This window comes from Microtus ochrogaster, linkage group LG4 (genome assembly GCF_000317375.1).
Source record: "Microtus ochrogaster isolate Prairie Vole_2 linkage group LG4, MicOch1.0, whole genome shotgun sequence".
In the NCBI taxonomy this organism is placed as follows: domain Eukaryota; kingdom Metazoa; phylum Chordata; class Mammalia; order Rodentia; family Cricetidae; genus Microtus; species Microtus ochrogaster.
In genome coordinates this window covers 65,848,458-65,955,560 of record NC_022030.1, presented here as the reverse complement: position 1 = coordinate 65,955,560, position 107,103 = coordinate 65,848,458, and the positions used below count along the sequence as shown (strand labels likewise).

General features: G+C 41.4%; 3 protein-coding genes across 4 annotated transcripts; 2 read left to right on the top strand and 1 right to left on the bottom strand.

Annotated features, from left to right (window-relative positions):
- The first annotated feature begins 2,962 nt into the window (after window positions 1-2,962).
- On the top strand, window positions 2,963-12,296 carry LG4H2orf72 (linkage group 4 C2orf72 homolog). 2 transcript variants are annotated; one of them, XM_005361770.3, is made up of 3 exons: window positions 2,963-3,857; window positions 6,228-6,341; window positions 9,496-12,296. In XM_005361770.3, the coding sequence occupies exons 1-3, from the start codon at window positions 3,215-3,217 to the stop codon at window positions 9,633-9,635; spliced, it is 897 nt and encodes a 298-aa protein (XP_005361827.1). In that variant the 5' UTR covers window positions 2,963-3,214; the 3' UTR covers window positions 9,636-12,296. The 2 variants fall into 2 exon arrangements, with proteins under 2 accessions (XP_005361827.1, XP_026642192.1); XM_026786391.1 differs by having other exon boundaries at window positions 6,225-6,341.
- An 8,907-nt stretch (window positions 12,297-21,203) lies between these two features.
- Window positions 21,204-100,090, top strand: Psmd1 (proteasome 26S subunit, non-ATPase 1). Its single transcript, XM_005361767.3, has 25 exons — window positions 21,204-21,401; window positions 27,778-27,821; window positions 28,935-29,008; window positions 29,163-29,332; window positions 32,260-32,465; window positions 34,364-34,507; window positions 36,989-37,215; window positions 40,749-40,809; window positions 42,107-42,235; window positions 44,105-44,193; window positions 44,978-45,056; window positions 45,832-46,005; window positions 49,129-49,240; window positions 50,343-50,539; window positions 51,628-51,723; window positions 53,890-53,954; window positions 76,110-76,224; window positions 79,057-79,173; window positions 86,158-86,260; window positions 87,669-87,838; window positions 90,141-90,233; window positions 92,147-92,233; window positions 93,025-93,171; window positions 97,678-97,832; window positions 99,873-100,090. Exons 1-24 carry the CDS (start codon window positions 21,386-21,388, stop codon window positions 97,822-97,824), a joined length of 2,862 nt encoding a protein of 953 aa, XP_005361824.1. The 5' UTR covers window positions 21,204-21,385; the 3' UTR covers window positions 97,825-97,832; window positions 99,873-100,090.
- On the bottom strand, window positions 58,550-69,701 carry Htr2b (5-hydroxytryptamine receptor 2B). Its single transcript, XM_005361766.3, has 3 exons — window positions 69,397-69,701; window positions 62,416-62,616; window positions 58,550-59,520 (listed from the first exon to the last, which is right to left on the bottom strand). The coding sequence occupies exons 1-3, from the start codon at window positions 69,620-69,622 to the stop codon at window positions 58,628-58,630; spliced, it is 1,320 nt and encodes a 439-aa protein (XP_005361823.2). The 5' UTR covers window positions 69,623-69,701; the 3' UTR covers window positions 58,550-58,627.
- Window positions 100,091-107,103: the final 7,013 nt, after the last annotated feature.

Genomic DNA, 107,103 nt, shown 5'->3' with positions numbered 1-107,103 from the left:
TGTGTGATATGTGTGTGGTGTGTGTTATATGTGTGTGATATGTGTGTGTGATATGTGTGTGTGATATGTTGTGTGATATGTGTATGATATGTGTGTGATATGTGTGTATGATATGTGTGTGTGATGTGTGTGTATGATATGTGTGTGATATGTGTGTGTGTGTGATATGTGTGTGGTGTGTGTGGGGTTTCAACCCACATACAGGATAGGCCTTTACTCACTTCAATCACTCTGGACACACCCTCGCAGGCACACCCAGAGTGTGTCTTCAAATGACTTGAAATCTAGTCAAGAAGACAGTGAAGATTAACCATCAGACGTGCTGCTGTCCTCCTGGCCCTTAGAGCTTTGTGCATGCCAGTACTCTACCACTGAGATACACCTCCCACCCCTAGTCTCTTAATGGAGTGTCTGATTTCTGTTCTTTTCCAGTGCTGCCATTGAGCTCCTCAGAGGGAGACGTTGACAGCTGGACTTTAGCTGTCATTCTGGTGGTATGATGAGAGAATAATCACTGTTCTAAAAACTGAGCCCCCAAAGACCTAGTAAAGAGGAGTCCCATTAATGAGAACCAGATAAAAAATATGTTGCCTTAGGTAGGTGTTGATGGTGCACACCTTTAATCCCAGCATGAGAAGCAGAGGCTGGTGGATCTCTGAGATCAAGGCCACCCTGGTCTACAAAGTGAGTTACAGGACAGCCAGGACTACCCAAGGAAACCCTGTCTTGCTGGGTGGTGGTGGCGCACGCCTTTAATCCCAGCACTTAGGAGGCAGAGGTACACGGATCTCTGTGAGTTAGAGGTCAACCTCTTGAGGTCTACAAGAGCTAGTTCCAGGACAGACTCCAAAGCCACAGAGAAACCCTGTCTCGAAAAACCAAGAAGAAGGAGGCAGAGAGGAGAAGAAATATGTCGCCTTCCTCCAAATACTGGCTAAAACCACTACTAGACTCTTAAGGAAGGAAGGGCTGCATCTTGGGCACCGTGGACTGCTCTATGCATACAGTAGGTATCCAAGAAAGATTCATTTTATGGACACGAAAACCCCTTCATGATGTTGGAACATAGTTATAAAGGGTAGGGAATAAGCCTGGTGGTGGTGGCGCATGCCTTTAATCCTAGCACTTGGGAGGCAGAGGCAGGCGAATCTCTGTGAGTTCAAGACCAGCCTGGTCTACAAGAGCTAGTTCCAGGACAGGCTCCAAAACCACAGAGAAACCCTGTCTCAAAAAAAAAAAAAAAAAAAAAAAAAAAAAAAACAAAGGGTAGGGAATAAGGCATTTCAAAGAGAGGATTGAGGTTATATGATGAATTAAAATTATATGGGCATTAAAATGTCTTGACACCAACAGCCTTTGGGGCAATTACAATGTAGTGAAAGGAAGGGGGAATAAAGATGCTAGATACAAGCCACGGAGGCCTTTTGAATTTAAATTGACACTAAATAGCATGTAAAAGTCATTTGCACCAACTCCTCTCCTGTGTACAATAATAATCACGTTTGCCTGGGGTGACCGCCTTTGCACAGGGCGGGAAAAACAGTTCACAGGACATTCCTTTGGACAATGCTGCCCTGGTCCATTAAAATCATAGAAAATACGTTCCTGCTTCTAACCTGGTTTTCAGACAGACAGACACACAGACATAGATACATACATAGATGCACATCTACACATACACATCCAACACCAGAGCATGCCAGCATCCCACATCTAACTCTAAATCAATAGTTCGCAATCTTTCTTTTTTTAAAAATATTTATTTATTATGTATACAATATTCTGTCTGTGTGCATGTCTGCAGGCCAGAAGAGGGCACCAGACCTCTTTACAGATGGTTGTGAGCCACCATGTGGTTGCCAGGAATTAATGCAGTTCCTCATGTTGTGATGACCCCCAATCATAAAATTATATTCATTGTTACTTTATTACATTAATGTTGCTACTGTTATGAATCATGATGTAAATATCTGTGGTTTCCAATGGACTTAGGCGACCCCTGTGAAAGGGGTTGAGAACCACTGCCTTATATTCTGGTCCATAGGGAACAACAGTCCCACAGTACCTCAGGCTGTACCCAGAAGTCAACAACTATTTGTGGAAATAGTGGCCTTGGTGCATTTGAAAGGAGTGTTGATGGCTGAAAACGAGATCACGGTAGAGGAGCTATGCCCTAGGTGCTGGTTAATTCTAACTGCCAACACAATTTAGAATCACCTAGGAAGCCAGTCTCAGTGCAGAACTGTCGAAGTCAGGTTGGCCTGTGAGCAAGTGTGGGGGTGGCCGGAATCATCTCAGTTGACTTAATTGATGCGGTAAGACCCAGCCTGAAAGTGGGTGACACTATTCCTTGCTGTGGTTGTACAAAAGGAGAGTTTATTGCTCTCCACTCTTGACTGTGGGTGTGATGGTGGCCAGCTGTCTGGAGCTCCTGCCTCTGTCACTTCCCTGCAGTGATGGGCTGCGACCAGGAACCGTGGACTAAAATAAGCCCTTTCTTTCCTTCCCTAAATTGTTTGTGGTAAGGGTATTTTTATCACAATTTAGAAATGAAAAACTAGGACCCCCTGCTTCGCTTCCCTCACCCACTCACTCTTCTGCGCCATCTCGGTTCCAAAGCCTACACCACTGGGAAAGTAGCCCCTAACCCAGAAGCTAGGAACGGTGACACAGGTTTATAATTCCACATTGAGACTAAGGGATCTCCAGATTCTAGGCTAGGATGGTGAGGTCGTGCCTTTTGGCAGAGGGTGGAGAGAGAGATGGCTCCACAATCCAGAGCACTTGACTGTTTCTGCAGAGGACCTGGGTTGAATTCCCAGAACATATTCACAACTCCGCTGGTGCCAGTGCTCATACACGCAAGCAACACACTCATACACATAAAATCAAGTAAGTAAATAAGTCTTTTTGAAAAATAGATAAATCTGCTCCGGGGTCCAAAACCATCTTATCTTGAGCGGGTACGTTTGTGAATACGTTAACGTCCATTCACCCTCAGCCCCACAAGAGCCCGCACCTACTAAGTGCTCAGGAAGTGTGTACTGGGTGTCTGAATGAACGAATGAATGAGTGAATGATATTCAGCGCACTGGGACAGAAGCGCGCAGGACGCAGCCAGTGAGCCAGGGGGTCGGGGAGGCTCGGCCCTCGGGGGCGTGTCCGTAGAGGAGGCTGCGGAGCTCCGTGCCCGGCGCAGGACGCGGAGGCTAGCATGGAGAGCGAGCTGGAGCCGCTGGCCCTGCAGCCGGCGACCCAGGCCGAGCCGCACTTCCAGGCGCTGGTGGAGGCTGCGGGCGGCCGCGGGCAGGTGCTGCTGGTGGGAGAGCTGTGGGAGCGCGAGCAGAGCCGCGAGCTGCTGCGAGACTTCTCCCGCGCCGTGTTCCCTCCGGAGCCAGAGCCGGAGCCAGCGTCGGGCAAGTCGGGGAAGCCCGGTAAGCCGGGCCACTACACAGAGGCCGAGAGCGCGGCCACTGCGGCGGCCATCGGGCCGCAACGGGCTCCGGGGGCAAAGGCAGCGCGCTCCATCCGCTCGCCGCTGGTCTTCGTGCTGTGCCGCTCTTCATCGCTGGCCACCCGGGACCCGCGGCGCCTCCTGCGGGAGATGCTGCGGGATGTGCGCAGCCGGAGACCGGAGGGCGCAGCGCTGGTCGGAGTCCTGGTGGCCGACGCGGGAGCGGAGGACGCGGTGTTGTCAGGACTGCAGCTGCTGGAGACGCTGCTGCGCTCGGTGTTCGGCCGCCAGGTCGGAGGCCCCGTGCAAGCTGCCGCCTTCAGTCCCGGCTCCCCGGCCTCCAGCCTGGCAGTCCAGGAGGCGGCCTGCAGGGCCCTGCAAGCTGCCGGGCCAGGTCGACCAGGTGAGGCTGCGCGGAATCGGGCTGGACACCGGTGAAGGAGTCTAGGGGAAGACTTCAGTTCCTTTAGTCCGGTTGAACCCCGTTAGGCCACCCAACTCTGTTGTGCACCATAGTAAACTGAGACCCGGAGCAGAGAAGTCCCTAGCACAAGGCTTTTGAGCCTAAGGTGACCTGATTCGAGAAAGGAGTTGAGTCCATCCAGACTGCCAGTGAAATGGGGAACAAGGAGCCTAGGGTTCAGCTGGTCAGTAAGTGGATAGAGTTGAACTGTTTTGAACAAAATGTACAAGTTGTAGGAGACTGAGGATAGCGGAAGAAGATGGAAACGTCTTGGGGTGCAAAAGTTTGGGTGGTGTGATTGGGGGATGGTGAAGAACTGAGACGGGCTGGGAGTGGTGACTGGAGCTTTAGGGCACGGTTGCAGGCATGGCTGTCGCAGGAGTTGGGAGAGAGCGTGAGCAGCACCGAGAATCTCTGTGTGGAAGGGTGGAAGGCGGACACAGTTCCTGGCAGAGGCACGAAATAGGTGCCAGGAACCTGGTGTTGGTAAGCAAGCGCAAGGGACCGAGACCATGGTGACCTCAGTGATTCCTGCCTTCCCGCCTACGCTGATCTGATCGCTGCTGCCAGGCGTGGCGGGTCACCTTTTTCTTCCACACACGCTTAAAGCGTAGAAAGGAGTGAGAGCTTCTCCCAGCCGGGGACTCTTCCATTACAGCCGGGTCAGGTGTCCCAGGGCAGCAGGTTTTGCAGGAACTCCGCAGTATAGTGGGATTAAAATGTGGACCTTCAGTGGAGCTGGGGCAGACTCTGGGAGATCTTTGCACTGCTCAGCTCCCTTCCGTTTGACTCTTTACTATAGTAAGCTTCCCAGTTAATAAGTGGCTGTGTGTGGGGGGGGGGGGGTTGCAGGGCACCTGCTATTGGCCATTAGTCAGCCACTGGGAGACGTCAGACCTATCTCAGCAGGGAGACACTATCTGATGTTCCAAACGTCACACTTGCGCCTGCCAGCCTGGCAAATTTCTATTATTGGAGGCTCCCCTAGCTTCTGGTCAACTTGCCTTCTATGGAGGATGAACAACCTCCAGCATCCTGAAAAGTGAGGGAAATAAATTCCCCGTGTATACTCCTGTTCTGAGCATATCCAGCCAGCGGATTCCTTACTTGGTCTTGAGGGAAAGAAGGGAATTCACACAAATTCCCCCTAGACTAATGAGCTGGCACCTAGAAAACTCTAAACCTTCCTTCTCTTAGCTCTCAGTCCCCCAGACACGCTTAACTCTGGCCATGGTTTTGTGCACCTGACTGTGACCCAGCCCAGAGGCTCCTCTCTTCTCTTCCTTCTATAGCTCGCCCCACCCCTCCATTCAAACGGGGGCGCCTTCTGAAAAGCCTGCACTCCCTCCTGCCCACAAACTCACTAGTGAAATGCAGAACCTTTGATCTTTGGCTCTCTCAGCAAAGACCAAATGGTTTCATCACTGCTCTCTTGTGAGTTTAACAACCCGAGGATTCCCATTTCCTAACTCCCTGCCTGGCATCCAAAATGGATGACTAAATTCTTGCTTTGAAATAAGCACTGACACATTGGAAAATGGCACCTTAGCAGATGTATCATCTTCTGCTATATCCGACTCTTGCCAGCTTTTATAACAACACACTAAGAAAAACAAAAACTTCAAGGCCATGAGTTAATTATAATCCATTTCCTTGCAGCTTTTTTACAACAGTTTACAGAAGTCAGGCATGGTAAGCAGCGCCTTTAATCCTAGCAGCTATAGGCAGAGACAGACAGATCTCTGTGAGTTTGAGGCCATCCTGGTCTACAGAGTGAGTGTCAGGCCAGCTGGGGCTAAGAAATGAGACCCTGTCATTTTTTTTAAACAAAAAATTAATCTATTGGTGTTCTGAAATAGTTTGAAGCAAGGCACAATGATGCATACCTGTAATCCCAGCATTTGGGAGGTTGAGGCAGGAGGATGGAAAGTTCAAGGACAAACTAGACTACATAATGAAATCCTGTCTCAGAAACAAACAAAAGGATGGATGGACAAACAAATGAAAGATTGGGGTAGGGAATCAAGGAAAGAAGGCAGGGTTTGAACTAAAACTGAGGGAGAAACGACTGCTCTCTGAGAGGTTTCTTTGGTGGTATGCGATTGTGATTGATTTCATGTCATTTTGTTGCTATGGTTCCCCCAGCATGTGCACATATCACAGAAATCTGTGAGGCTGAAGTAAGATAACCAGACAGATGAAAGCAGGGCGGTAGAAAGTCAAGACTCCTGGGTTGCTGAAGAAAGTCTCTTGGTTTTGGAGCAGGCACTAGCTGACCTCTGCCTTGGGGATTTGGACTCTTTCTAGCAGAAAGTGCCTGGGAAAGATCAGGCCTCCCTGGCCTACTGACTTGCTTTTCCTGGGGTCCTCGGAACCAGAGGAAGAACCAAGAATATGCCACCTCCTCCCGAGGCCCAGCTCAAGGTAAGCACATTGGCTGCCTGGATCCTGATACAGGGGTCTTGAGGACACACTTCCTCCGTGCTGAGAATGACAGAAGCACTCGGGTGCCTGTCCCTCCAAGCAGAGCTCAGGCTGGCTCAGGCAGGGTTCCTGCCCTAAGAGTCCTCCAACCTGGTGAAGGCAGGAAGAGAGCTGGAGGACAGGAATTCCACATGCATAGTGGGGGATGTGAGGACAGGCCAGTGGCCCCCGAAGAACATGAGTGTTAAGGAGCTAGTGGCATTTCAGCTGAGATACAGGACTTCCTGTATGCAGACATAGGAAGATGCAGAGAGCACCCTGAGCAACGGTTGCTAGCAGATATCATATTCAGAAAAGGAAGCCCCCTCAAGCGTGCTCAGGGCTGAGGTGCAGATGGCAAAGGAAGGCCTTGAAGTGGAGAGCTGGGCCACATGGGGGCCAGGATGCCCTTCAGGGGTACAGGGTCTTAGACACAAGCATAAAGATGGCAGCCTGTGGAAACACAGATATCAGAGGCAGATTCAGCTAGAGGGGACCACAGCAGCCCCTAAAGGGATATTGGGTGACCTCATCCACAAAGGCTGGGAGACTAGAAAGGAGGTAACTCACCCAGAGTGGTTTCCAGGGCAGGGACATCTTGCTGGTAAATGGAGGCAAGGAAAGAGCAGGGCACAAACAGTGAGTGGAGGCACAAAATAAGCTTTTATTGTGTCCCTTATTTAAAACTGACCCTTCACTGACCTAGCAGCCTTCTTTCAATGCCTAATAATTTGCCACAAACAGTGGCTTAAAACACACACACACACTGAGCTAGGAGAATGGAGTGGGTAAAGGTGCATGCCACCAAGACTGAAAACTTGAGTTTGATTCCCAGAATCTATATTGGGGAAGGTGAGAACTGACACCCCACAAGTCATCCTCTCTCTCTCTCTAAATATAAAAATGACAAAACTGAGCCGGGCAGTGGTGGCGCACGCCTTTAATCCCAGCACTCGGGAGGCAGAGGTAGGTGAATCTCTGTGAGTTCGAGACCAGCCTGGTCTACAAGAGCTAGTTCCAGGACAACCTCTAAAGCTACAGAGAAACCCTATCTCGAAAACCCCAAAAAAAAAAAAAAATGACAAAACTGAAGATGCTCAAAGCTTTTATATAAAATAATAGAGTAGCAGTTCTGGGGAGATGTCTCAGTGGTTAAATTGATTGCCAGGCAAGAATGAAGATGGAGTGTCGAAACCCACTAAAGACTAAGAGAGTGTGCCAGTAGGCCTATAATCCCAGCCTCAGAGGGAGGAAGAGGAAGCAGAGGAACCAAGAACAGGCAAACTAGCAAAACTGGTCATACTTACAAGTTCTGGGTTTGCTAGATAGACCCTTCCACAATGGATAAGGTGGAAGAGCAATGGAGGAGGACTCTTGACGTCAACCTCAGGGGAGCCACCACGTTTATGTGCATGTATGCACGCACAGACACTCACTTGTGTACTGGCACCCACACAAATGCACCCACATACATGAGAAGACATGCACACGTGCACATACCACACACAAGAGAAACGAGGGGGCACCGTGCGTATGTTTAGCCTATGTACATCCTCCTGTGCATCTCAGTCATCTCTGGATTATATATGATCCCTAATAGAATGTGAACATTATGAGAGCACTTGCTTTACTGTATTTATTTATGTATGTGTGTTACCTCCATGTATGTATATGTACCATGTGCATATAGTGCCCACTGAGGCCAAAAGAGGGCGCTAGATCCACTGAAACTGTAGTTACTGACTTTTGTGAGCCACCATGTAGTTACTGACGGGGAACTGAACCCAATTCTCTGTAATAGTAACAAGTACTTTCTACTGCTGAGTACATGTGTGTGTAGGTGTTTAGTTTTTTAGAATTTTATACAACATCTTTCATTTTAAACAAAACAAAGCACCTTTTTGTGATTCTGGGAGATGGACCTACAACCTCACTCTGAGCTACATGCACAACCTTTTGTTGTTGTTTTATTTGTTTTTGTTTTTTAAATGATCTTTATGTAGTCCTTGACAAATTTATACATGTTGTTTTTTTTAAATGATTTTATTTATTATGTATACAACAGTCTGCCTCCCTGTATGCCTGCAGGCCAGAAGAGGGCGCCAGATCTCATTACAGATGGTTGTGAGCCACCATGTGGTTGCTGGGAATTGAACTCAGGACCTCTGGAAGAACAGTCAGTGTTCTTAACCGCTGAGCCATCTCTCCAGCCCCATACATGTTGTTTTGTTTCTGAGACAGGGTTTCACATATTCTAGGTTGGCTTTGAACTCAAGTGTTTCCAAGGATGACCTTGACCTTCTGATCCTCTTCCTTCACCTCCCAAGTACTGAGACTGCAGGCAGGCACCATCACTCCCGGTTTATGTGGTGCTAGGGCTTGGACCTAGGATTAATGTGTGCTAGGCAAGCACTCTACCCATTGAGCTGTGTCCCCAGCCCCATTCTTAATGCAGAGCCCCAGCATACATAGAAACCCTAGGTTGTTTGCCTCATGAGTTTTCTCGATGCTGAGGATCAGTTGCACAGTTCCAGCTGCAGGTGGGGAAGCCAAGGCTCCACCAGTATAACCTGTAAGAGACCTCACTATCTCTCATAAAAACAGTGGCAGTGGCATTAGAGTTGGTCAGTGTCGTCCCAGGATCTCACAGACCCCATAAGGACCTGGGACTTTGCTTTCTCTCCGCTGACCCATCATTTCACCCTTAGACCGGTACTGTGATGGCAGCAGGAGTGTGGAGATCGTTCCTAAGCATGTCCTTGCAGACACAGCCTGAAAGTGGGCTTGTTGGGTCAAAGGGGGGGGGGTCCCTATTCTAAAATAGTTTTAGGGCTGTATTTTGCTTGGCTTTTTACATTTCCGATGTGCACATGCCATGGCGTGCTTGTGGAGGTCACAAGACAATTTGAGGGAGTTGGTTTTCTGCTTCCACCATGTGGGTCCTGGGACTCAAACTCGGGTTGTCGGCGTTGGCAGCCAAAACCTTTACCTGCCGAGCCATCTGACATCCAAAAAGTCCATTTTGGCTTTAAATGTAGATCTTGGGCCAACTTCTTCCCTTTAAGTGCTGGATATTGACTCATAAACTTGATCTTTTCATTCTCGAATGTTCCAGAACACCTCCAGGTCTCGGAGGAGGAGCTTGCACTGACAGCCATGTGTCCCAATGGAGACTGTGAAGACCGAGGGAGTGGAGCCAGAGCCCAGGATGGAGTTGTCCGCATGCCATCTGAGCCCTTGGAGGACACAAGATGAAGGCTGAACCCCTGGACTGGCCCTAACCTGCACACTGGGGTCTGGACCTTCTCGGTGGGCTTCCATGTCACAGTGTTGACCTCAGCAGCTGGTGACTGACTGACCACAGAGACCCCACTTGCCTGGGGACTGCCGCTTTCACTGTTGCCAGTGAGGCAGCAAGGCCCATGGGACCTGCCCCACACTTAGTGTTTCTTCTCTCTGTGAGCAAGGTGATCCTGTCTCTCTGTGCCTTCATTTCTCAGAGCCAAGGAGACACTACACCGCTGTGCAGACTTGCCACTCTGTCTGGGGCTTCTGTTTCCCAGGAAGCTGCCAGCCCAGTGGCTTTCCACCAGGGACTAGGATTCACCTCCAGGCAATACTGGAAACTTGTGTGGGGACAATTAGTGGGCATCTCACAGCCTGTAGGACGGTCCAACCCCAAATAATCTATTTTCTCAGAATACCAGTTGTGACAGTTTCGAGAGATGGAAGAGCCAATCCCTTCTCCCTGTCAGTCTGTGAAGAGATCCCCTTGGCTTTCCTGGGTCCTTGGTCCCCAGAACAAGCCAAACTCAAGACCTGACTGTTGCCGTGAGGGGCCTGTCAGGTCAGAGCCGAGATGACCTATGTGTTGCAGGGCCAGAACCGAAAGCACCTTTCCTGCTGTGAGAAGAAGGGGCCTCAGTCTTTCCCGTGTAGACACTGATTACTGTGCCAAATCCTCTGTGGAAAAGTTTTCTGGGAGCTGCCTAGAGCACCAAGGACAAGGAAAGCCAGGGTGTTGGGGTGTTCAGTTCCCCGACTTATGTTAGAGCTCAGGTCCTAGCCCAAGTATTCTGGAATCTTCCTTCTGAGGCTTTGAGTCACAGAGGGTTCACGCAGAGGCAACTGAGGATTGCCTCTTGGCCTTGCCTGCCCCTGGAGAAATCCGTGTTTGGAAGGGGAAGGGCCCTACTAGTTTTCCCTGATGTGAGAAGAGCATTGTCAGAGGGAAGTGGCGAGACTTAGGTGTTCAACTGTGTTTCGCTCTGCGGATACCCAACTGCGCTGTGCTTGGCGTGGCTCCCTGTGAGGAGATACACACCTTTGAGTCATCATTTCACCTCTTTCTGTGGCAGCACCAAGGGAGGGGACCCTCCCTGCTCTGTGCCTCGGTTTCTTCTTGGTGATCCACAGCCTAATCCTGTTCCCTCTCAGTCTCGTGGAGAGAGCATGAGGTGCAGAGGGATTGGCATCTTCCTGGCATGAGGTGGAAGCAGACTCATTTTAATAATGCAAGGTTGCCCCATGGGAAGTGGTCCAGCTAGCATATTTTATTCAAGTGTCAGCTAGAGGCTGGGGTATAGTTCAGTTAGTTAGGGAGAGTCTAGCATGCTAATTTGATCCCCACAGGTGTATGATCTGGAAGAGGTGCACATGCCTGTAATCCTGGTTCTTGGGAAGTAGAGAGAGGAGGATCTGAAATTCAAATTCACTCTCAGCTACAATATGAATTGGATGGAGACCAACCAGCCTGGGCTACACGAGATCCTGTCTCAAAAAAAAAAAAAAGCAATTTTGAATTATCAATTTGACTTGATTTTGGTTTTATTAGTTTTTTTGTTTTGTTTTTCAGGACAGGATTTCTCTGTGTTACAGTCCTAGCTGTCCTGGAACTAGCTATCGTAGACCAGGTTGGATTCAAATTCACAGAGATCTGCTTGCTTCTGCCTCCCATGCTGAGATTAATGGTGTGTGTCACCACAGCCCAGTTTGATTTTGTTTTTAAATGGGAAGACTGGTGTATCTGAAGCTGCTATATTTTTGTTACAATGTTGACCTATGCAATCCTATGTGATCATTCGGTTGAGTTCCATTATTTGAGCAAGAAAGGGGGCTTGAAATTTAAACTGGGAATTTGTCTAAGAAGTTACAGAGTTAAAAATCTTTTGTATTTGTTACCCATGTTTGAAACTTGGGAAACAGCACATTTAATTCAGCCAGGTTTCCTGGATGAGGAGGGCTGTACCTTCCTCTCCGTCCTTCACCTGGCGCCCCATCCCTACTGTACCTCAGGGCCTTTTGAGTTTGTCGCCTCTGCTCTAAAGGGCGATTCGCACACCATTTGCATTAGTTGTGGTCTGAGTTGTCTGCTGTCTTGTCACTGGTTGCAAAGGTGGGTGTACTGAGCCTGGGTTTTGTTTCCCAGCTGGTAAAGCAGGTGTAAGAAACAGCATCCTGCTGTCTATCTTAGTACTGTTTCCCAGCGGACAGCAGGACTTGGGTTTCACCAGAGATGGCCTTGTGGGACCCTTCCGGAGGAAAGAAGGAAGGAAGGGTGGAGACCTGGAGGAAGGCAGGGGTCCCTGAGAGCCACATGTGAGGACCTGACCACCAGCTCCACTAGGTCCTGGGGTTCTAACCTGGAATGCAATGGTAGTTCCTCTGCTTTTGACATGAGTCCTGGCTCCTTAGATCTAATAAACCAGACAGTGCCTCACTGGTATCTGATAGAAACAGAATAGTCTTCCTTTTTTTCTCTAACACTGTCTTCACGGGGGTCTGGTGAGGAGGGAGTCTGAGCAAATAAAATACCCCTAAAAGTCCTCCAGGCCCAGGTGATTTCTTCACAGCCCATGTCTGGAACTGGAAAATATCTGGGGGAGTGGAAGCCAGTATTAAATAGACTTATTTGTTTATTTGTTTATTTTTACTTTTTACTTATGGTGGCGCATACATACCACAGCACATGTATGGAGGTCAGGACGACTTGTGGGAGTCAGTTTCTTCATCCACCATGTGGACCTAGGGGATCCAACTTAGGTCATATGGTTTGGCAGCAAAATACTTTGCCCACTGAACCATTTTACAGTCCCAGAAGTAAATATTTAAAAGGAGATTCTCTTTTTAATTGAAAGACAGCATGGTTTTGATATACAATAGAGGGTGTGGACGTGTATGCATATGTGTGTGTTTAAGCAGAGCTAACCCAGACCTTCACTGGCTTTCAGGCAAATCTTTGTTGAGATTTGTGTCATGGTTTCTCTCCTGTTCAAGTGTTTGCCTCCAAAGAGTTCCTGGCTTGTAAAAGCAAATCTTCAGGAGAGCCTCTAAAGGAACCAAATGTGGTTTGCTTTGGGCCTGCAATATCAGTGAGCTCCTCTTTTTCTGCAAGAAGCAAGGACCAAACTTCAGCTATACTGTAATGGCCACTGACCACTGAAGATGCAAAGGCAATCTGTGCTTTAAAATGCCAATGACGGCTGGCCAGTGGGGGGCGCACACCTTTAATCTCAGCACTTGGGAGGCAGAGGCAGGTGGATCTGTGAGTTCCAGGACAGCCAGGACTACACAGAGAAACCCTGTCTCAAAAACCCAAAGCCAAAAACACAAAGCCAGTTAAAAGGTAGGGCTTGCTTCACAGGGCCAGGTAGCCTGGACTTTGTCCTGTTTGCAGGGTACACAGAGCCTGCCCTGTGAGGGGAGGAAGCTGTCTTCTTTATTGAGGGCTGCGCCAGCACTCTGACCTGATTTTGTGTGTTAGTGGATCAAGCATTGGGACAGAGGTGGAATTTAGCCAGGAGAGCCAGTCACTTGCATAACCTTGGTGTTGGAGCTAGGGGAAGTTGGTGGTACGGGACCACCAGAAATCTATGTACATTCTATCTGCCTTCAACTTTGAACGCAAGTCTTCAGCCTCACACTCATGGCTGCCACCTGGGAGAAGAGCATGGCGGCCTGTAGGATACAGTCGCAGGTAGGTTCAGAGTCACAGGAAGTACAATGGGTGAGACTGAGAGGGGAGAACAGGGTGTGTTGGGAGGTCACATCCAGGTGGGTGTGGCTTTGGTAAGGCTGAGAACCCTATCTACCTTCTTCCCTGGGATCTCCAGCTATGACTCCTACCCAAAATGCTTAGCAGGGCTTGGAACACCCTGCTTAGTCCTTGTGACCAAGCCCTGGTTTTGAGATCTAGTTACAAAAACTGGGTCTATCTCTGTCTTCATTAGGATTTTTACTGCTGTAGAGAATCACTGTGTCAACAGCAACTCGTATAAAGAAAACATTTAACTGGGGTGGCTCGCTTCCAGTTTCAGAGGTTCAGTCATTCTCATCATGATGGGAAACATGGCCCCGTGCAGTCAGATGTGCTGGAGCAGAGAGTGCTACATCTCGCAAGCCACAGGAAGAAGACTGAGACACCAAGCAGTATCCTGCGCATAGGGAAGCTCCCCCACAGTGACACGCTTCCTCCAAGAAGGCCATACCCACTCCAACAAAGCCACACCTCCTAATAGTGCCCTCCCTATGAGACTGTGGGGGCCAGTTATATTCAAACTACCACAGTCTCTTAGCCCCAAGTTCTTCTCTTCATCGCCAGTGGAGGAGGTCTTCATGCTGAGGGTGGCTTATATCATTGATCTTACTGCAGGCTAACTTCACTCTGGCCTGCAGTCCCTCTGGACTGCCTGCTCCAGAACCCATAGATGTGGGGGACAGCTACTCTCAACCCCTTGGTCCCCGACAAGAGGGTGCCTCCCCTTCAGCCTACCCAGAGCCAGGCAACAGGAACAGCTCCAGAAAGTAGGCAAGTTAAGTGTTTTATTTATAAGAGTTGCTGTTGACACAGTGATTCTCCACAGCAGTAAAAATCCTAACAAAGACAGAGATAGACCCAGTTTTTGTAACTAGATCTCAAAACCAGGGCTTAAGAGGAATCCACGGGCCGGGCGGTGGTGGCGCACGCCTTTAATCCCAGCACTTGGGAGGCAGAGGCAGGCGGATCTCTGTGAGTTCGAGACCAGCTTGGTCTACAGAGCTAGTTCCAGGACAGCTAGGGCTATTACACTGAGAAACCTTGTCTCAAAAAACCAAAAAGAAAAGAAAAGAAGAAAGAAGAAAAAAGAAAATGAAGGTTGGAAAGATGGTTCATCAGCTAAGAACACTTACTGCTCTTGCGGGAGAGCTGGGTTCAGTTCTCAGCACCCACACAGCAACTTAAAACCATCGGTAACTCCAATCCCTAGGGATTCAATGCCTCTTCTGACCTCCACGGGCTTCTGCACACACATCATGCATTTACATACAGTCAGGCACACACACACATACATACACATAAAATTTAATAAATGTGTTTTTAAAGTATATTCGGTGGGCGTGGTGACCTGCCTTTAATCCCAGTACTTAGGAGGCAAAGGCAGGTGACTTACTCTCCATGAGTTTGAAGACAGCCTGGTCTATATGGTGAGTTCTAGGCAAGAAAGAGCTCTACCTAGTGAGACTCTGTCTCAAACAAACAAACAAAAAATGAAGATTGCTCATGATTTAAATTAACATTACCTGTTTCTTTGCCTTTTTTCCCAAGGTGGTTACTAGAAAATGGGAAGTTTCACTTGTGCTTTGCCGTGGATTTCTCTCTCTTTTTTTTTTTTTTTTTAGTTTTTCGAGACAGGGTTTCTCTGTAGCTCTTGTAGACCGGGCTGGCCTCGAACTCACAGAGATCCACTTGCCTCTGCCTCCTGTACCGGAATTAAAGGCATGTGCCACCACCACCTGGCCCAACCTTTCTTTTCTTAAATACAGGGTCTCCAGTATCCCAGGCTGTCCTTCAACTTGTACTTGAGGATGACCTTGAATAAACTGATCCTCCTACTCCTACCGCCCTAATGTTGGGTTTACCTGTGTGGCACTATACCTGGTATCGTGTGGGTATGCGTGTGCGCACACACACATACACAGAGGCCAGAGGACGACGTGGGTATACCCTTTCTTTACCATTTTCCATCTCATTCCCTTAAGACAGGGTGTTTCATTGAACCTGGAACTCACTAGTTTTTCCCTAGGCCAGCAAACCCTAATGATCCTATCTCCTTACCTCTCCCAGGGCTAGAGTAACATGTATGTGGCGCCATGCTTGGATTTTTATGTAGGTGCTAGGGATACGACCTCAGGTCATCTTGCTTGGGCAGCAAGCTCTCTTACCCACTGCACCATCTTCGTAGCCCCACACCTGATTTTAGGCAATGCTGGGGATCAAACCCAGGGCTTTGTACATGCTAGGCAAGCACACTACTAACTGAACTGCACCCACATCCCATATAAACTTTACTAAGAGCAAAATTCTCTTTCAGTTGGAAATGAATAATAAAGCATTTTACATGTTTAAAAGCAAACTCTCACTACTTAGCCCAAGCCAGCCTTGAGCTTGGCTGTGTAGCTCAGGCTGGTCTTGCATTCATGATGCTCCTGCCTCCTCCTTCCAAGTACTGGCGTTACGAGTGTGAGCCCCCACACTGTCTCCACGGCATTTTCCAACCTGTTGTACCAAATCACTGAACCCTCTGAGAACTTTAGTGCTTAATTCATGGCCAGCAAAATGGCTTAGCACGTAAAAGTGACCACTGCCAAGCGTTTGTGTCTGAGGTGGATCCCAGTGACCTCTATGGAAGAAAGAGAGAACCCGGGGCTAGAGAGATGGCTGAGCAGTTAAGAGCACTTGCTACTCTCATAGAAGATCCCGGTTCAAATCCCAGCACACACATGATGATGTACAACCATCCATAACTCCAGTTTCAGGGAATCCGATGCCCTCTTTTGACCTCTTCTGGTACCAGACGTGTATGTGATACACATACATACATGCACACAGACTAAACACTCAATAACTATTTAACATATGCATTTATTTTCCGAGAGAGAGATCTGACTCCTGTATGTTAGCCTCTGATTTCACAAGCACACCTTGGCACTGAAAACACTTGATTTAGAGTCCATTACATTTAGTCATAAGAATATTCACACCCTCAAACTGTTCCATTTATGAAGCTTTCCAGTAACCAAGTTGAGTATTTGTTCAATTGGGAAAAAAATGCAGTGAATCTAAGTTCATTTGACATACCAGTTGATTACATTAAATCAACAAATGTTCTACTTCAAAATAAAAATTTAATGTTAAATGATTAAAATTAAATGCAACCTACGGTTTTGTTCCCTCATGGCGTGCCTTACGAGCACAAGGTCCTGGCTTCAATCTTGAAAAATCAAACAAAAATGCAATGCAGCTGGGTGGTGGCGCACGCCTTTAATCCCAGCACTCAGGAGGCAGAGGCAAGCGATCTCTGTGAGTTCGAGGCCAGCCTGGTCTACAAGAACTAGTTCTAGGACAGGCTCCAAAATTACAGAGAAACCCTGTCTCAAAACAAACAAACAAACAAACAAACAAAAAAACCCTAAAAATACAAGACAACTGTTTTGTAGTTTCTGGTGTGAACAGCACTGAGAACCAGGAAGACACTAAAGACTTACAGAGGGGGGGCTGGAGAGATGGCTCAGGGGTTAAAAGAAGTGGCTGCTCTTCCATGAGTTCAATTCCCAGTAACCACATGGTGGCTCACAACCACCCATGATGAGATCTGGTGCCCTCTTCTGGCCTGCAGGCAGACATACAGGCATAAAAAATAAATAATAAATAAATATTTATTTAAAGAAAAAAAAAAGACTTTCAGAGGGGTTCAAGGTGATTCCTAACCCCTAATTCCTGGGAGGTGGCTGGCCATTCCAGAAAGAGAGAGAAAGAAACAGAGAGTGGACGCTCGTAACCATCCCACCTGGACATTTCCCTGTGCCTCTCCCTCCCCTCACCCTCACCTTCAATGGTATTCGGTGCCTCAGTCTACCCACACCAATTTCAGCCGTGGACAGGCGTTTGGCATCCACACGGAGGGATTCGTGCCATCAGCTGAGGGTCACATTTCTCCTCCCACTAATAAAAACTTTATCTCTAAAAACACGTGGCACTGGTCGTCAATGAAACAGTCCCAGCAGGACGGCTGAGTTGCCTTGAAATCTGCGGTGGTCGGTCGCCATTCGTCAGTATAAACCAGGAGCCTCAGGACTCACACGATGCTCAGCCACTGCGCCACTCTACTGCTGGGGAGGGCACCAGGTCTGTGGTTCCCGCCCAACACTCTCCAGTATTGACGCCAGGGCTGGGGACCTCGGCCACGCTATCAGCAAGGGGCCTTGAGACCACCAGAGGGCGCTATGAGACCCGCCAATTTCCTGCCTGCGTGTTGGGATTCAAACCCTGAGCCTTACCCATGCTAGGCGAGTGCTCTACCACTGAGCTACACCCTAAGCCCCCAAAAGATTTTTAATTAATTGTCAACATACCAAATTCCAGAGCTGGGGCAATGGTGCTCTATTAGTTGTCAACATTGTGCACGTTTACTGTGCAAGGACCCGTGGGTTCCCTTCCAACATTGCAAAAACAAGTAATTAACTGTATATAAAGTAAGGACATGGCTGCTACAAGGTACGGTTGGAGGGAAGGTTTTTATTTGTAGACATGAGGGAGGGTCCAGACAGAGATAGCTGGAAGAGTCGGGAGCAGGGAGAGAAAGTAGTAAACCCAACACGGTCATAAGGGAGGGATGTTCAGAGAGGAAGAGAAAGACAAAAGAATCCACCCAGAGAAAGCGGTAAGAGAGAGGGGCCAAAAGAGCAAATGGCCGAAATGACGAGAAGCTGGAGGAAGAGCAGTTCTGAGCTAGAGTAGGTTAGGGTAGTAGGGTAGGGGGCAGGATGAGGAGCCAAGAAAAGCCAAGATTACACACAGGCTTGGAAGCCAGCATTCGCTTTAGGCACCACAGTTAGCCATTGGTTCCGTTTCTTTTGGACTTAACACTGACTAAAACTAAGCAGCTAAAAAAAAAAAAAAAAAAAAAAAAGGTACGCTCGCACCTGAAATTGCCATTTCTGACTTTCTTGGTGAAGGCATCGACTTCACAACGGAAGCCTGCATTCTTGAATGGCATTGCTATAAACTCCACAGAAGCCGCGTCCTACACAGGCCCCTCTACTCCCTATTACTGCCTTTGATGCTATAGCTGTCACAACCTAACGCAGTATTCTAGTCTTCCCTCCCACCTTATCCTTCGCAGGACCTTGAGCGTAGTAAACAAGCACTTTGCCACTAATCTGTATTCCTAGCACCCAAGCTCTGATTTTCTCTGAAGTACTAGGGACTTAAGTTGGGGCCTCATGCGTGTTACCCAAGGGCTCAACCACTGAACTATATAAGTGGCCCTTGAGCTGGTATTTTCTTAACAGAGCCTACTTCCGTTCTTCTGAAAGATGGAAGGAGAAAGAGCACCGACCCAAACCGTCATGGCCAAATTAATTAAAGTAAGCAATTAATTAAAGCAAGTTTTTAAATTCAAGTACTTGGGTTTCCTCCCCCTAAGGCGGGGTTTAAGAGGAAACCCTTGGATGTGAAGAAGACAAGGTTTTTATAGCTCAGGGGTAGGGGGTTTCCGAATGGGGAATTCGGTGAACAAAATAGAGTTACAGGGGCAGAACATAAACATTCAATCCCCCCTGAAACAAAGGCATGATTGCAAGGCGGGCATAACAAGGTGGTCATATAATCTTTTTAAACAAAGGTAGGGTTGCCAGTTGGTTATATATAACTTTTTGAAACAAAGTCGCAATTGTCATTCCTAGAACAGGCCGTACAGAACCATTTGTAGTTAAGGTTACAGGTAGGGCGTAGCCCAATCCTTGAGAAACAGCGATTTAATCACAAACAGGAATGAACCTAGTTGGTCTTTACTATAAGATGGCTTTTAAGCCCAAGGTGGAGGCAGGCTGCTTCTTGAATTCACTTTTGTGTGACCTGTTGGCAGTTGCCTGTGACCTCTCTAGGGGTTTGGGAGCTCACAGTGTCTTTCTGTGGGAGTACCTCTGTAGAATTGTACGCCAAACATTCAATCTGCTTATCTCTTACACACACCTGTTTGGCCAGTGTCTTTTTTTAAAAAAAAAATATTTATTTATTTATTTATACAATATTTTGTGTACATGGATGCCTGCAGGCCAGAAGAGGCCAAAAATTCAGTTTTAAAGGTCTTCGTGGGGTTACCCACGTAGCTCAATTGGCAAAGTTCTTATGTAGTATGTGGGAGGCCCTGGGTTCCAGCACCAGTACTGTATGTATATACTAGTTGTGTAATCTCTGCATTCCCCAACTGGAGGCAGGAGGGTCATGAGTTCAAGGTCATCCTCAGCTACATAATATGTTTTAGGACAGCCTATTATGTAAGACCATTCCCCTAAATTCTCATTGTTTATCTGTAATAGACTAATTATTAATTCATTATCATAAAAAAGTCCTATGAGAATTTTGTATTTTGGAGGCAAACTTTTTTATTAGATATATTTTAAGGATTTATTTATTTGTGTGTATATGTGTGCAGGTCCTTGTGGAGGCCAGAAGAGATCATCAAATCCTCTGGAGCTGGAGTTACAAACAGTTACGACCTGCTTAATGTATGTGCTGGGAACTGCACTTGGGTCCACTGGAAGCTTAATCACTAATGGCGTCTCTCCAAACCACCACCAGCCCCTGTGCCCAGGGTGGGCACACCAGAGAGACGAGGTCTCTCTCTCTCTCTGTAACCCCTACTTGACTGAAATTCACAATGTAGATCAGGCTGGCCTGGAAGTCACAAAGATTTGTCTGCCACTGCCTCCTAACACCTGGGAACTCTATTTTTGTATGTGTGTGTTCATATTTGGGGGAGGAGAGGGGTCCTCCGGAGGTGGTAGCTGCACAAAAGACACCAGCGTGGAGGTAAGTTTGTGCCAAGTAGGTGTTTTCGTGCTAGAGGCTAGAGGTTGTCATTGGTGTCTTCCTCAAATGCTTGTCCTCCTTTTCGGTTTGTTTGTTGTTTGTTTGCCCTGCGACAGGGTCTCACTGTGGAACTCTGGTTGTTCTGGAACTCTCTTAAGTAGCCGGTACTGACCACACCAAGCCACGTCATTTCTTTATTTTTTTTAAAATATTTATTTATTATGTATACAATGTTCTGTCATTACAGATGGTTGTGAGCCACCACGTGGTTGCTGGGAACCTTTGGAAGAGCAGGCAGTGCTCTTAACCACTGAGCCATCTCTCCAGCCCTGACACGTCATTTCTTGAAACAGGGTCTCTTACTGAACCAGGAGCTCACCAAGTCGGGCGGGCCCCAGAGAGGCGCCTGTCTCCACCTCCTCCAGCACAGAGACTCCACCCGCCCCAGGGGATCCAAATTCAACCTCAGGGGCTTGTGCTTTCGTGGCAGGCACTGAGCCTACCAAGTCGTTTCTCCGGTCGTATCCACCACCACCTTTCCCCGCTTAGATAACAGATCTTTATATAGCCCAGCCCGGCCTCGAATTCAAGATCCTTCTGCCTCAGCCACCTTTCTAAGAACATACTTTGCTACACTCCCAACCGTCTTGAGTGGGCGGGCATGCCGCAGTGAGACCTCCAGAGCCATAGGTGGCGCTGAGAGCATTGTTTAGACCTTCCCTAAACCCTTTCTTCTAGCAATGGCGGGTGATGAATGGGTCTCTTTTTTTTGCAAGGGTGTCTATTTTGAAGCCTGATGACAGGTGCTGATCAATGTTCCTTCCCAGCCTGTCAGAGCTCTGATGACCTCGCGGAGAGTTATAAAAAAGCAACGGCATGGTTTTTGCCGTGTTGCATAGTTTCGAGTGGCGGCAGCTGCCCAAAAGACATAGGCGCGGAGGCGAATTTGCGCCAAGTCTCAGGCGGAGGTGCGGGCAGCCCTAGGGCGGGCGGGGTCCTCGACTAGAAGCGAGCCGGCGGCCTGTGGAGGGGACTGAGTGAGCAGCGCACCCGGGAACCTGGAGCCGCGGCGGAGCGAGCGGGCCCTGAGCTGACAGATCCAGGGCTTGGCCAGGACTGTGGACTAGAGGACAGGCGAGTGGAGGGCGCAGCCATGATCACTTCAGCCGGTGAGTGCGGCCGGGAGCAGGCGCCCCAGGGAGGAGCCACCACCGCGCCGGCGTTTAGCTGAGTCAGGGCGAGTGACTGGGCACCTTCGGGTCGAGCGCCGGCCTGCGCGGCCCCTCTGCCCGAGGCCCACCCTGGGCACAGGGGCTTGGAGGCTGGCCAGGCCACTGCAGGCCCCTTGGGTTTGGAGGAATCGGACCAGGTGGTCACTTGGGCATCCCGCTCCAACCACACCCCCGTGCCAGGACTGGACCAGGCTCCTAGGCGGTCGCTGGACTTCAGGGAGATCTCCTTTCTTCTCTCTGTCCGCTTCTTGAACAAGTGACCCCCACCCCCAAGTCCTTCCCCTCAGGTGTTTCGAGTGGGGTGGGCCCCGATGCCATTGTAAGCATCGTAAAGCAGCTCCTGGTCTCGCACCCTAACTGCTACACCAAGTGCTTCTGGCTTGGGCTAAGATACCTTTTCCTGGAAGTCCGAATTTAGATTGAGAGGGCTGGGATTTGGGGCCACCGTAGTCACTTAAGAACCTCATTCGGTAAAAGCAAATTTGAATGGAGAGCTACCTTAACTCTGTGTGTTTAGATGCTCGGGACTCGGGGCTGCAGCGCGATTCCAATACACTATAGTTCTCGTTTTCTCTCTCTCTCTCTCTCTCTCTCTCTCTCTCTCTCTCTTTCTCTCTCTCTCTCTGCGATTCCAATACACTATAGTTTTCTTTCTTTCTCTCTCTCCTTTCTTCCTTTCTTTTCCTTCTCTTCTCTCTTTTTTTTTTTCTTTTTGGTTTTTCGAGACAGGGTTTCTCTGTGTAACAACACTAGCTGTCCTGTAATTAGCTCTTGTAGACCTGGCTGGCCACGAACTCACAGAGATCTGCATGCTGGCGTTAAAGGCGAGCGCCACCACTCCCCGGCCACTTGTATAGTTTTACACGTAGGTACTTGTAGTGTCGATTGTAATGGGAGGGTGTAGAGATTAACTTCTAAATGGAGATTTTCAAGCCCACCGCATCCCGCGCATCGCAGACTGATTTGCATATAGCTGTCCCCAGCCTTGGTACTTTTTCAACCTTGGCTGCTTACACAGCCTTGCGTGGTTGTCCTTTTTATTCTGTATACTTTGCTCTACATGTATTTATTTTGAACAAACAGGTTATCTATCTATAGACAGTGGTCTGTTTAATGGGGAGCTTGAGACCATCTTTTTGAGTATTGAGTAAGGAAATTGTAGAGATGCTAGGAATCGTAACAGTTCTCTCCTCCTTCTTTGTTGTTTGTTTTTCAGACAAGGTCTCACTGTGTAGCTTTGGCTGTCCTGGAACTCACTATGTAGACCAGGTTGTACTCACACTCACAGAGATCCCCCTGCCGCTGCCTCCCAAGTGCTAGGATTAAAGGTGTGCACCACTACACCCTGTGATGGTTATTTTCAAACACGTGGAGAAGTGTTGCCTGTACGTTTGGTTAGATTTTTGTCCTGAAGGATACAGGTGATTACAGATGAATTTCATTTCCCATCAAAGGAAGCATTTTTTTTCCAATTAGCTCAGGAGGTAAACTCTAGATTTCTTGCCACTTGTAAATATAGGCTTAGATCCAGCCATTCCCCCTGGTTGTCAGTAGATGTTGTCTTCAGAGTGTTGGCTTCATTAATCTCTGGGTGCTTAAGTGTCTGCTGTTGGAGTGGACCCAGAAACAGCGATCTCATTTGGGATGTGGTCCAGGCCACCTTCATCTCTTCATCTCTTCCTACATTATTATACTAGCCTCAGACTTTTGTTTTTCCACCAATACTTTTTCTAAGTCCATTCTTCTAATTCTTGGAATTACTTTGGAAGCCTTGTATAGCATTTCTTCTCAAGAACATCAATGATGGTTAGAATAAAACCCAGACTTCTAATACCCTCGTCCTTATTAAACCATGACCACACTAGACTTTTTGTTCAGTTTCTCTCCTATTTGAGAGTTCTTGCAGATCTTGCCCTACTCCGTCCTTTTCTTTCACAAGGTATCTTAGATCTTCGGTCTTAAATGTTCATCTCAGCCTTACCGCTCTATTAAAACATTCTGACTCCCCCTTGGCAGTCACCTCTCCACCATAATTCTATAATGACTTTGTTAATTTGCCTTTAATACTATTAGACTGAACTCCACGGTAGAATTTTGGGCAGGAAATGTTTCCTAATTTTTTGGGCATTGCAGAGTGTGTGGCTAATGTTAAAAAGTATGCCTCAAATAAAGAAATCAGTGCCAACTTTTTAAAACAGACTGAAAGGGAACTTGTTGAGAACATACGGAATTTTAGCTTCTTTGTGGTGTCAGGACTAAGGATTTGAGTCCTGCCCTGAAATACTGGGATGATAGCATAGTGTACATTTATCATTTAAGTTTATCGAATTGCTAGCTTCTGCTCCAAAATTTGTCACTTTGTTTCCTGTCAGCTCAAGTTGCTTAGGACATGGCTTAGGCTCTATCCCAGGTGTGACACAGACCAGAGTCAGGGTTCTAGTGTGCCCGTTCATTTGCTCATTTACTCACTCCACGTGATTCAGTCTCTGGAAACAGCGGTGGGTAAGAGACTGATATATGCCATTTTGGTTTTTTGGTGTTTTGTTTTCAAGAGATTTATTTGACTATGAAAGGGAAGGGGGACAGAGATTATTAACTACTCAATGGAAACATGAAATTGAGTAAATTAGATTTAGCACAAGCAAATAGAGGAAGTAATGCTGACAAACTTTGAAACAATACTTTTCTACCTTCTGTCTTCTTCTGACCTCCAGAATTGACTCTGTGTGTGTGTGTGTGTGTGTGTGTGTGTGTGTGTGTGTGTGTGTGTTTTGTTTGGTTGTTTGGTTGTTTTTTTGTTTTTCAAGACAAGATTTCTCTGAAACAGTTTTGGCTGTCCTGAAACATGCTTTGTAGACCAGGCTGACCGCAAACTCACAGAGATCCACCTACCTCTGCCTCCCAAGTACTGGGATTAAAGGCCTGCACTACCAATGCCCACGACCATTTTCAACTTTCAAGTAATATTTCCAGGACATATCTCTATATTGATAAATAATATAAAAATATTGCTACTAATTGAGCCAGTAATCTAAGGCAGTTATGATATAAGCTTTTATTTTTATTTAGATTTATTGTATGTGTGTAAGCATTTTACCTTTGTGTATGTATGTCTACTACCTGTGTGCATGCTACCCATGGAGGTCAAAAGAGGGCATCAGATTCCCCCAGAACTGGAGTTACAGATGGGTGTAAGCTGTCATGTGAGTGCTGGGACCTGAACCCTGGTCCTCTGCAAGAGCAACAGTCCTGATTGTCCTGGAACTACTGTGTAGACCAGGCTGGCCTCCAACTCTCTGAGATCCACCTGCCTCTGCCTCCCAAGTGCTGGGATTAAAGGCGTGCGCCACCATCGCCTAGCAGCAACCAGTGCTCTTAGCCCCTGGGCATCTCTCCAGCTCCATACAAAGTTTTCTTGTTTTTAAGATTTATTTATTTATTTATTTATTATATATGAAGTGTTCTGCTTGCATGACAGAAGAGGGCATCAGATCTCATTATGGGTGGTTGTGAGCCACCATGTGGCTGCTGGGAATTGAACTCAGGACCTCTGGAAGAGCAGCCAGTACTTTTAACCTCTGAGCCATCTCTAGCCCCTCCATACAAGTTTTTATAAAGCGCATTCTTAGGTCTTTGCATAAAAAAAGCACATTCTTGGTCTTTTCCTATCTAAAGTTGGATTCTGTTTCATGTTTAAGTAGAAAATATTAGTGTAGGAGTTTATAGCATATTTGATTTGGCTGAGCTCCATCACTGAAGGCTGACATTCTGTGCCTGGACAGCCATGTAAGGAATCAATCACAGCTGAAGCCACATGGGAGAGTCTAGAGATCCATCTCTTCTGGCAAAAAAGCCATGCCGATAGAACATTCATGTGGTAGGCAATAGTGTCTTTGGGATTAAGTGCTGTATAGTCATTCTGCATGTCAACCATTCTGGCCTGCCATCTGTTCCACACACACACACACACCCACTCTCTCTCACACACACTAGTTACTTTTTTATTTTAACAATAGAAGTGTTTCAATAGTCAAGGCATTTAACGGTTAAATTGATTTCATTTTAAGTTTATTTTTTCTCCTCTTTGTTCTGGGTGTGTCATGCCAACCCAGCACACCAAGGCTTTGGCCTTTAGAGCAATGAGGTGCCCTTGTTTTGCTGCTAAACATTGTGCCTTTTCCTTCATGGCTCCCCAAATCTGCTGAAGCTGTTTGCCCAATCTGTTTTCCAGGTGGAAGAAGCTACCTCTTTGAACTAAAATGACAGGGACTCTTTTTAATTAACCAGTTTCAGTGTTCCAGAATAATTTTATAACCAGTGGAAAACATACTTAAGAAAACTTGGTTTTATTTATGGTACAAGGGCAGAATTTCCCACTATCATTTTCTTAGTAATCTCTTGTGTTCTTGGGAGAAGACAGTGTTCTTTTATTCTGGTTACTGCTGTCGCTCTGAAGCTAAGGTGAGACATGTGGAGAACATCGTTTGGTGAGACTGTTATCATTTAGTAAATTTGTTGTTTGTGGGCCAGCAAGATGGCTGCATGGGTAAGGGCTCTCACCTCCAGGCTTAATGGCCTGAATTCACTTTCTGAAGCCCAAATGGGAGAAGGAGAGCTCAGACTCACACAGATTAGGAAAGTTGTACGCAGTGTGGCATGTGTGCTCAAACATAATAAGTAGATAAATGTAAAAATAAATTTTGTAATCTGTTATTTGTGAAAGGAAGGGGGTACTTTAATACAGTCACACTGAAATAGTTGAAACATTATTTTTTCTAAATTATTTTACTTCATTTTTTGAGTCAAATCAGCCTCAAACTGGATTCTCCTTCTCCACATGGCAGGATTACAGCATGTACCACCACACTCAACAGTTGTTAGTTTATTTTGAGTGAATAAATTTTATTCTGAAGTTGTATAGAAATTTTTCCTGGCTTGGTCAGTATGTCAGTGAGTTTTATCGAGCTGTATTGAGCACAGGAACCCTGGTTCTTAGCCCCTTATTTTCCGACAAAGAAGTTTAGAGACAAGAAACAAGACCAAGATTACACTTGTAAGTTTCCAAGTAACAGTAACACTGTTGGATAAAGAACCATACTTTCAAAACGGTTGGGCTAAGCAAAAGATGATCTATGGGAGGTTGGTAAGATTTTATGTATTGATACAGATAGATGTAAAAGCTCCAAAATATAAATTTCCACAGTTGTTTTGAAATGTTTTTATTCATGGACCACTGAGGTAGCTCAGTGGGTAAAGCACTTTCCCAAAGCCTTGACTCTTGTGGTGAAAGAGTAAACCCATTTCCACATAGTGTGTCCATGGCACATACATGTCGTCCCCCCCCTACACAAAGTAAAAAGTTGGTGTGTGTGTATGAGAGAGAGAATATTAGATTATGTACGAGGTATATACACAGGTGTGTGTGTGTTCCTGCACACAAACAGAGGCTAGAGGAGTACATTGGGTCTCCTGCTCACGTGCTTTCCTGTGCTTTCTCTGTCTCCCCTTCTCCAACCCCAGCTCTCTCTCTGTCTTGTTCTCCTGAGACAGGGTCTCTCACTGAACCTGGATCTAGGCTACAGGCCTGCAAGCCTCGTTGATCCTGCTGTCTCTGCCCCATTCTACTAGAGCTGGGATAGTTGGTACATGTGGCCATGTGGAGATTTAAACTCAGGCCTTCTTAAGCAAGCACTCTTACCTGCTTGGCCATCTTCCTAACTGCATTAACTTCTACAGTTTTAAAGAAATATAATTGTTTCCCTAACGAAGTTGTACTTTTTTCTTTGTCTTTTGTATATATATGCAGTGTATGTATGAATGTGTTTTGAGTGGGCGTGCACACATATGTGCCAGTGAATGTGGAGGCCAAAGGTTGTCAGATGTTTTCACTCTACACTCTGGTTTTTAGATGGGGTCTCATGGGGCACAGAGCTCACCAGTGGGCTAGACTCTGGCCGGCAAGCTCTGGGTCTCTGTGTCTGTATGTGTGTGTTATGTGCCTATGTGTTTATGCTGAGATTATACCTAGCTGTTAAACTGAAGCTTGCACTGAGTTCAGGGTTGACAGGAGGCATCTTCAGTCACAGTCCATCTTTTTTGAGACAGGGCACCTGCTTGTTTCTTCCTTTCCCTCCTCAGCACTAGGATCCTGCCCATCTTTTTGGATGGAGCTGGGGCCCACCTCTGGCCCTCATGCTCGTGCAGAAAGCACTTTACCGAGTGAGCCATTTCACCAGCCCCATTGTTAGGTTTTGATCAAGTATTCGTCTGCATGTGCATGTTTCTTAATCGTGGTATGTCTTTTTTCTTACAGCTGGAATTATTTCTCTTCTGGACGAAGAAGAGCCACAGCTTAAGGTATGAGTTGAAGGAAGTCACCTGGCTTACTGTAAATTCTGTGGAGCTTCTTTGGTTTTGTGATGTCTTTATATTTCCTGTCATGTAAAGTAATCATCCTATAACCAATCATTGAGTTCTAACTAGAGAAGACAGTATTTTGTTTTGTTTTGTTTTTGATTTTCGAGACATTGTTTTCTGTGTAACAGTACTAGCTGTCCTGGAACTAGCTCTTGTAGATCTTGTAGACCAGGCTGACCTTGAACTCACAGAGCTCTGCCTGCCTCTACCACCTGGCAAGAAGACAGTATTTTGAAACTAGAAATTAATTTAAGGGTAAATAAATCATAAAATGGCACATGAGTAACCCTCCAGTTTCATTATCAACAGTAAAAACAAAATTTTGCTGCTTCTGTGTCCCATTCTGTTTTCACTTTACAGCATTTTGGAATACTAGGCAGGCAAGATGGCTCAGCAGGTAAAGGCACTTGCTGCCTGGCCTGACAACCTGAGTTTGAGCCCCAGAACCCATATGGTAGACGAGAACTGACCCCCACAAATTGTCCTTTTACCTCCACAAGCACATGTGGTACATGCGCACACACATGCACACACAGAGCTAATAAATGTAATAAAACAGTTGTTCTTAGAGTTAAAAAAAATTAGAATGTTCTGCAAGTGGCTCTGCATACCTACCTGTATCTGTGTAATACAAACTAGCAAGCTGAAGTCTTACATTTTCAAAAAAGGAAGCATTCATTATAAGAAGTAATATTGCATGCATAGTTTGCTATTTTGTTTGAAAACAACCAAAGAGTGAGTAAATCTAAGAAAAAGTATGTTTCTAAATTTATGTATATGTCAGACACTGAAATTTTTAGATAAATGTTATTGAATTTGGCCATAAATTGTGGAGTTTTGTTTTGTTTTTTGAGACAGGGTCTTTCTACATAGCTTTGGCTGTTCTGGAACTCCATGAGAACAGGCTGGCCTCAAACTTGTGGAGATCTACCTGCTTTTACCTCTTGAGTGCTGGGGCAAAGGCGTGTACCACCACACCCGGTCGACTGGTGGATAATAAAGGGAAACATGATTTTAAGTCTTTTTAAAATCCAGTTTTGTTTTATTTTACAGGAATTTGCACTACACAAATTGAATGCAGTCGTTAATGACTTCTGGGCAGAAATTTCTGAGTCTGTAGACAAAATGTAAGAAAGTACTTTATTTCTATAAGTCTGTATAAAGTAGAATTGCTTACTAACTCTTTTACGAATGCTAATTTGTTGCTTGAATATTTAAACTTTGAGTTTTCAAGGAAGATCATAGCTTAAAATGAGGCCTACCTTTCCTTATTTCTTTCAGAGAAGTTTTATATGAAGATGAAGGTTTCCGGAGTCGGCAGTTTGCAGCCTTGGTGGCATCTAAAGTATTTTATCATCTGGGGGCTTTTGAGGAGTCTCTGAATTATGCTCTTGGAGCAGGTGACCTCTTCAATGTCAATGATAATTCTGAATATGTGGAAACTATTATAGGTAATTATCTTCTATCTGATAAGCTTTTTAATCTTGGCAGATGTCTTTCTTGCTCTAATGGATGTAGCCTTTTTATTGACTTTAATCTGACGTTACTAGATTTTAGTTTAATTGGAAGTTTATAATCATCTAATAGCATTAAACAGACATCAGCTTCTGTCTAAGTGCAGCTTACCTCAGCAGTGATGGTTATCTCCTGTCCGGTGAACAGTTTGATGAAATGATGATATCAGATTGTTATGAGTAACCAGTTAAATAATACTGATTTTTACGTTTTCTGGTTTTTGTTTGTACGAGACAAGTTGTCAATATCCAGCAGTCTGGTCCTGGACTCCTGCTTCTGGCTCCTGGGTGCTGAGATTACTATAGGCAACTGTCACAGCTGTCTTAATAATTGCTGCTAATACAGGGAGTGTTTGTAATCACTCTTCACACTTTGCTGGCCATTCTTCATAGTCTTGATTTGTCACAGCTGACCTGTGAGAAGGAACTAGCCTTGTTGCACAAATGAGAAGAGCAGGGTTTAAAATGAAAAGGTACATGACTATTTAAAGGGGTAAGAAATTAAAATCTAGATTGACTCACTCTAAAACCCTTATTGTTATTTTTTTGTTGGTTTATTGAGATGGGTTTTGCTATGTATATAGCCTGATACATCCCACAACTCACTCTGTGGCTCAAGCTATCCTCAAACTTTTGAGAGCCTGTCCTGGAACTAGCTCTTGTAGACCAGGCTGGTCTTGAACTCACAGAGCTCCGCCTGCCTCTGCCTCCCGAGTGCTGGGATTAAAGGCATGCGCCACCACCGCCCAGCAAGATTATCCACTGTTAAAGAGAAAGTGGTTTGTTGTTTAAATTTTTTCTTTAAGTCAGGGTTCCTTTGTGTGACCCTGGCTGTCCTGTACTTTGTAGATCAGGCTAGCCTTATACTCAGAGATTCACCTGCCTCTGACCACTGAGTGCTGTGATTAAAGGCGTGTGCCACCACAGCTCTACTGAAAAGGGGCTTTTAGTTCATGGTTTTGAAGGTTTCTGTTTTTGATTATTTGGACCTGCATTAAGGCAGTACTATTGTGGTAGCACATTACAAAGTAAAACTGTTCATCTCATGTCTAAAAGAGCCAAGAAGAAGAGACCAAGGTCTTGTTACCTTTACGTCTATGTTTTACAAGAGATCCAAGCTAAGGACCACACTTTCAACAATGGGCCTTGGATGACTCACAGGCAAAGCTTTGGATTCTCACTTGTCTTAAGTTGATACAACTGCATATGGTTTTCAGTTAAAGGTTTTATAGCTTTAAAAATTGTTTGAAAATTAGCTGGGCAGCCGGGCGGTGGTGGCACACGCCTTTAATCCCAGCACTCAGGAGGCAGAGGCAGGCGGATTTCTGTGAGTTCGAGACCAGCCTGGTCTACAAGAGCTAGTTCCAGGACAGGCTCCAAAACCACAGAGAAACCCTGTCTCGAAAAAAAAAAAAAAAGGAAAATTAGCTGGGCAGTGATGATAAACACCCTTAACCCCTTAACCCTAGCACTTGGGAGGCAGAGGCAGGCAGATCTCTGTGAGTTCAAGGCCAGCCTGGTCTACATAGTGAAGACAAACAGACAAACAGAGGACAAACAGAGCTACACAAAGAGACCTTATTTTGAAAAAAATTTGATTGAAAATTTTTATCTGGAAGTTGAACACAGGGACTGCATGCTCTTCAGACATAGTTTTATGACAAAATTAGGATCACGGTTTCAGAGAGCTCAGGAACGTGTAGGTGCAGATATTTACATTGCTAATTAAGAGGGTAGTTGCATTATTTGCTTAGACCTTTAAAAGGAGAAATTTTGGTATTTTCCTTCAGAGATTTTTAGTCTGATAAACATTTTCTACAATCAGAATTGCTTGATGTCAATTTTGTGATTGTTACTTTATTTTTATTAATTGACCTGAACTTTCATGGTTCTACCTAGGTGAACCTTAAATATGGTATACCCAGTTTATAAAGGTCCATTGCTATTCTCCCCATATAGACTCACTTAGCATGGACCATCTTGTGGGCTAACAGTTCTTTGTGATGGTTAAGGTTTGGAACTAATTAGTCTGAAACTAGTATGTTTACTTCTCTTTGAGTAGGAGCATGTTAAACCAGTGAAGAGATAGTACATTATAAGGCAGCTTGAGGGGAAATCCCCCCCCCTTTTTTTTGTTTTGTTTCATCTAGAATGTTTAAAACATGATTCCAAATACATACAACTAACTTGTTCGTATAGTGTTTCTCATCTGGTGTGTTACTGGTAACATCAGTATGTCTCTTTCCTCTCTATTCACCCTAATCATTCTGAAATGTGGAAGTCAAATTGGGCGTACATGCTCCTGAGTGAATTTTCAGGCACTCTGGGGGATATAGATTCCATATCATGTTAAGATGTTTTTTGGTTTTTTTTTTTCCTGACTTGCTGTTGTTACTTGAAAAGTGTTTGGCATTCTTTGGAGTTGCTTTTTGAGCCTGTGGTACCATTATTCTACAAAGATAATTTACTTATAGTTCCTAATCTCGAAATACTTCCAGATGTGAAGTATAATATATTCATTATGGTAATTAATGTTACAGGCCTTTTTAAATATTCTGTGTAATGACAAGTATTTTTTTTAAAAAAAATGAAGCAGCAATTATTTTAGCCATCTCTTTTGAATTAATTGAATTGATAAGTATGATTTTTATAAAAATAATTAGTAATGTTTGGGATAATACCAGCATTGTTGGCTTTGATGTTTGGTCCTTTATTGTAACTATCATAAAAATAACTTATTTGAAAGTCTTAGTGTTTTAAGTCGTACTTATTACTTTGTACTTATTTATAGTGTTCATGATCGTAAATTTATTTTCTGGTAGTTTAAACCAGTTTACAAAATAATTATTTTATTTTCTCCATAGCAAAATGCATTGATCATTATACCAAACAGTGTGTAGAAAATGCAGATTTGCCTGAAGGAGAAAAAAAACCAATTGACCAGAGATTAGAAGGCATTGTGAATAAAATGTTCCAGCGATGTCTCGATGATCACAAGTATAAGCAGGCAATTGGCATTGCTTTGGAGACCAGAAGACTAGATGTCTTTGAGAAGACTATACTGGAATCTGTAAGTAGATGTCATTTAGAGGTTGAGATTGATGGGAAATCAAGAGAACAAAGTATCCAAACACAAACTCTTTTTTTGTTGTTGTTTTGTTTGTTTGGTTTGGTTTTTCAAGACAGGGTTTCTCTCTGTAGCACTGACTGTCCTGAAACCAGCTCTGTAGTCCAGGCTGGCCTTGAACTCACAGAGATCCACCAGCCTCTTCCTCCTGAGTCCTGGAATTAAAAGTGTGCAGCCACCTCCCAGCCGTATTTATTTTTTAAAATACTTGCTATTGATTCTCTGACAATCTCATGCATATATGTAGTGTATCTGAGTCATACCCACTCCAGCCTTCCTCTTCACACTCCTAGATGTCCCCCACCTCATGACCTCCTTTTATTTCCCCATTGCACTTTATTTATTGTCTGTCTAGATAGAGGACACATGTGCCACAGTGCATGCAGAGAAATCAGAAGACAATGAGAATTGGTTCTTTCCTTCCTCCACGTGGGTCTTGGGGATTGAGCTTAGATCAGTCTTGGGCAACAAGCATCTTTACCTGCTAAGTCACCCAAATGACCTGTCCTTTCTTTTATAACTTATGGAGTCTCATTATTGCTTCCTCCCGCTGACATGGCAGTCCACCAGTTGCCACACCTCCAAAGAAAAATGATTTCTCTTCCCCGGTAACCATCGCTGTCAGTAGCTACTCTGCTAGAGCTAGAGTTTCTTGAGCCTCCCTCATCCACACTGGAATGTTGACTGGCTTGAGCCCATGCAGGTCTTGTCCAGGTGACCAAGGCTGCAATGAATTCCTGAGTTCAGTGGAATTCACATGTACTCAGGTCACAGGTCTGGAAGACATATTTTGCAGTCTCCCTGTTCCTCCTCACCCTTCAGCTCTAATATTCTGTATGTTTTCTGTTCTTCAGTGTTCCCTGAGCCTTGGAATGGTTATCTAGATGTCCTGTTTAGAGCTGAACACCAGTGATTCATTCTCAGCACTTTGACTAACCTTGAGTCTCTATGTTAATCACTGCCCACTGCAGAGAGAAATCTTTCTGACCAAAGTTGACAGCCCCACTAACCTGTGGCTATAAACATAAATATTTAGAAGGTATCTGACAACATATTCATTGACGAAAACAAGAGCATCAAACAAAGGCCTGTGTCAGTCAGAGATGGAGATAGCTCTATCACATTGTGCTTTGTGGCCTTTGAGTGAATGTGGGCAGCAAGTCACAGGGGCTTTAGCAGCCAAGTAGGAGAAGGTAGTTACAAAGCAAAGCATTGCACAGCCAGGTTTTTATAATTTTTATTATATGATTATTATAGCATACTATGTTCACATAGTGACATCCTGATTGATCATTAAGTAGTATTGAATTATTTTTATTCCTTTTTTGTGTTTTTTTTTATTTAATATCTGTTTGGGTTTTATAGCTTTTCTGAAACAGGATCACATGTAGGCCAGTTTGGCCTCAAATTTGAATTCCTGATCCTTCTCCCTACATCACCCAAGGTGTGGGATCATGGATGTATATCACTGTGCCTGGTTTTTCATTCCATTTTTTTCCATAAAGATATAGAAATATGTAATTATTCTTAGGATTCCTCCAAGCCACATGTGTGGTGTATGCCTTTAATTCCAGCATTTGGATGTAAAGACAGGAGGGTTGATTGACTACACAGTGAGGTGCTCTGGGAAAGCCAAAGGCTGGGAAGGGACCTCAGTGGGAGAGTGCTTTTCTTGACTTTGATGCCTTTCATCACAAAAACAAACCTCTGAGCTGGTTTAAGTTTTCTAGTTTAAATCATTGACTGTTCTAAACACAAAATAAATAAATTAAACAGTGATCTCTTAAATGTACATAATGCTTCAGTAACTAGATAATATGTCTTTAAATTATGTCTTTCAGAATGATGTCCCAGGAATGCTAGCTTACAGCCTCAAGCTCTGCATGTCTTTAATGCAGAATAAACAGTTTCGGAATAAAGTATTGAGAGTCCTGGTTAAGATCTACATGAACTTGGAGAAGCCCGATTTCATCAATGTTTGTCAGGTACTTACTCTGATGACCTTACTCCATGCGAACCTGACCGCTGCACCACTGCGTGGTACAGCATAGTCGCTGTTTTGTTACGCTGAGTTGCTATGGGCTTCATACGGGTCATTACACATCTTGTGAGGATAAGATAACATGATTTATGTTCCTTTTTACTACTAAGTGGATTCTCATAACACTTAAAAATAATTTTCCTACAGAGTATTCTTTGTATTCATGTATATTCTTTATTTAGTTTAATATAATGTATGGGATCGTTACTCAAAATACAACATTGGATATATTTTATCTCTCTCTGTACCACTTAAATTTTTCAAGTAGCATAGAAAATATATGAAATAAAGCCTGATTTCCCCCCCCCCTTCTCTTCTTGGAGGCCTTTCCCTAAAGATCATTAATGGTAGATGTTTTCCACAGTTTATTGCACATTTAGATCTACTAAATCTCTGCTCAGTGTCTCTGCAGCTTTCAGACAGAAGATATGCATGGTTTGCTTTTAAGCAATTTGATACACTGTTTATACTTTTGTATACTGATTAAGGGTATAGTATTTCATATTCATTGTAATGAATACAATTATATATATATATTTATATGTGGGGGAGTACATACATATATGTCCCCTTTAAAAATGATTCAGAATGCAATTTGAGACAGAAAATACCAGAATAAAAAATGACCACATTGAAATTACTCCAAGTCAACACAGGGTTTTAAGTTGATTTTTTTTTTATGTTACCCAAAGTCAGTTTAATATTTAACATTGTATTTCTTTTTACTTTTCTTTGATGTTTTTGAAGTTCTGTTCTAAATTATTATTTTTTTAATGCTCATATGTAATATTTCTCTGCCCCTTTCTTCTGGTTCAACTTCTTTTCTTATAGACAATTGTATTCTTTTAGGTGTTTTACTCCCTTTGGTAATGTTTAATGACTTACTGTGGCTATTCAGTACATTAACTCTGCCTTACTTAAGCACTGCTTACTAGTCACTTTCTTTGTTTCCATTAATTCTTGTTCTTAGTTTATAATAATTTTGACTATGTTTTTCTTGAAAGTGAGTAGCTTGCTACTTATGAGGGGATAAAATCTAAGCTGAGTTTTTAAAAAAATTAAACTGAATTATTAAAAGGTTAGTTTTGTTTAAACACATGGAAGATTTTTAACGGAAGTAAAAGAAATGCTTTAAAATGATAATTTTGATTACTCTTATTCTAGCACAGACAGTACAATATGTATTAAATGATTGATTCTCAACATTTTATGGCAATAGAGAAAGTATAGGTTAAAAAGTACTGGATGTAAATTATGGCCAGGCAGTGGTGGTACACGTCTTTAGTCCCAGCACTCAGGAGGCAGAGGCAGGCGGGTCTTGAGTTTAAGGCTAACCTGGTCTACAAAGTTCCAGGACAGCCATAGCTACACAAAGGAACTGTGTCCATAAATAAATAAATAAATAAATAAATAAATAAATAAATAAATAAATAGACAAGTACATGAATAAATTATGGATGTGATTAAAAGAAGTGAAGATTGCTGGGTGCAGTAGTACACACCTTTAGTCCCAGTACTCAGGAGGCAGAGGCAAGCAGATAATCTGAGCTATAGGCTAGCCTGGTCTACATGCATAGCAAGTTCCAGACCAACCAGTCAACTTAATCAGGGATACACAATGAGATCCTGTCTTTAAAAAGAAAGAGAGTAGTTTGAGATGTGGATCTTCTGGCGGCCAGGGAACTTGAACTTGGCTCTACAAAGAGCCTCAATCACATGTTCCTTATTCTGCAGCTTAGTGTGGATGGACATGATGACCTGGCCAATGTGAGCCCTGGCCACTGTGCCCTGGGGCTTCCCAAAGGCACCACGCATACCTGTCTGGAGCCTGTCAGCCCCAGCACAGGACAGCATCTTGTTGATTCGGTGACATGAAAGGGGTGAAGCCTCACTCGAATATGAAAGCCATTTGAATGTAATTGGCCCCCATAATCTCATAAGGAGTAGCACTATTAAAAGGTGTGGCTTTGTTGGAGGAAGTGTGTCACTGTGGGCTGTGCGGTTTCCTGTGCTCAGGGTACTGCCCATGTTTCAGTGGACTTCTGTTGCCTGCAAGATGTAGGACTCTCACCTCCTCCATCACCCAGATGCCTGCATGCTTCCACGCATCCCACGATGATGATGATACACTGAGCCTTTGAAACTGTACACAAGCTCCTTCAATTAAATGTTTTCTTTATAAAGAGAGAGAGAGAGAGAGAGAGAGAGAGAGAGAGAAATTGATTCTGCAACTGATACTGAATACTATTAGCCACAAGGCACAATATTAGAACTGTGAATGTGATTTTTAGGAACCATTTACTTAGTGTTGGGTTCTGAAATGGAATGCTAGACTGTTCCAGTTTGTATTGTGAACTGTGTCATGTTAAGTACCTGTATATGAAGTTTTCAGTTACCGTATGCTTATTCTTTATCTCCATTTCAGTGCTTAATTTTCTTAGATGATCCTCAGGCCGTGAGTGATATCTTAGAAAAGCTGGTAAAGGAAGACAACCTGCTGATGGCCTATCAGATTTGTTTTGATTTGTATGAAAGTGCTAGCCAGCAGTTTTTGTCATCTGTAATCCAGAATCTTCGAACTGTTGGTACCCCCATTGCTTCTGTGCCTGGATCTACTAATACGGGTACCGTGCCAGGATCAGAGAAAGACAGGTATAAGTATCTTCTTCATTACCGTTAACTGCACAAAAGATTTTTTTTTTTTAATCTGGGAACTACATAAAATATTCACGGGTAGTATATTTTTAAGGATAAATAAGTTTAACTATTAGCTTCTATAGATTGTAAGGTCTTATGGTATTGCCCTATAATAGGCAAAATAAGGACAACCAAAGTGAATCCTTCTAAAAAGAAATAGAAAGGATTAGGTGGTAGGGCAAGCATGTGAGATAATATGTCTCTACTTTATTATATTAAAACATGTGGGATGGGTGGGCCAAGATAATGATCTCAGATCCATTTGAGATAGAAATTTAGAAAGAAATGTTCTGGGCTTTGTGCTTCTATTAAAGCCAAATAAATAATGCCTTAGATTCATACAATATGCACTTCCCCCTGCGTATCCTTATAAATTTAGACCAGCTCTTTAAAATGTTTATATCTTGACTGTTCCAGCATATTTTTCTCCCATAACTGTCTGTTTAGCAGTAAGAGTCATTGTTTTGAAACCTATTAAGATCTTGCTTCCCTCTGTTAATGCCTTCCTCATACATTTCAAACAAAATTCTATGTATAGGAAGTATCCTTTGAGGCTCCACAGTTATATCCACAAGCTCTGCATTGGCTGGTTAGACTGACTGAGACTGGGGAGGGGCAATCCCTAGACAATACAGTATAGTCACTACTTAGTATACTAGGGTTCTTGCAAAGCTAGAGTCATCTGAAAAGAGGGAATCTCCATTGAGCTTTCCTCCATCAGATTGCCTGTAGGTAAATCTATGGGGCAATTACTTGGTTGATGATAGATGTGGGAGAGGCCCAGTCTACTGTGGTTATTTCTACCCCTGTGCAAGGGGCCCTGGGTTGTATAAAGGAGCGAGCTGAGCAAACCATAGCAGTGTTCCTCCATGGCCTCTGCTTTAGTTCTGCTTTGATTACTGCCGTGACTTCCTTTCTTGACTTCCCCCATGATGAACTGAAATTGGGACATTGAAGCCAAGTGAACCCTTTCCTTTGGTCATGGTGTTTATTAAAGCAATAGAAAACAAACTACTGGATGGGTGGTGGTGGTGCACACCTTTAATCCCAATGGCAGAGACCGGCTGGTCTCTGTGAGTTCAAGGCCAACCTGGTCTACAGAGTGAGTTCCAGGACAGGCTCTAAAGCTACACAGAGAAACCCTGTCTCGAGGGAAAAAAAAGAGGGAGGGAGGGAAGGAAGGAAGGAAGGAAGGAAGGAAGGAAGGAAGGAAGGAAGGAAGGAAGGAAGGAAGTGGTATTGCTGTGAAGTACCTGACCATGTTGTTTTGGAGAGGACTTAAGTAATTGAAGTTTTGGTGTGAGGAGCCATTGAATGCTTAGACCTTAATAGGTTGTTCTGTGAACGCTTGAAAGATTTTTTTTCCTCTTTCCCATTGATCTATTTGTTTTTCCTTATGAAGTACTACCTTTCTTACTACTAAGACTTAGGTCTTCAAATCAGATAATATAGGATGTTTTTATCCTAGTGCTGGGGGTCCTTGTAAATTCCACACAAACACTCTACCACTGAGATACATCTCAGCCCCCCCAGTTTGATTCTCTATTTCATTGTGGCTATTGTAGGTCTGTTGCATTGCTGTGGGGATTTTGACTGGGATTGTGTTGACTCTCTTCACTGAACTCCATAATATTGAACCTGTATTGAACCCTGGCAATATTTAGCCCATAATCTATGAACATGGTACTTTTTGTCATTTACTTACATTATTTTTACTTTTTCTCAGCGGCATGTTATAGATACTATGAAAGTGTTCTTTGCATTTTTCTTAAATTCTTCATATTTTTAAATTTTTTTTATGTGCATTGGTGTGTTTTATTTTGTTTTGCCATAGGTGTCAGGTCCTCTGAAACTGGAGTTACAGACAGGTTTGAGTCACTATGTGGATACTGGGAATTGAACATGGGTCCTCTGGAAGAGCAGTCAGTGCTCTTAATCCATGAGCCATCTCTCCAGCCCCAAGTCTTTCTATTCTTAAGTGTATTTTATAGTTTTTGATGCTATTGTGGAGTATTTTAAATTTTATTTCCAGTTTTTTGTTGCTACTGTATGGAAATACTCATTTTTATGTATTAACTTTGAATTCTGTAATCTTGCTAAATCACTTTTTAGTTTTAGAAAAATTTAAAATCAGAACTGTCTATAGAATTCTCTACATAGGAATTATGCATCTCCCAATAAAGACCATTTTACTTCTCCCTTTCACTCTTCCTACCCGCCCCTTTTTTCTACACTGGCTAGAATTCCAGTTGCATTTAGAATAGCAGTAATGAAAGTAAATATCCTTTGTTCCTGATGTTAGGGGAATAGCATTTAGTTTCATTTGCTGCCCCACTCATATTTACACCTGTTTATTAAAAAAAATTTAACTTTATTTAATTTTATGTATATAATATTCTGTGTACATGTATGCCTGCAGGCCAGAAGAGAGCACCAGACCTCATTACAGATGGTTGTGAGCCACCATGTGGTTGCTGGGAATTGAACTCAGGACCTATAATAGAACAGCCAGTGCTCTTAACTGCACAGCCATCTCTCCAGCCCTTGAAATGTCTTCTTTTTGTGGGGAGGGTGTTTTCAGGACAGGGTTTCTTTGTAACCTTGGCTGTCCTGGAACTCGCTCTGTAAACCAGGCTGGTGTCAAACTCAAAGAAACTCCCTTTCTTTTTAAAGAAAGAGTCTCACTATATAACCGTAGCTAATCTACAGCACATTATGCAGACCAGGTCGACCTCTGGCTAGTTTACAGTGCATTGTGTAGACCAGGCTGGCCTCTAGCTAGTCTACAACGCATTGTGTAGACCAGGCTGGCCTCAGATTCATAGAGTTCCACCTGTCTCTGCTTCCTTAATGCTGGAATTAAAGGCATGTACCACCATACCTATAAAATGTCCATTACTTGAAATAAATTTTCTCATATTGTATAGAATTTTACTTTAGTCACTTTCTGTGATTTATTTTACTAAAACTAGCCTTCTAAAACTTTTACAGAGGTGGCTTGTTAAAGGTCATTTTTCCAATTTCAGTGTTCCCTAAAACTTCTCCTGTGTTAATGTTTCCTCTGCCCACTGTTCTCTCTCCAACATTGTGATTGACCCAGACTACATGTTGGCTGTTTAGTTTAAAGTTGTGGGGTCCCAGATAGTTTACACTTTTAGCTATGGGTGGTTCATCTTCACCTATTTTGGGAATGGACAAGATACTTTTTTTGTCCCCATTTTTGTTGTGTTTATTATTCACAAAGTTTGCTAACCTGGATTCATTTTCTGTTTGTTTTAAAGAGTTTATTTAGGGGAGATTCAGTATCTGTTTCCTCCATCTTAGCAGTACAAGAATCTTAATTCTTAATGAATAATACCCACAAAGTGAATATATTTTCTTGTAAAATGTTTTGGACATAGTTCAAATCTACAATATAACTAAATTGCCTGCACCTTCTATCTTAAGAGATTTATTGAAATGTTGATCGTTGGCTTTCTTCATTTTAGTGACTCTATGGAAACAGAGGAGAAGACAGGCAGTGCACTGGTGGGAAAGACACCGGATACGGTGAGTGGAGTGCTCGAAGTATTCTTGAAGGGCCTTTTCTTCTTTTCTGAGGGGGGAGGGGGAGCGGGGGACAGCAGAGGGGACTGTCAATGTGTCGTCCTGGCTGAGACTGACTGTAATAGATCAGACTGGAGCGCCGCCTGACACGTGTTGGGGTTAATGGTGTTCATTACCATGACCAGCATATTTTCTAAAATACATGATATATATTTGAGTTTTTGAAAGCTTTTTGTGTTTTCTATAAAAAGTAGTTTTAAAAATTCATCTAGACGACCCAGGTTCAATTCCAACACCTACATTGTGGTTTACAACTGTATATAATTCTAGTTCTAGAGACCCTATGCCCGTTTCTGGTCTTCATAGGCAGGTACCTGGCATGTGAGTGATGCACAGCCAATCCATGAAGGCAAATACCTATACACATAAAATAAAAATAAATGGGGCTGGGGAGATAACTACATGGTGGCTCGCAACCATATGTATTAAGATCTGGTGCCCTCTTCTGGCCTGCAGGCAGAACATTGTATAGATAATAAAGAAGTAAATCTTTAGAAAAAAATAAATAAAAGTAAGCAAGTCTTTAAAAATAAATAAAAGTACCGGGCAGTGGTGGTACACGCCTTTAATCTTAGCACTTGGGAGGTAGAGGCAGGCAGATCTCTGAATTCAAGGCCAACCTGGTTCAGGACAGTTAGGGCGGCACAGAGAAACCCTGTCTCAAAAATATGGATGGATGGATGGATGGATGGATGGATGGATGGATGGATGGTAGATAGACAGACAAACAGACAGAAGCTACCGTGGGGGTCTGGCCTGGGAGGTAGCCTAGCAGTTAGAAGTGCATGCTGCTCTTTCAGAGGGCTTTAGTTGAGTTCCCAGCACCCATGTTGGGAGGCTCACAGCCACCTGTAGCTCCCATCTCTGATTCTTCTGACTTCTGAGGCCACCTACACACACATAGCATAATTCACACAGACACAGACATATACAAATAATTAAAAATTATAAATCCTGGTTTAAAAAACTACCTTGATAAATTACATTCTTCTTTTGAATTTGTAGTCTACCTATCTAAGTGGAATGTGATTAAAAAAGGAAATTGTGTTTCTTCCAAACATTGATAGTTGAATTTTCTAGATCTTATTAAAATATGAGGGAAGAAGAGTGTGGGAGGGTATGGGTTATATGAGTCCTGTGTGTGTGTTTGTAATTGCTTTCTGGTTTAAGGCTGATGAAATAAGATTGGCGTAGTGAATTTCACTAATATTTGGATTTTTGTTCTTTTTTGTTTTTGTAGAGTCCAGAGCCCAAGGACCAGACACTGAAAATGATTAAAATTTTAAGTGGTGAAATGGCTATTGAATTACACCTGCAGTTTCTCATACGAAATAACAACACAGACCTCATGATCCTGAAAAACACAAAGGTAGACATTGTCAATAATGGAACATTCTTTAATACCTTGTTGAAGCCTTTGTTTTATTTTCTATAATCAAGAAAATGTTAACTTTTTGTAAAAATAACAATGAATGTGGCTAAACTCAAAAAACGCTACGGAACATGTGTGAATGTGTCCCTGGATTCGCTCCCCGCACCAGAAAAGATCAGTGAGTGGGGAAAGCGCTCACTTTCTGGAGGGAAGGAAATGAACAAAGATTGAGTTCCTGTTTTGTGCTAGTCTCTTGTTGGGAAGTGTGGTGAGTTTTTTTGTTTCATTCTTAAAACATTTTTATCTTTTTGTATTCACATAACAGTTGGCCAAAGAAAAAAAAACAGTGACTATGATAGCATAATCAAGACTTTGCTGTTGCATTATTGAGATACTGATCCTAACAGATTTTAATTTTTGAATAGGTATGATTGCTATTTCGTTCAGAAGTTTCCTAAAGGGCTTGAGTGATAGCTCAGTTGGTAAATGTTTAGTTGTTTTTCAAAACAAGACATGAGGTCAGTCCCAGGAACCCACAAAAAAATGGCAGGTGTGATGAGGAGGCAGGTGAATTGGTTGAACTCCAGAGAAACCCTGACTCAGAAAGCAAGGTGGTTAGCTCCTGAGGAATGACGCCTGAGCTGACACGCGCTCCCACGTGAACACTCACATACGTGCACACATGGTGTTCTCAAGGCAAGTAGCTTATCTGTTATTGCTCTGCTCACTGCTCTCTTTACAGTGTACTAAATAAACTTTTCTTTCTTGGGAGTAAAAAGTTTTCATATTAAAGGATAAATAGCATTAAAAAAAATCTTTCTTACTCAGTATCCCTTCCCAGAGACATTTGTTCTTTTCTTACAGCCATGTACTGTTCAGTAGCTAAACAGTGTTCTATTTAATCATCTGTAAGGTGCCTTTTGAAACCTTAAGTTCATGTTTACAAATGACAAAAAGATACAGACTCGCATAATTAGTAAATAGGTTAGGGCTTAGGAGGTAGTTCAGGAGTAGTGTGATTGCCTGAAGTGTAAAAAGCCTTGGGCTCTATCCCCAGCACTATAACTACGTTTCTACATTGATGTATTTATAATTTATAATTGATGTATTTATAATTTGGTGACCGCCAGAGGTGTAGGCCAGAAGAGTTATAGCATTGCTACTTAAGTTAGCCCAGTACCTTGGACCCCTTAGGCAAGATGCTAAAGAGAAACAGAAATTTCTGAGTAGTTAACTGAATAGTTAAGCTATTCAGGAGGAGAGTAGGAAATCTGTAATTCACACTTTAAATCTGTGATTAAAAAACATTATGATTAAGCCAGGTGTTGTAATACGAATCAATAGACTTAAGAGGAGAAAGCAGAAATCTCAGGATTTCAAGCAAATTCAGGCCTGCTTGGACTATTTGAAACCCTGTCCCATAAAACAAACAAAATATGATCATGACCTTAAGTTCATAATAATACCACAAATAATACTATTTGATTGTCTTGTTTTTCCAGGCTAGCTATGTAATCCTTATCTAAAGAAATATCCCCAGATTAATTTTTCTTGCTTTTTTTTTTTTTTTTTTTTTTTTTTTTTTTTTTTATGAGACAGGGTTTCTCTGTAGCTTTGGAGCCTGTCCTGGAACTTGCTCTGTAGACCAGGCTAAGCTTGAACTCACAAGAGATCTGCCTGTCTCTGCCTCCCGAGTGCTGGGATTAAAGGCATGTGCCACCACTGCCCAGCTCCCAGAATCATATTTTAAATCTCATTTCAATTGTTTTCCAATTTCGCTGCAAAATACGGCTTCTGAATGTGTGTGAGCTTATGTATGTATAAATACTTTGCCAGTGATAAAGAAGTGTGTACTTGTTTTTGTAGGATGCAGTACGAAATTCTGTATGTCATACAGCAACTGTAATAGCAAACTCATTCATGCACTGTGGTACTACCAGTGACCAGTTTCTTAGGTAAATATGCCTGGAGAATTCCATTGTGGTGGATTTTTTTTTTTTAATAACTTATCTGTATTCCTGTGTCTGGGGGTAGAGTAGGTATGTACAGTTGTGTTTGGAAGCCAAAGGAGGGTGTCAAATCCCCTGGAGCTGAAGTTACAGGAGGTTGTGAGCCATTGACTTGGGTGCTGGGAACTGAACTTGGGTTCTCTTGGAAGAATAGTAAATGCTCTTAACCACTAAGCTGTCTCTCCAGCCCACCCAAGTGGTTTGTACAATGATAGTACTTCTTACTATACTTTGAATAGTTTTGAATTTTAAGTATGTTTGTTTGTTACATATATTGTTTGTTTACATTTACTCATTTAAAAATAAAATTAATTTTATTAGTTGCTATGGTAACTTAAAGGAAAAATTGATATAAATTATATTTATAGATATATGATTTTCCTTTTCAAAGTAGAATTATATATCATCCATTTTAAGAATCTTCAGAGCTGGGCATTGATGGTGCATGCCTTTAGTCACAGCACTGGGGATGTAGAGGCAGGAGAATCTCTGTGAGTTCCAGGACAACCAGGGCTATGCAGAGAAGCCTCTCTCAAAATACAAGCAAGCAAAAAAACTTCAGAATATTAACACATACGTGTAATAACAGCATTTGGGAGGCTGAGGCAGGAGGATCACTGGTTGAAGACCAGTTTGGGCTACAATGCTAGACTCTTTCTCAGAAAGGGAACAGCTTACGTAGGACAGTCAGTATTAATAATTAATGCTCGGCTTGCTTTGTTCTGTACAGAGATAACTTGGAATGGTTGGCCAGAGCCACTAACTGGGCCAAATTCACTGCGACTGCCAGCTTGGGTGTAATACATAAGGTAATATATTTTATTCATTGTGACTAGCTATCAGAGAAGAAGCCATTTTTCTGGGGCTAAGAAGCGTAAATTTATTGTAATTCACCCACAGGTATATGTTGTCAGCTTAGCTCAATCCTCAGACAGGGAAAGATACAGTAAAGAAGGCACTAAAATAAGTATATTCCAACAGAAATCCTTTTCCTCTGATGACTAAGCCATTTTGCAACGGTTTGTCTTAGTTTAGCTTAGTTTCTGTTGCTGAGACTATGGCCACTGCAACTGTTATAAAGAAAAACATTTAATGGAATGACTTACAGTTTAGTTCATTATCATCATGGTGGGACATGGTGGCATGCGGGCAGACATGGTGCCTGAGAAGGAGCTGAAAGTCCTACATCTTGATCCACAGGCAACAGGCAGTGTACTGAACTATGTGTAGGAAACCTCAGAGCACACCTCCACAGTGACACACTTGCTCCAACAAGGCCACACCTCCTAATAGTGCCACTCCCTATGAGTTATGGGGGCCAGTTACATTCAAACTACCACACAGTTCAATTGAAATGTTGTATAGTCTAAATTAATTTGAAGAAACATTGTAAAACAAAGTAAAAAGTAGATCTAGCCACCATGTTTTCTAATCAGGGTGTACCTAGTTCTCTTAAAGACTCATATTTGAATAATGGAGTTGTTTGGATGACAGCATATTCTGTTACCTGCATCAGCAAAGGGACATTCTGTGGAGATGTGGTGCATCTGTGTTCCTCTACCTTTTTCTTATCTCTTGTGACAGGGCCATGAGAAGGAAGCATTACAGTTGATGGCAACATACCTTCCTAAGGATACTTCTCCAGGATCAGCCTATCAGGAAGGTGGAGGTCTCTATGCATTGGGTCTCATTCATGCCAATCATGGTGGAGACATAATTGACTATCTCCTTAATCAGCTCAAGAATGCCAGCAATGACGTAAGTATTAGAAGGAAAAACCAAATTTCCATTATTTGAGAATCTAGGACAGTGGTTCTCAACCTGTGTATGTTGCAACCCCTTTGGGGAATCAAATCACCTATTCACAGGGGTCACATATCAGATATTTTGTATACCAGATATTTACATTACAATGAAATAATTTTGTGCTTAGGGGTCCTCACAACATGAGGAACTGTGTTAATGAGTCGCAGCATTAGGAAGGTTGAGAACTACTAATCAGATTATTATATTTGCTTAATATTTCAGTGGATAGTGTAGTTGTTTTTTCTTTTCTTTTTTTACTCTTTGGGGGCCCACTGCCCAGCTCCCAAATAATCACATAGAGATTTATACTTACTTATAAATGCTCAGCCTTGTCTTGACTTATTTCTAGCCAGCTTTTCTTAAATTTAGTTAATCCTGTTTACCTTTTGCCTCTGGGCTTTCACCCTTTTCTATTTTTATATACCTTTTCTTTCCTTTTTGTGTAATATATTACTCTTTTGGCTCTTTGAGGGGGCCCACCACCCACCTCCCAAATAAATCACACACACCAGTAGCTTATTATTACTTAAGAATGCCCAGCCTTAGTTTGGCTTGTTTCTAACCAGCTTTCCTTAACTTAAATTATCCTATCTACTTTTGCTCTGGGCTTTTTTTTTTTTTTTTTTGGTTTTTTCGAGACAGGGTTTCTCTGTGGCTTTGGAGCCTGTCCTGGAACTAGCTCTGTAGACCAGGCTGGTCTCAAACTCACAGAGATCCGCCTGCCTCTGCCTCCCGAGTGCTGGGATTAAAGGCGTGCGCCACCACCGCCCGGCTTGCTCTGGGCTTTTTCTTTCTTAGTTCTGTATGTTTTTCTTTCATTCTTACTCCGTGGCTGGCTGGGTGGTGGCCCCTGACATCCTCCTCTCCTTGTTCTCTCATTGCCTCTTCCTTGGCTCTCCTTCTTCTTTATACTCTCTGCCTTCCAGCCCCTCCTATCCTTTCTCCTGCCTAGCTATTTATCATCAGTTTGGGGGGGGGGTTGTTTGGTTTTTTTGTTTGTTTGTTTGTTTGTTTTTTGGTTTGGTTTGGTTTGGTTTGGTTTTTTCAGACAGAGTTTCTCTGTAGCTTTGGAGCCTATCCTGGAACTAGCTCTCGTAGACCAGGCTGACCTTGAACTCACAGAGATCCGCCTGCCTGTGCCTCCCAAGTGCTGGGATTAAAGGCGAGTGCCACCACCGCCTGGCCCTTACCACCAGTTCTTTAGTAAACCAATCAGGTGTTTAGGCAGGCAAAGTTAACACAGCTTCACAGAGTTAAACAAATGCAACATAAAAGAATGAAACACATTTTAGCATCGTTAAACAAATATTAAACAGCACTAACAAAAACGAATGTAACACATCTTAAAATAATATTTCACAGCAGGAAATATTTCTTAGGATTTGGTAATACCAAAAACAGTACTTTCCGTAGTAATTTGGTGAGGGGAGGTTATGTTAATACTGCTTTTTTTTGGGGGGGGGGGGTTCAGTTTTCTTGTGATAGGGTCTTGCTGTTTAGCCCAGAGAGCCTTCCAACTCAAGACATTCTCCTTCCTCAGCTTCGTGAGTGCCAGAATTACAGAGATGAGTCATCACATTTGCTTTTTTCCCTTCCTTCTTTTTTTAAGAGCCAAGTTTCTTTTCTTTTTCTGGAAGTTAAAATTGTGCTTTTATGTCCTTTAAGAACAGGTGACATAAGCAAGATATACACAGTTCTAAGTATCCCGAAAATACACCGTTGTCTCACTTACGGCTCTTGGAATGTTATTACTGTATTGATCCTATTTCTCACCTGGTTTAACCATGTCATTTTAAAGGAAATGCAGGGATACTCTGAGAATTCAGAATTATTGCTTATTTTAATCATAAATAAGTTTTTTCAATGTTATTTATTTTTGAAAAAAAATATTAAGTAGTCCTGTTATTTTAAATGACTCTGAAATGAGATGTTAGACTTTAGTTTTCAGGTTCAAGTGAATTTTTAAAAAGTTATTAGGATAATGGTTAAATGAACCAGAACACCTCAGCCTCAAATGTCTGTGGGAAAAAAAATGAACCAAGAAGATGGTGTGTCTTGATTAACACTCCATGTATGTATGCACATCTTTACCTCACTTTTAGGTAGTTTATGGATAGACAGACAGACAGACACACACACACACACACACAAAACACTAGTAATAGAGGCCTCTTCTGAATGAAGCAAGGAGTTCATAATCAGAAGTATCTTACGTAATTAATGAGAATATTGATGAACCAGCTTTTTACTAAAAGCTGAGTAACTCTGGGTGATGCATTACATATAAATAGGAACTAATGGCGTTATGTCTTCAGGGACCTGTTGTCAGGATGAATAAACTTGAAACATTTTTGTCCTTGAATTTCTCTAGTTGAAAACATTAAAATTCTAGAGGTGGAATGTCCTATTGCCCTGGCTTCAGAAGCACAGTTAGGACAGGGTGTGATTTACCAAGGTCAGCCAGTGGAAAAGGAGTGTTCCCAAAGAGTGCTGGAGTTCTGCCGCCAGTGAGCACAAACTGTATATTGCAATAAACAACCTACAAAGCCTTTTTCAGATGAAGATGAGCTTTGTGCTCTACCCTATCTCCCTGCTTGACAAATGTATTCAGTAGGTGCTTTCTCCTCAGTCCTTAGCATCTCCTGTACTGCCTCCTTCTCCAGAGGCCACAAACATCAGCAGATTTCACCTGCCTGCCTCCCGTTCTTTCACTGGTACTTGCCTCTAGTATTGTTCAGTCTTTCTCGTGTAAATTTATGGAGGTACTCTTATTTCTTTCTCTCATGCACTTCTCCAGTCACTGTGTGCACCAGCAGACATCATAACTAAAATTGTTGACGTTAGCATGGAACTCCTGATTCTCTGATCTTTCTTACTGAGCCATCCTCTGTATGTTTCTCGTCAAAATATTTTTTAACAATTGAGAAGTAGAAGGATCAGACAATTCAAGATCATCCTTAGCTCCACAGTGAGTTTGAAACTAGCCTAGGTTATCGCGCATGTGTACTTTAGAACTTAAGTTTGGATTTTAAGTACTGTGTTCTGAATTACTGGAACCAATGCTTTTTGCCCTAGATTGTTAGACATGGAGGCAGCCTGGGCCTTGGTTTGGCTGCAATGGGAACTGCTCGTCAAGATGTGTATGATTTGCTGAAAACAAATCTTTATCAGGATGATGCTGTGACAGGTAAACATTTGTTACTGATACAACAATCTTCATGATTAATAGAATTGTGGTTTTGTTTTTTGGGGTTTTTTGTTTTTTGTTTTTTTTGTCTTTTATAGTCTTCTTTTAAAAACTGAAGATGAAGAAATTCTAGGTTTTGGGTTTTTTGTTTTTGTTTTTTGGGTTTTGTTGTTGTTTTTTGTTTTGCAGTTGGCATTGCATTGGACAGGATGGAGAAGGCTAGTGTCCTAAAAATTTAGTGGGTTTCTCTTGCTGGGTGCAGATTTTACTCGGTTAAACAGGTTTATCTTAATACTTTTTTTCTAACACACTTTCTAAAGAGGCGTATGCAGAGTGCTCTGACAGAAGTAACTTGTGCAAATAGAAAGTTTTTAAAGAGAGCTATTTGTGTCCTGAGAATATTCTATGGTGTTTGGTGATAATGTTTTAAAGCAAACAAACAAAAAAAGTTGCCATAATATCTCTTGACTTTATTACAAGATTTGATGCTGCATTTAAAAGGAAAAATAGCCATAAAAGATGGCTCCCTTTTTTAAAAATTGCTGTTGGAGAAAGATGGCTCAGCAGTTAAGAGCTCATATTGATCTTACAGAGGTCCAGACATCAGACAGCTCACAACTGCCTGTAATACCAGCTTTGGGGGATACAACACCCTCTGACCTTCTCAGACATATGCATATATGTACAAACATACATACATACAAATAAATAAATAGATAATAATAAAAAGTTGGGTTTTTTTTTTTAAGGTGGCAAGGGCTGGGGCATAACTCAGTAGTTAAAAGCACTTGTCGCTCTTACAGAAGGCCTAGGTTTAGTTCCCAGTACCCACGTGGTGTCTTAGAACTGCTCATAACTCCAGTTCTAGGAATTTTAATATCATCTTTTCACCTCTGCAGGCACCAGGCAGTATGTGGTTGTACATACATACATTCAGACAGAACACGCATAAATTAAACCTCGGGTTATTTTTAGTTCCTATCAGGAGGTTAGGCTAATGGTTGTTTTGATAATTGGTGCAAATAGGTGCTACTTCCAATTGGATATGTTTTTTTGGCTCTATAAGCATTACTGTTGCTTGTTATTTTACTTCTTACTCCAGGGGAGGCAGCTGGCCTGGCCTTAGGATTGGTTATGTTAGGTTCTAAAAATGCCCAGGCTATTGAGGATATGGTCGGCTATGCACAAGAAACTCAGCATGAGAAGATTCTTCGTGGTCTAGCAGTTGGCATTGCGTTAGTGATGTATGGAAGGATGGAAGAGGCTGATGCTCTCATTGAATCTCTGTGTCGTGATAAGGTGAGATCCTATTTGTTTTCTCCCCTACGTTCTCATTCTATAGTCTTTTTGTATGCTTTAATAGTCCTCCCCACATCCCAAGACAGGTTTTTTGTTTCGTTTTGTTTTTTGAGAGAGGTTTTCTCTGTGTAACAGACATGGCTGGCCTGGAACTCACTTTGCAGACCATGCTGGCCTTGAACCTGTCTCTGTTTCCCTGTTGCTGGGATTAAAGGCATGCACTGATAGGAGACAGGGTTTCTTTGTATAGCCCTGGCTGTCTTGAAACTAGCTCTATAGACTCAAAGATCCACCTGTCTCTGTTTCCTGTGTACTGGGATTAAAGACATGCACTTCCACTGCCTGGCTTAATAGTCCTTTAATAAGGTATAATGTTTATTATTTTTTCATCAGAAAACTGGCATTCTCTATACTTACTTGAGTAAAGATTTTCTGATATCTTATTTATATGTTGGTATTATGTGCAGAAGGTAGCAAGAGTTACACTCTTCTCTGTAATGCAATCAATACATTATTGTTTATTGGCTAGTTTACTAATTAATTTGATAATCTATTGGATTCCACATTTCTTCCATGCAGTACTCCATGCTCAAGAATAAGGAAAAAGCAAATTAGAATATGGTGATGGTACATGCCTTTAATTCTAACACTAGGGAGGCAAAGGTAGGAGGATCTCTGAGTTCAAGGCCAATTTGGTCTACAGAGTAAGATACAGGACAACCAGAGCTATACAGAGACACCCTGTCTTGAAAAAAGACAAAACAAAAACAAAAATACACCAATTCTTCTTTTAATGAGGGTTTGTTTTCCCCATTCACTTTGCAAACTACCAATCACAAATGAATAGTTTTAAGTTTCATGGTTTGTACATTAAACAAGTCTGCCTGGGGTCTGTGCTACTAAATCTGAGGTGTTTGTTTTCAGAGGGGGCTTTGCTGCATTGCCCAGGTTGTCCTGCAACAGCTGGACACAGACCTACCACCATCTGAGCCTCCCAGATAGTTGGGACTACAGGCTTGCTTCATAGTGCCCACCAATAGCCACTCTTGGAAGTAAGTTGAGGATTAATTGGAATTATTCTTTTTCAGGACCCAATTCTTCGAAGGTCTGGAATGTATACTGTAGCCATGGCTTATTGTGGCTCTGGTAACAACAAAGCTATTCGACGCTTGCTACATGTTGCTGTAAGTACCCTGATATTTTTTAGGGGTAAAGTGGAAGGCCAAGTTTGCAGGTGGACAGTAGAGGTGTAGGCTATCGATACCATATTATCATGTAAATGATCATCAGTGGTCTCAAGCTTAGATTCTCATTTATTGGACACAGTAATCCATAATTCAGTAGATTTTCAGAAATAAAATAAAATAGTACTATGTCAGCATGAATCGCCCTCAAAAACAGTCAAATATATTTTCTGAAAATCTACCCCAAGGAGCATTCTCATTTGTAAGAGACAAAACTCATAAGAATGTGTAGTCATCCTAAAATAGGCTGATTTAAAGACTGTCAAGAAACCATTTTTTCTAGCCAGTGCAATTAGCTTTAGGTACCACTCACTGGGAACATGCTCTGTTTCAAGAGATCTCCTGCACAGTACATATGATGCCTATGCTTGCCAACAACCTTTTCCACAGTCTTCTCAATCTAGACTATAATTCATTAAGAATAATGTTTCCAGCTCAAATAGTTTTCATTCCACGTTTAACTTGGTGGATTTCTGCCATCTTGACAATGGGGAAAGGGAGAACAGCATCACTTCCAATACAGAGAGGGTATTTATCTCTACTAAGATATGCTCTTGTCCTACTTTATTAGCATCTGTGCTTGATCATTATCTTTTTGTTTGGTGATGGTGGTTGTTGTTGCTATTGTTGTTTGAGACAGGGTTCATTGTGTAGCCCTGGCTGGCCTGGAACTCACTCTATAGACCAGGCTGGCCTCAAATTCAGAGATCCACCTGTGTCTGCCTCCTGAGTGCTGGGGTTTAGACATATGCCACCACCATTTGGCAAACCTTTGTCCTAGTTAAGTTCTATTGCTGTGAAGAGACACCGTGACCACAGCAACTCGAAAACATGTAGGGCTTGTTTAGAGTTCCATTGTCATCATGGTGGCATATAAGCAGACATATGTTAGAGAAGTAGTTGAGAGTCCTGTTCTGTGGGCAGCAAGAAAAGAGTGTGACACTGGTTCTGGCTTGGGCTTCTGAAACCCCAAAGCCCACCTCCAGTGACGTACTTCCTCCAACAAGACCATACTTCCCAATAGTGCCACTCCCTATGAGCCCTATGGGGGGCATTTTCATTCAGACCACCATAGTCAGCATAGTGTGTGTTATCATAAACACTTGTATTTTGCTGAATCTTTGTTGTAAGAAGGACTGCTTGTTCGTTTCCCGGCCACCCAGACTCCCATAATAATCACAGAAACTGTATTATTTAAATCACTGCTTGGCCCATTAGCTCTAGCTTCTTATTGGCTAACATTTACATCTTAATTTAACCCATTTCTAATAATCTGTGTATCGCCATGTGGCAGTAGCTTACCAGGTAAAGTTCCATCTGGCTCTGGTGGGACTACATGACCTCTCTCTTACTCTGCCTCCTTTCTCCCAGCATTCAGTTTAGTTTACCCCCCACCTAAGTTCTGCCCTATCATGGGCTCAAGACAGTTTCTTTATTAACCAATGATATTCACAGCATACAGAGGGGAATCCCACATCAGGTCTTGGGGCATATCATTTGGAAACATCAAAGGAATACTTGAGTGTTCTTATGCCCACAAAAGCTACAACGCAGCTGAATTAGTCTTAAGTGGTTCTGAACCATAACCTCACCAGGCCACAAAGGCATCTAACTAAGAAGCCTCAACGTGGAATTCTTTGATTTAGTTTTTCAAATTAAGGAAAGAGGGTTTTTTATTTTATTTTATTTTTTGAGAGATACTGGTTAGCCTTGAACATCATATGAAGATAATTTTGATCTCAAACTCACAGGGATATACCTTTCTCTGCTTTCCTTATGCTGGGATTAAAGGTGAACTAGGAAAGACTTTTAAAAACAACATGAGCTAGTTCCAGGACAGGCTCTAAAACTACAGCGAAACCCTGTCTCAAGAAACAAAACAAAACAACAACAAAAAAAAAACTACAAGTGTTATTATTTTTTAAATTTATTTACTGTATATATTTAAGGTATACTGTATATATTTGTTTTTATATACTTAGTAAAGAAAAAACTTATCAAAAATATTAAGGCCTAATTTACATTTGAGTGATGCTGTTTATCTCAGTGTATTAATGGAGTGTGTATTGTAATGTGTGTTACAATCATCTTAAATTTTCCCCCTAGGTAAGTGATGTTAATGATGATGTCAGGAGAGCAGCAGTAGAATCGCTTGGCTTCATTTTATTCAGGTAATAATTTTTATTTTCAGATTCTGTTTGTATTCTGTTTTTTACATAAAAGTTTAAATACCTGAATATATCGAAGTTCAGAGGAATGCCAGTAAGGTTGCTTCTGTGTGTCTGAAAAAAAAAAAAACATTGTGAATTTGAGAATTAAAATGACATTTTTCTGTTCAGTTTTCTGTAATATCTGCTTTTTTAATTTTTTGGTCTCTTATTATGGCTCATACATGTTCTAAATCCCAGTTTCAGCAGCAGGTGTCACCTGTGAGCCATCTTTTGTTTGTGAACTCCTTTTACACCATGATAGTCAGGTGGCGCTAGTGAGTCAAATGATGTATGTGCATGTTCTGTGTTACCCAGGCTGGTCCTGAACTTGGGCTCAAGAGCTTTTCCTGCCTCCGCTTCCTAAGTAGCAGAGGTTACAGGTGTATACCCTGTGTGTGGCTTAAAGGACCTTGATGAGTTGTCTTCCAGAATACCTTCTTGAAGAGGTAGTTGCTAGGAAGTGTTGAGTATCTTGCTTAAAACATTTTTATAGATGAAGAAAATTAAATGTGGTCAATTAGTTTAAAAGTAAGTTCTTTAAATTTTACTTCAATGCATTTTTTCCAAATATGAATTTTTAAAGGTGAAAAGAACTTAGAAATCAGTAAATACTCTTTTTAAATGTTTTATTACTTTTACTTAGTTGTATATGTATGTCTGTGGGCGTGTGTGTACCACCATGCACTTGTGAAAGTGGAAGGAAAAATGTGAGAGTCAATTCTCTTGTACCACATGGGTCCCAGAGATCAAACTAAAGTCCTCAGGCTTGGCAGCAAAGTGCCTTTCCCTACTAAGCCATCTTGTTGGCCTATATTAAATACATATTTTTTTACACTGAGACTATTAAATTTCACAAAGTTTGCATTGTGGAGCTAAATGATGAGCCTTAGATTCCAAATAGTCTCATGGTAAATCTAGCTTTCTCTCCCCCTTTGTTTTTGTCAGAGCTCTGTCTTCCTTGAAGAGGCTCTAATAGAATATTGTTCTCAGTTTCCTGGTTGTATTTAATATTTGAGAAGTGTCTGTCTTGTTGTCTAAAATTCTTATGTTTCCTCATGTGACATCATTTACTTTCAAGTATTGTACTCTAGTTTTTTGGGGTTTTTTTTGTTCTTTTTTTAACTATGTGTTTTACCTGCATGTATGTATGTGCATCACATGTGTGCAGAAACCACAGAGGTCAGTACCTGGTATCAGATCTACTTAGAGTTGTGAGCCACTGATGTGGGTTCTGGGAGTGGATCCTAAGACCTTCTACAGAAGCAACACATGTTCTTAACTGCTGAGCCATCTCTCCAGAGCTCACTCTTTTGTCTTTCCCTTTCCTCTGATAGTCAGGGTTTGGTTTCTGAGCCAGGTTCTTGTTCCAGGCTGGCTTCCTACTCACTATGACTGTGTAGCCCAGGCTGGCTTCCTAATCATCCTGCCTCAGCCTTCCAAGTGCTAGGATTACAGGTGTGCACCATCATCTCTGATCTCTTAAAATAACCTTTCAGTCATTTAGCTTAGACCATGTCTAAAGGATTTATTTTGTCTTGATTTATAAAAACAAAAACAATCTCTTTAGATATGCTGATTGGCCATAAATATCAAAAACATTTATTCTTTCTCAGTTGAAATGAAATTAAATTTGTGTATAATTCTCATCTGTATTATTCCCTTTCTTCACAAGATAGACCATGCATTTATACTATTTTCAGTCTTTCTCCAGATTTGGAAACTGTTATTCGCTTATAATGATTATGATGATCAGTGGCAAAGTAGGACTAGGGGGTTGATCTCAGTGGTAGGGCAATATTCTGTCATCTGCAAGACCCTGAGTTTGATCCCTAGCGCTGCATCAAAAGACAAAATCCAAAACCAAAGAAACAAAATAGAGGTTTTAAAAAGTTGATAGACATCATGGTTGTATATGCCTGTAATCCCACCTTCAGGAAGATCATAAGTGTAAGACTAACCTTGGCTACATATACTGAGACCTGCCATTTTAAAAAAAAAATAGTCATAAAATAGAAATTTCAATTAAATAACAGTAAAATTTTGAAACTATGTTGTTCCTTTTCACAAATAGTTGATAATAATGTTATATTTTAATCAATAGACTATCTGGAAATACTAGAATCATCTCACTAGCTATAGATAAACTCAAAGATACTTTAAGTAATAGCTGAAGCTAGTTTATAGATTCTGTTAATGTTTTTGTAGGTGTGCAGTAATGGAAACCTGCAAACAGTACAGAGCATGTTGGGCAGTGCTTTGGTAGTGTTACCAGTAACTACCAGTAACTGTGTTTAGAGTTTCTGAAACACCTGTATGTGCTTCTAGGTATATAAAATGTACAGCTTAGAGTATTATCAGTGTGGTGCCTGACAGTAGCCACCTTAGGTTAGGGAAGTGGCTTTGCAATAAGACACTTGTCTTGGCTTTCATGAGGCCCTGGCTTTAATCTATAGCATCAGGAAGGAGAAGAAAATAATCTGTTTACTATAACAAGAATATAAATCGTAACATATGGCAGACTCATCAGATTATAACCTCAAACCAAAACAGAATAATCTTTTTCTCTATGTCTGGCTTTTGTTTTTTTTTTTTTTTTTAATCTATTTTGGGGGTAGGGAAGTATAAATTATTTTGATATTTGTTGTTATTTGTTTGTTTGTTTTTAACTGAACTATTATATCTGTATCCTATTTTTTAAAAGTATTAAGACCACTAGGGGGAAGTGCATAGTGCTTTCATGATAAATTAATTAAAATTTGCCTGGCAGATGATTCAGAGTCCATACATATATGTACATATTGGGGTCTGTACATCCATGTTCTGGAAAAGATTCTTCCTCTAGAGGAGTATATGTCTGATTTACTTACACTGAGATTATCCATCCCGCACATTTTATAAGGTAATTATCCTAAACTCAATTGCCTAGGAAAGCTCAGTGATAGAGCAGGAGGTCAAAGTATAAGTACAGCTCAGCTTTAGATGGCAAAGCCAAGACGTGGGCTCATCTTCGTGGCCACATCCTCCAGCTTAGATTTGTTTGCTTTGAGTGAATGAATGCCCCAGCAGTCAGCAGAACTGACATTGTTTGCTGATCCCTGCTAAGGATGGCACAAAATGTAGATTCAAAACCTGGGGTACAGCTAAACTAAAGATCACTTCTACGTTCGGTCAGCTATCCAGTACAGATTGGACTCATTTCCAACTCTTAACAGTGCAAGGTGAAACAACAAACAGTAAATAAAAAATTTTGTACTAGAAGTTCAGCCACATCATTGGATAAATACAAGCAGGGGTAACCTCTGTATGAGACCACTCACTTACTTAGGTCTCTGCATTGGGTTCCATAGCTCCAGTTTTAGCATGTTGTTTTCACACCTTTAAGGAGCATAGTGCGGATCAAGTACCCAAGGGTGATTTCATTTGCTTTCTCCTCCTCCTCTCCCAATGGACCTGCTTCCGCTGACAAAATGCCTGTTAGCAGTTCCACTACTAAGGCCTGTTACATTTCCTGACATCTAACTACTGTCCTCTCCTGATGAGAAAAATGACTGTGTTTAACTATCTTACGTTAAAGCCACTCTCACTTACCTCCAAATACGATTTTTTGTAAGTTTTTTGTTGTTTGTTTTGGTCTTAGGGTTTTATATGTATATTTTGGGGGGAAGAAAATCCAGTTTGTATCATTTTCATGGGATTGAGGGAGGTCTCACTGAATGTGGAGTTCATTGGTCCAGCAAGAGTTGCTGGCTAGGGAACTTAGGGATCCTCCTGCCCTCACCAGCAATAGGATTGCAGACAGGCATTTCTATACCCACTTTCTGTGTGGGTGCAAGGGACCCAGACTCAGGCTCTCGTTCTGAACCATCATCTCCCTATTCTATAATCACTGTTTCAGTCATTTGTTTTTGTCTTTTGGTCATGTCACTATTGTTTATGCCTATGCTTTTAAAATTTTAGAGAGTTGAACTGCAGAGATGGCTCAGCAGTTAGGAGTACTGGCTGCTTTTCCAGAGGACATGAGTTCAATTCCCAGCAACCACATGGCGGCTCACAACCATCTATAATGAGATCTGGTGTCCTTTTCTGGCTTGCAGGCAGAACACTGCATACATAATCAATCTAGCTATCTATTAAAAAAAAAAAAAACTAGTCAGGCCTTGGCAGCACTTTAATCCCAGCACCTGGGTGGCAGAGGCAGACAGATCTCTGAGTTCAAGGCCAGCCTGGTCTATGAAGCAAGTTCCAGGACAGCCAGAACTGTTACACAGAGAAACCTTCCCTTAAACAAAACAAACAAACAAAAAACCAACTTAGAGAGTTAACATTTTATTTTATTCTTAGCCCAATTTTACATACAATTGGGAACTTAATTTATGACATTGATTTTTTTAAGACTAAAATTTATTGATTTATATAATTTTATTTCATTTGAAAACCAGAGTAGGAATTGCTTTTGTTTGTAGCCATACAAAGCTACTTTATCCATGTTTTGGCTTTGTTTAGATAAGGAAATTGGACAACCTGAATATTAACTCTAGCTTTCAGGAGACGATTTTTTATTCTGTACGTTTGTCTTGGTGCACTAGCATCGTGCTCATCCCCTTACTCGAGCTAGATGAGGACTGCCCGTTCTGCTACACATAGCTGACTTGCTCTTCAGTTTTGTCACCATCATTTTCAGTGAGGAGAAGTGTATCTAGGAGAATGATTGATGAAGACTGAATGGTTGAACTTCGGAGCCTCATTGGGCTCTGGTACTTGGCAGGATTGATCCCATTTCGAATTCCATGTTTTGTGAAAAATCTAGAGTTTTCTACCATTGAATTCCCAAAGTAGATTGAACTGGAACATTTTCTAAGGACTTTTACTGACTTTGTGGCCCGGTAATTGCAGGTGATGTATCTGCAGAATGCTTCCCGAAAGGTTTTATTGAAGAGGGTGTAGATCAAAGGGTTCACCCCTGAGGAAATGTAACCTATCCACACAAATATCTCCAGAAGCGTTTTGAGAGTAGCCTGGTTGCAGGAATCACACAAAGCTAAAGTTATATTTGTAATAAAAAAGGGACACCACATAAGTAGAAAGAGGAAAAATACAATTCCAAGGACCTTTGAGGCTCTCTGTTCATTAGAAATGGTCTGTGGTGATTTTTTTCCAACTGAGGACATTCTTCGTAAAAGAGTTTCATCACCTGAGTTAAGAAGAGTTTTATCCTTGTGAGAACCATCCAGCATTGCAACCTTTTCGGGTGAAGAAAAGGATGACTCTTCTCTTTGGAAAACAGTGGACACAGTCCACCAAGTTAGGCGCTGAGATGGCTTGGTTTTGACCAAGTAAGCTTTCTTTCGTAAGGCATGAATAGTAAGAAAGTAGGTGACTATCATGATCGCAAGAGGTGCAAAGAACGCAGCCAGCGAGCCAAAGAGCATGAAGTTGCCAAAGCGTTCCTTCTTCAGCGCGCAGGTGATGTTGTCTGGGTTAATCACATCATTCTCTATCCCTTTAATAGGGACTGGGATGGCGATGCCTAAGGAAGATGAAGCAAGATAAATGGAGTCATTTTCATGACCTCTTGTTCTTAGATTAGTTGTTTTGAGAGTTAATTTTAGAAATTCCGTGCTGATGAATGCATTATAATTCCTGAGACCCTCATCTTCAGATCTGTCAGGTGTTAACAGCAGATCCTTTACAAATGGAATCTAAACAAAGAACTCTAAATGAGCAAATCTGCTTTTTCCAGGTTGGAAAAGAACTCAGAAGATAAGGCTAATATCCAGAGTAGTTAATTTGGAGAGAATTTAAAGAGATTCAGTGTCTTCATTTTCAAATGGTATCTATTTATCTATTATCTTTGAGGTTATACACCTTCACTTAAGAATTTTCTTTTGGTATTTGTGAATGTATTTTAAACCTTTATAAAGAAAAAATGGACTTTCTTTAAAAATTGCTGCTTTAGAAACAAGAAAACTTGTTTTCAAGGTTGAGAGTTACTCTAATAGCTGATAGTATGTATACCTTGTGCTATTTCTTTAATATTTTAAGTACTACAAAGTATTTAAATATGACGTTGATCAGTGAAGTAGTTATTAGAAAAGGGAACACAAGAGTCACACCTTCAAAACAGCAGATATTTTTTAAATATGTGAGCTAATTAATCTTTTTTTAAAGTTTATGTTATGTGTGTTGGTGTTTTGCCTTCAGGTAAGTCTGTGTGAGAGTGTCAAATCTTGGAATTACAGACAGTTGTAAGCTGTCATATGGTGCTGGGATTTGAACCTGGGTCCTTTGGGAAAGCAGTCAGTACCCTTAATTGCTGAGCCATCTCTCCAGACCCAAGCTGATTAATCTTTTATCTTTTTTTTAATATTTATTTATTTATTATGTACACAATATTCTGTGTATGTCTGCAGGCCAGAAGAGAGCACCAGACCTCATTATAGGTGGTTGTGAGCCACCATGTGGTTGCTGGGAATTGAACTCAGGACCTTTGGAAGAGCAGGCAATGCTCTTAACTGCTGAGCCATCTCTCCAGCCCCTAATCTTTTATCTTATATTGTTTAATAAGTCCAAAAGCACTCTGTCTTCTTCACAACTTATTTCTAATACCCCAGTTTTTAACAAGGCAGTTTTCTCAAACCTTTTACAGTAGCAGCCTCTACCCTTGCCATCTGTTACATATTTACCACTGGAAAAAAGAGTTTGTGTGCTCTGCTCCAGGGCATCAGTGTCTATAGCTAGAGGAACACTGTCTGGCATTCTGTTTCTGTAAGTTTTGCTAGAACAGCCATCCTCATTAGTATAACTGTAGCTTCTTTTACCCAGAACAACTTGGGTTTGATAGCCAGAGAGGTAAAAGTAAACGAGAGAGAGAGAGAGAGAGAGAGAGAGAGAGAGAGAGAGAGAGAGAGAGAGAGAGAGGGAACATACACTTTTATTCTTCTACAGAACAGTTAAGTCCATGGAGCCTGCAACCTAATATTTACTTACCGCATATAACTGCCAAACACTTTTTCTTTTTTGTTCATGTATTCTTACAAGCTTGAAATTTACTTTTAGTAAAGATTTGATGTTGATAGTCATATTATCCAGCCTTAATTTAGATGCCCTCTAACCAACAAACTGTCACCACATTACACCCATTATAAAAAAGTCTGCTGACCCTGACCTATCTTTTTATTTGCGCTCTTCTTTCCCTTACCAGACACTTCACTTTCTCGTTCTGGTCATTACTATTTGATATGTAAAAAAAAACTCTCTATTCTGAAGACATTTCTTTAACTCTCCTTCCTTTCATGCCAGACTAGTAATTTGCCTTGACGTTTACTCCCAGGCATTTCCAAGAGGAGCCATTATTTCAGGAAAGTGAAGATAATCTTGATGTCTTTCTTACTTTATTGAGCACATTTTTACACTGGTTAGAGAGAAGTAAGCAATAGTTTTTGTTTGTTTGTCTGTTTGTTTTTACTCCCCTTCTAATACTTCAGGATTCTTAATTTTCTTCAAAAATTTTTTCTTTCTGCTGCAAAGCAGTGAATGTGCTGATCAGATCATTTGTTAAAAATCTGCAAGTTTGTTTTTCTGCACTATCTTGAGAGAGCTTTGAATGGACGATGCACTTCATTCAAGGCACTCTGATAGCTAGCCTTGAGCCTTCAAGATGACAGCTCACAACCAGCTGAAATTCCACTTCCAAGAGGTCCAGTGCCCCACATAGCCCCCCCTCAGGCTCTAGGCACACACAAGATACACTTATATACATGCAGGCGAAGCACTCATACATAAAATAAAAATAAATAAATCTTTAAAAATAACAAAAAGATTAGTGCAGAATCATAGAACAGTTTAAATAAAATTGATTTCTTTCTATAAACCATTTCTAAACATTAGCTTAACGTCTATCTTAGATGTTTTTGACAGTTAAGACACTAAAGTGGATATTTAACTGCTTTCAGTCTGTACACATTGGAACATCCAGCTTCCTGGATGAATTTATGTTTTTTAGTGCCTGCTTACAAAGTTTGGCTTTGTTGTCTTTTTCTCCTCTCTTGTTTATGCTGTTAAATGTGATTTAAGATGCATTTTACTTTTTGCTGTTTTACTTTGGTGGTTAGATTCCTCATGCTAGTTAGAACTTAATAATTTATTGGCAAATATAACACAGTTTGCGGCTTAAATTTCCTGAATATCAAAATCGAAGTATGATGGGACCTCAGAAAATACTGAGCGGTTCCAAAGGCTTACTGCTAATGTAGGTTTTATTGATAATGGCTTAGAAGCTGCACAGTGAATGTGGTGTGCAAGTTCTTGGATATCAATGGGTTTCCTTGGCCTCTGAGTTTTTCTAGGTACCAGACCTGGCATTCTGGCCATATGGAAATAAAGACTGGACACTCCACTGATACCTTTTGCATTCCCCACATACCTATTGAAATTAACCACACCACTGTAATCTTGACGAATGTAGTAGCCCGGGAGTTGCACTGATTGGCCTGTATTGGCTTTTTGATGGCTATGTAGCGATCCACTGAAATAGCACAGAGATGCATGATGGAGGCAGTTGAAAAGAGAACATCAAGGAATAACCAGGCGGGACACAGGACCAATGGGAGGGGCCATATAGCCTCTGAAAGAAAAAGAATTTTTTTGTTTATAGAATAGCAGTCTTCAGATTAACCTTTTTTCTTACTCCAGTACATATTTTTTAGCCTCTTAAAATGACTATGGAGATGTCCTTGATGTTTCAGATGAGTCAATTCAGATGTAATTAAGTCTTTGAATATGAGTTTATGGAGGGAAGAACATTTATCAAAATTGAAATATTAATTGAAAACATCCTTTAGAACATTGTGTACCCTGATTACAAATAGTGAATAGAGATGAATGTCACCTGGGTCATTGTTTGGGAAAGTAGGCTCTTGGGTTCCATCTGATACATACAGGCATTGTATGAGAATGCAGTAAACCATCCCCACATGTTCTGTGGAAATGAAAGCTTAAACATCTATTCTGTGGGAAGACTGTAGGAAAGGCTATTTTAGTCTTAAAACATATGTCTGGGTGTACTTGTGTGAGATAGACACTCAGAGTGTCTCCTAGAAAGCATTTAGGAGCTAAAGTGCTTCCAATCAAGCATGAGAACTGAGGTCAGAGCCTCGAAACCCTTATAAAAGCCACATGTGACAGTCCGCACTTACAATCTCGTATTGGGATAATCCCCAGTGCTAGGAAGACAGAGAAGGGTCTCTGGGACCTGCTGGCCAGCCAGGCTAGTCAAATCAGTGAGCTCTGGGTTCAGTTGAGAGAGCCTGTCTCAAAAAATACAATGGAAAGTGATTGAAGAAAACTCCTGACATACACACACGAAACCTCATGAGAGCCTCTTAGAGCAAAGACCTGTGATAGAACCTAAGCAGTTGAATTTTCTTAACTGTAGTGTTCCAGTTTTCTGTCGTCAGTGGAAAATAGCAGTGCATTCTTTAACTACCCGACATTAAAGGCAAACAGTGTAAAAAGGGAAAGAGTCAGTGATTAAGAGTTTCACAGTGGACCCTCATGGGAAGCAATACCCTAGATTCTGGGCGAGGAGTAGGGAAATAGAAAAATTAGGATTGTGTAGTCCCTATAGTTCCAGTTACTGTGGAAGTAGACATGGAAGGGTCACTTGATTCCAGGCCTTAATCCAGCCTGCAACATAGCAAGATCCTCATCAAAAATAAAAATACTTTAAGAACATGTATGTTGCTAGAGATTGAAGCAGGACCTGAATTATGCAAAGCAGCCTTTATACCACTGAAATTACTGCTATTCTGTTGCTTGCATTGTTTTGTTTTTTTGGTTTATTAGTTTTGTTTTGTTTTGTTTTGTTTTGTTTTGTTTTGTTTTGTTTTGTTTTGTTTGAGATAGTACCACGTGACTCAAGCTGACCTAAAATATGCAACCCTTCTGCCACACCTGGCTATGTTTTATCCTCACGTGCATACAGTTTCTGTAGAACTTTTCAAAATAAAATACTTTGCTACTAATTTAAACTTGCCTACTTAGCTATTCTTAATTATGTATTCTACATTTGAAAATTAAGGTCTGGAAAATTCTAGTCATAAATCTTGTAGCCATGAGCAGGAAGCCACAGGGAACACATAAAAACTACATGCCTTTGGAATTTGACTCTTTGACCCATGGTATTTCTGCTTATAGGCTAAAAGGGCAAGTCTTCCAGTGCTGACTTCATTAGGCCTAGGAGGCCTGTTAGCCTTATTTTCCAACAGAGCTAATGTATTTATGAACACCAATTTTGGAAAAATGAGAATTAAAATTAGTTCAGATCACTAGAACATTCTTATTTTAATCAGAACTATCTGGCAGTGGTATAGATTTGAAGAAAGAGCAGGATTTTATAAGATTGAGAGAGATATATCTTTAAGATCCCACCTTTCATGAAATACTAATGGATAGACTTAGGAAAGCAATATAATGGCACTGAATTAATAGAAACCTTTTATTAAAAGCAAGAAAGTGGTTCAGAGCCTGGCTGCTCTTCTAGAGGATCTGTGTTTAATTCCTAGCACCATATGACAACTCAGAACCATCTACAGCTGTGGTTCCAGAGGACCTGACATGCTTTTCTGTCCTTCGCCAGAATCAGGCACACCCATGGTGCACAGGTGTACATGCAAGCTAAGTAACACATAAAGTAAGATTAAAATAAAATCTAAATGGGGTGTGGAGAAAGCAAGAATGTAATTATGGGCATGATAACACTTGCTTGTGATCCCAGCACTTGGAGGCTGAAGCAGGAAAATGAAAACTTTCAGGCTAGCCTGGGCTTCATAGCCAAATGAAAGCCAGCCTTGACAACATAACAAGAACCTATCTCCAAAACAAAAATGCAACAGTGTAGAAAAGCACAAAAGGAGCTAGGAATGTAGTCTGATGGTGGGGCACCCATGGAGATATAGGAAGCATCGGGTTCATTTATAACTACATTTGTTTTTTGTAATGCCTTATGTTCCACTTATTTGTAGCAAGAACTTGGATTGTGTATTAATTAAATTTTTAATAATCAAGTGAACAGGAAAGATTTAAGTTTAAAAAGAAAAGAAAAATAGTATCTATGAGAAGTTAATCTGGCACATAGACTAGTAACTGCTTTTCTTGGACTCTCACATAAAATTTTCTGAAAAACAAATTCTACCCAGCCTAGTCTCTTTTCTTCAAACCTTATCACCACCACCACCACCATCCCGGAAGTGAACCAGAGCCTCGAGACTAAGCAAGCACTATGCCATTAAACTATTCTCCAATCCAACTGTCTTCCTTTATTGCCTTTGAACTAAAACTAAAAAAAGGAATATTTGAATAATGACATTTCTCTGGGTACCCAAAGTAATTGTAGGCTAAATGTCATAGAGAAATATTTGAGGAGCAAAACATGTCTTTGGTTTATAGATCTTTTACTCAGCTGTTAGTTAAGACAGTGCTGTGTTGTGAAACTGCAGCTGTAGAGACCATGTCTGGGAGGGTAGTCACTCGCGTGCTGCCTACGTTCCTGTTTGCCTCCCAGCAAGGTTTGGCAACTTCATAGGCATTGACTGTTTCTAGTACCTTCCTCAGAAAATAGGTTAGTTGGTCATCTCAAGGATTTGTACAAGTACTAGGTGAGGCCTAAGTATTCTGTCACATAATGTGAAATGTATTTTTAATTGAAAGATACAGGGTTCTGCCTCACCATTCCCAAAATTCTATATGCTTTCTTGTTAGTCCCATATGCTGAACATAATACTTTGGGTTGGTAGAATCAGCATTTGTCTTTGAGAAGGCAGAGTAGAGCAATAAGGACTGAGCATAGGAATTTTCCAGAATCAGCCCTGGATCCACATATTGCTGCCACTTATTTTATCATCTCAAAAAATTTAGTTAACTGTTGTAGATCTTGTCTGCGGTGGTGCCATTACCTGTTTTATAAGCTTGCTACATTATTGTATTTAAAGCTTTGAAATACAATAAAATAATGTTGCAAAGTATTTGAAACGGTGTGTATTCAGAGAGAGCACTCAGAATAACAGTTGTTACTGTTCTGAACAGTGACTATAGTCAACCAAATAGCAGTGAAGGCACACATGTTCAGAAACAAACCAGATCCCCCAACCCATGTAAAACCAGTGTCTTTATCTGTGCACGTAGAGCAAGAGTGCAGAGAGTGCAGTGCATCTGCTTGAATGTGAGCCTGTACTGGGGAGGCAGAGAACACAGTGGGAACATACCTACTGCAGGGCTGAAATTTATCAGAAGTGTCTTAGTAAAATTGAATGTTACCTCTATTTGTTATATGCATATTGTAACTGGGCTGTGTCCATGCTTCTGCTTAGAGGAGGAATATGTTGTTACTTATTACTGCTGTGTACCCTAGGGCTCCCATCCAGTTTGCAGTCTTCCTGCCTCAGACTTCTCTGCCCAAGTATTTCTAATGTAGGTATTTTTAGGGTTTGTGTTAAAAGCTATTGTATTATGATCATGGGTTTTAAGAATAAGAGATAAAACAATAAAAATAAATAGGTAAATAAACCTGTAAATATTGCATCCAGTGTTCCCAAAGAAGATTTGGCAGAGAAGTTAAAAGTGTCATGTCAAGAGTGTCATAGTCTTGGTAAAACAGAAATTCAGGTAATACGGAGTTAAATATTACAAATAAATGTTTGAATAAAATATCCCTCAGTTAAGAACACCAGGGCCACTTTGTTATTTCTAGCTCATTCTTTTTAAAGTTTGAGTTTATTAGAATGCTTAACTGCTGTAGAGGTTTTTAGTGGCTTCTTGTAATAGCTTAAATTGTTCCTAATGGTGATTGATCTTTTATGATTATATAACCAAGAACACTTTGGTTTGTAGGTTTCAGAAGTTCTGAAGATTTCCCATATAATTAGGGGAAATTATACATTGCTTACTGCTACTTTTTGGTTTTTCGAGACAGGGTTTCTCTGTGGCTTTGGAGCCTGTCCTGGAACTAGCTCTTGTAGACCAGGCTGGTCTCGAACTCACAGAGATCCGCCTGCCTCTGCCTCCCGAGTGCTGGGATTAAAGGCGTGCGCCACCACCGCCCGGCTTACTGCTACTTTTAAAAATTATCAAAAATTCTTGCAAATGTGTTAGCTTAGAAAGTCTTAGTATTTATCTATCTGGAAAAGGATATATAAAGATCTTACTATTTGAAGTCAGGTCCCTACCCATTCACTTCAGATAGTTACTAGACATTCGATTGGTGCTTTTCAAGGGTAGCATCTGTCCATATGCCCCGTGGTCATGGATTATGTCTTAAATAGTGAATTCATACTGTGACATTTTAAACAGTGATTACATTCCCAGATTGGTTAGGGTTGCTTCCCCATCCCCCAATCTAATAACTCCTTTGTGCAGCATAATTACTGGTATCAACGTGCTTGAGACTATAAGACATTGTATGATAATTGTTTTATAAGTATTTGAAGAATGAAATGCTGTTAAGATGGGTTATAATTTAAGGTATAAGTATGTAGGTGTTCTATATATTTTATGTTAAAATGTTTAGTTTTCTGCTGTGTTTTATAGCCAGGCGATGGTGGTCCATGCCTTTAATCCCAGCACTAGGGAGGCAGAGACCGGTGGATCTCTGTGAGTTCAAGGCCAGCCTGGTGTACAGAATAAGTTTCAGTACAGGCTCCAAAGCTAGACAGAGAAACCCTGTCTGGGGGTGGGGGGAGAATATCTTAAGCAATACTTTTCTGTATAAGCAGTTTCTTTATCTCATGGGGTGCCTACTATTTGAAAACTCCTTGTGGAGTGTTTATCAGCTAACTTGAACACTATAGACTTTTCTGTGTTAAGTTCCTTATCCTAATGCAATGATTTAAGTACCTAGCTCAGAATTTTGCGTATAGTAGATATTTGGTAGTTGCGGACTAAGCTTTCAAATTAAAATTTACTTCTGTAAAATTCCTTCAATTCTTTATCCAATATTTTCAATTTTATGTTAGTAAAACAAAGATAATGCATTTTATTGATTTAAAGATAATGCATTTTGATATTTTTCTGTATGCCTAGCAAAGCATCAAAGAGTACAGTTTTATTCTGCAAGCTGTTGTTATGGAGTTGAGAATTTTTAATCCTGTGAGGTCCTTCCACATACATCCCTGAATCATCCTTCCTAAATTCTTTGAGCTCCAGGTTGTTACTAGAGTGTCGTTTCTTATGTGATTAACGCATACCATTGGGATATTCAAGAGATTACAGAATCACCAAAGGAAAGGGAAAAGAGAGCGAAACAATACTACTGATTAGAGAATCTAATAGGACAGTAGAAGCTTGTTTATCGTTTAAAGCTGGGTGAGTGTTGCTTTGCAGTAGGAAGTTTTAACTTCTGACCATCTTACTACATGTAAAGACACAGCTTCTTCATTTTATATGTCTTCCTGTTGTTTCCTATAAGAAATAATTGCAATAGTAGTTTTTCTTTACTTTTTAATTTAATAAATGAGTGTGCTCTGGATTAATAAATTTTACTTCTATAACTTGTGTGTTTATTCTCCACATATAAGCACAATTCTTGGAAGCCTGAGCATCTATAATTTTCTTAAGTGGTTTATTAGTGGAATATCAGTTTATCCCAAACATTAACTAATTAAATGTTCTTTTAGTGCTGACTTTGAAACTAGGAGCCCTCATAATTTCTCAATAAAATCATTTGTGTTTGCTAACATGGTTTGGGATAATGTACACACAGAAGAAACTCCTTATGCCTACTTTAATATATTATCTCTTTTTTATTATAACAAGATCTGAAAGTCAAACTATATTTTTATTATCATAGTAACTCAGGATCTGTTCCACTTATTTTATTGACTTACAGGTTTATTGGGAACACAGATGGTCAGATACCATAAAAAAGTTAAACAGATGGGTCTTCTCTTGAGGTACTTTGAGCCAGACAATTTCCTTTTGTAACTAAACATCTTTTCTTAAAGGTTCAAGGCAAGAACTGTAATAGGAATGGGACTCGATGATTCAGTGATTCTATTAGTAAAGTCCCAGGGTTTTGCAAGGTATTGATACTTTGTTAAAGAAAAAGTGAATAGTTTTTTTGACAAGTGTGGGTTTTTTTACTCTTATAATTTTTAGGTAATGCATGCAGAAACTGTGAATATTGCCAAATTAATGATTTTATAAGGTGGCTGAGGAGGGGGTAAAATTGTTCCTAAGAAATTACTTTTGTGTCCTTTTACATTTACTACAAATCATAGAAAAAATAAGGGAATGTTCCCTTCTATGTCTTTAATCCAGGTCCATCTTTTATTTCAAAGAAAATAAAGATCAAACGAATGTCAGGTTCTTTAGTGGATGGGGTTCAATGGCAGGAACAAAGGGAAATACTTACCAAACATGATTGTCAAGAGGGCAATCGGCATCACAAACAATCCAACCAGCAAATCAGCCACCGCCAAGGACATTAGAAAGTAGTTGGTAGCATATTGCAGCCTTTTCTCCAGCGACACAGCCAGAATAACAAGGATGTTCCCCCCAATGGTGGGTATTATCACCATGAGTATCAGCAGAGCTGCCCAGTGCACTTTAGTCCCCTGTTCCTCGGCAACCAGCTTCATCTCCTTTGCTACTGATTCTGTCTTTAATCCAGAATGGTTAGACAAGATCAAATGATCACATATATTCTGTAGAATGTGTTCAGGATTTGTGCTTTGTTCCGACATTCTATAAGAGCAAACCGTTCGCTGTTCTGTGACTCAGTCCAGTACCAGACAGTGGTCAGCATGGTCAGTAGCTAAACTTGTCATCTGCTTTTTCAAGGCGTTGTACCCATGCCAAACATTCAAAGCCAAGGTTGACTTATATTCCTTTTTAAAGATTCAGGTTCTGCAAGGTGGGAATGTGTACGCATCTGTCCATGTTTGCTGGTAAGGCATCCAGAGTTTTAGTCTTTTTCTAGAGGCTTAGATTTCAGAAGATTCAATGAAAAAAAAAATAGAGGTAGAAGAAAATAGATGTTAGTTTCTCATCCTTTTTAATGTAATTTTAAGAGAAGGATTTGAACTTAAATACCAGAGAGTTTCCCTTAGACACAGAGAGGTTGTGTTATTTCCAGAAATCAGTAAAAAAAAATTAAATAAATAAATAAATAAATAAATAAATAAATAAAAAACACTAGAGCTAACTAAGTACACCCTCCTATTTTGATAGGTTAGTATGCATTTGTGATAGTTCAGCCAGTACCCACAAAAATACTGTATTTCTGATTTGCCACAGAGGCAGTGCTAGAGAACATAGCACACTACATGCTCTCTGACCCTTGGGTACTTTCTCCTTAACTGTAGAAAACACACAGCAGTGGTCAGAGCTCTAAAGAGTTGCAAGTAAGGGATTCGGTAAGTACTGCCACCCACCCAGTCAGACTCAAGCCCACCTAAGGGCTGAGTCAGGATTTACCCGCTGAGAATCTGAGTGCTGTGATCATTTTTCTGATGGGTGCTGATTTAAATGCTTTTTTATGACTCATTTTATAATTCCTTTAGTTGGAGAGAAAGTAGTCCAAAGTATTACTAGCCAAGTACTTGATTTTAGTAATAACTGTGTCTTTCTACAAGGCTTTAAATGTGATCACGTAAGTCTGCCAAATTTGAACCGTTCTTTTTAAAGTACTTCTTTTCTCTTCCCGATTCCCTTGAGAAGCACTCTAAGAGGAAGATGAAGTTATTTGTTCATTATACTCACAATCCCCATATTAATTTAGCCCTTCGTATTTATAAACTTTAATCCACTGAATAGATAGAAAAGACTGTGGAAACAAAGCTCCTGAAGATTAAGATGGAAACAGCAAAAATCTAAGTTATATTCCATACGTATTTGTTAGCTACTTACCTCTTTATCTGCTTGTGAGTTTCCTAAGCATGCCGTCCTTGTGTCTGTTCAGTTGGGCTCCTTCTGACATCCTCCTCCCATTGACTTACTCTGAGCTTCCAGCACTGGCACTTGTAAGCAGCTGTACGCCTGCCAGAGAGGTTATTTCCTCTTTGATACTGTCATTATTAGAGCATAGCTGCATTCATTGTAATTCATAAAACCACTCGCTAATTGTGGCCAACCAGTTCATGACCCTTATTCAAGTTACATTCTTATCTTTGATATTTGGGGGAAATGTAGTAAACTATTACTTTAGCATAAGATGATTTTATTTTATTTGGAATTAAGCCTCCACTGTTTTTCCATTCTGAGGAAAAAAGAGATATAATCTAGAGGGTTTGGAACTTGTAATTTCTAGCAATGAAACAAGATTCTTATCCAGCTTTGTGCCTTTGCTGTGGAGCACAATGAACTTGCTCATGTCACTGCCTTATATAGAAGAGCACACAGAAAGGTCTGCATGCTACTTGTATACATAGGTTTTGGCAGGAACTTTGTCACTGCTCATTTCTAAACAGCCTCTGAATTTGGGAGCTGTTTTATTGCCAGCTTCTTTTCCCACAGATTTTTAATTGGGAGTGTATAATGTATAGAAAAAAATGCATTTCTGCCCATTTTTGAAAAGCAATGTATAAGTCTTTACAATTATGCTCTTGAAATTTAAACTATAAAACTTGCTTAGTGTTAAAACTTTAGAATTCTCAGGGTTTTCTCTTGAAATGGTCTTCATAGGTCCTTTGGAATTTATTTATTTATATACATCTAGATTATTGATAGAATTTGTGAGTTTTGTTTTGTTGGTTAGTTGGTTGGTTGGTTGGTTGTTCAAGACAGGGTTTCTCTGTAACAGCCCTGACTGTCCTAGAATTCATATGGAGACCAAGCTGGTCTTGAACTCACAGTGATACGCCTGTCTCTACCTCCCGAGTGCTGGGATTAAAGGTGAGCGCCTCTACCTGGCAGGATTTGTGTATATTTTATAATAATATTTTTAAAGTATTTCCATCATATTCTCCCTTTCCTCCTCCCACTCCCGTCCATTGCTTTCCTCTTCCCAGCTAGCCTGCCTCTACATTCATTAGTGTCTGTCTCCCAGCAAGTTGTTTCATTGGGTCATTTACAGAGCATGGGCATCTTACCAATGGCTATAACACTGAAGGAAGTGGTTTTCCCTTCCCCATCCAACATTAGCTGCAGACAGTCCTCTAGATCTATTTCTTTTTTTTTCTTCCTTTTCTCATTTTTGCTTCTTTTGGGTCATTATTCTTGTTTGGTTCCTCATAGTACTTTTTGTTGATTGCATCTCTGTATTATAATTTAATGTATTATTTTGTCTTCTGTACTTCGTAAAATTCTTCTTAAAGTTTTGTTAACAATTTTATTTAGTGTGTGTGTGTGTGTGCGTGTATGGTATGAGAAGGAAATGCATGCCACAGCACATATATCAGAGGACAGCTTGCATTTGTCTCCTTCAGTCATGTGGATCCCAAGGGTCAAACTCAGGTGGTCAGGCTTGACTGCAGGTGCCCTACCTGCCAAGCCATCTCACTGGCCCCTATTTTATATACCCTGATTGTTGGTTTTTGAAAGCTTGATAACATTCAGATTCTGTTTCTCTCTCCCTATTTATTTGTCCATTTCCTAATTAAGAGCTAAGAGTGGTGACTTACATAAGGTCTAATTGTTTTCATAATGTATTAGTACTCATTGATAATCATGTTGGGATCCCTTGTGTGTCATGTGCTACTTTAAGTCATTATATACATATGATGTGCAAAGATTACTAGGCAGGTTTTTGTTTCTGGTGTGTTTTTGCATTGCAGTCACTGCTTAGAAACTCCTTTGTCCATTAGAGCTGTCTGCTGAGACACTGACAAGCCTGTGAAGAGCTTATGGCTTTATTGTGCTCTTCAAAAGAGATTAAATGCCTAAGCTAGTTTATTAAAGGCTGTCTTTCCTTGTCTAAACACTTAGGTTTTCTAAAGAACGTGTCAGAGCTGGAATGTCATTAGACTAAAACTGACAGTTTGGTTTATTGTTTTTTATAAAAAGGCTTTGAGTTTCCAGCCCTTACTACTAGTTTCAGTCTTGGTTGCAGCCAGGGAGCTAGTTAAACCCTGTAACAACTCCGAGGATTTGTGTTCCCAGGGAGAAATTTTTTTTCTAAAATCTCATAAAATAATAATGCCATTTGAAAAACAAAACATGTCCGAGTTGCATTCTCTTTCAGGTGGTTTTGTACTAAAGATGATGGAGGGGTGAGGAAGGCCAGAGTACACTGTATACATGCATGAAAATAGGACGAAACCTGGGATTCTGTGCAGTGGATAGGAAGGGAGGATGTGCTGCAGTGACTAAAGAATAGTGTTGGGAGACCTTATTTATCCCTGCTGCTTTCAAGGGAAGACTATAAAATAGTGAAGTTTTGAGATAGGTTCTTAGGTAAACTCTTTTCTATGCATCAGTTTTCCCTGGAATATCCCACCCTTACTGCAGCCAAATGACAAACTGTGGGCCACTGGTGCCTAAAAGTTGCTGAGGAGGGGCTCTGAGGTTAAGAGCACTGACTGCTCTTCCAAATAGGACCCGGGTTCAATTCCCAGCACCCACATGACAGCTCACAACTGTCTGTAACTCCAGTTCCAGGGAACCCAGCACCCTCACACAAACATACATGCAGGTGAAAATCTATGTTCAGAAAATAAAAATAAATTTAAATTTTTAAAAAGTTGCTGAGGAAATCTGAAAGTGAAAAGCTTAGGTATAACAAGCTACCTAGCAAATCTAGCTTGTTTGATTCTTTTTTTGAAAGAACCTTTGACTGTGAGTTACACTGTCTTTAAAGAGATCCAACCACAGCTATTAGCACACAAGTGCCAATTTCTGATCCAAAGCCAAATTCTGGTTTTGTATTAAGATTTCAGTGGTGGCCGGGCGGTGGTGGCGCATGCCTTTAATCCCAGCACTCGGGAGGCAGAGGCAGGTGGATCTCTGTGAGTTCGAGAGCAGCCTGGTCTACAAGAGCTAGTTCCAGGACAGGCTCCAAAACCACAGAGAAACCCTGTCTCGAAAAAAAAATTTCAGTGGTGACAGCATAGAGACATGTCAGCTCTCGTAGCATGCACAAAAAGGAACAGGTATTGGTGAGTGAAACAATTAAGTCTCAGTAAGATTTAGAGCTTGTCTCCCTGGTAGTAAATAATCACCCTAGGATTAGAACCCAGATCGCTCTGTTTCCTCTATCTCAATGAATTAAACACAAATAAGTTAATAGTAAAAGCAGATCATAAAAGCAGAAATCAGAGTTAAGAGTTTTGCTTGATTTACTGGCAAATCGGTTGAGGAATCAGAATGAATAGAATAGAATTGCATAGATGAATGGTCATGAGAGAAGTGGTTTAAGGGAGGGGAATGTTCTTTAGTCCTCTCTGTATGTTGATGGAGGTGTCGGTGATGTCTTTGGTTAGAGACATCCAGCTGGCCCTTAGATTCTATTTAGGGTGGTTTTTGGATCTTAGGGGGAGGGCAAGGACCTCACAAGAGCTAATATATCTTAATTCCTGTTCATTGTGCTTAGTCTCTGATGTCATGGCATTTACCTAGTGATAATCATAAACTTGTAACTCTACCAGAGAAATATCATGAAATTTTATGCCTTCAAAACTTACTTTGTGATGACCCTGCCAAGAACAGTGTTTCTGCCTGTGTAAATATATTACTAGTTTTCTCTCTATTAGTAGAGAGAGCTAGAGAGTGTAGGGGAAAGACTCCATATTCTGAAAGCACTTGATTTATTAATACGGTGTAATGTGGTAGTTGTAGAAAATACTCAGTAAAGAAATAGTAGTTAGAAGTCAGAATGTTGAAACAAAGAAATTCATATGTGCAATTTATGATTAGATGATGTTAGTGATTTGTGTGCATTCCCTTCTTCAGTTCTTGCTCTTGGAAGGTTTATACAAATGGTAACACTGGTAAGATGACTGTTAGGTGTAAGCAAAGAACTTTTTATTGAAATAAAATATCTGAATTTTGTTACTTATTTCAGTGTGGCATACCCACCCCTACTCACTCACTATGTAGCTCTGGCTAGCCTGGAACTCGCAATGTAGACCAGGATAGCCTCAAAGTCACAGGTATTCTCTGCCTCCAGAGTGCTGGGATTGGAGTATTTATACTTTGTGTGCTACTCTGGAAACATCTAAAAGACTCTGTAAATGCCTTGTCTAATGTAACAAAATGCATAGTGCCCAGAAAGTAGGAAAGGGGGCACAGAGGAATGTGCTGCCTGTGCCTGACTGTCTACTTTGAAGGATGCTAGGAAATAGCCAGCATGCAGAGAGCTTGCTTAAGAAATCCCTGATAGAGAACATGAGCAAGGAAGTCAGGACCACGAGGGGAGCACCCACCCACTGAGACAGTGGGGCTGATCTATTGGGAGCTCACCAAGGCCAGCTGGACTGTGACTGAAAAAGCATGGGATAAAACTGGACTCTCTGAACATGGCGAACAATGAGGGCTGATGAGAAGCCAAGGACAATGGCACGGGGTTTTGGATCCTACTTCATGTTCTGGCTTTGTGGGAGCCTAGCCACTTTGGATGTTCACCTTCCTAGACATGGACGGAGGGGGGAGGACCTTGGACTTTCCACAGGGCAGGGAACCCTGAATGCTCTTTGGACTGGAGAGGGAGGGGGAGGGAAATGGAAGGCTGGGAGGAGGCGGAAACTTTTTTTTTCTTTTTCTCAATAAAAAATTAAAAAAAAAAAAGAAATCCCTGATATAGGCCTCTTTCTCTGAGTGTTTTCTTAATGTAGAAAATATATTTCTACTCTCATTCCATGGAAGTTTTTTCCCCATAATTTTTAATAGTCTTACCCCTTTGTGTTCCTTGATAGCTTTGAATTGCCTATGTAGTACAGGCTCTGCTCAAGTGATGATCTCCTCACTAGTGCTGGATTGTAGGTCTGTGCCAACACATCCTGTTCTGTAGAAGATTTGTAATTCTACAACTTATTTGTTAAATATTACGTTGTTTCCTCTATCTTAGAAAAAGACAATAAAAGCTGTTTAAAAGCTGTTCCATTTTGGTTTATAACATATCGCCTGTAATACTGTCTTCTTTTTTTTTTTTTTTTTTGTTTTTTTTTTGTTTTTTTTTTTGTTTCCTATCAGGACGCCTGAACAGTGTCCAAGTGTTGTTTCTTTATTATCAGAGAGTTACAACCCTCATGTGCGCTATGGAGCTGCGATGGCCCTGGGGATCTGCTGTGCGGGCACAGGAAACAAGGTAAGGCCTCAAACCGATGAGGTCAGTTTTTTCCTGGCACCAGGCTTTTCTGCTGCAGAAAAGTGTGAAAATACAGGTGCAGTGTGATCTCTGAGACTGAGCTTGGCACACAGCTTCACAGTGCTACCCATTCTTACGTGTTACAGTGCCTGGGGCTTCCTAGAACAAACAACAGTGCTCGTGGACAGCTATTGAGAATTGCTCTGTGTTACGTGCTTATTCTCTGTTTAATTGGTATTGTGGAAATTAAGATTGCTGTTTGAAGCCACCCAAAATTAACTCTTGGTTTTTCGAGACAGGGTTTCTCTGTAGCTTTGGTGCCTGTCCTGGAACTAGCTCTGTAGACCAGGCTGGCCTCGAACTCACAAAGATCCGCCTGCCTCTGCCTCCCGAATGCTGGGATTAAAGGCAAAATTAACTCATTTTTTTTGTTATTTTTAATTATATGCATGTGTGTGGGTATGTGTACATGAGTGAAGATGCCGGTGGAGACCAGAGGCATGAGATTTCTCAAATGGCCATAACATACAGTCTTGATTCACAGCATTGATATAGTCACCATACTTTACCTCGAATAGCATACATGTATGTAGGACCCTTGGGTGGCCCTTTTTTTTAACTCAGGTTTTTTGTTGTTTTTTTTTTTAATATGTTTTTAAATATGTATCACCCACACCATAGTGCTTGTGGAGGCCAGAAGAGGGCACTAGGTCCCTTGGAGCTGGAGTTACAGATTAATTGTGAACTGTGAGCTATGAGCTGTGGCTGGATGCTGGAATTGAACCCAGGTCCTCTGGAAGAGCAGCCAGTGCTCTTAACCACTGAGCCATCTCTCAGGCCCAACTTTCTTGACTTTTTCCTCTAATAAAGAGTGTTCATATTAGATACACCCCTGTCCCCCAACACACATCATTAATACTCACTGTGTAAACACAAACACATCGTTTAATGCAATAAAGGTTCTGAATTTCCTTTGGGCTGGCAAGATAGCTCAACAGGTAAAGGTGCTTGCCACCAAACCTGGCAGCCTGAGTTCAGCCTCTAGGACCTATATGGTAGACAGAGACGACCAGTGCCCATAGGCTGTGCTCCATGTGCACACTATGGCATTTATGCCCATACGAACTCAGACACACACATACACATATACCACACACCAATAAATTAATTTTTTAAAAGAATTTTTAGATCTGGGACTGGAGAGGTGGCTCAATTCCCAGCACCCACATAGCAGCTCACAACTGTCTATAACTCCTGTTCAAGGGGATCTGACACCATCACACAGACATGCATGCAGGCAGAACACCAATGTGCATAAAAAGAAAATAAATATTTTTAAAAAGGATTTTTACAGCTGTTTCATTCTCTCCTGGTGTCTTATAAGCATTTATTGCCACCTTGCATACTGTTACAACTATTTAGCTTAATATCTATGTCCCCTCTATTGAAACATAAGATTCCCATGAGTGAAATGTTCTCTGCTAGGACAGCAGTCGTCTTGGCACTTGATTTATTAGGGAATCTGTGAAGACAGGCATATGTTTCCAGTCCTAGCATTTGTGAAGCAGAGGCAGGTGTGAATTCAAGGCCAAGTGCCAGGCCAGCTAGGGCTAAAAAAGGCGTATATCAAAGGCTGGAAAGAAGACTCCATGTTTAAAAGTACAGACTGCTCTTGCAGCAGATCATTCTTTGGTTCCCAGCACCCACATCAAGTAGCTCACAACTGTCTTTTAACTCCAGTTCTGGGAAATGCCACACCTTCCTCTGGCCTTGAAAGGTACCTGAATTCCTGTGCACATACTACCTGCCCCCACCTCTACACACACATACACGTAATTAAAATATTTTTTTAAATGTGTATCTTCACCCAGTTTTGATGGTGCACACCTTTAATCCCAGCTCTCAGAATTCAGAGACAGGTGGATCTCTTGAGTTTGAGGCCAGCCTTATAGAGTGAGTTCTAGGACAGCCAGAGCTGTTACACAGAAAAATCCTGTCTTGAAAAAGAAAGAAAAAAATTATGTATCTCCATTTTTATTAGAGCGATCATTAAGTGTATATAAGAATTTTCACATTTTGTGCCTTATAGGTGGGAGGGAATACACACATGCTACCGCACATATGTCCAGGTCAGAGGTAGCTTGCAGGAGTCAGTTCTCTCTTTCTTTGTGTGGGTTCTGAGAATCAAACTCAGGTTTTCAGACTTAACAGCAGGCTGCTTACCTGCTGGCTGTCTCACTAGCTGCCTCTTTCTGTATACATCTGTTCTGTAAACACAGGAAGGATACAGTTGGACATTTTGCTAAGTATTTTTCCTCTTAGGCTTTTAATTTACATTTATGTCAGCTCTCATAAGTTAAATACAAATTGGATTTTTTTTCTTTCCATATTATTCTAAACTTAATATGATATCTAGGAGCAAATGTTCTTTGAAACATGGCATCTGACAAGTTAATACAATGAAAAATTTTTATTGCTCATACTAAACAAGTCTGCTTTATTTCTAGATAATTTGTGTGACCTAGGTATCTGTACATAGCTGAAAGAGATTTGGCATTTGATTACTTTTATTTAAGAAACTTAGCCAAGCAGTGGTGGCACACACCTTTAATCCCAGCACATAGTGGATCTCTATGAGTTCAAGGTCAGCCTGGTCTACAGAGCAAGTTCCAGGACAGCCAGGGCATAGAGAAACCCTGTCTCAAAACAAAACAAAAAATCTTAAACATTACCCTAATGTAAAATATACCTCTGAAAGCAATTGATTTGCAAATACAACCATCCCAACTTCACTTAAAGTTTTGTTTGTGTTTTTGTTTGTAATGACTTCAGGAAGCAATTAATTTACTAGAACCAATGACGAATGATCCTGTGAACTACGTGAGGCAAGGGGCTCTGATAGCGTCAGCTCTCATCATGATCCAGCAGACTGAAATCACTTGTCCAAAGGTGAGCAAAGAAGCCCTAGAAGGGAGGTAGTCTGGGCTTTGCTTTAGTAATTTATCTTAGTCACTGAAAGTAAGAAAAAGCACATTTAAGGAGCAACAGACTAGAGTGTTGTAATTATATAATTTTACTTGGTGTGTGTTTTATAAACTTAGGTGACTTTGTTAAGTATATAATAACATGCTTAAGAAATGATAAAGTGTGCTTTTTATTTGTTTTGGTATTTTGTTTTTGCCTCTTTGTTTTTAAATAGATACAACAGGACTAACTCAGTACCCTGTTAGAGAGTGCAAATTTAAACTTTTCTGCTCCAGCCTTCTGAGACAGTGAAAAATCCACTTCACGTTATGTATATAGCCAACGTCGGTCTTAAAAGAATGCAACTACATTCTTACCCTCCTAGGCAATCCTGGGAAGGGTATCAGTGGCTCGGGAAGTTTTTAAAGTAGTTCTTGGTGATAGTGTCTCAGCTAATGACCAATACCTGTCACTTTTAGATGTCAGATTCAGTGCATAGTGACTTCCAATCATGAGTCCTCCAAGTGTCCCTCTGAATCCTCTTTCTCTGGATCTGTGCTGAGAGAAAAAGACAGCCCAACTTTCCTCAGGAGGTGGTCCTCATAGGCTGCACCTCCTCTGGATTAACCATACAGATTTTAAGGCATTTATTTAAAACTTCCCTCATGACAGTCTCTTATTACCTCATATTAGTCTTTACTGTACAGTGCTTCTGAACACAGCTTGAGAACAGAAAGTGTATATGCATTATTTGTATATTCTCAAATTATCTTGCTTGATGTATTCAGTAGAAATGTAAGCCACTGATAGTGTACAAATGATACCTACCTATAATCATAGCTTCTCAGGAGGGCCTCAAGTATCAGCACTGCCTTGGCTACAGGGATTTCAAGACCAGCGTAGACAATTTAGTAAAACACTAACCCAGTATTAAAACAAATGAGGCAGGGACAGGTGGGGCTCAGTGGTAAAGTTGTATGTGTTGGCTTAATCTCCATTACTAAGGAAGGAAGGAAGGAAGGAAGGAAGGAAGGAAGGAAGGAAGGAAGGAAGGAAGGAAGGAAGGAAGGAAGGAAGGAAGGAAGGAAGGAAGGAAGGAAGGAAGGAAGGAAGGAAGGAAGAAACTTAGCCCATGCCCATAATAATCATATTTAGAGCATTTAACAGCTTTAAAATGTTATGTATATCTGAGATGCAGTCAAAAACAAAACATTACTAGCAGAAAAAAAAATGTTGATGCCAGACAGTTGCAGCACCTAAAAGGCTAAGGCAGGGGTATCACAAATTTAATCCTGACCTGGACAACAGAGTAAGTCAGTGTCCTTAAAAAAGAAAATAGGAGAGAAAGAGGAGGAAGGAGAGGAAAGGGGTGAAGCCATTGGCCTCTCTTCAGCCTCAGCAGCAGGCATGGAACATCGTTATTTTAAGCAGAGGAGAGTCAGGAAAGAGGGGTGCACTTGCTCAACTCTGCAGTGTCCTGCCTCTTCAGAGCCTGGTCTGACAAACCTTTAGTTTCTAAGCAGTCACTGTCATTTTGTTTGTCATTTTGTCTCACTACCCAGTGCTTCTCTAAAAATCATTTTTAGCATTTCTGAAAGCTGTATTATTGCACATAGACTCTGGCTTCTCATCTTATTTTTCCAAGAATTGCTTAATATGCTGTATCTTCTAGAACATAAACATCTTTGCAAACACAGACTACATTTCTTCATGCTTTAAATATAGCAGCTATCATATGAGTAGCTTTTATTTCTGCTGTTGATGCTGCACTGAGCCTTTGGAGGTTTTCCAACTGAGCAATGTCATTAAAGAATGTACCTCCTCAAATAGTCATATATAAATATTTATCCACTCAGACCTCACATATTGCTTTCACACTGCTTCTATTGTCAGCTAGACAAAAGTTTAGCCATCTTCATATCCTGGCTCAAGAATTTCAGTAATTAAACCAGGTGTGGTAGCTGGGGAGATGGCAAATCAGGTAAGAATGTTTGCTACATAATAATGAAGACCTGAGTTTTACCCCAGCACCATGTAAATGTCACACATGGACACAAATGCACCTGTAACTCCAGCACTGTGAGGAACAGAAACAAGAGGGTCTCTGGAATTACAGCTGCCAGCCTAGCTCCAGGTTCCGTGAGAGACCTGTTTGAAAGGAACAAGGCAGGGAGTGAGAGAGTGGCCCTCTTCTCTGGCCTCCATGCATATGCCATACACACACAATAAAGAAGTTATTTAGTTCAAATGAAACTGGAGCTCAGGGCCAGCCTACATCAGTAAGTCTGAGGCTGTCCTGAGCTACATGAGATCCTATCTCAAAAAAAAAAGAAGAAAAAAAAAGGAAGGAAAAAAGAATGAATGAACTTCAGAATTTCAGAGCCAGGCAAGGTAGCACATACCTTTGATCATTTGGATCAAAGCGTTTGGGAGGCAGAGGTAGGCAGATCTCTGGGTTCAAAATCAGCCTAGTCTACAGAGCAAGTTCCAGTAGAGCCAGGTTTACACAGAGAAACCTGTCTCAGAAAACAAGTTTTAAAAAAAAAAGAAGAAAAGAAAAATAATTTCAGCACTTTTTAGAGGCCACAACCTCGAACTAACTGTGGCAGAATCCTTTTGAAGTAGAATAGGGTAATCTAGTTTTTCATTTTTAAATTGACTCTAAGAAATGTCACATTTAGAAAAACAGGCAGGGTACAGCAGTTTAAGTAATTGATTTTCTTTTTTAAAAAATTGTAAGTTAGGAACTTGAATGGAGTCTTAACTGGTATGAACAAATAAAGTACTCTGCTATCTTGAGGCTGTATCAGAATAATGAATACTAATTAAGAATGTTTAAGTAGTACTGGCAAGATGGCTCAGTGGATAAAAGCAGCTTCTGGCAAGCCTGAGTTCTGTCCCTGGATCCTACATAATAGAGGGGAAAGCTGACTCCTCCAGGTTGTCCTGTGATTTCCACATGTGCATTGTGACACTCATGTACCCAGACACATAAGCAAATGCTATTTAGTAAAAATAAAAATGTAAATGTACCTATAGCTGCTAGCTCTGCAATTAATACAAATCGGGAATCAGACGTAAATGTTTTCATACTGACTACAAAAGCAAAACTATGTCTGATAATATCTATGTTTCTAAAGAAAACAAAATTCTCAAATCCCCATAATTCTACGTTTTCAAATCAGTACATGAAATTAATGGAAACATCTCAAACGCAAACATTAGGGAATTTAGAATTATATCCTGGGGCTGGAGAAATGGCTCTGCAGTTAAGAGCACTGGTTGCTCTTCCAGTGGGCCCAGGTTCAATTCCCAGCACCCACACACTCAAACACTCCAGTCCCAGCAGGTCTAATACTCTGATCGGGCTTCCTTGGGCACCAGGCACATACATTGTGCAGAGATCTATATGCATGCAAAACATCCATATACATAAAAATGATTGAAAAGAGAATAATTTCACTCCTTCCTCAAAGAAATGCAAAATAAAATGACCTTGGATATTTTGTAAGATTCATAATGGAAATCTGCAGTTTGTGTAATATTATGTCATAGTTCTAACATTTAGCCTGCACATTGTGCTCTTGGTTTAAGTATGTCTTTGCTTTGTTTATATCAGTTTCTCTCTTGTTTACACCCACAAGCATAAACCCAGGATCATAGGCACACTTCTGTATTATTACAGACAGAAAATTTTAAGTGTACACTTAACTTTTTAATGGGTTCTTGAGCTATTTTCTCTCTAAAACCTACCTCCTTTCTTCATGAGTCATCTATTGTTTGTCTTGTTAAAGGGAACTCACCATTAGCAGTTTATTTGACCATTTATATAGTAATATGGTATATAAAAAGATGGAAAATCACAATATAAAAAATAAACTCTTAGGGCTGGGGAGGTGATGGCTCATTCATTAAAATTAGTTCTTGCTGTTCTAGTAGAGGATCCAAGTTCAATTCCCAGCATCCACATCAGGCAACTTACTAGCTGCCATGACCCAGCTCCAGCATATCCAGTGCTCTGTTCTGGCCTCTGAGGATATACACAGACACATAAATAAATAATAAAGCAAATTTAGAACTAATAATAATGAAATCTAGTGCTCTTCTTTGCTTCGTATCGTTTAGCCTATGTCTGGTGCAAAGAATCTTCTCCAACCACTGACAAGTACATGTTGTCCGCCCCATTGGCAACTACCTGTTTTAGAAGTAGGGTCGTGTTGAGCCAAACTTGTTAAACTCCTTACTTCTAAAGTGAAATTACAAGTTTTGTTAGATAATTGGGTTTTTGTTGGCTGTCATGATTCATCAGAAATGAGTCCAAACAATTTTAATCCTTTTCCCTTGATTAAAAAATGGCATTTCCCCTTCCAGAATCAAACCCTGGTCCTCTAAAAGAGCAGCTACTCCTCTTCACTCCTGAGCCATCTCTCTAGCTCTCATGTTAGTTTTTTAAGCTTAAATTCCACATATATCTGGCCTCGAGGATCTCATGGAAGGAATTGCAGTTGTGTAGTTGAAGTTCTAAACACAGATGTCAAAAAAATTATTAAAACTTCCAAACTGGTTCCTGATATGTGGAGATAATTTCTTTTTCTTTTTCTCTCTCTCTTTTTTTTTTCCCCCGAGACAGGGTTTCTCTGTAGCTATCAAGCCTGTCCTGGAACTAGCTCTTGTAGATCAGGCTGGCCTCAAACTCACAGGGATCCGCCTGCCTCTGCTTCCCGAGTGCTGGGATTAAAGGGGTGCGCCACCACCACCCAGCACGGAGATAATTTCTGTAGCCAGAATGAAGAAGGGAAGGAAGTATGCTCTGCAGAAGAAATAGCTCTAGAGAATTTTGATTTTTTTCTGATTTTTCTAATAGTATAAGGTATAAAGTACAGTACAAAACATGATGGATTTTTTTAAATGCATGACTTTAGAAATTTGTACATCGTAGAACATGTGGATCACAGAATAACCTAAATTTTAAGTTAATATTTTCCACAAGTTCTACTTGAGTGGAGTGGTGTTACCATTCTGTTTTACTGTTTTTTGAGACAGATGGCTCCTTGTATAGTTTAGGCTGGCTTCCGCTCTCAGGTTACAGGGTTAGAAGTTTGTGACTCTTTTTCCTGGCCATGGCGCCAACATATTCTGAACAGTGAAGTTAAATTAGAAAACCATGATATGGTAAGATTGTATTAAATTCTCCTTTGTAATGTACATATAGCACTTTGTCTCGTATTTATTTTTACAAGTTTATAAAATATTTTTTAACCTTTACCACATAAAATTTCCATCCTATATAAGGTAATGTAAGTATTCATCTAAAATAAGTTCAGAATCAAAGGAATTTGATCTGTTGAGCCAGAGTAAAAACATCAAACTGGTTGTGAGTTCAGTGATGATTTAATCACGCTGGATTTTATAGTTTTTGAAAAAGGCTGGAAGTGCATGACTTAGTAGTGATCGTGTGCATTTTATTCCCGCAGTACAGTTTATTGCTGCTTGTGAATAAAACCGAAAGCCATCTTTAAGGGGTGTTATTTTGTTAGCAGTGTTTAGATGGCAGAGCTGATGGTAGTCCAGAGGGTCATAAGATTCTGCCTCCATAAGACATTTATACTGAAGTGTGAAATGCCTCATATTTACGTGACCACATGTTACTTCCGGTAGTCTTTAGAACATGAATGAGGTAGATACTATAATCCTCAGAGGGGAACACTAAGGCACAGAAAAGCTGGTGAGTGGTCAGATATAGTGATGCTTACCTGTAGTCCCAGCCACTAAGGAGACTTTAGCAAAAGGATCATTTGCACTTAGGAGTTCGAGACCTGAGCCACCTTACAAGAAGACCCATTTGAAAAGAAAATGGACACAGAACAGACAGACTAGTAATTTACCCAAATGGCTTCTAAGAGCAGAGAGAATCATATGCCAGGGCTACCTGATTCTGTTACTCAGCCATAGTGTCACACTGTAGCCTTCAGAAAAATACAGAGAAGAAATTCTGAAAGAATATGTGCAAAGCTCATTATATTAGGAAACTCAAATCTGGTGTTTTCTGCTTTTGGCAGATTTGGGGAGCTCCATGATCATGTGCTTCTTGAACAAGCAGACTTCTTCCTGAGTGCCTACCATTTGAAAGCACTGTCGGGAAACAAGGAAGTGTAAGACATGGAAGAAGCATAAGATAGTGCCCTATTTCTACCCAGACAGTTTAAAAAATTCAGTGTATTCATTAAGAATATTTTATAAGCATTTTTATGTGGAAGTACTATATAGTAATTTCAGGAAAAGACTGAAGATACAGAATTACTGGGGATCTCATCCTGAGTTGGATCATAAGAGTACTGATTCTTGGGCTGGAGAGGTGGCTCAGAGGTTAAGAGCACTAGCTGCTCTTCCAGAGGTACTGAGTTCAATTTCTAGTACCCACATGGTGGCTCACAACCATCTGTAATGAGATCTGATGCCCTCTTCTGGCCTGCAGACGTACATGCAGACAGAACATTGTATATGTAATAAATAAATCTTTAAAAAGAAAAGAGTACTGATTCTGACAAGTCTTCGGAAACTGGTGTGTATTCAGAATGCACATTTCTAATGTTTGTACACACTCACTCTGAGTGAAAGGTCATTTGCTTATGAAGGGCCATGCCTGTTAGGAGATCTGCTCAGTTGACAGTAAGCAGCATAGTGTTTGTGAGGACTGTGTGCCTGCTGACTGGTGCAGAGTGAAGTCTTAGTCAACACTCCCTTGAGTCTGAATTGTCTCTGTGGAATGAAGACTGAGGGTAGCCAGTGCTCCCACACTAGGAAGTCAGAACACTGATCTCAATGTTCAGCCTTCACATCTGGTCCATCACCCTCTTCTAAATGTCTTGAAATGAGAACTGAGTCGCAGTATCATTAGCTCAGTTTACTGGGTGCTTTTTAATAGCACAACAAATGAACAGACCATAATTTCTTTTCTTGTTTCTTTAGGTTAATCAGTTCAGGCAGCTGTATTCCAAAGTCATCAATGACAAGCATGATGATGTCATGGCCAAATTTGGCGCTATTCTGGCTCAAGGCATACTGGATGCAGGTAAATGTTCTTAGGTCTTCCAGATGTATTATATAAATCTAATGAAACAGTTAATCTAATGTTCTGTATGACATCATGGAAATTGAGTCTGAAGCAAATAATTCCTGGGTAGAATTTGAGGAGTATATAATTTCCAGAGATAATTTTAATTTATTCAAGCACAAACATAACATTTGAATAGTAATCATTCCACTGCACTTACATGCAGTGTTCCCTCTTGCCTCCCTACTAAAGACTGAACCTAGAACATCACACATGGAATGTAATTATACTACTGAGTAACTGCATGTCACCCTTTTTATGTTTTATTCTGAGGCAGAGTCTATAAGTTGCCCTGGTTGGCCTTGAACTTGCTATCCTCTTGAGTCCGCCTCTTACAAGTAGCTGACACAAATGCTCAGCAAGTCCTAATCCTTTTATATAACAACTGTATACGCTCAAGTTATTTTCTCTCTTTGTTCCTCTTTCTTGTTTTGTAAGGCCTCCCCTGTAGTGTTGGTAGCCTTAGAAATACTGGAGAGAAGTTAGAACAGTTCTATTCACTTGGTAAAGTGTTCAGTGACTTTCAGCTGGGGCTTTTGTGGGAGGAGTAGGAAGAGTTCACTGTCTAATCCAGGCTACTCTCAAATTCAAACCAAACTTCCTATCTCAGCCTCCCAAGCACTGGAATCAAGATAGTCATGTGCCATTACATCCTGCAAAAATCCAATTCTTTACCTGATGAATTGGCTCGTCACTCTAATTCACTGGCTTTCAAGCTGTATTTCTCTATACTCCCCAAAGGCGTAGTCTAGAGCTGTAGCAAGAGACATAACGGGTTGGAGTTCAATCCATTCACTCTCTCACAGTACAAACTCATGATCAGAATCAGCTTATTTCATTCTTTATCATAGTCTTCCTCAGAAAATGTGTTGAATCAAGAATTAAATGTTATAATTTTCCTTTTGTGGAGCTGGAGAGATGGCTCAGTAGTTAAGAGCACTTTCTGCTCTTGCAGAAGACCCAAGTTCAGTTAGTTCCCAGCACCACATCAGGTGGGTCACAACCACCTATAGCTTGAGTTTCAAGGATTCAACACCCTCTTCTGCCTCTGTGGGCATCAGACACCCACATAGTACATATACAACATACATGTAAACAAAACACTCATGCACATAAAATAAACCATTAAGTGCTTTGGTAAACAGCTTTAATCCCAGCACTCAGGTTGCAGAGGCAGTTGGATTTCTGTGAATTCAAGGCTTGCCTGGTTCCAGGACATGATGAGTTCCAGGACAGCTTGGGCTAAATATTGAGACCCTGTCTCAAAGAAAAACAAAAACCAGCTGATTCACTAGTACAGTACCTAAAAATGCTTATTTTCGTCTTAATAGGTTGGTTTGTTAATGGTTTTTCTCTTTTTCTGCAGGTGGTCATAATGTCACAATCTCCTTACAGTCCCGGACTGGGCACACTCATATGCCTTCTGTGGTTGGCGTCCTTGTCTTCACCCAGTTCTGGTTCTGGTTTCCCCTTTCACACTTCTTGTCATTGGCTTATACCCCTACCTGTGTCATTGGCCTTAACAAGGACTTAAAGGTATGTCTGTGAGTTCTGAGCTTTGTGGGATATCCTTGTCATAACAGCCCACGTTCTTAGAGTCCTGTGACTTGAAAGATGACCATTGCGGGTAGCATATTTTTCGTTCAATCAGACTGAACTCAAGTTAGTCCTTAGCCCTTACAGAGTAGAGTGTGTCTGTAGAAGTTTTGAAAGGAAATGTTTACTAGCTGGATACATTTTTTTAAGATTTACTTATTCTTATGTACATGAATGCTCTATCTGCATATACACCTTTATGCCAGAAGAGGGCATCAGACCCCACTATAGATAGTTGTGAGCCACCAATTGGTTGCTGGGAATTGAACTCAGGATCTCTGAGAAAACAGCCAGTGTTCTTAACCTCTGAGCCATCTCTCCAGCCCCCATGGACACATCTTTTGACAGGGAATGATGGGGTGGGATACTTAGTACAAAAATACGAAGAGATTTTTTTATAAGCCATTCTGTGTATTTTGGGTGTTTTGGTTTGGTTTTTGTTTTGCAACAGGGTCTTACTTTGTAGCCCTGACTGGCCTGGAATTCATTATCCAAACCAAGCTGGCCTTCAACTCACAGAGAACTGTTTGCCTTTTTCTCTAGAATACCTGAATTAAAGGCATATGCTACCATTCTTGGCTAGTATTTTTGGTTTTGGAGGTGGATAGAGTCATTCTGTGTAGCTCGGTGATCTTTCAACTCAGGATCCCTCTGCCTTAACGTTCAGAGCACTGGGATTTCAGGCCTATGCCACCATGCTTTAATCCAAAAGCAACAAGAGGTTCAGCACAATTCAGTAGCCAGTGTCGGTTCAAACTTTGAGAGTCTAACCCTGAGTCGTTTATTTTAGGCATATTTAAGCATAGCACAGTTTGATGAAAAATTTCCTGGCAATAATTAACTCAGTCTCGTGTACAACAAAGCTATGACTACGTCATAACTCTTAGTAGAGTATGTATCTTTCATAAAGACACAGTCTATAGATTGAAAAGAAGAAATAACATCATGATAAGGGTCTGGGGGAGGATCCTGTGTGTCTCTAGCCACACAGGTAGCGCAGAGGTCGCCAGGCTATTAACCACATCCATTCCCAGACTTCTGGAGAGAAAGCAGATGAGATAGCTCTCTCTTTGAGGAGACAACCCTGCATGTTTAACATGACTGGTCCCCCAGTGCGTATCTGTGAGCACAAAGACCTTGCCTACTTCTCTCCCTTCAATAGTGGCAGAAAAGAAGATTGACAATGAGGAATCAGGGAGTCTGGCAGAACAGAACTGATCACAAAGGTTAAAGCTTTAGGGACTACATGCCCTGTTATCACAAGTTTTAATCACAATTTTAATGGGGTTTGTGATTGTGTGTTTCTCAGTCTTGCGACCTGATGATTCATCTTGTTCTTTAAAGGTCAAAGGCTTCTGGACTTTTAAATACTTCTTCCATTTTTGTCATTACTGTTGTTAAGATGTTTTGTTTAATTTTCAGGATGGAAAATTTTGTAAACTCAAATTTTTGTTAGTTAAAAATTCCTTATATTAGTATTTCATTATAGCTGTACAACTAGTTATTCTTTATTAAGTATTTCAATATTAAAACTGCTCACAGTTGCAAATATTTGGCATCTTTATCTCTCAAAACAACAGTATTTTGTTTTCCTAATCCCTAATATTTGACATTGTCTTTAAACCTCCTCTGTAATATTTGGAGACTTGCAATCTGCCAAACAATTTTATACTGTTTTCATTCTTCATAACAAAAGTGAGGTAAACAAGATAAGTCCTGTCTCAGCAAATGTGGTGCTTATTACCATGTTTTCATGAATGCAGATTAGGTAAGTAAAGAAAGCTGCAGCTAGAGAGCGGGTTTGTTCCATAAGTTATACGAAGCCAGTTTTCCATTAGGCCCGTGTTATATGGAAACTAATACAGACTAATAATGGCAGAATTATGTGGACAAACTAGTAAGTTTGTTAGTATGGTAAAAGGAGTCGTCATGGGGGTTCACTAAGTAGGTAACGGTCGTCCCATGCTCACAGTGTGAGTAGGGCTTAGCCCACTAACACTGGGTGGTTTGTGAGAAAACAGAAAAGAAAATGATGCTTGGTCAGTGGCAAGCTTTAAGATCTGTAGGGAACTGAGTACCAAAATTAATTCACAGCGCTTTTCATAGAGCGCTGACATGGAACCAGCACTGTTGTTGAACATTTAACCTGCATCTCCCTTTGTGTCCATATGCTTGTAAAAACAGTACATAGGTCTTGATATTATTTCCATGGAGAGAACAAAAGAGTATTTTATTTCTCCAGATGCCGAAAGTTCAATATAAATCAAATTGTAAACCATCCACATTTGCATATCCTGCCCCTCTGGAAGTACCAAAAGAAAAAGAAAAGGAAAAGGTACGTTATTTGATTCATTAAGTAACATTTGTTCTTATTAGAGAAGCTACTGGCTGTTTAAGTGATACAGTTTTGGGTTTTTGTTTGAGTTTTTTTGTTTTTTAAACAATCTTATTTTACATACCAATCCCAGTTCCCTCTCCCTCCCCTCAAGTGATAGAGTTTTTAAGTCTGGTTGGTTAGTTTGAGTAGGGTCTCACTATGGGGTCCTGGCTAACCTGGAACCTGGTAGTATATCATACTGACCTCAGACTCAAAGAGTCCACCTGACTCTGCCTCCAGGTACAAAGATTAAGGCCTTGTACCATCATGCTGCACAACTTATTATGTGTGGGGAAGATATTCATCTGAGTGTGGGTGCCTGTGGAGCTAGAGACAAGAGATCAGCTGCCTGACAGCGCTTTTATTAGAAGAGCAGTATGTGTTCTTAGCTGCTGAGCCATCTCTCAGCCCCAACCTTGTTTGGTTTTTAAAAGCAAATTTGTAGTGATAGCTAACATTAGACTTACATGTAAAGTAAAGGGCCTTTTTTCTTTTGGTATCCCAGCCCCATGATGCAAGAGTTTGCTCTGTTCTGTCGGTACCTAATATCTATTTTATTTATTTATTTAGAGAGAGAGAGAGCTATATTATTTCTTTTATCTAATGCACCTGTATATCTTTATATTCTTTCTTTTATCTGATGTACATTTTTATTTGATACACCTCAAATGAGACTACAATAAAAGTGTTTGTACATATTTGTGTTCTTGTTCAAGTGTGTCTGTCACTTAGAATAGCAGGTAGGAATTGTGTGGTCAAAAGTAACTCATGTTGCTGGGTGGTAGTGGCACACACATTTAATCTCATTGTTCAGGAGGCAGAGTCAGGCAGATCTCTGTGAGTTGTGAGTTCAAGGCCAGCCTGGTCTACAAATTGAGTTTCAGAATAGTCAGGGCTGTTATACAGATAAACCTGGCGGAGGTGGGGGGGGGGGGTTAGTAACTCAAGTTTTTTTTTTTCTTTGTTTTATATGCATTGTTTTGCCATGGGTGTCAGGTCCCCATGAACTGGGGCTGTAGACAGTTGTGAGCTGCCTTGTGGGTGGTGGGAATTGAACCAATGTCCTCTGGAAGAGCAGTTAGTGCTCTTAACCGCTGATCCATCTCTCCAGCCCTGATATTTATTTTCATGCATATTACCCAATTTGCCTTTTGAAAATGAATAAAACTAACTTCACCAATGGTTTTGAGCACATTCATTGATATATAAGGATAATGGATTTACAGAGCTGCACTGGCTATGGTGTTATACTCAATAAAACAAGCAGCCTTTTCATGATTCTTATATGGGGAAAATTGTTCTTTATTTTAAGATAATGTTTCACATTAACTATCTGTTGATTTTGCTTTAAGTTTTGTGTGTAAGTAGAGTTAATTTTACAACTGTCCAAATTCAAGGTAGCAGCTGATGAATAGCCTTTCACAGCACCTTTATTACTCCATTTTCAAAGTCTTGTTTCAAGTGAGATTCATCAAGAAAGGCCTCTCCTAGCTAACTATTGTGTATTACCATTTCAGGGTATCTAGTTACGAGAACATCTCTATGGCCAAGAATTTCTCAGTGCTTTCCCCATAAAGCCAACAAGAACCATAGCACTTAAGTGTGTGTCTCAGAAGTAGATGATAGCAGATCACACCCAAGGAGGATCAGAAAGGGGGGAGTGGATGTTTTGGACTCAGCCCCAGTAGCTAAAGATGATAGTGGCAGCAAATGATGTGCCTTACTGTCCTGCTTGCTGTCCATTTACTCTCCTGTGGTTTTGTTGTTCATGGTTACTGACAGGAAACGGACACTCTAGGACTGTTTTCTTTGGGCTGTTTCTTAGGATGTAGGTGAGAGATTATAACCGTTACCATTTTGACTGTTTCTAGGTTTCCACTGCTGTGTTATCTATTACTGCCAAAGCTAAAAAAAAAGAAAAAGAAAAAGAAAAAAAAGAGGAGGAGAAGATGGAAGTGGTAAGTGTAACTCAGTGGTCATATGTGTTAATCCTGTTGTGGCCAGATTCCTTAAACACCATTGTACTTTGTGCTTAGCTTTTTCAATTATTTGTCCTGCTTTCAGCATACAGAATCATATCGTTACATTTAAAAGAAACCCTAGAAAACCATGTCTGTGTTAACTTGCTTTTCTTGTTGCTGTGACAGTAACTAACTGAAAGTGACTTTAGAGAGGAAAGAGTTTGGGCTCATGGTTTTGAGGTATACAGTCTGTTGGGGCAGGAAGCATGGTGGCTGGGGCTTCATCTTTGACCATGTTAGTGTGCAGCATGGCTTGCTTATATCTTAATCAGGAAGCAGAGAGTTAAGGCTGGCAGCACAGCCACTCTGTGTCCCTTAGGCCCATCCCTTAAACCAGTGAGACCCCGTGTCCAGAAAGTTCCCAAGTGTTCACAGCCATGAGCTTCCAGAGGGCATTTGACAGTCCAGCCATAACAGTGTCCATTTGTGGGAATGACAGATGAGTGTAAAACAGGAGAGAGTTCAGAGAGAGTCACAGCTAAAAGTCGGCTTTGAAGAACAAAGTTTTAAGTAGACAGTGACTCAATGAAAAAGAAAGACTTTTGAAAAGACAGTAAATGACCCTCTTCTGATCTCTGCTGGTAAACAAGTTATACCATTCCCACCGCTAAGTGGAGTCTGCTGTCATTTTAGTTGTACTGTGTATCTGCCACTGCCTAGTAGCTGACAAGACTCAAGTGATATGGGCCAAAAGTGATCCTTTGTTGATTGCCTTTCTCCCATCCTAGGATGAAGCAGAAAAGAAGGAAGAGAAAGAAAAGAAAAAAGAACCTGAACCAAACTTTCAGCTATTGGATAATCCAGCACGAGTTATGCCTGCCCAGCTAAAGGTGTTAACAATGACAGAGACCTGCAGATACCAGCCTTTCAAACCAGTAAGTTACCAGTGGCTCTTAGCTGTATTTGCTGGGGCGGTATTAATCTGTAGGACTAGGTAAGACTGACAGAAGAGGATTTTAGAGCAAGGCCACTAGTGTCTTTAAAAGAAAGAATGTGCCTGACAAACAAGAACATAACCCTCAGCTCAGCTTCGTATAGATTTTTTTTAATATTTATTTATTTACTTATTATGTATACAATATTCTGTCTGTGTGTATGTCTGCAGGCCAGGAGAGGGCACCAGACCTCATTATAGATGGTTGTGAGACACCATGTGGTTGCTGGGAATTGAACTCAGGACCTTTGGAATAGCAGACAATGCTCTTAACCACTGAGCCATCTCTCCAGCCCTTCGTATAGATTTTTGAAGAACTTTTCTTTTCTCTAGTAATTTTTTTTATTTTTTATTTTTATTTTATTTTTGAGGAGGAAGAGGAGGGGATTCAAAACAGTTTCTCTGTGTAACAGCCCTGGCTGTCCTGGAACTCACTTTATAGATCAGCCTTGCTTTGAACGCACAGAGATCCCTCTGCTTCTGCCTCCCCAGTGCTGGGATGTGCACTCTAGTAATTTTTTTTTTAATATTTATTTATTTATTATGTATACAATATTCTGTCTGTGTGTATGCCTGCAGGCCAGAAGAGGGCACCAGACCCCTCACAGATGGTTGTGAGCCACCATGTGGTTGCTGGGAACTGAACTCAGGACCTTTGGAAGAGCAGGCAATGCTCTTAACCTCTGAGCCATCTATCTCTCCAGCCTCCCACTGTAGTAATTCTTTTTCTTTTTTGGTTTTTTGAGACAGGGTTTCTCTGTAGCTTTGGAGCCTGTCCTGGGACTCGCTCTGTAGTCCAGGCTGGCCTTGAACTCACAGAGATCCGACTGCCTCTGCCTCCCGACTGCTGGGATTAAAGGCATGCGCCACCACTGCCCGGCCCACTCTAGTAATTCTTAAGAACTGTTTTCTCTCTTGTGTCACAGATTTAGGCACATAACTACAGAGCCAGACACACTGGGCTGAATTTTAATATTCCAATCATAGGCTTTGTAAGTGCTAAATGTTTCTGTTCCCTCCATTTGTAAAATGGGAATTATCTTCTTAACTAATAGTCATAGATCAAAAACTTTAATATGTAGCCCCATGTGATGACACAAATGCCTTTAATCCCAGCACTTGGGAGGCAGAGGAGAGCCTGGTATACAAAGCAAGTTCTAGGACAGCCAAGACTGTTACACAGAGAAACCCTGTCTCAAGAAACCAGAAAGGAAAAAAAAATTTATTTGCAGGCTCTGGGAAACTAGGAACAAGACCTGGCCCTGCCAAATAAGTGATCACCATCATAATCACACTGTTGTCATAAACACATTGAATTTTAGAATTTCAAAAGAGCATCTTTGTGATTGTCAATTCATCCCAAGCCAGAATGTTTCTTATTAGGAACAAGTGTATATTGGTTACCTTCTCGTAACAGAAGTCTTGTGACAGACTCACTTGCAGAACTTAAGGGAGGCTTTATTTTGACTTGGGATTTGAGAGGGTATAGTCCATTATGGAGTTTGTTGCAGAAGGAGTGAGTGTCCAGGGCTCCTCACATCTCAGAAGACTAGGAAGTGGAGTCAGGAAGCAGGCCCAGGATATGACTCCCAAGGCTTGCCCTTATGTCTGTCAGTTGCGCCCTACATTCCAAAGGATCATAAGCTCCCAAAACAATACCAACATCTGGGCACCAAGTGTTTAAACACATAGGTCTGTGGGGGACATTACACATTCAAACCATGATAAAATGCTTATCAGAAATTTTATTTTTGAAACAAGGTTTTACTGTATAGTCTCTCTGGCCTAGAACTTACTTTGCAGCCTAGACTGGCCTTGAACCAATTGGCAGTCCTCCTGGCTAGAGCTCCTCAGTGTTAAGATAAAGACATGCTACCCCTGACCCAGATTTCTTAAATCTAGAAAGACTTACCAGTAGAACAACCCATACAAGATATCCAGATATTGAGTCTGTGGTTTGAAATATTATAGATGAGATTTCTGTAAAATTATTTTTAATCAATCCAATGGTAAATTAAAAACAACTCTTGTTTCGGGTATGAGCCAAGGTGTTCCTGACTAGATTTTCAGCTTATAGAGAGACAAAGACAAGAAATGGACATTGTTGTGTGGTTGTTTCAAGCTGAAGGTGAACATGGCCGGGTTTGTATCCTGGCCCTTTTATTCAGTGGTGTGACTTAGTAATCCCTTTGTATTTCATTTTCTTCACCTGTAAAATTAGTACAGTAATTGCCTCTACTCTAGTGATAGAGTGAGGGCGGTCATTTCCAGGTCAGTCCCAGTGGATTTCTTCAGGTTGACGCAGGTGCTCTCAAGTTTATTAGAGGTGACTACACACATTTGTGAATGTATTAAGTTTTATACATTAAAGGAATGTTTACATTCCTTTATATTGTGTGAATTATTTCTCATCTTAATAAAGATCACTTCTTCATATGTACATTAAAGAAAGAAATTGCCCTTTAACCCACTCCATACTCTCAATGACAAGGTTATCAACATGTTTCTCAGATGGTGCATTGGAAAGATACTCTGAAGACTGGTGTCTCATTCCTCTAATCCCAGCACTTGGAATATTGAGGCAGGTGGATTATGTGAGTTGTAGTCTGAGTCCCAAGCCAACCTTGACGATATATTGAGACTCTGTCTCAATTCCCACCTCAAAAAAAAAGAAGTATTATAATAATGTCCCTACTCTGCTTCATCAAGAATTCGCCATCTTCGGTGTTTAATAGCGTTTTAGTCAGCAGAATAGCGAAGGAATTTTTTCTCCAGCTCGAGAAGCATTAATCAATCTAAAATGCAGCATAAATAACTCTTTAGATATGTGGATTGTGTCGCAGAATGTGAGTGAGATCATTTAGTTCTGATGAGCATACTGATGAGAAGTTAGAACCCATAGCTAGAGGTTTCTAGAATCTTGGAAGTTCTCTTCTAAATGGGTATTTTATTCTGCTTGGAAGTTCATCTCCATTTGCTCAACTAGGAATTTACATAAACGTTTAGGCTATGGAAGATGAGGACAGTGATCATATTCTCTGTTGTTCTTAGGCTGTTGGTAATCTAGGCAGATAGTCCATTCATAGAATGGCTTCTTTACAAGAAAAGCAAACTTCTTAAGAGAGAGAGCTGTAGATTCTTTGGTGTGAGTATATGTGTTAAGACAGGGGAAATGATCTAGAAATTCTTGGAGGCACACCAGTTTTATAGCACAGCAAGACAGAGTCTTGATGAGCAAAATCAGATTAGTTTCAACTGCAGAGATATTCACCCATGTGAGTCCTTTGACTGATGGTCTTGTGCTGCTTTCCTTCCCAGTAATGTGCTTTGTAGAAGTATGCTTTTTCCAGATGTGCCTTGCCACTGTTGACTGATTTGATTACAGAGAGCAACTTTCCATTTCCTTTGACACAGGCAAGCAAATAGAATAAGATTAGCATGCCAGGGATGGTTGACTAGTTTGGTGTTTGAATTTACCATCAGCTAATAGGCTGAGAGAGGGCTTAATAGGATTGCTACTACAGTCTACTTTCCTTTGTCTTTCCATCTGGTTTTTCATTACTTACATCACAGTAGTTTCCAAATTACAGTGAAAACTCAGATATCTGTTATATTTATTATTTTCTCTGACATTCTGGAATTGCTGGAGGAAAAAACAGCCTATTTGCAGATTTTCTTGAAGCACACAAATAAGAGTGCTTCAAAAACTGTAATTCAGGGCTGGGGAGATGACTCAGCAATTAAAGACTCAACATATGTTGTGCTGTGTGTGTAGGAGCACAAAAAAAAAACTATAATACACATTCATATAAAAGGTCTAAGGGTGCTTGTTACTTTTTCAGAGAACTCGGGGTCTATTCTCCAAACTTACATAGTAGCTCACTGCTGTCTGTCACCCCAGTTCCAGAGAATGCAGTGCCTTCTTCTAGCCTCCTCAGCTATAATACACGTGAGGCGCAGACATTGATACAGACAAAACACATACCCACATAAAATAAAAACAAATTAAAAATCTTTTAAAAGGTTGTGGGGTTAGTCTCCAGGCTGGGGCTAGCTTTTCCATGTTTGAAACAAACTCTGGAGTGGTGATAAAGTTGCTGATCAAAACTACTGTCTTGAGTGGGGTAGGAAGGAAGTAGAATGCGATGTTGGGACAGTAAACATTCTACCAACAGTCAGACGGAGGTTAGTAAGCATTTCTTTGGGTGGGAAGCACTTCTGTTGGAATGCAGCATCCGCATAGAACAGTGTCCTGTGGCCCACAGTGCACTGGGTTAAATTGGCAGTCCTCAGTGAAGAGGAGTTGTTTCATGCTAGTGTAATTCTCCCTCAGTCTTTACCTTACACAGCAAGTGTTGTGGGTCCACTTACCAAGCACCCACTCTGGACGGCAGAGCATTGTGAAATGTGAGTGGAGCTTACTGTGTTTTCCTCTGTGTTTGTGCAGCTCTCCATTGGAGGCATCATAATTCTGAAAGACACCAGTGAAGACATTGAAGAACTTGTGGAACCTGTGGCAGCACATGGCCCAAAAATTGAAGAGGAGGAACAAGAACCAGAGCCCCCAGAACCATTCGAATATATTGACGATTAAGGATCGGGGTAAGTGTAAACAGAGAATGGACTTTAGTTTCCTGGCCACCCTGACCCAAATAATCACACAGAAACTATATTAATTCCAACACTGTTTGACCAATGGTTCATGCTATTAATCTGTGATCACTGCGAGGCTGTGGCTTACCAGTAAGGCACCAGCCTCTCCTTTGACAGCTACGTGGCATCTCCTTGACTCTGCCTACTTTCTCTCTGTATCTGTTCGGGTTTCCCGCCTGGCTTTACTCTGCTAAACCATTGGCTGAAACAGCTTTATTTATCAACCAATAAAATCAACACATACAGAAAGACATCCCATATCAGGTAAGTATTCATCAGTCACTTCTGAAGGAAAGCAAGAATAATGCTGTTTCACTTCTCCTCCTTTTATTCGCTCCTTATTTATCCAGATAGCATTAAAATTTCCCCTTTCTTGGGCTGGAGAGATGGCTCAGAGGTTAAGAGCACTGGCTGCTCTTCCAGAGGTCCTGCGTTTAATTCCCAGCAACCACATGGTGACTCAGAGCCATCTATAGTGAGATCAGGTGCCCCCTTCTGGTGTGCAGGCATACATGGAGGCAGAATGTTGTATATATAATAAATAAATCTTTAAAAAAAAATTTCCCCTTTCTCAACCCATCTTCACATGTGCACTTTTTCTTTCTTCTTCGACTTTGTGCTGTCGTGCTCTGCTGACTCCTCAGAGCCACTAGTCTGTAGACTCTTCTTAAGGAGCCAGGTGGTAGTGGCGCACACCTTTAATCCCAGCACTCAAGAGGCAGACGCAAGAGGATCTCTGTGAGTTCAAGGCCAGCCTGGTTTACAGAGTGAGTTCCAGGACAGGCTTACAGAGATCCTACTGTCTATGCCTCCTGAATGCTGAAATTAAAGGCGTGTGTACACATACTCCTATGGATTTCCTCTGTCCTTGTCCTCTTGGCAGTGATTCTGGCACTGGAGCTTCAACATTCACATGTTCTGTAGAGCTATAAAGACCCTGGGGTCAAACTATACCACAGACACCTCTGACTGGTCAAAGATGATTACACCAGCTGTTTAAAACGGAGGTGATTGGGTTGCTGGAGAGATGGCTTAGCAGTTAAGAGCACCGCATGCATTATATGAAACTGTCACTCATTTAATCTCTCATTTTCTTTTATAATCACATATTTGAAAACATACAAAAGATACGTAATTATTTCTTTAGTTTCACTAACCTAACAGACATTTTCAGAAAAATGGGAATTACTTTTACTCTTTAAAGAAAGTAGGCAGCCAGGGAGATGGTTATGGGTAAAGGCTCTTGCCAATATCCCTGACAGCCTGAATTCAATCCCTAAGACCCCCTAAGGTGGGAGGCAAGCACAGACTTCTGCATATAATCCTCTGACTACCACAGGCATGTTGTACACACGGGTACCACATAATACAAAATAAATAACATTTGTTTAAAAAAAAAAGGAAGAAAATAGGAGCTCTATCATTTGCTACAGTAGTATTAAAAATATATTTAGGGCTGCGATTGTAGCTCAGATGGAGTATTTATTGACCCTACCCAGGGTCCTGAGTTCAGCAGCACACACAAAATGTACAAGTTGCTAATCTAGCATAGTGTATGCATTAATTAGCAATTAATAACGGGACCCGCCCTGCCATTAATTAGAAAGTAAAATCCTGTCTCAGCAAGTGGAAGATATGTAGTAAGTGCTCTGCTGTTCACTGCCCGGCATGCTTGTCCTGTGATCTCTCAGGACTGACTCACGGTGGCCATTTCAGCCTTTCCTACTGCTTCCTTGAGACCAACCAGTTGTATAGTTCAAGACAGTGGCTTAGAAGTACAGCTAGAAATTGAGCTTTTGGGTGTGTTTTAAAGGGTGAAATACTTACGTGTTATGAATTTGGAGAGCAGAGCATCACAAGCTGGTATAACAGGGCTGTAGGTGCCGAGTGAAGCTGAGTTTAGATTTCAAATAGTAATTTAAAAAAAAAAAAAAACAAACTTCGGGAATAATGAACAATGTCAACCTCTGCCACTTTCTTTTTCCCCAGGATTTCACCTGCTCAGTGAAGATGTCTATCCTGGCGCATACTGAAATGTCTGTGAGGGAACCCATGCTAGACCTATTCGATGCACGCATCATTGCCTACGCTGACCTAAAGAACCTGTGTCCCGAGTCTTTGGTTGAGAAGAAGATACACAGCTGTTAGTGTGCTCTTTCACAGAATTTGGTTTTCAAATAAATATATTAAAATCTCCAGATCAGTAAGACTTTAGTTGGTTGGTTTTTCTTCTTTTCTCTCTTGTTGTTTTTGTTGCTTTGTATTTTTGAGATAGGGTCTCTCTGTGTGTAGCCCTGGCTGTCCTAGAACTCACTAGACCAGGCTGGCCTTGAACTCATAGAGATCTACCCACCTCTACCTCCTGAGTGCAGTTGATTTGTTTTTCAACCTGTTTTTTTGTTTTGTTTTGTTTTTTATGGATCTGATGCCACCATAAGCTAATAAGCTTGCTAGCATCTGGCCATAACTCCAGCATTTAGGGAGCTAAAGCAGGAGAGCTTTGGTTCTTAGAGTTAAGCTTAGGAGACTGGATTTGAAGAACTCTTTGTTGCAGTGCTGGAGATTGAACCCAGGGTTTTCTGCAGCTAGACAAGTGCTCTATCACTGAGTTATGAACTATGTCTCCAGCCCAAATGTGGAGGAAAATGAATAAATAAACCTCTAGAGAGGTCAGCCCTAATGCACTCATCTATCCAGTCTTGTTAGGTCTGGGTCTAAAGGTTACTGATTTCCAAGGGCGGTTCCACATAGTTAATTTCATTGTATCCCCTTCTTTGTAAATTCCCTGTTTCCTCAATATCAGATGATTCTATAAAAGAAATTATCTAATTTCCTAGCCTCTCATTAGCTATGCCCTTCCTGTTCAAGCTCTTAATGTTGCTTGCATTTCAGACAGTTATCTCTTACATTTCCCTTAATCTATGAAATGATCAAAAAACAGAAGTGTCTTGAGTACACCATCATCCAGAAGTAAGCAGTCTGGGAAGAGGTAGTATATATTCACCACCCTGCTTAAGGAAAGAATACGATTCTCGTTAGGCAGTGCACTTGGATCTGAGTATCATGAGACTTTCCTGGTGGATTTCGTTTTTCCCTAGATTTCCTGGGAAATGCTGAAAGCTGACAGCAGAATAAAGTCACATGAAAAGGATAGGAGTTAGAAGTTGGGGAGAGAAGTCTGTAGAAGGAATCGGAGGGTGGAAGGCAGAAATTATCCCCACTCAGATGTTACTGGGTCTCACCTTTCTAGGATGAAAGGCCAGTTAGGCTAACTTACAACAAGGTGGAAGTAGATGATGTGGTTTCAGAAACTGGGTCTGATCTACAAGTCTGTAGATAGAGGATTCCTGCCTTTTACAACTCCTCTTTGTGAGCCAGGCCCTTTCTTTCATCCCAGTAGGAGGCTGAGGCTGGGCACTGGAAATTTCAAGCCTAGCTTTGATTATATGACAAGACCCAGTCTGGGAAGCAGCTGGAAATCTCCATCACCCTGTGGCATGCTCCACTATTCCTCCAATGACTTGAACCTCTCTTCATTTCCCAGGTCGGACAAGTGTTGGTCTTAATTTGGACAAGTTCTGCAGGGATCTGTTGACACTTGCGCAGGTCCTACTTGGTCTGACAGCTCTAACTCCTAGCTAGCCCTCAAAGTTATTCTTTGGTCTTCTTAATCTGCTTTGTTTAAGCAACACTTCTATCCCATACCGTCATTGTGCCCATGATGGGTACCCTACCCCATTCATTCTCCTGGCATGCACCTCCAGCTGCTGGGGCTTCCTCGTCTGGGCTGCCTGAATGAGCACAGCATATCCAAGCACAGTTAGTATTCAGCCTTCTCCACTGCTTGGGTTCATTCCTCCGGCTCGCTGCCCACACCCAGGGCCCAGCTTTCTGCCATGGTTCAGCTCTGGGCCTCTACAGTGACTACAATTCCACTCTCTTTCCCCAGTGCTCACTGCCCCAGGTGAGTCTACCTCCAGACTCAGCCCACTCTCATCCTTTCCCCAAAGCCATCATTATAAATCATGTTGGTCTCCTGCTTAAAAACTTGCTGGATAAGCTCCAAATCCCCTAATATATGTGCATCTATGTAAGACCCGAGCTGCTGCTCATCTCTGCAGTCTCATTGCCCTCCCACTTCTCTATAACTTGCCCTTTGCATATATGATCGCTTCTACCTTAAGTGCACAACCCTTTGGGCACTGCAGTTTTGAAGATGTATGTTTGTGTGGTGTATGTGTGTTGCCCATGGAGGCTAGAGGCATCCGATCCCCCAGGAGCTAGAGTCTCAGGCACTTGTGAGCTGCCTCAGCGGTGCTGGGAAATGACCTTGTATCCTCTGTAAGAACTGCTGAACCCTGGCTCTACACCATTTTACCTCTAGATCTGGTATATATGCAGATGAGCCTTGACTCACATCTGATCAATGTAAATTGAAAATATGTTTTATACATCTACAGTAATTGTAGCTTAGCAACACAATACCACCGAGGAGTACCCGTCGTCTCCCTCTGTGACTGCCTGGCTGACTGGCAACTGTGGCTCACTGCCTCTACCCAGAACTCCCAGAGGGCTGGACTTCACATCACTAGCTCAAAAAAAGACCCACAGTCAAAATGGAAAGTACAGTGTGATTGGTTATATATCACTTTCACGTCATAAAACTGAAGTGTGATAAATCAAATTGTAAGCCAAGGACTGTCTTCAGTGGATTAGGTGTCTGTTTCTGGAAACTTGAAGGAAGCCACCCCTGATTTCTGCCACCTAGGTGGGACCATGTAAGGCCTCTTACCCTCACAATGTGTCATCTTTCATTGCCTCATTTCTGGCCTAACTTCTCCCATTTTGTCTTCTGTTGTCTGTCCATAGTTGTCTTACTACTTACTGTTCATTTATACAGTCTCACTATGAACTCACAATCCACCTGCCTCAGGTTCCCAAGTGTCATACTAGAATTTCAAGCATATGCTATCATATTCAAGAATCCCAGCACTAACTATGTTTTTAAGAATGCCTTGTGGCGCCGGGCGGTGGTGGCGCACGCCTTTAATCCCAGCACTCGGGAGGCAGAGGCAGGCGGATCTCTGTGAGTTCGAGACCAGCCTGGTCTACAAGAGCTAGTTCCAGGACAGGCTCCAAAGAAACCCTGACAGAGACAGAGAAACCCTGTCTCGAAAAAAATAAAAAAATAATAAATAAATTAAAAAAAAAAAAAAGAATGCCTTGTGGCCCTGGCTACCTTTCCTTCATGGTTCACCCAACCACCTTGCTTATTGTTTGCTCTGTTACCTGGTAGTTCTTGTTTTCTCAAAGGAAGGAATTTCGTCACAGATGGTTTCAGCAGAAGTTTTCACCGAACAAAATACGAAGTATACCCTCTGGAGAAACTAGTATGGGCGGATCCAAAGGAGAGGAACAGCACAAGCTTTCGTGAACGCTAATAAGGTGGGTGGCATTTTCTGTAGGGTACTGTCCCTTTTCCCCTTTCTTTTCCCAATCATAGTGGCATATCTCCCTTTAGGATATTTTTTCTCATGTTCTTGGAATCCATAGTGTGAGTGAGATTTCCATGAAGCCTTTGGGGCTTGTGCATCCTTAGTGCCGTGTAGCAATTGGAAACCTTTATTTCTCATACAGTAGGAAGAGCCTAACTGAGTTGTTTTGTTGTTATTTGGTTTTGTGAGACAGGGTTCCCTGTGTGGCCCTGGCTGTCCTGGAACTTGCTCTGTAGACCAGACTGGACTCAAACTCAGGGATCCACCTGCCTCTGTCTCCTGAGTGCTGGGATTAAAGGAGTGCCCCACCACCACCTGCTGAGCCTAACTAATTTAATTGCAGTGGCATTGTGACGTCATACCTAGCTACTGAGATAATGCCATTTTCCTTGGTTACCTCCTATCTGCCTGCCAGGTCTCAGGCCCACTCCTAAAGTCCAGAGCAGTTTCTGACTTTCTGTAGGCACACAGTAAAAATATTTTCTGGATGGGCAAATAGTAAAGTGGGTTTTAGTTCCCAGGTACCAGGCCCTACTTCAGCACCCTTCACATGGTCTTTCGGAATCCTTACCGTCCCACTGTGAGATGAATATTATCATTCCAATTTAAAGTGAGACTGGAGAGTGGGAAGGGTGGAGAGGTGACCAGTAAGTTAGGAGCACTTACTGCTGCTGCTCTTCCAGAGGACCTGAGCTCAGTTCTCACCACCTATGTGAGGCAGCTTACCGCCACCTGTAACTCAGCTCCCAGAGGATCTAGGGCTCCCTTCTGGCCTCTCAGGGCATCTCGGGGCACACATATTGCATAAATCACACTCACACACACATACACACACACACACTAAATAAAATTAAATCTTTTTTTTTTTTTTAAAAAAGTGAGACTTTAGAACTAGAATTAGAGTCAAAGTCCCTTTAAGCACAAGCTCGTCTGTCTTCTCCTTGACAGTCTGATGTTTGTTTGCTTGTTTGTTTGCTTGTTTTGTTTTCTGAGACAGGGTTTCTCTGTGTGGCCCTGCTGTCCTGGAACTTGCTTTGTAGACCAGGCTGGCCTCAGACTCACAGAGATTTGCCTGCTTCTGCCTCCAGCATGCTGGGATTAAAGGTGTGCGCCACCACTGCCCAGCTGAACCTGAATTTTCAATCCTCTTGCCACAGCTTCCTAAGTAGCTGGGATTGCAAATATACCCCGTCAAACCCCAAGAAACTCAAGAGATTTTGTTTCCAAGATTCACAGAGTCATATGCAATCCTATAGATCAACTGTTGGGAGGCAACTATCCCAGAGAACACAGAAAACAGGGAGCTTGCCAAATAGTATAGCCATGAGCCTGATCTTGGCTTTTTATACACAAACACTATATCCTGGTTGACTCACTTCAGAATAGTAAGCAATAAGCAGAACTACAGAAGCCAAAAAGCAAGGTGTGCTAGTTACGGTTCTCCAGAGGACCAGAGCTGACAGAATGAATATATATTAAATATATTAAAAGGGACTTATTAGACTAGCTTACTGGCTGTGATACAGGTAGTCCAACAATGGCTGTCTACCAATGGAAGATCCAAGCATCCATTAATTGTTCAGTCCAAGAGGCTAGACATCTCAGCTGGACTCCAGTATACATCTGAATCCTAAAGACATAGGTGCTAATGCAGTGGTTCTCAATCTGTGGGCCTCAGACTCCACAGGGGTCGCATATCAGATATTTACATAACGATTCATAACAATCACAAAGTTATGGCTATGAAGGAGCAACGAAATAATTTTACAGTTGGGGGTCACCACAACATGAGGAACTGTATTAAAGGGTTCAGCGTTAGGAAGGTTGAGAACCACTGCTCTGATGCCAGTGAAGGAAGAGCAAGAGCAAACAGTTACAGAGCAAAAGATTCCTTCTTCCGTGTCCTTCATATAGATAGACCTCCTGCGAAGGTGTGGTCCAGACTAAAAGTAAATCTTCCCACCTCAAAAGATGTGGATCAAAAATGGGTCTTCCACTTCAAATGATTTTTTTAATATTTATTTATTTATTTATTTATTTATTTATTTATTTATTTATTTATTTATTATGTATGCAATGTTAGTTTCCATGTCTGCCTACAGGCCAGAAGAGGGCACCAGATCTCATTATAGATGGCTGTGAGTCACCATGTGGTTGCTGGGAATTGAACTCAGGACCTCTGGAAGAACAGTCAGTGTTCTTAACCTCTGAGTCATCTCTCCCAGCCCCCCCCCACTTCAAATGATTTAATTAAGAAAAAAAATCCCAGCTGGGCAGTGACGGAGCATGTCTTTAATCCCAGCACTTAGGAAGCAGAGGCAGGCAGATCTCTGAGTTCGAGGCCAGTCAAGTCTAAAGAGCAAGTTCCAGGACAGCCAGAGCTAAAGAAAAACCCTGTCTCAAAAAAAAAGAAAGAAAGAAAAAAGAAAAAGAGAGAGAGAAAAGAAAAAGGAAGGAAGGAAGGAAGGAAGGAAGGAAGGAAGGAAGGAAGGAAGGAAAATTTTCTCACAAATGTTATCCACCCACTCAGGTTCTAGTTAATTCAGATGTAGTCAAGTTGACTTTCAAGAATAGCCATTAAAGGTTAGTACATGTAGGGACTTTCCCAGAACTATGAACTATGATAGATTAGGTTTTTGTTCTTGTTTTGGCAGGTGTTGCAATCTATTGCTAGGCTATATCTACTGTTAGGTCAAAATGGTGTCCTGATGTCTCTAACATGGCGTCAGTTGTGCTAAGATCTGGGGGCCTGCTATACAATATTCTCATGCCTCGGGCTCAAAGCAAAGCCATGCTTTATTACTGAACCTGAAACTAGGACCACAGGTGTTGTAATAGGAGCGGCGGGGCTGCGTCCCCAGCATCCGGCCGCCTGCTAGCTTATGCCCCGAAATAATTACACAGACACTGTATTCTTTTAAACACTGCTTGGCCCATTTCTATCTAGCCTCTTCTAGGCTAATTCTCGCACCTGGACTAGCCCATTTCTAATAATCTGCTGTAGCCCACGAGGTGGCTTACCAGGGAGATTCTAGCCTACATCCATTCTGGGTAGGAGCTTCATTGCATGTGCCTCAGAGAGCAGAGCTATGCATCTGCCCAGGAGCGGGGAGCATGGCGTCTCTCTCCAGAGAGCAGAGCTGTCGAGTCTGAGCTCACTTCCTCTTCCTCCCAGCATTCTGTTCTGTTTACTCCTCCCACCTATGTTTTAACCTATGAGGGCCAAGCAGTTTCTTTATTGCTTAACCAATGAAATCAACAGATTGATATATGACACTCCCACATCACACAGGGCTGTGGTACAGGAGGAGGAGCTGCTCAGAAGACAAAACCAGCCGAACAATTGACAAGAAAAAACTGGGGCAGTCAGTCCACACATGACGGAGCTTAGCTCATGTTACTGTACCGTATGAGAGAAGATCCAAGAATCCTGTTTACTCATTCTCCAGTAAGTGAGTGAGTGTGTGTGTGTGAGTGTGTGGATGTGTGTGTGAGTGTGTGTGAGAGTGTGTGTGAGTGTGTGTGAGAGTGTGAGAGTGTGTGAGTGTGTATGAGTGTGTGAGAGTGTGTGTGTGAGTGAGTGTGTGTGAGTGGATGTGTGTGAGAGTATGTGTGAGTGTGTGTGAGTGAGTGTGAATGAGTGTGTGTGAGTGTGTGTGAGTGAGTGTGAGAGTGTGTGAGAGTGTGTGTGAGTGTGTGAGTGAGTGTGAATGAGTGTGTGTGAG

What these genes read in the sequence shown, in the direction of transcription:
- Psmd1 (XM_005361767.3), top strand. An exon ending in TCTGAGTCTGTAGACAAAAT is followed by an intron (nt 29,009 to 29,162) that starts GTAAGAAAGTAC and finishes TATTTCTTTCAG; the next exon opens with AGAAGTTTTATATGAAGATG. An exon ending in CTTGGCTTCATTTTATTCAG is followed by an intron (nt 53,955 to 76,109) that starts GTAATAATTTTT and finishes GTTTCCTATCAG; the next exon opens with GACGCCTGAACAGTGTCCAA.
- Htr2b (XM_005361766.3), bottom strand. Translation starts at nt 69,622, where the DNA reads ATGAAGCTGGTTGCCGAGGAACAGGGGACTAAAGTGCACTGGGCAGCT. An exon ending in CCTCTTGACAATCATGTTTG is followed by an intron (nt 62,617 to 69,396) that starts GTAAGTATTTCC and finishes TTTTTCTTTCAG; the next exon opens with AGGCTATATGGCCCCTCCCA. An exon ending in GGTGTGGTTAATTTCAATAG is followed by an intron (nt 59,521 to 62,415) that starts GTATGTGGGGAA and finishes CATCTTCCTTAG; the next exon opens with GCATCGCCATCCCAGTCCCT.
- LG4H2orf72 (XM_026786391.1), top strand. Translation starts at nt 3,215, where the DNA reads ATGGAGAGCGAGCTGGAGCCGCTGGCCCTGCAGCCGGCGACCCAGGCC. An exon ending in TGCCGGGCCAGGTCGACCAG is followed by an intron (nt 3,858 to 6,224) that starts GTGAGGCTGCGC and finishes GACTCTTTCTAG; the next exon opens with CAGAAAGTGCCTGGGAAAGA. An exon ending in CTCCCGAGGCCCAGCTCAAG is followed by an intron (nt 6,342 to 9,495) that starts GTAAGCACATTG and finishes CGAATGTTCCAG; the next exon opens with AACACCTCCAGGTCTCGGAG.